At 39.2% G+C, this 117,612-nt stretch overlaps 3 protein-coding genes and 1 non-coding gene across 12 annotated transcripts; 2 read left to right on the forward strand and 2 right to left on the reverse strand.

Moving 5' to 3' along the window:
- Window positions 1-30,114: 30,114 nt before the first annotated feature.
- Window positions 30,115-58,109, reverse strand: CXHXorf58 (chromosome X CXorf58 homolog). Of its 9 annotated transcripts, none has more exons than XM_043896138.1 (9): window positions 57,951-58,107; window positions 55,215-55,350; window positions 54,118-54,214; window positions 48,639-48,733; window positions 48,105-48,216; window positions 38,029-38,160; window positions 33,435-33,664; window positions 30,873-31,035; window positions 30,115-30,325 (listed from the first exon to the last, which is right to left on the reverse strand). In XM_043896138.1, exons 2-9 carry the CDS (start codon window positions 55,328-55,330, stop codon window positions 30,152-30,154), a joined length of 1,119 nt encoding a protein of 372 aa, XP_043752073.1. In that variant the 5' UTR covers window positions 55,331-55,350; window positions 57,951-58,107; the 3' UTR covers window positions 30,115-30,151. The 9 variants fall into 9 exon arrangements, with proteins under 9 accessions (XP_043752073.1, XP_043752075.1, XP_043752074.1 ...); XM_043896140.1 differs by having other exon boundaries at window positions 33,567-33,664; window positions 57,828-58,104; XM_043896139.1 differs by having other exon boundaries at window positions 30,877-31,035; window positions 57,828-58,103.
- On the reverse strand, window positions 49,474-52,972 carry LOC122689571 (nuclear receptor coactivator 4-like). The gene has a single exon (XM_043896135.1). It carries the CDS (start codon window positions 52,921-52,923, stop codon window positions 51,040-51,042), a length of 1,884 nt encoding a protein of 627 aa, XP_043752070.1. The 5' UTR covers window positions 52,924-52,972; the 3' UTR covers window positions 49,474-51,039.
- Window positions 58,110-58,124: 15 nt separating the features above from the next.
- APOO (apolipoprotein O) lies at window positions 58,125-113,595 on the forward strand. Its single transcript, XM_043896146.1, has 9 exons — window positions 58,125-58,356; window positions 83,491-83,598; window positions 84,784-84,903; window positions 87,250-87,304; window positions 90,004-90,099; window positions 94,912-95,003; window positions 98,484-98,564; window positions 109,920-109,985; window positions 113,554-113,595. The coding sequence occupies exons 1-8, from the start codon at window positions 58,348-58,350 to the stop codon at window positions 109,953-109,955; spliced, it is 597 nt and encodes a 198-aa protein (XP_043752081.1). The 5' UTR covers window positions 58,125-58,347; the 3' UTR covers window positions 109,956-109,985; window positions 113,554-113,595.
- LOC122690940 lies at window positions 101,488-101,594 on the forward strand. The gene has a single exon (XR_006340194.1). It is a non-coding gene; the product is annotated as a U6 spliceosomal RNA (small nuclear RNA).
- Window positions 113,596-117,612: the final 4,017 nt, after the last annotated feature.

The following is a 117,612-nucleotide window of genomic DNA, read 5'->3' on the forward strand; positions in this document are numbered from 1 at the left end:
CGGACACACAAATGGCACAAATCTGGGCCTTCTGTGGCCCAGGAGGTTGGGGGTAGAACAAGGAAGGAGTCACCCACATCATTGCCCCCAAGAACTCATCAGAGTTGAGGGAGGAATGAAGAGAGAGATGGTAGATACAGAGAACAGAGAGGGAGCATCTGCACCCAGGGACTCGCTGTTCCCACCAAGGCATGCAAAGAGAGCGCTTTGAGAAGAAGGTCTTCCTAAGCTGGAGGAAGATCTGTATCTGTGGACTGAAAGAACTCACCACGGTTCACAGAAGATTAACTACCTGCCCACAGAGACATTTGGCAATGATGCTTAAGGAGGGGGGAAGCCCTGCCATCACTCAGGGAGGAGAAACAAGTCATCATGAATGGAGGCTTGAGTTCCACATGCCACATGCTACTTTCCATGAATTCTCTCATTTAACCCTCATAGCCTTCCAATAAAATGGTGGTGGTGGCCGTTAAGTGGACTGGATTCAGCAACTCGGACCATCTTGTCAGGATCCCTCTGCCCTCCAGCTGCCTCAGCTCTGTCATTGCGTGCGGGAGCAGGCAGCCTTCCCCCAGATGCACACAGGCAGCTCTGGGCTCACAGTGTCCCAGCTCAGCTGCCCCAGAAGAAGACAGAGTCCCTCTTCTGGTTTCCCCACAGAAGGACACCGGTTGTTTACGTTCTATGCTCACCCTTGGATCCATGACGGTGGCCAAGAGGATGGAGTAAGAAATTCAAGCAGGGGCTGAGGGTACTATGACTAGAAGTCCTACCAGAACTAAAACATTATAGAGTAAGAAGAAATAGACAAAGAAAAGAAAGGAAGGATGGTCTGGCTAACAGATCCAAAGGGTCCATGACAGGGAGGTCTGGGAGCTGCCCCACTTTACAGAGGACAACAGTAAGGATCAGAGAGGATCAGAGAGGTCAAGTCACTTGCCCAAGGTCGCACATTCCCGGCAAGTTGAAGAGCCAGGACACAAAGTGAGGTGGTCTGACCAGAACTCTTAACCACTGTGCTCGAAGGCAACAAAGTGGTTTCAGACTTCTCTGCAACATCAGTTTTCAGAAGAAAAAGTCTAGCAACAGCTTGACTTTTGGGGGGAAAGACTGTAACTGAAGATTTGTGTGCTCTGCCAAACTGTCTTTCACAACAATAGGGAACAAACACAAAACACACATTGTGTGACAGGCACTGTTCTAAGGGCTTTATATGTATTGGCTCATCCACTCCATGGACTACACTGTAAGACAGAAATTCTTATTATCCTCATTTTACAGATGAGGAAATAGAAGGCCAGAGAGGTTGAGGATCTTATCTAAGAGCCAGGGTGGCGCCTAGGCAATCTGATCTCCTAAACCCATGCTGGCAACCACCCTCCCACAAGGTCATGGTTCAAAAGCATATCATCAACACACACTTCTTGGAAAAAATGTAATAAAAATGTATGATGCAACAAGAGAGTAAAGAAACAGAGGTCAAAATCATGTAAAAACAAAGAGTTCTTGAAAGTCTAAATGATTAATCTGTATCTACCATAAATGTAAGATTTTAATAACAAAGAGGGAGAAAAGTAAAAGTGAGCTCAACTTGGCTGAGTCAGGAAGAACTAAAACATTACCATTTTATTTTTAAAAATTCTTATAATTTAAGAAATATAGGCCACAGAATGCTTTTTAAAAAATTGTTGTTCTGCTTGAGTATTTTATCAGTATTTAGCAGTTTTCCAAATATAGCTGGGACTGTAAAGATCTCTAAATGAAAAACAGATTTAAAAAAAAAAAAGATAAGCAGTAAGGGTTTTTTGATAATATGAAGTCATGGATTCAAACATATTCAATGTGTTTCACACCACTGCAATTAGCTTTATTGATGCTCGAATGATACCCACTATAGCTAGTGGGAACAATGTTGGCACCTGAATCCTTTTACCATGATCTAGCAGTCTCTGATAGTTTTATTGCAATCAGAACATCTTGTATGTGTCCTTCCACAAATCCACAGAATGCTTAAAGGTCAAACTTTACTAGTCCTAAAAGAAGTATATGTGCTCTCCAAAGCAAGAAGAAGATAAAAGCAAAGGAAATACTCTTAAGAGAAAAACAAATCATAAACTAAAGGAAATGGCAAAAAAATTTTAAAAATAGCATAGAAAAAAATGAAACATAATAAACTGGATGTATTAGCTATAATGACAAATATAAATGGAATCTGCTGCCATATTTAAAAATAAAATTTCCCAGATGGATTTTAAAAAATCAATTCTATGGTATTTAAAAGTGTCACACAATGGCACAAAAAGGGAATGGGAAAATATATGCAAAACAAACATAAATGAAGGGACATCAAGATCAAAATACTTAAATTAGTAGAATTTGAGACCCAAAACTGAATGAAATGGCATGGAAATGTATAAAACTAAAATATGAAGGATAGATCCTCAATAATAACAGTAAGTCTTGGGCTTCCATGGTGGCTCAGTGGAAAAGAATCTGCCTGCCAATGCAGGAGACATGGGTTTGATCCCTGGTGCAGGAGTTTTCCACATGTTGCAGAGCAACTAAGCCCATGCGTCACAACTACTGAGTCTGTGCTCTAGAGCCTGGGAGCCACAACCACTGAAGCCCGCGTGCCTAGAGCCTGTGCTCCACAACAAGAGAGGCCACTGCAATGAGAAGCCCGTATATTGCAACTAGACAGTAGCCCCCACTCACCACAACTAGAGAAAAGCCTGCACAGCAATGAAGACCCAGTACTGGCAAAAACAAACTAATAAATACAATTATTTTTTTAAAAAAGGTCTAAAAAATAATAACAGTAAGTCTTACAGCTTCCTGGAAAGGCATATGTATATCAGACAATATATCTTTTTTCCTAGTGCCCAGGGAGGACTAAAAAAAGCTAAATATATAGCTATAGTAACAGTGGTGCTAAGACAGGGCTCAACTGCTGAAGAAGACTGACAGGACCCCAAATGGCAAAGCTTACAAATGAACAGTTTATTACAGGGAAAGGACACACTACAGCAAGAGCGTGAAAGTCAGAATATACATCAGAGCATATGACTCACGGCAGGGGCCTGGAGAGGCCAGGTGCAGGCTCCTATTGTCCTCTCACTGGAAGGGCCAGGCCAGATGTCTTGTGGATCAGGAACCACTGACGTATGCACAGAACACTTCGGAACCAGAGATACTAAAATGAAGTCTTTGCTGAGTTTATTTATATTTTGCTCACCACCTAGGCCTAGCCCTGCTGTAGAACCAGCAGAACCCTGGGGCAGGGGTTGGGGAGTGTCACACCAAGCCAGGTGCAACTCTTCAAGCTCATCGTTATTAATAAACAAGGCTGACAAGCTGGGTCAAACCACCCTGAAAGTCTTTGGACTCCTGGATATGTAGACACACTATACATCAATGCTTCGTGCTATGACCAAGAGTCACTGTCAAGCAGGAGCTTTAATTTTACCAAACAACTCAGGTTAATTGTAGGTCTGCTGTGATTCACCTTGCCAGTGCAATAGCAAAACACAAAGCATAACTCACTAATTTCCAAAGTGCTGAAAACATACAAACTCTATTTTTGGACCATAATTCAAAGAAAATGAATAAATACAATGAGTACAAAGTATTAAAAATGCAAATTATAACAAAGTACGTTTTTGAGAACATAAGTCTAATGAAAATTCACAAGAATGTTAATATCTAGCATCAGTAAGGATCCAGGGTAACTGGGTCTCCACATTTACTGCTCCTGGAAACATAAATCTATAGACCTTTTCTCAGGTACATCTTGGTATCTATATCAAAATCCTTAAAAATGTACATTCTGTTGGTCCAGAAGTTACATATTTGGCATTTCAAGTATAATTGAGGATATGGGCAGGCAAGGATGTTTATTGCAGTGGAGTGTATAATAGCAAAATATTGGAAATAAAATGTCCAGTAACATGGGGACCACTTCACTAAGTTATATCCATGTCTAATTATTCCAAATAGTTTTGTGGAGGTCTGTTGCAGCAGGCTGTGTTAGTTGCATGTCTATAATCCTTTCCCCTCTTCCTCTCTAGCTATAGAACCCAACTATGGTTCAGGGCAACAATGCTCACTTTCCAGGCAGAAAATCATGACAATCCTGTTCCCACTTTCCCAGCTTCCCTTGCACCCAGGAGTGGCCATGTGATCCAGTTTTGGTCAACGAAATATAAGAAGAAATCTACTGAGGCTTTGAGAAAGTTTGTTGCTTTCCTAATCAAAGGGAAGGGCTTCCCAGGTGACTCAGTGCTAAAGAATCCGGCTGCAATGCAGGAGACGCAAGAGAGCGGGTTCCATCCCTGAGTCGGGAAGACCCCCTGAAGGCATGGCAACCCACTCCAATATTCTTGCCTGGAAAATCCCATGGACAGAGGAGTCTGGCAGGCTATAGTCCATAGGGTCGCAAAGGGTCAGAGCAACTAAACCACCACCACCAGTCAAAGAGAAAGATTCTGTTGATTCAGCCAGTAATCATCTACTGCAGACCTTATATTAAGGGAGAAAATTTTAACTATTTGTTATGCAAGAGTTGCTTGATTTTCTGTTATTTGGAGCCCAAAGTGTCTCTAACTTAGTGGATGCTGTGATGTGCTTCCTCAGATGTCCCTTCAGGGCTTCCAGATACTAAGAGTGCTCCAGGCTGCCAGCTCTCTCCAGGTACTGCACTCAGTTGAAGTTGGCTGCCTTGCCCAATGTCACATCACCCCCCACACCAGCCCTGTGAGGCAGCCCACATCAACACCTCCAAAGAAGGGTACAGGTCCAGCCTTCTTTCTTCAACGTGGAGGGCTCCCCAGCTCCAGAGTTGGAGCCCCAGTGATGACTGCACCGTTGCCTAACTTCCCCTTCTGCCTAATCCTACTTTATTCCCTTTCCCGGTGGTGTTGATCTTAAGAGTAGTTCCTAATAAACTTCCTGCACTCAAATGTCTCCAGAGTCTGTTTCCTGGGAACCCCACCCACAGTACTGCTGACACAGTTATTCACATAAAAAAGATATTCAAAATATATTGCTAAATGACACAACAACAAGTTATAAAGCAGGACGCCTGGTGTTTTCTTATTATACAGATTACATATCTCATATCGAAAAACTTTCCATAAAAGAAAATACTAATAATTTAACAGCAGAACTTGTGTTTCTAACAATATGCTGAACTAGATATTTAGAGAAACTCCTACTTCAGAACACATTAAATGACAAAAAAGAGAAGTTTTAATGTTTTAATACATAAGGTAGTGGTGGGAAAATAAGGGAATTCTTGCGGTGGGGGCAGGAATGATAAGAAAGCACAAATCCACAAGAGTTAGAGATCATGTGACTCTGGAGGTATCTGCTGTTCTCTGATGGCCTAGAGCCAGGTTTTAGTGAGTCACTGCTGTGGGGGACAGAAGACAAAGCTGAGAGCCCAAGCAGTGTGAAAGGTCAGGATGGAGATGACTGTATCAAGGCTGGAGAGCCAAAGAGCAACAGCCTCAAGAAGATCAGTTGGGAAAAACCCACCTTGCCAATGGAGCTCAGGAAAGTCAACTTCATAGGAACACTCACGCGCAAGCAAACTTGCATGAGTGTGGGCCAGATCTAAGCCTCAACCACTGTGGCCAAAATAAACCCCATGCCCAAAACAGAGTTCAAAGTGGTCCTGGGAAGTGCCCTGAGAAAACTACCAGAAGAAAACAAAAACTTTTCTTTGAAGAAACACATTTACCAGCTTTAAGAATTACCAGAAAGTTACTAATTTAGAATAATATGTAAATCAAGAAACTGTGAGCATTAGCATAAACATCGAAATTCAGAATCGGGTACATAAACACACAAAACAATAGATATGGGATATTCAGGTACTGATTATAAAATACTAATGTTTGTTGTATATAAAGAACTAAAAATAGGGTTGCCAATTAAGGGCAAAGAGACTATCAAAACTGACTAGGGTATGTTGGAAAGAAAATCAAATAGGAGCTTATGCAATAAAAATAATAATTTAAATTAGAAACATAAAGGGTGTTATAAAGAGCAGATAGAACTAAAGATAAAATTGGAAAATTTATGAATTGTGGTCTGAGATATTTTCAGACATAAACAGACATCATTAAAAGAACTTTTAAAGAACATATCCCAGAAGGATAAAAATGATTCTAAGAGGAACATCTGGAACATTGGTAATGAAAAAAGGCAAGAAAAAAGAAATAAACAGCATACATATCAGAAGAGAAATAAAATTATTTATATCAACAAACAACCCTTCCATGTATAAAAACCCAAAGAGTCTACCAAAAAACTACTAGAAACAATAAGTGAGTTTATCAAGGTTATAGAACAGGAGGTCAATGTACAAAAATCAACTATATTTCTGTATACTAGTAATAAACAATTGGAAGTTGAAAACAGCCCTATTTATAAGAGCACCAGAAACATGAAATCCTTAGTATGATTCTTATAAAATACGTGCCAGATTTATAAGCTAAAAATGACAAAATATCAATGAAAGAAATCAAAGACCTAAGTACATAATGATAGACTATCTTCATAAACTGGAGGGCTCATTGTTAAGATGTCTGTGGTAGGCAGCCTCTAAGATGACCCTTAATGATCCCTGCCTTCTGGTAATCACGCCCTTGCACAAACCCCTCCCCTTAAAGGTGGGCTACACCAGATCATGCACATTTAATGAAGAAAATAGGGCAAACATGATGTGGCTTTCTAGGTTAAGTGGCAAAGATTCTGTGGTTTTATCTTGAGTACTCTCTCATCTTCTTGCTCAGAAGAAAGCTAACTGCCACGTTGTGAGCTACTCTAAAGAAAGGCCCATGAAAGAAAAGCGAAAGTTTAGTCCTCAGTCGTGTCCGACTCTTTGCGACCCCATGGACTGTAGACTACCAGGCTCCTCCGTCCATGGGATTTTCCAGGCAAGAGTACTAGAGTGGGTTGCCATTTCCTCCTCCAGATGATCTTCCCGACCCAGGGATCGAACTCAGGTTTCCCACATTGTAAGCAGACACTTTACTGTCTGAGCCACCAGGGAAGTCCCATGGGTAAAGAAAGGCCCACGGGGTAAAGGAATTGAGGGAGGCTTCTAGTCAACATCCCAAAAGGAACTGAATCTTGCCAACAACCACATGGGCGAGTTTGGAAGGAGAACTTCCACCAGTTGAGCCTTCAACTAAGCCCTGGCTGACAACTTATTGTAACCTGATGCAAAGACTTGAGCCAGAGGCACTCTGAGAATCCCAGGTGGCTCAGCAGTAAAGAATCTGCCTGCAATAAAAGAGACTGCTTGCAATGCAGGAGATGCAGGTTCAATCCCTGGGTCAAGAAGATCCCCTGGAGGAGGAAATTGCAATCCACTCCAGTATTCTTGGGCTTCCCTGGTGGCTCAGAGGTTAAAGTGTCTGCCTGCAATGCAGGAGACCCGGGTTCGATCCCTGGGTCAGGAAGATCCCCTGGAGAAGGAAATGGCAACCCACTCCAGTATTCTTGCCTGGGAAATCCCATGGACAGAGGAGCCTGGTGGCCTACAGTCCACAGGGTCGCAGAGAGTCGGACATGACTTCACTTTCACTTTCCAGTATTCTTGCCTGGGAAATCCCATGGACAAAGGAACCTGGTTGGGCTACAGTCCAGGCGGTCACAAAAGTCAGACACAACTGAGCACTAAACCACCACCACAGATGCACCCGGCTAAACTGAGACACCTGATCCACAGAATCTGTGAGGTAATAAATACTTGATGATGTAGACTGCTTCATTTTAGGTGAGTTAGTTATGTAGTAATAGATAAGACAATGTCAACTTCCCCCAAACTGATGGATAGATTCCATGCAATCCCAACCAAAATCTCAGAAAGATTTTGTTAGAAGTTGTCAAGCTGACTCTAAAATTGATATGGCAAAGTAAAGGAACTAGAATAGTCAAAACAGTATTAAAAAAAAACCAAAAAACCAAAGCTGGAGGACTCACAGTGCCTGATTTCAAGATGTGATATAAAGCTAGAGTAATTAAGTGTGGTATTGGCAAAAAGATAGGCCCGTGGATCCATGAAATAGAACAGAGAATCCAGAAATAAACCCACACATATATTGTCAATTGATTTTTGACCTAGGCACAAAAGCAAGTTTTACATAGATAATTTCTTCAACAAATGTTGTTGGAACCACTGAACATTCACACACAAAACAAACAAGAGAATCTCATTGTATACCTCTCATCATATATACAAATAAATTAAGCATAAATTACAGACCTAGATGTAAAATCTAAAGCAATAAAACTTTTAGAATGAAATCTTCGTGACTTTCATTAGACAAAGAATTCTTATCTCTGACACTAAAAGGACAATCTATAAAAAACTGATAAGCTGGACTCACTAAAATTCTGCTCTTTGAAAAACACTTTTAAGAAAAGGAAACAGACAAACCACAGTCTGAGAAAAATATTTGCAAAATACATATCTGATAAAGGAATTGTAGCAGAATACATAATGTACTCTCAAAATTCAGTAAGAACACAAACAACCCAACTAAAAATGGTCAAAATATTTAAACAGATACTTCACTAAAGAAGATATATGGATGATAAAAAGCACATGAAAAGCTGCTTAACATCATTAGTTATTAGGAAAACGCAAACTAAAACCATAATGAAATATCACTCCATTCCCTCTAGAATGGCTAAGATTAAGATGACTAATAACATCAAGCGCAAAGCAAGGATGTGGGGCAACTCAAAATTTTTTTTGACATATTAAATTGTATTTTTTAATTTAATTTTTATTTTTTCCCTATACTTTGCTAGTGGGAATGCAAAATATTACAGCCACTTTGAGAAAGAGTTTGGAAGTTTCTTATAAAGTTGAATATACACTTACAAAGTTAAACATACATAGGCTGAATAATTGCTTTCCAAATGTGCCCACATCCTAACCCCTGGAATTTGTGAAAGTTACTTTACACGGTAAAGGGAACAAGTTGCAGATGTGATTAAATTAAGGCTATTGGGATGAGGAAATAAGTCTGGATTATCTGGATGGGCCTCATGTAATTTCAGTGGTATTTATAAGGGTGACACAAGAGAAGTCAGAGTAAGAGGAGAAGGTAATGTGATAATGGAAGCAGATAACTGGAGTGATGAGCATTGAAGATGGAAAAAGAGACCTTCATCCATCCTCCTGTATTCCACCTGAAGAAGGAATACAAGTGGTCACAAAGATGTTAATTCTCTCCCACACTGATCAAAAATTCAATGCAACCCCAAAGTCTTAGCACAATTTCTTTGGGGTAAAACATTGACAAATAGATTAATGAAATAGAGAGTTCAGGAATAAATCTTCACATATATGGACAACTTATTATTATTTTTTAAAACTATTTATTTTGCTGTGTTGGGTCTTTGTTGCTGCGCAGGCTTTTCTCTAGTTGTGGTGAGCAGGGGCTACTCTCTAGTTGCAGTGCATTGATTTTTCTCATTATGGTGGCTTCTCTTGTTGGGGAGCAGGGCTCTAGGGCTCGAGAGCTTCAGTAGTTGCAGCACATGGATTCAGTAGTTGCAAGTCGAGGGCTCAGTAGTTCTGGTGCACGGGCTTTAGTTTGTGTGCAGCATGTGGAATCTTCCTGGACCAGGAATTGAACCAGTGTTCCTTGCATTGCAAGGTGGATTCTTATCTACTGTACCACCAAGGAAGTCCATGAACAACTTACTTTTTCAAAACAAGGGTGCAAAAACAATGCGGTGGAGAAACAATAGCCTTTTCAAAAACTGGTATGTAATAATTCATTGCTGCTGCTGCTGCTAAGTCACTTCAGTCGTGTCTGACTCTGTGTGACCCCATAGACAGCAGCCCACCAGGCTCTGCCATCCCTGGGATTCTCCAGGCAAGAACACTGGAGTGGGTTGCCATTTCCTTCTCCAATGCATGAAAGTGAAAAGTGAAAGTGAAGTCGCTCAGTTGTGTCCGACTCTTCGTGACCCCATGGACTGCAGACTACCAGGCTCTTATGTCCCATTACGCACGTGCAAACAAAAACAAAAACCCAAACAAAAGGAACTTGGATCCAAGCCTCACACCATATGGCGAGGACCATATACCAAAACTAATACAAAATGGATCATAAAATAAATGTAAAACCTATAATTATAAAACTAGAAGAAGGGCTTCCTGGTGGCTCAATGGTAAAGAATCCGCCTGCCAATGCAAGAGACATGGTTCAATTTCTGATCTGGGAAGATCTCACATGCCACAGAGCAGCTAAGCCTGTGAGCCACAACTACTCAGCCTGTGCTCTAGAGCCTGGGAGCTGCAGCTACTAAAGCCCTTGACCCCTACAGCCTGTGCTCTCCAACAAGAGAAGCCACCGCCATGAGAAGCCCACACACCACAACTAGAGAGCAGCCCCCATTTGCTACAACTAGAGAAAAGCCCAGGCAGCAAGGACGACCCAGCACAGCCAAAAGTAAATACATAAATAAAATTATTTTTTAAAAACTAGAAGAAAACATGGAAAAAGCTTTGTGACCTTGAGTTAGGCAAAGATTTCTTAGATAGGACAACAAAAGCATAATCCATTAAAAACCAAACTGATAAACTGTGTGCTGTGCTAAGTCACTCAGTTGTGTCCGACTCTTTGTGACCCCACGGACTGCAGCCCGCCAGGCTCCTCGGTCCATGGAATTCTCCAGGCAAGAATACTGGAGTAGGGTGCCATTTCCTCCTCCAGGGGATCTTCCCAACCCAGGGATTAAACCCAGGTCTCCTGCATTGCAGGCAGATTCTTTACCGACTGAGCCACCAGAGAAGCCCAAACTGATAGACTTCATCAAAATTAAGAACTGCTCTTCCAAAGAGACTTGTGATGAAAAGACAAGCCACAGACTGCGAGAAAATCTCTGCAGATAATACATCTGATAAAGGATTTGTATTTAGAGTATACAAAAACTCTGAACACTCCAAAATAAGAAAACAACTGACACAATAAAAATATGGCCAAAAGGTTTGGCAGGACACTTCACCAAAGAAGATATATGAATGGCAAATAAGCACATGAAAAGATGTTCAACATCATTAGTCCTTGAGAAAATGCATATTAAACTACAGTGAGATATCACTTGACACTTATCAGAATGGCTAAAATTAAAAAGATTGATGTCAAGGAAATGAAAGCCTATATCCACACAAAGACTTTACATAAATGTTCAAAGTAGTAGTTTCATTTGTAATAGCTCCAAACTGGATACAACTTAAATGCCCATTACAGGTGAATTACCCAACATGGATAAACAAATTGTGGTGTATCCAAACAATGAAATATACCATTCAGATGAGTACGTGCAACAACACAGACGAATCTCCAAATAATTATGTTGAATGAAAGAAGCTAGACCAAAAAAACAGCACATGCTATTTGATTCCACTTATACAGAACTCTAGAAAATGCAAACTAATTTATACTGACAGAAAGCAGATCAGCAGTTACTTACAGATGGGGCTGGGAAGGGCATAAGGTAGGGACTACAGTGGCATGAAGAAACTTATGGGGATGACGGAGTACGTATTCACTACTTTGTGGTGGTGGTTTTATGGGTGTATATGTACATCAAAACTTCTCAAATTGTCCTTTCAATATGTACAATTTATCATATGTCTATTATACCTCAACAAAGCAGTTAAAATTTAAAAAATTAAGATTTGTGTATTGTGTATTGAGAATATTTTTCCCTGGCCTAATTTTCTATCTGAGGATTATAACCATAGTCATGCTTGACTAGGAACTCATCATTTACTAGTTATCAGAGGCAGAAGAGCAGGGATTAAAAGGCTCAGTTATTTTTCTCCTCTTTGAAAATAATTTATCTTTTTACTTGAAGAATTAAATTTCTTCAGTCAATGCACTTCAAAATTCAGCTACAATGTTTTGCATTTTAGTAAAGTCAGGAAGGAAATAAATGAAAGATAAAACATAAAACTTAAATTTGAAAAATTTTATCATACTGCTCTTTCCATTATCATTGTTGGTCTCTCATCTCAGTCTGGCCAAAATACAATTAAAATATTATTAATTTCACTAGCATGGAGCTTCAAGTCTAGAATGGAATGATAGAAGAAAACAGAGTTTTGTCAGAAAAGGAATGTCACTCTATAATTCACATTCCAGCTACAATTCCCTGTTCCAGCTATTCTTCATGAGCAAAGGCAAACATTTAAGATATTTAAAGAGTCATGTCCCTTTCTGAAAAGATAAATAGTAGCAACAGTAATGGCATATGAAAAATTAATCAGAGCCAAGCTCCAAATATGGGAAGCATTGGTGTGAGGTTCAAGTTCAGTCAGTTTAGTTCAGTTTCTCAGTCATGTCCGACTCTTTGCAACACCATGGACTGCAGCATGCCAGGCCTCCCTGTCCATTGCCAACTCCTGGAGTTTACTCAAACTCATGTCCATTGAGTCATTGATACCATTCAACCATCTTATCCTCTGTTGTCCCCTTCTCCTGCCTTAAATCTTTCCCAGCATCAGGGTGTTTTCAAATGAGCCAGTTCTTTGCATCAGCTGGCCAAAGTATTGGAGTATCAGCTTAAACATCAGTCCTTCCAATGAACACTCAAGACTGATCTTTAGGATGGGCTGGTTGGATCTCCTTGCAGTCCAAGGGACTCTCAAGAGTCTTCTCCAACACCACAGTTCAAAAGCATCAATTCTTCAGCACTCAGCCTTCTCTCCAACTCTCAAATCCATACATGACTACTGGAAAAACGATAGCTTGGACTAGATGGACCTTTGTTGGCAAAGTAATGTCTCTGCTTTTTAATGTGCTCTCTAGGTTGGTCATAACTTTTCTTCGAAGGACCAAGCATCTTTTAATTTTATGGCTGAAGTCACCATCTGCAGTGATTTGGGAGCCCAAAAATATAAAGTCTGTCACTGTTTCCATTGTTTCCCCATCTATTTGCCATGAAGTGATGGGACCAGATGCTATGATCATAGTTTTCTGAATGTTGAGTTTTAAGCCAACTTTTTCATTCTCCTCTTTCACTTTCATCAAGAGGCTCTTTAGTTCCTCTTCACTTTCTGCCATAAGGGTGGTGTCATCTACATATCTGAGGTTATTGATATTTCTCCCAGCAATCTTCATTCCAGCTTGTGCTTCGTCCAGCCCAGCGTTTCTCATGATGTACTCTGCACAGAAGTTAAATAAGCAGGGTGACAATATACAGCCTTGACGTACTCCTTTCCCAATTTGGAACCAGTCTGTTGTTCCATGTCCAGTTCTAACTGTTGCTTCCTGACCTGCATACAGATTTCTCAAGAGACAGGTCAGGTGGTCTGGTATTCCCATCTCTTTCAGAATTTTCCACAGTTTCTTTTGATCCATACAGTCAAAGGCTTTGGCATAGTCAATAAAGCAGAAGTAGGTAGTTTTCTGGAATTCTCTTGCTTTTTCTGTGATCCAACGGATGTTGGCAATTTGATCTCTGGTTCTTCTGCCTTTTCTAAATCCAGTTTGAACATCTGGAAGTTCACAGTTCATGTATTGTTGAAGCCTGGCTTGGAGAATTTTGAGCATTACTTTACAAGTGTGTGAGATGAGTACAATTGTGCAGTAGTTTGAGCATTCTTTGGCACTGCCTTTCTTTGGGATTGGAGTGAAAACTGACCTTTTCCAGTCCTGTGGCCACTGCTGAGTTTTCCAAATTTGCTGGCATATTGAGTGCAGCACTTTCACAGCATCATCTTTTAGGATTTGAAATAGCTCAACTGGAATTCCATCACCTCCACTAGCTTTGTTCATAGTGATGCTTCCTAAGCCCCACTTGACTTCACATTCCAGAATGTCTGGCTCTAGGTGAGTGATCGTGATTATCTGGGTCATGAAGATTTTTTTTGTACAGTTCTTCTGTGTATTCTTGCCACCTCTTCTTAATATCTTCGGCTTCTGTTAGGTCCATACCATTTCTATCCTTGATTGTGCCCATCTTTGCATAAAATATTCCCTTGGTATCTCTAATTTTCTTGAAGAGATCTCTAGACTTTCCCATTCTATTGCTTTCCTCTATTTCTTTGCACTGATCACTGAGGAAGGCTTTCTTATCTCTCTTTGCTATTCTTTGGAACTCTGCATTCAAATGGTATATCTTTCCTTTTCTCCTTTGCTTTTCACGTCTCTTCCTTTCACAGCTATTTGTAAGGCCTCCTCAGACAGGCATTTAGCTTTTTTGCATTTCTTTTTCTTGGGGATGGTCTTGATCCCTCTCTCCTGTGCAGTGTCACAAACCTCCATCCATAGTTCATCAGGCACTCTGTCTGTCAGATCTAGTCCCTTAAATCTATCTGTCACTTCTACTGTATAATTGTAAGGGATTTGATTTAGGTCATACTTGAATGGTCTAGTGGTTTTCCCTACTTTCTTCAATTTAAATCTAAAGTTGGCAATAAGGAGTTCATGATCTGAGCCACAGTCAGCTCCTGAATAGGATGCTATAAAAATATGAAGTAATTTCTAAGGACTTAACATTATTTTCAGGTAACTGATGGAATCTTCTTGAGGGACAAATTGTTACACTTCCCTCTATAGCATTAGCTTGGTCACCAACTCAGGAGGCATCTGCAAAAGTGTTAGGTCTTATATGTGAAATATATATTAACTGACAGAGGGACTCTTGATAATAGCATAGAAGTAGTGCGGCAGTGCCTTTCCTGAAGAAATTATTAACCTCATAACCACTCGTGTAGAAACCTCTGTTTGCTTTTCAAAGCTAATACATTAACATACACCACTGACAGTGATTGCAAATTTTATAGGAACAGTTTATAGGAACTCAACAGTAAAGGATTTTTTAGAAAGAACAGGAGGGAAATTGATTACATGATTCTAAATGTTCAGAACCTGGTCCCTGGCAGTCCAGTGGTTAGAACTCAGTGCTTTCATTGCTGAGGCTGGGGTTTGATCCCTGGTTGAGGAACTAAGATCCTGCCAGCCAGGTAGTATGGCCAAAAAAAAAAAATCAGAACCTTAACTTTAAAAGACACAGAATAATAAGATTTTAGGGCTTGATGCTCTCTGTAACTTTTTCCCATGATGAAGCAATAATACAGTCTCCTTGAAAGTGTTAGTCTCTCAGTCATGTCCGACTCTTTGCGATCCCATGGTCTGTAGCCTGCCAGGCTCCTCTGTCTATGGAATTCTCCAGGCAAGATTACTGGAATGGGTAGCTGTTCCCTTCTCCAGGGGCTCTTCCTGACCCAGGGATCAAACCCATGTCTCCTGAATTGCAAGTGGATTTTTAACCATCTGAGCCACCAATACTAATTATTTCTAGAATAATACTAACAACACAAAGAACTGTTGATTTGCTTTAATTCAAACATCAAGGCTTCCTGTTCATAAATAGTACTAGGCTAAATTATTTAAAGTGTGATTTAATTTAGAATAGTTTTGTGGCTTATTTTCATAGTGTATAGTGATTGTTTTACATATATATATTATGTTTATAAAATTAATGAGGTTTTAGTAACAAGAATTTACTTCACCTCCACTATTCAATCTTTGTTTGGAAGTAAGGTGAGATGCTCAGATTTGTGGACCAGAAAGATAAGAAAGAATGAAGATTGCCCAAATACCAAAAAGTTTCAACCCCTCTCTATAAATTTACAGTATTATATTCAGCTATGATTCATAGGAATGACATTAAGTTTAAAATATTCATATGTATCATTTTTTAAAGTTCTCCAAGAGTAAGTCATTTCCTTCTGTATTTTTGGAAAAGTGAATATTCATTTCTCCCTGGTAATATTAAATTTTGACAATCTTTGGCATTAAAATTAACCTGTCAAATTATATTCTCCAACATTTACAGAAATATGAAAAACTTCTAAAAGTGAAAATATCAATGATGGTTAGGGACCAGACTAAAAAAATAAATATCAAAAATTATACCATTCTGTCATGGAGTATTAAGAAAGAATCAAACACAGCCTGAGCATATTTTGGATCAATAATTACTACAACTTTGTATAAATATAAAAAATCCTCCAGTGTTAAAAGATATTGGATCAGCATTTCCGGAAATCTATGACTAATGCCATTATACTGTCTGTCCCAGGAAGTTTTATTATGATATCATCTCTTGAGAAACTTTAAATATTAATCCATAGGTTATTCTCAGCATACAATCCATTACTTTTTCCTCATTCAGAGTACTTTCTCATGTGGTGCATGTAAGTTGATGTGATTCTTTTAACAGGCTGTATAGGATCAGATGATAATATTCAGGTTTGTATTAATTTAAAGTGAATAAAAATGCTCTGTGCAAAGATTATGCATGCCAGTCCCTTATTGCCTTCACAGATTATTTCTGAAGGCATAGCATCAAAGGGATATTATTTTTGACAAAAATTTTACAGGTTACTCCCAGAAATATGTTTCTGTAGTTTGAGTAATTTTGGAATAAATTAAATCATGATATTCATTTTCTTTCTTTTGGCCACATCGAGGGGCATGTAAGATCTTAGTTCCCCAACCAGGGATGGAACCCACACCTCCTGTATTGGAAGCATTGAGTCTTAACCACTGGACCACCAGGGAAGTCCCATGATATTCATATTTTCCTAATAAAATCACACAAATCTTTCTCTGTAAGGTAATTTCACTGTCTCCAAAATGTGATCCCCCTTCCCCGCTATGGCAAATGCTATAGATGTCCTCCATGTATCCCCTTGCCTTTACCACTTTCATGAACACAGCCTAACTTCCAATTTACCAAGCCCTAACCACCTTTTTTCTTCTTATTCATCAAATTGTGTATTCATATTTAACAGCATCATTAGGAAGACAACTGCAGGGTACTAATGGTAAACAACTTTTTAAATGTAAACCGGGGAGAATGTAATTTTGAGAATTGTCATTATAGAGAGATGAAGAACCAGAAAAAGAAGAAAAGATTGGATTAAAAAAAATAATAAATATTGGGACCAACAGGTAAAACTGTTGTTTTTGTTTTGTGTGTTTATGTGTTTGGTTTTTGTTTGGTAAGCATACTGACCTTTGTTTAGGGCATTCTGCCGCTGATTTTTACATAGCAGGGCAGAAGTGCCAGGCAATTAATGCCTGAGAGTCTCAAGAGTGAGACTAATTCAAGAACTTGGTATATAAATATCCCAGCTCCGTCTGTCTTTGGTGGGGTCACTGAGGTTTGTGTGCCTTAAACTGGTTCTCACATTTTCCACAGCACGATTAAGTTCCAGTCACCCATAGTGGCAATAGACTTAATAATTCACTCTGTTGGCTGCCCTGCCTTCCATGTCTTACCTTCCCAATAACTTTCTCATTCTCCTACTGAGGGATTTGTTTGTTTTTATACCTTCTAAATAAGCTACTTGCACTGAAGTCCTTGCCTCAGAGCTTCTGGGGAAAACTAACCAAGAACCAGCTCTTATTGCTTTGGTTCGTTCTTTACTCAACATTTGAATTTATTTGTCATTTCCTGGTTTTATAGTGCAATAAAGAGAACAAATATCAACTTAGTTAAGAAATGATTTTCAGCTTCTTCTGAACATACTATCTTCTTTCTATTCTGTGTCAAGAATAGTCACCTTAATTCCTTTGTAATCTTCCAAGGTATAGAAATCTGCAATTGAATTTGGTTACCTGGAGAGAAAAAATGAGGTCTCTGGTGTCCCTGTTGGAGAAGGAGATGGCAACCCACTCCAGTACTCTTGCCTGGAAAATTCCATGGATGGAAGAGCCTACTAGGCTACAGTCCATGGGGTTGCAAAGAGTCAGACATGACTGAGCAACTTCACTTTCTTTCTTTCTATAGTTCCTTTTGGAGAAGGAAATGGCAACCCACTCCAGTGTTCTTGCCTGGAGAATCCCACGGACAGAGGGGCCTGGTGGGCTACAGTCTATGGGGTCTGACACGACTAAGCAACTAACACACACACACACACACACACACACACACTGGTGGGCTACAGTCTATGGGGTCGGACACGACTAAGCAACTAACACACACACACACACACTGGTGGGCTACGACTAAGCAACACACACACACACACACACACACACACACACACACACACACACACACACACACACACACACACACACACACACAGAGGTATCCCTGTAGTCAAATCAAGGTCCCAGTCAGTAATCAGTGATTTCAGCAGTGCCTTCCAGCTTTAAAATTCTTTGAGTTTTAGCACTAATGTACAAAAACTCTTCCAGAAAGTTAAAGAGGAGGGAATACTTTCTAACTCATTTTGAGGACAATATAATAATACCCAAACCAGACCAAAACAATGTAAAAAGAAAACTATAGAATAGCACCACTCATAAACTTAGACACAAAAATCTTCAAAAAATTTTAGCAAATCAAATCCTGCTATTTATAAAAACTATATACACCATAACCAAGTGGGGTTTATTCCAGGATATAAAGGTAAAATATTTAAAATCATATCAACAGACTAAAGTAGAATAATCACCGATAATATAATGGATGCAGAAAAAGCATTTAACAAAATTAAACACTCATTCATAATAAACACTCTCAGCAAACTAGCCGTGTAGGGGAACTTCCTTACCTTGATAAAGAGCATTGAAAAAATTTATTTAAAAAAAAAACCTATAGCTAACATTATAAGTGAAAAGTGTTAGTTTCTCAGTTGTGTCTGATTCTTTGCAATCCCATGGACTGTAGCCCACTAGGCTCCTCTGTCCATGAAGTTCAAGCAATAATAGTGGAGTGGGTAGCCATTCCCTTCTCCAGGGAATCTTCCCCACCCAGGGATCAAACCTGGGTCTCCTCCATTGCAGGCAGATTTTTACTGTCTGAGACACCAGGGAAGCCCCCAGCTAACATCATACTTATGAGTAAAAAATTGAATGCTTTCTCCCTATGGTCAGAAACGAGGCAAGGATGTCCACTTTCACCACTCTTATTCAACACAGCATTGTGAGTCCTAGCTAGTGCAATAAAAATGATTAAAATAAGATGTTTACATATCAGGAAGAATGAAAACTATTCCTGTTTGCAGATGGCATGATTGTCTACATAGAAAATCCCAAGGAATCTAGCAAAAAAAAAAAGAACTTATAAAACCAATAAGTTCAACGAGTTTGCAAAGTACAAGATGTATAATACCCCAAAATCATTCTATTTCTGTATACTAGCAATAAGCATATGGAAACTGAAAAAGAATACCACCTAAAATCACTACCAAAAATAGGCCCACCCAGGTACGAATCTAAAAAAACCATGTAAATAATCTCTTTGCTAAAAAATTTTAAAATATGGATGAAAGAAATCAAGGATTTAAATAAATGGAGAGACATGCTCTGTTCATGAATGGGCAGACGATATAGTAAAAGTATCAATTATTTCTAAGTTGATATACAGGCTTAACACAATTCCCATCAAAATCCCAGAAAGGTTTTTGTGTAGATTTGAACACGCTTATTCTAAAAGTTATATGGAAAGGCAAAGGAACTAGAATAGCTACATTTTGGAAAACAGGAATAAAGTGGGAATTATACATCCACCTGATGTTAACATACTATATAGCCACAGTGATAAAGACAGTGTGATACTGGTAGAGGAATAGACATATAGATCGACAGAACAAGATAGAACCTAGAAATCAAAATAAATACACCAAACTAATTTTTTTACAAATATGCAAAAGCAATTCAATGAAGGAAGAATAGTCTTCTCGACAAATGGTGCTTGAACAATTGGACATCCATAAGCAAAAATAAAAAGAACATTAACTTGAACCTTAAATTGAAGAAAACCACTAGACCATTCAGATATGACCTAAATCAAAATCCCTTATGATTATACAGTGAAGTGACAAATAGAGTCAAGGGATTAGATCTGATAGAGTGCCTGAAGAAATATGGAGAGAGGTTCGTGACATTGTACAGGAGGCAGGGATTAAGACCATCCCCAAGAAAAAGAAATGCAAAAAGGCAAAATGATTGTCTGAGGAGACCTTACAAATAGCTGTGAAAAGAAGAGAAAATGTGAAGTCGCTCAGTTGTGTCCAACTCTTTGCGACCCCATGGACAGAGGAGCCTACCAGGCTCAGGCTCCTCTGTCCATGGGATTTTCCAGGCAAGAATACTGGAGTGGGTTGTCATTTCCTTCTCCAGGAGGTCTTCCTGACCCAGGGCTTGAACCTGGGTCTCCCGCATTGTAGGCATACGCTTTACCATCTGAGCCACCAGGGAAGTCCAAAGAGAAGTGAAAGGCAAAGAGAAAAGGAAAGATATACCATTTGAATGCAGAGTTCCAAAGAATAGCAAAGAGAGATAAGAAAGCCTTCCTCAGTGATCAGTGCAAAGAAATAGAGGAAAGCAATAGAATGGGAAAGTCTAGAGATCTCTTCAAGAAAATTAGAGATACCAAGGGAATATTTTATGCAAAGATGGGCACAATCAAGGATAGAAATGGTATGGACCTAACAGAAGCCGAAGATATTAAGAAGAGGTGGCAAGAATACACAGAAGAACTGTACAAAAAAAATCTTCATGACCCAGATAATCACGATCACTCACCTAGAGCCAGACATTCTGGAATGTGAAGTCAAGTGGGGCTTAGGAAGCATCACTATGAACAAAGCTAGTGGAGGTGATGGAATTCCAGTTGAGCTATTTCAAATCCTAAAAGATGATGCTGTGAAAGTGCTGCACTCAATATGCCAGCAAATTTGGAAAACTCAGCAGTGGCCACAGGACTGGAAAAGGTCAGTTTTCACTCCAATCCCAAAGAAAGGCAGTGCCAAAGAATGCTCAAACTACTGCACAATTGTACTCATCTCACACACTTGTAAAGTAATGCTCAAAATTCTCCAAGCCAGGCTTCAACAATACATGAACTGTGAACTTCCAGATGTTCAAACTGGATTTAGAAAAGGCAGAAGAACCAGAGATCAAATTGCCAACATCCGTTGGATCACAGAAAAAGCAAGAGAATTCCAGAAAACTACCTACTTCTGCTTTATTGACTATGCCAAAGCCTTTGACTGTATGGATCAAAAGAAACTGTGGAAAATTCTGAAAGAGATGGGAATACCAGACCACCTGACCTGTCTCTTGAGAAATCTGTATGCAGGTCAGGAAGCAACAGTTAGAACTGGACATGGAACAACAGACTGGTTCCAAATTGGGAAAGGAGTACGTCAAGGCTGTATATTGTCACCCTGCTTATTTAACTTCTGTGCAGAGTACATCATGAGAAACGCTGGGCTGGACGAAGCACAAGCTGGAATGAAGATTGCTGGGAGAAATATCAATAACCTCAGATATGTAGATGACACCACCCTTATGGCAGAAAGTGAAGAGGAACTAAAGAGCCTCTTGATGAAAGTGAAAGAGGAGAATGAAAAAGTTGGCTTAAAACTCAACATTCAGAAAACTATGATCATAGCATCTGGTCCCATCACTTCATGGCAAATAGATGGGGAAACAGTGGAAACAGTGACAGACTTTATATTTTTGGGCTCCAAAATCACTGCAGATGGTGACTACAGCCATGAAATTAAAAGACGTTTACTCCTTGGAAGGAAAGTTATGACCAACCTAGAGAGCATATTAAAAAGCAGAGACATTATTTTGCCAACAAAGGTTCATCTAGTGAAGGCTACGGTTTTTCCAGTAGTCATGTTAGGATGTGAGAGTTGGAGTATAAAGAAAGCTGAGTGCTGAAGAATTGATGCTTTTGAACTGTGGTATTGGAGAAGACTCTTGAGAGTCCCTTGGACTGCAAAGAGATCCAACCAGTCCATCCTAAAGGAGATCAGTCTTGAGTGTTCATTGGAAGGACTGATGCTGAAGCTGAAACTCCAATACTTTGGCCACCTGATGTGAAGAACTGACTCATTTGAAAAGACCCTGATGTTGGGAAAGATTGAAGGTGGGAGGAGAAGGGGACGACAGAGGATGATATGGTTGGATGGCATCACTGACTCATTGGACATGAGTTTGAATAAACTCTGGGAGTTGGTGATGGACAAGGCCTGGCGTGCTGCAGTCCATGGGGTCGCAGAGTCAGACATGACTGAGCGACTGAATTGAACTGATTCAGGCATATAATAAATGTTCAATATATATATCTGCTGAATTAGCATTTTTGTTATTGTCATTGTTGTTGATAATAAAGAATAAGTCTCTAGATCTACCTACCAATTTACAGGGAATACACAGGTTGGAAGAACAAGTTAAGCTATGCCATGGGAATTCAATCAGCAAAATCCAGATCATGGGATATGCTAGAGATAAATGATCCAGTTTGGACAACAAATTGTAAGAAGGAGAAAAAAAAAGGTGAATAGGGAACCTACAGATTAAAAAGAGGTAATAGCCATATAAAAATAATAAGCAAAACTAAACCATAGTGTTTATGGATGCATGCTTAGGTGGTAAAACTATAAAGTAATGAAATGGTTACCATAAAAGTCAGAAGTATGGTTACTCTCAGGAGAAGGGGAGCAGTTAGAAAGCCTCTGAAGTGGTTAGCCATGGTTCTTTTTCTGACATGGATTGTGGTTACAAAAGTGTCTTGGCTTCTAATAATTCATTAAACTGTGTACCAGTCATATAGCTTTCTATTGATGTGTTATATTCAACAATAAAAAAGTGTAAGAAATAAACAAGAAAGACATATATTTTCAAGTTATTTTTCAACCTGATTCCATAACACAGAGTTGAGAAGACATGTCCAGTAGCACAACATTGTATAGTATTTCCATTAGACAGATAAAATAGATATAAATAACAGCAAGGTCACAGATCACAGTAAAATAACTAGGAAGTGATGAGTTTTGAGTAACTAACTGTGCTTTTAATATAATAGTTTACTTAATTATAAGCCTATACACAGTAGTTTACTTAATTGTAAGCCTATACATTTAATTTTTAATAATGGCTATATTTAACAACTGGTTTATGAACTTCCTTGAGCAATCTAAGCAATCTAAGCTTGCTTGGCAATCTTGAGCTTGAGCAATCTTGGCAGCTTGAGCAATCTAAGTATGAGCTGCTCTGGCACACTCCTGTCTGCATCCAAACAATTCTCTTGCTTTTTTGTATTTTTGAAAAAAACTTTAGTTAAAAAAAAAAATAAAATCAAATGTATACTTGCACAGAGTTTTAGAAATCAAAGAGTTCTACAATGATTGCTGTAAAATCCACTAGACCACTCCTCTTTTTTCCATTTTCTGATTCATAGAGGCAACCATTTCAATTCTTTTGTTGGATTCTGTCTTCGCATGGCTGTCTTCTTATACAGACGCCAGTCCTATTGCTTTAGGGGCCCACCCTGTTCTAGGATGACCTCATCTTAAGTAATTACATCTGCAACAACTCTGTTTCCAAATAAGGTCACATTTTGAGGTACTGGGACTTCAACATATATATTCTGGGGAAGAAGATGGGACACAATTCAACCCATAACAGTGGGAAAGGGATTTGATGTTTTAATTGTGTCTTAAACAGATTTTTACCCAATTCTTTGTCCTTCACTTCACCCCCACTTCCAAAAATAACCTGTTAGCTGTTGCCATTTCCTGAGTCTTTTAGGGGTTGCATGGTGTAAACTGGTTTGCTTCTTAGCTTTCCTTAGTCTGTTTAAGATACAGTTTTCTTAGATATGTTATGTCAACTATATAAAAAACTCATGTTTCATAACTAACAAAATTTTTTCACTGCTTTCTCTTTATCACTGAAAGTTTATGCCTTAAAAAATCTTTTTACTGTTATTTTAGTGGGGTTTGTGGGGGGAGAAGAGACCAAGATAGATATTCAAGCCAGCATTTTTAGTCAGAAGTCTTTCCATGTGTATCTTAATTCTCTCCTCAAAGGGTGCCTTCTTTCTTAATTCTTTCGCATCTCAAACCAAAACAAAACTTTTTAGGGAAAGAGTTTCTCTAACCTCTATATATGTGAATACTGGCAGGATAGAGAGAGATGGGGTAGGGAGAGAGAACCAGCTTTGGCTGACTTAAACTCATACTCTGATACCACTTGGCCTCCATGAAGTGGATAAACAAGAATCAATATAGTACTCACCACTCAAAAAGAGAATGGCTAGAAAGCAATCTGACAATGCATATGAACAACTATAAAAATGTTTAAAACTTCTGATGCAGTAGGTAGTGCAATTCTTGGCATTTTATCCTAAGGAGATAATTCAACAGAATTAAATGACAATGTGTGGACTTTTACTTATGAGAAAATGATACATTAAATATTCTGAAAAACCATCCCATTGCAAAACCACAGAAACCCTAGAGAAAATAAAATAAATTATCTTCTAAAAGGATAGTTGAACTTGTGAGGAAAATCCTCAAGAGTGAAAAATAAAGAGGGTGCTACAAACTAGCATGGTAAGTGACTGATGGCCCTGAGCACATCTGTCACTCTCAGGAACCTAAAGTCTCACATTTTAATGACCTCATGTATGTGCGAGACAAGAAGATCCTGGGCTCAGACAGGTTGGGACTGAGACCTCCGCATAAAGCCAGCCTCTCAAAGGACAGTGAGGTGAAATAAAATGGGGAGAGAAAAGACAGAATGTGGGACAATCTTCTTCAGTATAATTGAAGAGCACAAAATACAAAGAGAAAATCTTTAAAATTTCAAGAAAGAAAAGAGAGAGCATCTAAAAGTCACAACTACTTGACTGGTAGCAACAGGGGAACAACAACTTCAGACTGCTGAGAGAAAACCATTGTCAATGCAGACTTTGATAACTACTGAAATTACGCATTTAATAATATTTAAGAATAAGGGTGAAATGAGGACATTTCCAGAAAACAAAAAACTGAGTTATCAATAAAAGATGTGCATTAAAGGAACTTTCAAGAGTGTTCATCAGGACAAAGAAAAATGATCTCAGAAAAAAGTCTGAGATTTATAAAACAACAATGATGTCTGATTTGGAGGTTAAAAACAAGGTGGTGCTAAAATATTGGATAACAATAACTTTTAAGACAAGCGGATGGTGATTAGCATTCTAAGACCTTTGGATAATTTGGTAAAGGGAGTGGAGATTTAGGTTTCAAGTACACATGATAAACTTTAAGAGTAATCACTAAGAATAAAAATGTTATAAATTCCAAAATAATAGAGGGGGACAATGTGGAATCAAAAGAACAATCTGAAAGAAAACAGGAAAAGGGAGAAAAGACAGAAAAATCAGGACAGATAGCACAACATGGTAAACATAATTCCACATATCAACAATTAATTAAAATACCAATAAAGTATAACTTTAAAACCACTAGTTAAAAGGCTTAAACTGTTTATCTTGTTTAAAACCACCAGTTAAAATCCTTAGATTGAATTAAAACAAAACAAAACAATCCATATATTTGCTGTTATCCTAGAGTAAACCTAGGTTTCAGTGGTAAAGAATCCGCCTTCCAAGGCAGGAAACCCTTGAGTTTGTGCGTGAGTGAGTGAGTGAGTGCAAACCCTTGGGAAGATCCCCTGAAGAAGGAAATGGCAACCTACTCCAGGATTCTTGCCTGGGAAATCCCACGGACAGAGGCCCCTGGCAGGCTGCAGTCCTAAGAGTCACAAGAGAGTCAGACATGACTTTACAACTAAACAACAAGAGTAAATCTAAAACACAAAGACATGGTATATCAGAATAATTAATGGTAGCTGCTGTAACAAACCACTCCTAGGATCCCTTGGGCTTAATGCAACAAAGTTTATTTCTTGCTCACATCACAGTTCATCAGGTCAGGGTGCTGCTTTGACTGTTGCTTCTTCAATCAGTGACATAGGAATCTAAGATCTTTCAATCCTAGTTCTACCATTTTGGAGTTTATTTTTTGCTCTGAGCCATATGAGCTCAGCTGTGTCCGACTCTTTGGGACTCCATGGACTTAGTCCATGGAATTCTCCAGGCCAGAATACTGGAGGAAATCAATCCTGAATATTCACTGGAAGGACTGATGCTGGAGCTGAAACTCCAATACTTTGGCCACCTGATGCAAAGAACTGACTCATTTGAAAAGACCCTGATGCTGGGAAAGATTGAAGGCGGGAGGAGAAGGGTACGACAGAGAATGAGATGTTGGATGGCATCACTGACTCAATGGACATGAGTTTGTGTAAACTCCGGAAGTTGGCGATGGACAGGGGGGCCTGGCGTGCTGCAGTCCATGCGGTCATAAGGAGTCGGACACGACTGAGTGACTGAACTGAACTGAGCCATATGAGCAGGGGAAAGAGAGCATCAAAGACCATGCATAACATTTTGGGGACCAATCCTAGAAGGGGTATACATCACTTCTGCCCACATTCCTCTGGTGATCCCAAAATAACTGTAAAAAGATTTGGGACATGTATCTTGTGTTCATAGGAAGAGGAAATGGAATCAGTGAACATCTAGCCAGTCTCTGACACATAAAAATGTTGAAAATAAGAACAGATGCAAAGGGATATGCCAGGCAGACACTAACCAGAAGAACACTAGAGTAGCTCTGTTCATAATGGACAAGTCTTCAAAGAAAAATGTATTATTAGGAATAAAGATAGTAACTACATGATGATAATAGATTCAATTCATCAGGAAGTGACACAGTTTCTGAAATTATATATATATACCTAATGATATCTTCAGGAGAGTCCTAGGTGGCTTGTTGGTAAAGAATCCGGCTGCCAATGCAGGAGACACAGGAGATGCAGGTTTAATCCCTGGGTTGGGAAGATACCTGGAGAAGAAAATTGCCACCCACTTCAGTATTCTTGTCAGGGAAAATTCTGTGAACAAAGGAGCCTGGAGGGCTACAGTCCATGGGGTCACAAAGAGTCGGACACAACACAGCAACTGAGCATGCACACACGCAAACAAAGTTCACAGACTTATGAGGAAAAACCAGCAAGTCTACCACCATCATAGGCTATAACACATATGTTTCTCAGTAACTGACATTATACAGAACAGAAATTAGTAGCACAGTATAGAGAATACAAATAAATTAACAAGCTTGATCAAAAGGACATGTATAGAATGTTGTACCTATCTATAGAGAATGCACATTTTTCTTCAGAGTACAAATAAGACCTATAAAAACTGACCATATACTTGGTTATAAAGGCAGTCTCAACAGGTTTCCTAGAATCAGTATCATACAAATCATGTTTTCTGGTTACAGTGCAATTGAGTTAAAAATAGCAGAAAGATAACCAAATGGAAGAATACCATGTATGAAGATGTTCACTCTAGTGTTAATTGCCTACAATAGTGAAAATTAGAATCACTGAAATATCCAATGATATGAGTATGATTAAGTAAATTATGCCTTATCAATCTAATGGGGTATCATGGGCCATTAAGAATTATTTTTAAAAAATAGACCATGTTTAAGATATAATGTTAAGTGAATACTTTAGAATCTGTATGTTACTTATGATTACAACCATGTGAAAATATGTGCATTTAGACAGATTGGAATGATATAAGCAAGTGAAAACAGTTGTTATAGTGATGAGATTATATGTAATGCTACTTTAAAATTTATTTTATTATTATTTTTATTATTGGCTGTGCAACTTGTGAGATTTTAGTTCCCTGACCAGGTATTGAACCCAGGCTTTTGGCAGTGAAAGTCCTGAGTCCTAACCACTGGACAACCAGGGAATTCCCAAATTTTTTTTATCTTTTATTTTTCGTGTTAGTTTCAGGTGTACAATAACGTGATTTAGTTATGCATTATGGAGAAGGAAATGGCAATACACTCCAGTATTCTTGCCTGGAAAATCCCATGGACGGAGTTGCCTGGCAGGCTACAGTCCATGGGGTGGCAAGGGGTTGGACACGACTGAGTGACTTTCACATTATCCACTATAGGTTGTTATAAAATATTGAATATAGTTCCTTGTGTTATACAGTAGGTCCTTGTTGTTTAACTATTTTATATATAGTAGTGTGTATATGTTAATCCCAAACTCCTAATTTACTTTAAAATAGACCACATTTAAAATAGATTCTAAATTTTCACTTTATATGTTACTCATGATTACAACTACGTGAAAATGTGTATTTAGACAGACCAGGAAGGTATGAGTAAATGAAAACAGTCACTATATTATAGAGATGAGATTATCTGTAATTCTACTTCTTAAAAATAATTTTATTTATTTTTGGCTGTGTTGGGTCTCTCACTGCCTGGGCTTTTCTCTGGTTCCTGTGAGTGGTGGCTACTCTCTAGTTGCGGTGCACATGTTTCTCATTGTGGTGGCTTCTCCTGTTACCGAGCACAAGCTCTAGAGCACGTGGGCTCAGTAGTTGAGGCTTCTGGGCTCTAGAGTACAGCCTCAGTAGTTAGGGCACAAAGGCTTAGTTGCTCCGTGGCATGTGGAATCTTCCTGGACCAGGGATTGAACTTGTGTCCCCTGCATTGGCAGGCGGATTCTTTCCCACTAAGCCACGAGGGAAGCCCTGTAATTCTACTTTTAAAAGAATTTTTTGTGATGTGATTACATTGTGTGTTAGTCAGTCAGTCGTGTCCAAATCTTTGCAACCCCATGCACTGTAGCCAGCCAGGCTCCTCTGTGTACATGGAATTCTCCAGGCAAGAATACTGGAGTGGGTTGCCATTCCCTTCTCCAGGGGATCTTCCCAACGCAGGGATCGAACCCAGGTCTCCTGCATTGCAGGCAGATGCTTTACCATCTGAGCCACCAGGGAAGCCTGATTACATTATTTAACGTAAGTTAAAAGAATCAATAGAAGACACATCTCAGTCTGGCAGCTGATGCTATTTATGCCTTAATATCCATTATCCCTTTCTTTTATAACAATAGAATCTTAGGTGGGTACATAACTGCTCCACACAGCCTCCCTTGTAGCTAGGCATTATGATGGGACAAAGTCATATCATAGCTAATAAAATATGAGAAATGGGTGCCGTTAAACATAAAGAATCTGTCCTTTGACTTTTTCCTTCATCTTGTTATCTGAAATGTTGCTGGTTTTACTACTGCACATACTGTGAGTGAACTGGATCTGATCTGCATTTGATTAGATGAGAGACTGCTTCCCAACTTAATGAATGAGAATATGTGTGACTCATGAGGACAAATTATGTCTTCTATTCAACCAGTGTCCAGTACAAGCTCTGAAAACAAGATTATCCATCCTATTTTTAGAAATCGAATGAGGATATATTAATATTGAAGTGTACACACATGTTAAATATATTCTAGTGGGAATTACATACATTTACTCCAATATTCTTTATCATTTAAGAGAATGTTTTAATAGAGAATGAGATCCATTTATAGGCTGCTTTGCCTGAGTTAAATCAGGAATCAACCTGCACATTTTAAATATTAAGCAAAATAAAAAATTATATTTTTAAAGTACAATAAATAATGCACTTCGTTTAATTTCATAGGTTTGATATAATCTAATAGCTTGGACCACCACAAAAATTCATTAATTGGTACTATATCAGGAATGAGAATTTATCAATTCAAAAGGAAATTGATAGATATTACTCAAAATAGCCTTTTATACTTAAAAACAAATACAAAGTACAACAGTGAAGCACATGCAGCATTCTGTCCCAGGTGTTTTCAATGCTCAATAATAATTAGGTATGCTATGTCATGCCTTCTATAGCAACAAATTCATTATTATTTTTATTATAATTCAGAATGGGTCAATCACAAGCTGTTCTATAAAAACAACATGCTATTAATAAGAAAAAAAAAAGACACTGGAGGCTGACTCAAGAGCAGCCTTTTATTCTGTGAATTCTAATATTTATGCTAAGCATGTCCTGTTGAGATATTTTTTTTAATGAAGGAAAATAAAAATTGAAATAAAGTTCCAGAGATGAAATACTCACCATTTCTTGAAGAAAATGTTATGTAGCTAGTTTGAGGGCACCTATTTGAAATTATTTAGATTAAAATTCTGTCAGTAAAAAAATACCTGTACCTATGGTAATACAGAAAGGGCTTTAAAATCTGTCACACATTTGCTTAAGAGAGCATACTGAGCACTTGTTTATATTTTGTTTTCCTTTAATGCATATACTCATTTATAGACAGACAAGCAGACTGTTAAATAAGTTGGTTTTCTGTCAATTAGCTGTGCTTTAAAATGGAGAGTTATTAATAAACAAGTCTTGACACCAGGCAAATAATTCCTTTTCCTCTTTTTCCAATTCGTCATCTGACAGGAGTTCTTTAACTTTCACAATGTCAAAAGATGGGGTGGAGAGGACAACTGTCTCTTTCTGCTTTGCACCTGGTATGTCCATTTTTGGTTCCTAGGTAGAATTATAAATAAAAACGGAAAGTGTTTTATAGTTGGTTTCTACTATTTTATGTTTTCATATTTGACTGTTCATACTTAACCTCATCTGAAAAAAATTTATAGCAGATTTTTAAAAAACTACAAAGGAAACATGAATACATGTTCATTGAAAATATTCTTGCAATGTAGTACACTGAAGCTGACTTTCCACACTATAGCTCTTAATAAGTGTAGATAGAAATGACTTCCATTTTGAGAAACGCACCATTAGAGATGTGCTGAATCAACAGTGTCAATATACAGAAACAATTGGGCTTTTTGCCAACTCACGCTGATGTGGAGCCAAAATGGCTGGTATTTATCAGAATAGCTACTCATATTTAAGAATTTTTAAAACATGTGTTACTAAGAGGAATGTAGCTTTATACCATCTAAAGTATATAACAAATGTATGTTTCATTCGTGAACTTGTAGATTAGGAAAATTCTACTTAAGGAAGTAGAATTACCTACAGTTTGAATATTGTCTAAAACAATGAATTCAGTACAAGTTAAACTTACAGACCCCACAGAAGCATTTTTTTCTTTAGCCATCTTATAAGCTCTCTTCATTTTTTCAACTTTTATTAGAGCTTGTTTGGATCGACGACCCAGATGTCTAATTTGACTTTGCTGTTGGTAGGGCCGATATAAAGGTTGAAGACTTGATAAGAATAAAGGGGACCTAGAAAATATTTGTAGTATAGACAGAAAAATTGCACAAAATAAAATTTACATGTAAAACAAGTTCCAACTTTTACTAAAGCACCCTTTAGCGACTATGTCATAAACCTCAGTGCTTGGAGCAATATTGCATGTAAGTATTTAGGCCAAAGTTATAATTTCTGTTTGAGTTACACAGCATAGTTCTTTCCCACTTATGAAGGTATATGCTGATGTTCCTGCTTAGTCGCTTCATTCATGTCCGACTCTGCGACCCTATGGACAGCAGCCTGCCAGGCTCCTCTGTCTACGGGATTCTCTAGGCAGGAGTACTAGAATGGGTTGCCATGCCCTCCTCCAGGGGATCTTCCAGACCCAGGGATCAAATCCGAGTCTCCTGCACTGCAGGCAGATTCTTTACTGCTGAGCCACCAGGGAAGCCCATGAAGGTGTATAGACGTTTATGATGATGATAATGAAAATTACAAAATGTGGTATCAATTTAAAATCAGTTTTCCTGGAAAACACCATGTAATAGCCACTTGACTCTTTTAAAAATATACACTATATATGAACACCAACAAGTATTAGATTTCATAATGGCTTACAAGTTGTTTATATCAGTGTTGGAACCAGACATGGTTGGTGCCATGCTCTTAGTTCCCTTGGCCATAGGACACATATACCCAACTACCAACTGTCAGCATTGGCTTCATTTACTCTGAGAGCTTTCTTATGAAAACAAGAGCCCATGTGCAGGGAAAGTGTCCCAGAATTAATACCTCTCCTCCTAAGTTACCCTTCACCAGTGACTGATGGGTGTTGGTGTATAAATATCCCAACTCCCTTCCCCTCAGTGCGATAACTTGAGTTGCATGTTCTACACTGGCTAGTTCATTCCCAGGAAGGATTAAAGCTCGTTACCCACAGTAACAACTTGCTTGCTAACACACACTGTTTTGGTTGCTGGCCCTTCCCTGTTTCACTTCTCTACCCCTTGAAGTGACTTAGCACAACACTCCCTCTCATCAACAGTTCCTGGGATCACCTCCGAAATAAACTACTCATACTCAAATCCTTACCTCAGGGTTTGCTTCTGGGAGATCCCAAACTAAGACTGCATTCAAAGGAGTTTTTATGAAAGTACTTTCCCCTCTTCAGTTGATTTAGAATTTGGCTACTTATTTGGCTTTTTAAGTGACTCATTCTTGGATAATCAGTAGCATGAGTCTAAATAGCAGGGAGCCTACAGTTATATATGGTGGCAGAGAAAATTACATCATTTATTTGACCTTGGTGGTAATAGGGTTAAGTCCTCTATTGAATGCTTATATGGATAAGTTAGAGAAAATCTATTTCATGATGACAGACTGCACCCTACACTAGGCCATCTGTCTGGCAAATGTATAGCCTTGATCATAAAATAAATGGGATAAATCATGTTATTGGGTCAACACCCACTCATCTCTACTCCTGGAAAAAACCCAATGTGTTTGCCTGACAGTGGGTCACCAGTGTCTTTTCATGTACTGAAGCAGTATTTTTCATTTCAAATATGGCTGTGTGAAAAGAGACTACCAACAGGTCCTCTTCAATCTTATTATTTTCTTTTTCATAAGAAAAAAAGCTTAATTTGTAAACAAGATGGGCTAGGTGAGATTTGGTAATGGAAAGAAAAAAAGAATATAATTGGTGTAGTCATAGTCTGTCCATGTTGTTTCAGATCATAATACAGTCTATTTTGCTACGACATGTTTTTCTATAATGTGAACTGGCTCACATGTTATTGGTAAAGAAGGGAATAATGTCACTGCAATTTATATGCAATTTATCCTCTGCAAAGGGAGCCAGAATAGCAAGACTAGAATTATAACCTTCAGCAGAAAAGGAAAATGTTTTCCTCTGTGCAGCATGTGCAATGAGAGCCCTTTTGGTTGTATTTATGAAAATAACACTAACACTGGCACCTAGCACTCTCTCCCCAGAGAGCCCCCCAAACACACAATCTACCCTTACTGCCCTCCACCCTACTTTCTGCCTTGCGTGGTTCCTGGTTTGTGGCAGGTCACACTGCTTCTCATCTCTACTTAAAAGGTCACCACATTGGTCCAGCGCTCCACTTCCATCTGTACTCTCTCAGTGCCCACTACTTCCTCTAATTAAAGGGTCACCAGTATTTTCACTCTACATTTTTGATATTTTCTCTGGTGGCCTGTCTGGTGGTACAAGTTATCTCCCCAGGTACCAAATGTTCTTTTTGCTAGTGCTCTGTTTACAAAGTTGCATAAAATTTGAGCAATCTGCCCCAACCCATTTTTTTCTCACATGCTCTGTTATTATCTTTCCTGAGCCATTTGGCAGAATGTGAACATTTCCAGAAATTCCCCTAGTACTGTAACTCCAGTGAAGTACCACTTTTACCTAACTTCAGAAACAATCTGTAGCTGGTGCTGATGCATCTCTTCTGTTTTTGGTCTTTGTAATAGATACTTCATCTCTTTTTTTAGACGGTTTGAGATTATTCCAGACTCGGCATAATCAACTATGTCATACATTATCATTGTCCTGGGAATGTTTTCGAGGCTTAATCTTCGCCAATGATTATTTCTGCCACCAGAAGATGCAGGGATCTCATCCAGATGACTGGAATACTATATGAAAAACAACCAAGCATGATTGGCTACTTCATCCAAAAAGCATTCCCTGACCCCATCTCTGGACTGTATTGAGATCACTCTTCTATGCTCTTATTACTGACTACTTGATGTTCTAGCTACCTGTGTATGTTTTAGCTCCCCTGCTGTGACAAGGCAGGATCCCTGTCACATGGCATTGTGCACAACACTCACTGAATATTTATTTAATGCATAAACACTAAATCTTTAAGGTAAATATAACTCAGATAAAATTGAAAATAGTGGTATGATCTACATATCTGGCAATGCTTGTTCATGACGTGCTTGCACTGAAAGCACAAACCTTTCGAGAAATAATTAGTTCACCTCTGGTGCTAAGTGGTGAATTTCACTATTTTCATGTGGAGTATTTGTAGAAATTCCACTTTTCTTTTTTTACATTTAAAGTATTACATTAGGAATTTAAAATGTATATATAATCAATTCAACCTTATAAATGTTCATTTAAGAGACAGGACAGGGCAGGAGAAACTACTATGCTAGGCATTTAGGGTATCTCTCTCTCTGATACACACACACCCCCTCTCTCTCTTGCATTCTCTAACTCACACACATACAAGAAGTCCTCCCTTTGCACCATTTAGGCTTGTAAAAATCCCAATTACCACTATTGAGCAAAATAAGTTCAGTCCTTCAACAACACAGTTCAAATTTCACCTACCACAGTATAGCTGAATTAAATGCATAAAGTACAAACTCTGTTGCTAGCTCTTCAATGCGTAGATTACTACAGAAATAATAGGTGTGCGTGGTGGTAGACGACAAATCATGTCACTTCTTTCAAAGTGTGTCAGTGATTGGACACTGTGGATCTGCTTTTTAGTTCACACACAGACAGCAAAGTATGTAACTGTGCTGTCTCTTTGTCTCCCAGTGATAAACCCATGCAACATTTTACCAATAAAGATAATCAAAAGAGGGAAAAGTCCAACAAAGAAACAAAAAGTGGTAAAGCTGGAAGTGAAATTCAAATTAAATGTAAACAGAGTTCTAGAAGAAACAGGTGACCATGGAGATGTTGATACTTTCATCATGCAGGAGACTGCAGCTAGGCTGCTAGAGGGACTTAGTGAAAGTGAACTTATCAACACAGGTGGGGAAAATGGCAATGATGGAAAGGGTAAAGTTTTCTTACAGGAAGTAATGTTGGCAAAAAAGAAACTTCATATTAAAGGAGCCCTGATATATTTCAGAACACTTCAAGTACAGAGTATAGGGAATTCCCTGGTAGCCCACTAGTTAAGACCTAGTGCTCTCACTACCAGGAAGCTGGTTTTGATCCCTTGTCAGGGAACTAAGACCCTGCAAGCCAGGTGGAGAAAAAAAGTACAAGGGGTAAAATGTTGGCAGGTGATGCAAACTCAGGAGTATGACAATTTTCCAGGGCATAGAGAAGATGCTCACTCCTTATTGTAAATTATATGAGAATAAGGCGGCAAGCACTGTTTAAATTACTCTTGATAAACTAGCTTTTTTACAGGTTTTTTGAGAGTCACATCTCTTATAATTCAATGGTTTTTAGTATATTTTAAATGATAAGCTTTTTACAAAGAAGTAAAACACTTTAAATTCCGAGTGTTTCTAATGTTTTAAATTATAGTGTACTAAATAAATGCTTTGCTTTTTTCATTTTCCTATATAATTATAACATAGAGTAAGGGAGTTTTTAATGTTTTGATAAGGTTTTTTTTAAAGGCACAGAACAATCACGATTTTTCCCATTGATGATTAAGTTTGGTCTGCATGGTTTCAGCTTTCATGGTCATTTTTATGACCCTGTACTACCATGCAAAGTGAGGACTGCCTGTACATTTTATTTCCTGAGAGTGGAATGGCAAAATGGGTAAACATCTCAGACCTGTCAATGATTTGCTCTGTACTTATTAACTATATGACCTTGGGCAAGTTTTAAAAAATCTCATTAAGCTCCATTTTTCTCATCTTTTAAAGGGTCACAAAATTTACAAACTTGAAGGTTAAAGGAGATAATATGTATTTAAAGAGCTAGAAACAAGGCTGTGTCCATAAAGGGCTCAATAAATGCCAGCAATCATCATATTTCTTTCAATGTCTATCTGGGAACTTCTTTCTGTGACACCAGTCCTTGGCATAGTCACAATCTGCAAGTATGTGACCCACATCATTCACAAAGATAGTTGACATCCCCAAGCTCTACTTCTTCCCTGGTTCAGTTCTCTAATCTTCTAGGTTAGGGCTCTAAAAGAAAGAAAACACAACTGGGAGTCTCTAAAGCACTGCATTAATTTCATGTTTCACATGGAAGCAACTGAGTGAATAGTTAAGGCCATATATTACTACTATTATTATTCCTAGCTAGAATTTTGGGATCCCTTGTTTCTTTAAAACTTATAAAACAGGGGTTATAATAGTATCTAATTCTTAGGGTTCTTATGAGAATAGGAGTTAGTATTACATCAGCATTTGCTATTATTACTATTCAGGTTTCTAGTTTAAGTTCCCTGATTCAGCACTGCTGTCAGACCAGTTATGCAAACCAGAAACCTAGGAGCCATCTTGGACACCTTCTTTTAGCTTACTTCTCTGTTCCCAAGGCCCACTGCTTCTATTGTCTAATTATCTTCTGCATCACCAGCTTCACTGCCCTAAACCAAGAGACTACCATCTCTCCTAAATTACTGCAGGAACCTCCAAACAAGGAGACAGTTCTTGCTGTCCTCTAATTCCTTATCTACATTGCAGCCAGACAGATCTCTTCAAGTATTAGATTAGATCACCTCATTTCCCAAGATACTGTACCAGCTTCTCACTGCATACAGAATCAAGGAAAAAAATAAACACCTTACTATGGTCAAAAGCCCTGTATGATGATCTTTTGCCAGCCCTCCAGGCTGACAGCCCTTCACACCTTCTGTGTCCTCCCTTCTCCAGGCCCACAAACTCTTTTTCAGGCACAGCAGTTCATCCTACCACAGAGCCTTGCCTGGGGTGCACCACCTTGAGGCTGTGACACATTGTTGATTGCCTGCCTATCAACCATTCCCCAACTCCCTTACTTAAGGAGCCCTGGTTTATTTATTTATTTATTTTTGACGTACAGAACAGACATAAGCTCTGGGAAGGAAGGCCCCAGCATATGAACCGTGATTGTCCTACATCAATTATGGGAAAATGATCCCATTTCCCTTTACAGTGATTGGTTTAGGGGGAGCATGTGATCCAGTTCTGACTAAGAAGATCTGAGAAGAAGTTTGCTGGGGGATTCTGGGAAAGATTTTTCTTCATGAGATAAAGAGGAAAAGATGCTGAGTCTTCTTCCTGCCTTTGAGTATAGTTGAGAATGTGCTAGTCATTTTGTCACTGTGTGAAGGAAGCTGAAAGGACTGCAGAGAAGCTGGCTAAGAACCCTGATATCCTGGAGTTGTGGCACTAGCTATTCCATGATGCTCCTGTCCAGGGACATTCTAAAGTGGGAAAATAAATGTCCTTCATTGTTTAAGCCTCTTGTGGTTGCAGATATTCTGTTACTTGTAGCAGAAAGCACCCAAACAATAATAGATCCCTTCCTTACTAGGTCAAATCTCCATCATGTACTCTTTTTAGCACCATGCATTTATTTTTTATTTTTCAATTTTTTGTACTGAGATAAAAATTCACATAAAATTTACCATTTTAAAGTATAAAATTCAGAGTGTGTAGTAAATTTATGATATATATCACTACTAATTCCAAAATATTTCCATCACTCCCAAAAGAAACCCCACATTCCTTAGCTATTACTCCCCAGACACAATAAGCCACATATTATATGATTCCATTAATATGAAACATTCAGAATAGGCAAATTCAGAGAGATGGAAAGCAGATTAGTGGTTGGTAGGGGCTGGAGTGCAGGGGGGATGGGGGAATTCACTTATTGCATGTGAGATTTCCTTTGGGGTGACAAAAAGATTCTTAAACTAGATGGTAATAATGTTTGCACTACACTATGATTGTACTTAATGCCATTGAATAGTACACTTTAAAATAGCACATTTTGCATTTGGAGAAAAGTCTACGGTGGTAAGTGAAGCCTGTAACTTCTATACATGACATGACTATTTTAAAAAAGTATCTATTGGGTTATCTGCCTGGTGAGATTATGCAACTATTTATTTTTTGTTATTATCCTTTCTTGTATAAAAATAAAATAATAACAAATCTGAAAAAAATAAAATAGCACATTTTATATTGTGTGTATTTTACCACAATAAACTAATGTATGATTCTTCCTGAAAGATAGGGTCACAAGGCTTATTTTGCTGTTGTTTGTTTTCAATATCCAAATCTAAATTTCTTACTTGCATGTAATCTTTCAGGGTGACAATATCTTTGTCATCAGTTATTTTGAACTTCTGGAAAAGACGTTCATCTTCCTTAATTTGATGATAAAATTTCTTTTCCCCCATTATTTTGTAAGCATCAGCCTCAGCCTATAAAGAGAAAAGATTTACTTTTAAAATACTAGTATAATAGCAATAACTATCAGCACACATTTTACATATTTTTGAGACAAATCCATCAAATATTGTTCCTTCTAGTAACTTGCTGTTCAATAAAAAGACTGTATTTACAAAGAAAAGATTATGTAGATTTTTAAACCACTTAAAATCTGTTTCCATAACCATATCTACATAGTTTTCAAATGCAGCGAGAGGAGTAGCAGAGTCTTCAATCCCCAGAGGACCAGTCTTTTTTTTAAAATCTGTTTTTCCCCCTTAAAAAAACATTATTTTCCTTTAAAAAGCAAAACAAACCTCTAACGTCATTCATGCTGTCAATGCAGAGAAAGCCTATCTGGTTATTAAACAGGTTGCCCTAGGAACCGCAATGAAAGGTACCGGGGCCAGCTCTCTTTTATGTGGTAGTTAATACGTCGCCCCCAAATGGAAATATATACGCTTCAGAGTGCTCAGACCTCCCTCTCCTTCAGGCTCTTCTCGGTAGCAAAAGAGCAGCAAACAAAGGGTTTTTTCCTCTCCCAAATGTCAACATTTTGTACTCAAGGAAAGACCTGAGAGTGCAGAGACAGAAGAATCACAGAAAACATGGAGGCTCAAATCCTGTTTAGCCATATTTGCTTCATACCCTTTCATGTATACCTGTCCTGTGCTAAGAGCTATACATAGACTGTGAAGAGAGACTTCAGCGCTCTCCACCCTCCTCCCTACCCCGCCATAAGTATGTGCTGACTCTTCTAATACATATTTATATTACATATCCATGCTTCTGGCCACAGAGATTATGCTTATGTGAAGGGAGAGTGGCATAGATGAAAATTCAAGCATCGTTAGATTCCAGATCAGTTTCTTTTTTCCTTTGTATCTCAGAATGTGATACTGTGAAAGTATGGGAACTCTGTTTTAATGCTGTTATTAGGCTATAGAATAGAGACAGGATTGAAACTCAGAATCTCTGTTCTTTTTACTTACACAAAATAACAGGAAGCCTTAATGTATTTCTTATTCCCATTCTCATTTTTGTTATCCAGAATATTTCCTATGTATTTCTTTATTTAAATTGCAAAGCGTAGAACACAGACACATGGGGAAAATGAAAGAAAATATTCAAATGGTTGTAGTTTGATTCCAAATGCACCAAATCAAAGGCATAGAAACAGTTTACTAAAAATGTGATGGAACCTTCCTTTAGGCAGATCATTTTTGTTTTCCCTTTCATTAGTTTCCTTAAATACTATGCATCTAAAGAAAAGGCAGTATATTGGCACGTATCTCCATTATGCTTTCTTGCAGTTTCCTGTGGGTTCTAATTCTCATCCCCACAACGACACTAAAGGTAAAAGCAAATAGTTGTACACTGAACAGGTCTGAAAACCATATAATTTCTGCCTTGAGAATTTCTTCAGTAGATATAAATATATTTTACTTTAGCTCGGGTTACTTAGAAAAGGTATTTCTGGGACTTCCCTGGCTAAGATTCTGTGCTCCCAAAGCAGGGGGCTCAGGTTCAATCCCTGGTCAGGGAACTAGATCCCACATGTCACAACTAAAACCCAGTGCAGTCAAATAAGTAAACACATATTTTAAAAAGAGAGAAAAAGTATTTCTTGTCAGCTCCTCCCTACTCTACTCCACTCAGCCACCACCACCAACCTCTCCAAGCCCCAGTTTCCTTATTCATACGGCAGCTCAGCTGTGTGGCTCAGGTGTGTCAAGCCCATTCCAGTCTCTCAGCCAAAAAACCCCGGCACCTGGCAGCACAGGGCAGGCTTGTTGCCCAGCTGTGTCAGGGGTTTGAAAAAAGTTTGCCCTCCAGTGGCCAAGATGTTCTTTCTCAGACATTGGCTGTCTATGGCCAAGTTCAGAAAGTCCTTCTGGGTAGGAAGGGATGGGAATGAAGAGAAAAGGAAGAAAAGAGAAAAGAAAGGGATAAAACTAGGTAAGGATTCCATAAGAGCAGCCAATCAAGACTAGAATTCTAGAGACAGGTTCCATTCTTAGTGGGTGACTCAAAGGGTCAGAGGGCAGTTGTTTTTGTTGTTTTTTAATCCCTAAATTGTGTCCGACTCTTTTGGGACCCCATGGACTGTAGCCCGCCAGGCTTCTCTGTCCAAGGGATTTCCCAGGCAAGAATACTGCAGTGGGTTGCCATTTCCTTCTCCAGGGGATCTTCCCGACCCAGGGACTGAACTCGAGTCTCCTGCATTGGCAGGCAGATTCTTTACCACTGAGCTACCAGGGAAGCCCAGGTCAGAGGGGGGCATCTCTAAATTTGATACCTCTCCTGGTAGCTAGCATAGCTGTGGTCCAGAAGCCCCCACAACCTTGTGGCTACTTGCTTGCCAAGATCTACAGTTGGGCTTGTTAAGTTACCCTCATATCTCAAGTCACTTCTCTCCCTGGCTGGAAATTCTCACTCATGAAGGTAGTAATAAATGCTCAGGAACAGGGTATCTTGGTTTAGAAAAGTTCAATTCTATATAAGCTCAGAATTAATAAAGCCACCATCACTACTAACATTGTTTCTACCCCGAAGTGTGCACAGTACGGTGGAACACTGTTTCAACCCCAAAGTGTGCACAGTATGGTGGAACACTGTTTCAACCCTGAAGTGTGCACAGTATGGTGGAAATATGAAGTGTTCAAGTCTCAGTTCTGGCTCTGACAAGCCTCTCCAAGTTCCAGCTTCCACACAGGAAAAATGGGAATGACACATACCTCATCAGAGTTGTCAGGGGGCCACATAAGAAAACATATTTAGTAGGGTTCCTGACTCAGAAGTGGTTAAGAACACGGCTCTGGAGTCAGGTTCACTTGGTCTTGATGTCAGTTCCTTCACTTTGTAGTTGTGAGACCTTAGGCAAGTTACTTAATCTTTTAAAAAATGAAGACAGTAACAGAATCTACATTCTAGAATTTATGAGAATTAAATGATAATGTGCTTAAAATGTTTAACATCATACTTGATGGTGCTCAATAAGGGCAGCTATTATTAATGATGTTTTTCCCTTTTACATAAACATTCAATTCTCAAAAAGAACAGGGATTTTCAATTTAACAATTGCTGGATGTTAAGGAATTGTCAACTACCCAGAGGTGTCTAGGTCATGGGGGAGGGCACCTTTATGACAGTGCTTGTCAAACTATATTGTGCCTAGAATCACCTGGGGGTCCTGTTAAAATGCACTTGTTGATTCAGTGGCTGTGAGGTGGGGCCTGAGAGCCTGCACTTCTAATAAGCTCCAGGGAATGCCATTGCTGCAGGTTTGCAGATCACACTTTATTTTATATTTAGTTTTAAAAGCTGTTTTCGGTTTCTGTATAGTTTCCTTTGTTTGCAGACCACATTTTGAGTAGCAAGGCTTTAGAATATTCTAAATATAGTTGGTGGACTACTATATGACAACCCTGTGTAGATAAGCATTGCTCTAGAAATAGATCATTGAAGTAGATAAATGAAATTAGATCACTTTTATACATATGACTATTCAATTGTTCTGGCACCATTTAAACTGCCTTCAAACCTTTGATAAAAATCAACTGATTATATATGTGTGGGTCTGTTTTTGAATTATCTTTTCTGTTTCATTGATCTACATGTCTGTCTTTTTGCCATCATTATAGCGTCAGGATTGCTGTAGTGTTTTAAGTCTTGAAATCAGGCAGGGTAAATTGTCTAATTTTGTTTTTTTTCTCTAAAGTAGTTTAGGCTATTCTATATCCTTTCACTTGTTTTTGCTTTTGTGTGTGACAGTGTGTTTGTAAATACATGAGAAAGGCTGTTGGAAAATCATAAGGAAATGAAACTAGAAATGGATATAAGAACGAGGGGAAAGATGGAACAACAAAAAAGAATTGGTGAAACTCCCCTCCTTCATAAATGAACTTAGATTAAACATCTGAATGGACTAAAACTGACTTCTTTTACATTAAGAAATAAACTTAATAAAGTTGCAGCAGTTTGCTCAAGACATAGTGTCTATTATACATTCAAAGAGCAAAATAATTCAGTGACCTTAGAGTCACTGAAATTTCCATTTCTACAGGTTTTCTATTAACTATGAATCCAAATAGTGCCAGAGTTTCTTTTGAAGCTGAACTAAAGGGTAAAAGGAACCCTAAACTGTTCTTTTCAAGTTGGATATGTTCTGAACATTTACAAGCCTTTATAATACTTAGTGAAAAAAGCTGAAAAGTATAATCTCATTTAAAAATAAGAACAAATATTTTAGCAATATATTTATATTTTTTATGGAAAAAATGAAGGATACACAACAATTAACAGTGATCATCCCAGGTAAATGAAAGCTGCAGAAGAAAGGTATATTTTCCTTTTTAAAGAAATCTCTGCTACATACTGATCAAAGGATCAATCCAAGAAGAAGATACAATTATAAATATATATGCACCCAACATAGGAGCACTGCAATACATAAGGCAAATGCTAACGAGTATGAAAGGGGAAATTAATAGTAACACAATAATAGTGGGAGACTTTAATACCCCACTCACACCTATGGATAGATCAACTAAACAGAAAATTAACAAGGAAACACAACCTTTAAATGACACAATGGACCAGCTAGACCTAATTGATATCTATAGGTCATTTCACCCCAAAACAAGCAATTTCACCTTTTTCTCAAGTGCACACGGAACCTTCTCCAGAATAGATCACATCCTGGACCATAAGTCTAGCCTTGGTAAATTCAAAAAAACTGAAATCATTCCAGTCATCTTTTCTGACCACAGTGCAGTAAGATTAGATCTCAATTACAGGAAAAAAAACTATTAAAAATTCCAACATATGGAGGCTAAATAACACGCTTCTGAATAACCAACAAATCATAGAAGAAATCAAAAAAGAAATCAAAATATGCATAGAAATGAATGAAAATGAAAACACAACAACCCAAAACCTATGGGACACTGTAAAAGCAGCGCTAAGGGGAAGGTTCAGAGCATTACAGGCTTACCTCAAGAAACAAGAAAAAAGTCAAATAAATAACCTAACTCTACACCTAAAGCAACTAGAGAAGGAAGAAATGAAGAACCCCGGGGTTCGTAGAAGGAAAGAAATCTTAAAAATTAGGGCAGAAATAAATGCAAAAGGAACAAAAGAGACCATAGCAAAAATCAACAAAGCTAAAAGCTGGTTTTTTGAAAAGGTAAACAAAATTGACAAACTGTTAGCAAGACTCATTAAGAAACAAAGGGAGAAGAACCAAATCAACAAAATTAGAAATGAAAATGGAGAGATCACAACAGACAACACTGAAATACAAAGGATCGTAAGAGACTACTATCAGAAGCTCTATGCCAATAAAATGGACAACTTGGAAGAAATGGACAAATTCTTAGAAAAGTATAACTTTCCAAAACTGAACCAGGAAGAAATAGAAGATCTTAACAGACCCATCACAAGCAAGGAAATCGAAATTGTAATCAGAAATCTTCCAGCAAACAAAAGCCCAGGACCAGATGGCTTCACAGGTGAATTCTACCAAAAATTTAGAGAAGAGCTAACACCTATCTTACTCAAACTCTTCCAGAAAATTGCAGATGAAGGTAAGCTTCCAAACTCATTCTATGAGGCCACCATCACCCTAATGCCAAAACCAGACAAAGATGCCACAAAAAAAGAAAACTACAGGCCAATATCACTGATGAACATAGATGCAAAAATCCTTAACAAAATTCTAGCAAACAGAATCCAAAAACATATTAAAAAGATTATACATCATGACCAAGTAGGCTTTATCCCAGGAATGTAAGGATTCTTTAATGTCCACAAATCAATCAACGTAATACACCACATTAACAAATTGAAAGATAAAAACCATATGATTATCTCAATAGATACAGAAAAAGCCTTTGACAAAATTCAACACCCATTTATGATAAAAACTCTCCAGAAAGCAGGAATAGAAGGAACAAACCTCAACATAATAAAAGCTATATATGACAAACCCACAGCAAACATTATCCTCAATGGTGAAAAATTGAAAGCATTTCCCCTAAAATCAGGAACAAGACAAGGGTGCCCACTCTCATCACTACTATTCAACATAGTTTTGGAAGTGTTGGCCACAGCAGTCAGAGCAGAAAAAGAAGTAAAAGGAATCCAGATAGGAAAAGAAGAAGTGAAACTCTCACTGTTTGCAGATGATATGATTCTCTACATAGAAAACCCTAAAGACTCTACCAGAAAATTACTAGAGCTAATCAATGAATATAGTAAAGTTGTAGGATATAAAATTAACACGCAGAAATCCCTTGCATTCCTATACACTAACAATAAGAAAACAGAAAGAGAACTTAAGGAAACAATACCATTCACCATTGCAACAAAAAGAAGAAAATACTTGGGAGTATATCTACCTAAAGAAACGAAAGACCTATACATAGAAAACTATAAAACACTGATGAAAGAAATCAAAGAGAACACAAATAGATGGAGAAATATACTGTGTTCATGGATTGGAAGAATCAATATTGTGAAAATGACTATACTACCCAAAGCAATCTATAGATTCAATGCAATCCCTATCAAGCTCCCAATGATATTCTTCACAGAACTAGAACAAATAATTTCACAATTTGTATGGAAATACAAAAAACCTCAAATAGTCAAAGCAATCTTGAGAAAGAAGAATGGAACTGGAGGAATCAACCTACCTGACTTCAGGCTCTACTACAAAGCCACAGTCATCAAGACAGTATGGTACTGGCACAAAGACAGAAATATAGATCAATGGAACAGAATAGAAAGCCCAGAGAAAAACCCACGTACCTACGGACACCTTATCTTCAACAAAGGAGGCAAGGATATACAATGGAAAAAAGACAACCTCTTTAACAGGTGGTGCTGGTAAAACTAGTCAACCACTTGTAAAAGAATGAAACTAGAATACTTTCTAACACCATACACAAAAATAAACTCAAAATGGATTAAAGATCTAAATGTAAGACCAGAAACTACAAAACTCCTAGAGGAGAATATAGGCAAAACACTCTCCGACATAAATCACAGCAAGATCCTCTATGACCCACCTCCCAGAATATTGGAAATAAAAGCAAAAATAAACAAATGGGACCTAAGTAAACTTAAAAGCTTTTGCACAACGAAGGAAACTATAAGCAAGGTGAAAAGACAGCCTTCAGAATGGGAGAAAATAATAGCAAATGAAGCAACGGACAAAGGATTAATCTAAAAAATATACAAGCAACTCTTGCAGCTCAATTCCAGAAAAATAAATGACCCAATCAAAAAATGGGCCAAAGATCTAAACAGACATTTCTCCAAAGAAGACATACAGATGGCTAACAAACACATGAAAAGATGCTCAACATCACTCATTATCAGAGAAATGCAAATCAAAACCTCAATGAGGTACCATTACACGCCAGTCAGAATGGCTGCTATCCAAAAGTCTACAAGCAATAAATGCTGGAGAGGGTGTGGAGAAAAGGGAACCCTCTTACACTGTTGGTGGGAATGCAAACTAGTACAGCCACTATGGAGAACAGTGTGGAGATTCCTTAAACAACTGGAAAAAGAACTGCCATATCACCCAGCAATCCCACTCTTGGGCATACACACCGAGAAAACCAGATCTGAAAGAGACACATGCACCCCAATGTTCATCGCAGCACTGTTTATAATAGCCAGGACATGGAAACAACCTAGATGCCCATCAGCAGATGAATGGATAAGGAAGCTGTGGTACATATACACAATGGAATATTACTCAGCCATTAAAAAGAATACATTTGAATCAGTTCTAATGAGATGGATAAAACTGGAGCCCATTATACAGAGTGAAGTAAGCCAGAAAGATAAACACCAGTACAGTATACTAACACATATATATGGAATTTAGAAAGATGGTAACGATAACCCTATATGCAAGACAGAAAGAGAGACACAGATGTATAGAACAGACTTTTGGACTCTATGGGAGAAGGTGAGGGTGGGATGATCTGAGAGAACAGCATCGAAACATGTATATTATCAAGTGTGAACCAGATCGCCAGTCCAGGTTGGATGCATGAGACAAGTGCTCAGGGCTGGTGCACTGGGATGACCCAGAAGGATGGAATGGGGAGGGAGGTAGGAGGGGGGCTCAGGATGGGGAACACATGTAAATCCATGGCTGATTCATGTCAATGTATGGCAAAAACCACTACAATATTGTAAAGTAATTAGCCTCCAACTAATAAAAAAATTGGGAAAAAAATAAATTAAAAAAAAAAGAAAAAAGAAATCTCTGTGCTATTTCCTTTTTTTCAACAGTTACTTTGTAATTAAAATAAATTTAAGTTACTGTACAGCATTTTTAATGCCTTGTAATATATGCACAGTGCTTTCCAGTCATAGACTCAAGCTTCTCATTTGCAGTAGCCTGGGCATAGCAGGGTCTGCTAGGAACTGTCTTAGGAAAACATAAGTTCCTAAAAAAACCCCATTATATAACCTCAGAAAAGCAACAACTGATGACATTTTATAGGGACAACTATAAGCTTATTCTGTAGATATATGTGATATGAATTTATCTCTGGAATGGAGAATAAATACATACTTTCACAATTGAAATCATTCTATTGATATACAAATGAACAAATATTAATGTTTCTGAAACACCATATTCCACATGAAACCACTAGTCCTTATGCTACATTTCTGAAGCCAAGCTAAATTTTCTCTGATATTGCCTGAGAAGACATAGAGAAGCAGTCTCTTTTCCTTTTCTAATATTCTGCAGAGAATAAATGTTGCACATGCTGGATCTGGTCAGAAACTGCCAGGGTGTGTGGCCTTTTATTCTGAATACATGCCAGTACTGATGATTTCAGGTGGGTCATACCTTTCATGTAAAATATTTCCACAAGTCTACAAGAAAATAACCTTTGATATATGGTTTATAAAAGGCTAAATATGAGAATGTACACTTTTTAAAAAAATCAATTATAGTCATGTATAAGGGTCAAAGGAATAAAACTTAAGTTGTAGATCCTTGCTATTAAAAATATGGTCTAGAGACTTCCCTGGTGGTCCAGTATTTAAGAATCTGCCTTGCAATGCTGGGGACACAGGTTTGATCCCGGGTAGAACTAAAATCCCACATGCCTTGGAGCAACTAAGCCCGAGTGCCACAACTAGAGAGTCAGTGGTGCAACAAGATCCCGAGTGCTGTAACTAAGAATCAGTGCAGCCAAAGAAATAAATATTTTTTTAAAAATGTGGTCCATGGATCAGCAGCAGTTGCAGCACCTGGGAACTGGGTAGAAATTCAGAATCTCAGGCTTCATCCCTGGTTGACTGAATCAGAAACTGTATTTTAACAAGATCAGGTGAGTCCTATGCTGTAGACACAATTGTGATGAATATAAATGAAAGTAAGAAGTATAAGAACTCATGTAAAAAAGGATAAATATTTTAAAAGTTCCTTTTCAATACTCTAGCACACTTTTTCTAAACAGGCTACCAGAATCAAAGAGACAATGATAAAATACCATTAAAACAAAATTGCATCAAATGTTCTACATAATTAAAAATAAAAATATTTAACAATGTAATTAAATTATCATAACAAACACAATAAACATTATTAATATAATTGATAATAAAACTCCTGACCAATAAGTCACTGTAATTCATTAACAAACCAAAATTTTCGTACAAAGAAAACTGATGGGTATTTTCTAGGTCCTTATACAAGTACTTCATTCCAAATATTTTTTTTTTTTAGCTAATAAGCAAAGACACTTTGAAACATGATGCTTAAAAAATACTACCTGCCTGCTGGGCTATTTAATGGTGAAATAATGTAGTCTGTATACTTTGAATGCAATTCAGATATCAGAGAGATGTTAAGAAGCTAAATTAACACAAACTCTACATCATGAAACATCACCTCACTTGATGGCTTTAAAAATTTTTTTCCGCTGAAATACTTATAACCATGGCCTTCAGTGTGAAGAAAAATTTTAAATACGATGAAAGGTGGAAATATTTCGCCACTAAATCTGAAATAAAGACCAGAATTAGTCATTTGGTATCAGACTTGGGACTCAGCTACTTCTCCCTCTTGTACTTAGGATCATTCACATAGTTTCTTACATGCAGGTTAAAGGCTATACCAGAGCATGAAAAGAACTAGCAATGAAACGGATCACAAAGGATGAAAGAGCCCCACTTTGACATGTGTGCACAACTATTCTCATACGTGTGTCAGACTGAACACATCATAGGAGATGAGAGCTACTCTCAAGGCAACTTTTGGCCTGAGAGAGTCATGCCTTGGCTTCTTCACATAATAAATGTAAATAAGAACAAGACACTTAATTTGTAATTATAACGTGAGAAGTTATGAGGACTTAAGAAAATAAATTTCTAAGATTTCTTCATACTAAGTACTTCTTGAAATGAATCTGCATAAAAACATTACCTGAATCTAACTTTACACTTCATGCAAGGATCTTTAACAAGCTCAGCCTCTAAAGGGCTCACTTTCTTCAAAATTTCATGTGTCACGTGATGTTCCTGAAATAGATGATGGTGCCATCAATGAAACACAGTACCCTGCCCAGGCACAATTTACTGAAAACAACACAGGAGGCATGGTAAAGTGAAAGTACACCAGACTTGGTATTATAAAGATCTGAGTTCTAGTCTTGGCTCCCTCACTTATCATCTGTGTCACCTTGAGTCACTACTTTATCCCTTTGGCCTCCAAGTTTGGGTATGTATACCTCCTTGGGATCCCAGGCACTGTTCTTTCCCTAAGACAGCACTTTTCACAATGTGCTGTAACTAACTATAAATGTGTCTGTGTTTCCTACTAGATTGTAAGCTTCATGAAGGCAGGGGCCATGTATTTCTTTTTTACCATTGCATTCCTAGTATCTAGTACAGTGCCTGGAACACAGCAGGTACTAAATAAGTATTTGATGTTGAGTGAATCACTGTAAAATGAGGATAATAATAGAAATGGTAGTAGATTTTAAGCGCCTTTTATATACCACACTACATTAGGTACCTTATACACATAAATATTTGAATATTATCATTCCCATTTTACAGATGAGCATGCTGAGGCTCTGGGAGTGTCTGTAACCCATTCAAAGGCATAAAAGTAGTAAGCAGAGAAACCAGGACTCAAACTTAGATCTGTTTAATTCTAAAGCCCCCATTTCCCCCCACTATGACCCTGCCCAACCTTTATGCCTATGACAATCACATAAAAATGTACACTATGGGGCTTTTAAAATGACAAAGCATTATTTTTTTTTTTTTTTTGGCTGTTATGCTTTTAATGAATGGAGGGAGGTACAAAATGCATCAATGCAAAAGAATGGTTTACATACTCATTAGCATAGTGATTAATGTTAATTTAGGGATACACAATGTGTTAAACCTCAACTACAAAGTTTCCTGCAACCTAAGATAATGGAAAAGCTCCTTAAGTTTTTACCCACCACCTTTAAAGTTCTGAATGGTGTCTGGAAGAACTAAAAAGTAATAGGCTCCTTTCAGCTGTGGTTAAGAACTCTAGTGAAGCTGTATGGCAATGACACTGGGACTGTGAAGTTTCCCCAAAAGGGCTTTCTAGATTACCACATCACAAACTTTAAAGGTATTTCCAGTAACAGGCAAGTTGAGTGGCTTAATAGTTTAAAAGTGGAAAGGAGTCAAGATGTCTCATTTTAGAGAATTTTAAAACCTGGTTATAAATACCATCTCTCTCCTACAGAGAAACTTTTTTAAAGCATGGATATAACTTTAAGGATACTAAGGAAACATCGATAGTTTTCATAAAGCTTCAATAAACACCCCAAGGCACAAGTGTTCAAAACTTCCTATTCACTAAAATGTCACTGCATTATACTTTTATTAGAGGTATAGGTATGCTATGCTTGCAGTGAGCGGACGTTTAATTTATGCCTAGTTAAAAGCACCAGGTGTCAAGTTCAGCTTCCATTTACACAGGATGCACCAATAACACTTAGGATAGTGAATCGTTCAAGTACTACATTTCCAACATACTTTGCTTTTTGATTAGTCAGCACTGGGGGCTCTGCTGCCTGTAGTTCTTCAGAATATTTTGGAAGAGGCTAGAACTACTCTGAATATAGGCTTCAAGCAATATGGAGCCCTTCTGAAAGAGATGTTCTTCTTTCATAATAACATTTAGAGAAGGAAATACAATCTTGCAAAATCTGAATGTCTTTCAAAAGAAGAAAAATAATGTAGAATCTGGCACCTAAGCTAAAATGTTTTGTGACAAATGTCAAAAATTGCCAAGACTTTCAATATGTGTTTTGGTAAGAAAAAAACACTATATTGGCAAGGTTAATGATATACAATAGTATATTAATTAAATAGAAGAATTCATTAATGGAAGAAAACCCACAATAAGGGAAGCATCCAAAGACTGCCAATCAAAAGCTTAAGTAATTTTACTCGCTTTAGAATACATGAACACACTTTGATTATAGAACTATTTCATTTTTAAAACTACAGTGTTGTAATGTACTTCTAATAACAACCCAATCTGAGGATCCATGGAGGCTTATGAGAAAGACCTACCCACTAAGATGCATTTCTAGCGTAGGGGTGAATTAATACTTCTGTAAGAAGGAACCTGAATCACCTCAGCATCAACAAATCGCCTTTTTCTTTTACACAGTAGTTCATAATTTGATGACTAATTTCTCTTCATTAGTTCAAAACTGGGGAGGAAAGGAACTACATCAGACCCAGAGACAATGATTTCGCAAGCCACAGTCACTCAGCTCATGGATTTGTGATAATCTGCAGAAAATTTGCTTGACTAGTACTTGATTCCTTCACATCTGTAGAGGAGTTCGATACAACCACTTTTCTTTATCAACTTTAAGCTGCATACAGGCAAAGAGATCACAAACTGCTGGGAGGCCGTAATGGTCTGGGGGAAAGTTGTGTTCCTCCTGTAGGGGCAAATTAAGTAATACTTCCTTGGCCTTCTTTCGAAGTAGCCACTTGTCCTCTCCTGAGGATAACTGGCTAAGATTTCCTGTCTTCTTTCCTGGCAAGACCCAGTCAGCTGTGTTAAAGGGACACCAGGCAGTGGCCAAGGGGCTTGTAAGCTTTTGTTTGCCACCCCTGTCCTCTATAAGAGGCACTTCCTTGTTGGGACATCCTTCTTTGTGTGAGGGGGTCATGAGCCACTCTGACAAGGGACTGTTCCTGATGACTTGGAAGGAATCAGCAATTCTAGAAGAAGCCATTGCCTTTGGTGCCTTAGCTTGTTCTGCTGCCTCTCTTCTGGATGGAGAGAGCCACATGTTCAGCGAATCTTTATGTTTCTCAGGTTCAGGTTTTGGTTCCACAGGCATACCATTTTTATCCTTTCCTTCTTTCTTCAGAAGCCATTTACACAGAGCTTCCTTCTCACAATTTTCATCACATACACACTCTGCAAAACTTGTACAGGGCTCATTGGCTTTGCAGACCTCCTCTACTTTATATGGGTCTTGATGGTTCTGGACAAGCCAATCCTCAGCAGTCAGGCTGGGAGCGGACAAGGGTTTCTTGGCCTCCAAGTGGTCATTCAGGCATTTCAGATTGCCCAGGTTCTCAATCTCCACACCTTTGGGCTGGTTACCCTGACAATTGGTACAGGAATCAGACTTGACAAGCCAATCATTCACATTGTAGGACTCCTGGAACACCTGGAACAAGAGCTTAAACTTCTCACTGGTGGTTTCACAGCCGCCATTCTCAGGCTTCTCAAGCTTATGGGATTCCTGGGGAGTTACCAGCCAGTCAGAGAGATCCATCTCATCTTGATCAAGAGGCTCTAGATCTCCAACCTTTTCGATTTCAATGGAGTAAGAACTGGTAGTAGAATAGCTGTTAGACTTTTGGTAACTTGGTTTTTCAGAAACTTCTTGTTGCTGACTGTTTTGGAGCCAGTTTTCCAAACCCTTCAGGTTGCCCCAGACTTTATTCAAGAAACTGCAGGCTCTAGCAGATGTCTGACTATTCTCCAAGGTCTGCTTTTGGTTGAGCCAGTCCTGGAGATTGGTGCTGGGTAGGTAAGGAGCCTGGTGACCAACGGCAGGTTTACTTCCAAGGAGCCATTCACTGAGAGGGACAGCTGTGGTGCTGGATGCTGACTTCTGCTCTGGCAATGGGATATAGCCTCTCTTCTCTAAGAAGGACCCAATATTTGATGAACTAGCATGAGCCATCAGGTGCTCAGGAATTTGAATGGTCTTGAGAGACCCAAATGTGGTGATTGCCTGGCGCAGGGCAGTTATGTCAGCTTCAAAGAGTAAAGCAGTTGAATCTTCAGGTTTGAGGGTCAGATTGCCTAATCTCTCCAGGCAAGCTGAGACTTGATTGGCTAGGTCTTTGTTTTGGGTGCACTCCAGCTGATGAATAAGACAATTGAACTGGCCCAGTAACCAGTAGAGCTGTTGGGCCTGCTGCTGAAGTGTCTCCTCTTTAAGCTGATAGATGAGATCTACCTGTTCATACAGCCACACCTCACGGCTTCGAAGGCATTCCAGGTGGCGGCTTATGCAGCTGTGAATCTGGGCTTTGACCTCTCGCAAGTTATCTTTAATTTGCTGCTCAGCCCGGAGAACTCCACCAATAGCAAGCTCCAAGTCCCTCCGTGCATCACAACACCTCAAAAGGGGTTCTCTATTAGTGGAGCAGCCACTCTGGTCCTGTGAGGTACTCATTCTGCACCTTGTTCCACCTCCGAGTATCGCTCCGGACGTTCAGCAGAGACAAAGCATTATTAATGTAAGGTATTACAGTAACTTGAAGTGTTAGGTTAACAGATTAAAAAAGAATTAATTTTTTTTCTGTTACTAAAAGAGTCTAAAATTATGACATACCAGCATTACGATAATTAACTACACATTCCACATGTGAAGACAATAGACAATGGACCTGAAATGTCACAGGTTTACCTGAATGGGTTTTCTTTGAGGTATTCTGCTTTTGCTGACATCAGAAATGGGTCTGTAGGTCAGATGGTGAGAAAGTGTACACATTTCTCAGCATTTATCATTTTTTTCAGAACTGCTAAAATTCCCTTAATGTGACTATTACTAATTATAGACTACTGTAATCACAGGTGATTTTATTAGGAGAATATTAGGTACTATATGAAAGAAGGCTTAATACTCTGCCAGGGTTGCCAGAGTTGTTTCTTTGGGGAGTGAGGGGATGTGCACCTTTTTGTTTGTTGGTTTGTTTTTATTCAAATAGGACTATATTATTCATAATGTGCTGTACTTGCCTTGTTTACTAATGAGACATTTTAGCTACCTTCTATTGCAGAATCATATGCAAGGCTGCAAGGCTTAACAGTATGAAAGTATCAACATTTATTTAACCAGTATCCTATTGATGGACATTATAGGGTTTATTTTCTTTGCTGTTATAACAATACTCCAATGAAATTATATATATATTGTAGAGTGGATTCCTAGAAGTAAAACTGCTGAGTGGACGGTACAGGCACTTTTAATTCAGAGATTTTTAGCGTTGTAAGATCACTGTCTCACATCTTCAAATAAGGAATGGAATTTTAAAAAATCACATTGGTTTCAGAAAAAGAAACAATAGTTACTCAGCTTAAAAGTAAATTCATGTATACCTGTGGCTGATTCATGTTGACATATGGCAAAAACCATCACAATATTATAAAGTAATTATCCTCCAGTTAAAATAATTAATTTTAAAAAGTAAATCCAGAAATATTCATTCAGGGTTAACCAAAGAAGAAATGCCACAACCCCCTGCAATATGATTAGATTCAAAGAGCAGAGATTTTAAAAGGCTATATATTCTATCTTTATTTAACACACATTTTACCTTGATAAGTAATTATATCTGTCAGAGCAAACAAAAAGCAAAATACATACCGCTGCACAAATTGTATGCTTAAGGAGTTGAAACACAGTTTTGTCGAGATGAGATAACCAAGCTCTCTGTATCACGTGAGCCGAAACATCTTTATTTCTGAGAGGAAACAAAAGAGCTTAAGATTTGTGAAGTAGTTTTCATTTTCCTAAAATCTTGGGGAACTCTGAATTTATGCTTCCTCCTCTTGCACCTCCCCATCCCCCACCCTAAGTCTGACTTAATGAGGAACATTTGGATGTGGTAATTAGAACTGGTCATCTGTAGAATCTAGTCAGAATGAGGATATGAAATACTTCAGAATATTTCCCTCGAGATTAAAAAAAAATTCTGGTAAAACTTTATCATCAAAAAAATGTACTTTCTAAAAACATCTGTGACCTAAAATGATTCCATTAGAGTTAGTTCTTAAAGACATTGTCCAGCTAGTTCAAATGCTAAGAAAATAGAATGTAGAATATGTGAAGTTACAGGAGGCCCAATGTTCTTCTGGGAGCGGATGACCATGCCCTAGAAAAAGAAATTCCCTTCTCTGATCTTTGTTTGAGCCAGTCTCATCCCAGTCAGGAGGTCAGAGCATCATTCTACTTTGATCATGTCCCAGCACTGGCAGATTGTAGGAATCTCACTCTCCAAGAACTGCCCCTTACAACCCTATCATTACCCATCACAGGGTTACATGCAAAGAGAGGTACTCCCGTATAGTGTCGCTGCCAGCTGGCCAAGTGCAGACTACAAGATGTAGAGCAGAAAAGTCCTGAAGTATGGAAACAAACCCTTGAATAGTAGCTGATGCCATCTATTAACTTTCTGCAAATTGCTTACCTTCTTCCAGTTGCTACTTCCTCACTTACAAAATGTGGCAACAAGACTGCATCACAAAATTGTGTTAAGATCAAAGAGATGTGTGTTAACATGCTTTGTCAGTTATGATATACTGTAATTATAATAATTATTATTCAATTCAAAAGTAATTTTAAAACACACAAAAAACCCCTCTAATTTACAAAACAAGAAGTGTTGGATGTTAGCTGGGTAAATATCATACGGAAACTGTCCAGTTGTAGAAGATGATACAAGGCAAAAGATGGCTACTTACTGTTGTTTTTCCTTTGTCTTTACAGTATTTGAGAAATGTACTTTGTGACCTTTTCCCAAGAGTGGATTATCTGATTTTGGGACACCAGTAACTGGTATCTTCAGGGAATGACTCATTTTCCTCACAATGAAATACTCTGAAAGTATATAAATTAAACATTTGAGGTCATAATCTATGTTATTACACTGCTTGGATGAGACTCAAGTTCCATATGATTGTTAGGCTAATTCCAGAGCCCCTGAAAAAGGAAAGTTTCATAGATCTCAGCATTACTTACATCCTTTGTGTGCTACAAGAATTGTGAGGTATATAGGAAAGACAGTGGATCTACCATAGCCTTTTAATTGGTCTCCCAGTCTCCAGCCTATTCATCCTCCACCCTGCAGCTGGAGTTAACTTCTCAGAGTAATAATCCAACCTTATCACTCTTCAACTTAAAATCTTTCAGGGACACCTCATTTCCTCCAAGCTAAAGTGCAGAGTCCTTAGACTCGTGTGCAAGTCTTTTCACAATCTAGCTCCATTCTCTCTAATCTCAAAATACCAACTTTCCACTAGCATGCCTCTCTATACTCTGTGAGAATAAGAATTTCTTGCCAAAGTCAGTGTTTTACAACTCTGTACTGATGACCATGCCATTTCCTCTACCTGAAACAACTTTCCTACCACCAGCAAACATCAATTCGCCCTTCAAGATCCCATCTAAGTGATGCCTCTTCTCTGAAGTTTTCCATCTTTTCCTTTTTACAGAACTACTCACTACTGTCTTCAAGGTCCCATAATACTGTATATGTTTTTCTTTCACAGTACTTCTCATATGCACCATAATTTGATTTCTTGGCTATCATTCCAACAAGTTGGTTGAAGGCAGGAGGCAGCTTGCTATCCATGGAATCCCCAGTGCACATCAGAGTGGAGGGTTTTTATATGCTTTCTAAAAACTTTTCATCCTGGTTTTATCATGGAATAGCTGTGAGACTTTGGGCAAGTCCCTTAACCTCTCAGTAACTCAGTTCCCTCTCTGGTAAAGTGAGAGGATGTGTAATAAGTGATCTGATTCCACCTCTGATTTTCTATCCCTTACACATTACTCCAATTTAGAAGCAGCTCACAAATTCTTAGTCACTGCTGAGTGTCTTGTACTAAACCAGGGTCTCTTAATCTTTTCTTTTGGTGCCATGGACCCCTATGGACAAACTCCTTCTAAGAACTATGTTTCTTAAAATACATAATATAAAATATATGGGATTATGAAAGACTCCAATTATCTTGAAATTATTGTCAAAATATTTTCAAAGACAAAATTCTAGAAATGGGTCTTCTTTATGCATTAAATAATATGAGAGCTCTGTACTTGTGAAGTGGTAATAAGTAGAAACAGTATTTCAAGAAATTTGCTGTGACTGTAATGTGATATGAAAATACTGTGTTTTCTATTGATGACAAAGCCACAGGTACTGCTGATACTACTGTGGTTTGTTACCTACATATAATTGAAAGAAATGCTAAAGTTCAGGTAGAGGTTTGGGAAAATAAAGTTGCAATTTTTTTCCCAAGTTCACATACTCCCTGAATTAAGACTTCTTGCCCTAACTGATCACTTATAAGTCACACTTTTATATACATATGACATTCCATTACTGAGGCAGAGCCTTCAGAATCTCAATATTTCTCCTTAGAAATGGGGATGGGGATTGCTTGGAATACACTGATCTCTTGAGAAAGAGAAAAGCAGTCCTTAATATCCAGGAGCTGGCCTGGCATTCACAGCTGGGCTTAGGTGTTAACCCTGGCTTCCTACCACCACCCAACCCAGAGCAAAGCCCTGCTTCCTTGAACCCGCCCCCAAATCACCCAACCAAAGCTCAAATCCTAGAATAAATCTTTCTAACACTCTCTCACTGAGATGCCCCACTGTTTCCCAAGGTGTGCGTTTTGCTAGCAGCTGCAAGAAACAAACCCAACTTGTTCAACTACAGATGTGTTCCTAGTGGTCTTCGGCTGGAGGGCAGGGACACAGCACCGCACAAATCCCCCAAATCTTCTAGATGCCTGCCTTGATGGGCTTACACTTGCTATGGGATTAGATGTGAAATACAGAACGAAATATTATACGAAACACAACCCCATTATAAGCCAACGTGACAGTTGTTGAGGTGAGACCACAGGCTTTAAAGCTCGACTAGGTAGATTTGGATCCTGACTTTCCCCTTTCCTTCTCTGTGGCCTTGTATCTATTCTCTGTGCTTCAGTTTCTTCATCTACTAGATGCAGAATAATAACCGTGTCCACTTACTTGGGTAGTTGGAAAGAGAAGACTATATGTGTATGGAGTTTAGGTAAAAGCCTGGCATAGAGTAAACGCTGTTGCTCGTTGCTATTCTTGTCAATAAGATAATTATTACCATTAATACTTATTTCTATTAGTATTAAGGGAACAACAGTTGATTCCCAGTAAGAGACAGAGGCTTAAGTATTTTAAAGAAGAAAAAAAAATTTCACGGTCTTTCGAGATGAAAGGATGTGGCAAATCAGTTTAAATTTAAAATCTTAAAACTGTCCCGCCCAGAGTGGAAAAAAACAAACAAAAAAAACCCCCACACAAGTAAAAACCTTTTGTGAGGTAAATCCAGGCCCCAGAGGTCGGCGGTTTGCGTCTCCAAGGCTTTCGCTGCCGCCCAAGGCCTGACGAGCGCCCCCGCCTGGCGGCCTCCGCACACAGGATTCTCAACCTACGCAGCTGGGCGTCCAATCACCGCGGCGAAGGCAGATTCCCAGCGCTGCGCGGGCAGCGGCGCCTCCCTCCTCGCGCCCCCGCGTGCGGCCCACACGGAGCTGGCGCTTTCCCGCCGCCTAGCAACCGCCGGCGCAGGGGCGGAGCCTCCGGAAGGCGGGGCTTGCGTTCGCTCGCCGCCTGAGGCGCCACGCGCTGCAGTTCAACTACGCGGATTTCGGATCCCGGCTTCCGAGCTAAGCCTTGGCCGCACGGAATTGGCTGTACGGCCGTCACCCGCACCGCGGCCCATTTGCGGTCGGAAGAATCGGGCCCTAGCCGGCCGCCGTAGCCGCCTCTCTCTGTAGTGGGCGGGGCCAAGGCTGGGGTGACCCCGCCGGAGCTGCCGCTGCCAGCGACATGTTCAAGGTGAGAGAGTGGAGCCGGGTCACAGCTGTCACCGCCCCCTCCCGGCCGCCCGGAGCCCTCCCCGCGCTCTCGTGGGCCTCTCCGGGGACCAGGCCCGGCTCGTCCCGAGGTTTTTCCCGCCTCCGGGCCGGCTCCGTCCGGCCTCACTGTTCATTCAGAGGTCCGCGTGGAGCGAGCGGCTGCCGGGCGGAGGCGTGAGACCCGGGGTGGCTGGGTGGGGCCTTTTGGTTTGTGCTCTCGTGAATAAAACACTTAAAAATTTAAAGTATCCCTCAAAGTATCCACCCTCCGGCTGGTCGCCTCTTGGGTTCGTTAGAAAAGTTAGGCCACATCAGGGCACTGCGGGGTTCGGCTTCGGTTGCCTGGCAAGGTCAGGTTTCAGAACCTGCTGTATGAATGGGGGAGGGTCACCTTTGGAGAAGCTGCTGCAGAAGTCGGAGAGGCTGGCCTGGGAAGGGCTGGATGAGAAGGAGCAACTGGAACTTCTCTCCCCCTCCCAGCAAACGTTATATAGTATGAACAAATTGACCTCCTCCTTTCCATTTTATGAACTCGTGTCCTTTGAAAGAAGTTGACTTTTACAGTGAAGACTGTCTTGAAAATCTGCATTTTAATATGAAGACATTGTTCTCCTTTAAAAAGAGTAAATGGTATTTGTATATTATGAAAAACAAATCACAGGCTATTAGGAAGGAGTCTACAAAATCGAGTCTTGAAGCAGTGCACTCATAAAATAGTGCTAATGAAATGTCAGAATTGTACTACTTATTTAAATGGTTTATGGCTTTGGGGGCATTAGGACAGAATAAAACCAGACCATGGATTTGGCCTTCCACTTGTGGCGTTGCCACTTTCCAGCTGTGTGACCTTGGGCAAGTCACTTGGCCTTTCTGTGCCTGATTTCTTATTGGTGAAATTGGGGAACTAGCTTCTACCTTGTAGGGTTGTTATAAGGAATAAATACATTAGGTTTGAAGCACTTGGAAGAGGCCCTGGCACATAGGAGTGACATCTAAGTATTTGCTTTTATTTTGTTTACAGGCAGCTCACAGTTTAGTTAGGACAACAGAATACAAAAGCATCTTGCATTTATTTCATAAATTTGTGTTGAAACACTTATGTGCTAGGAGTTTGGCTCAGTTTTAGGGGTGCAACAACTAAGGATATGCTATGATCAGTTTATATTATTAATGTACTGTGGTAGTAAAAAGAGTAGAATCTGTCTTACTAGGGGGTCTCAACCTGTGGATCTCGTTCCCTCAGAGGGTCTGTGAGTAGAATTCGGGGGTCCCTGAACTTTGAGGGAAAGTATAATCTTTTTCACTAATCTTCTGGTGAAGTTTAGCATTTCCTTCAGTTATGAATGTAGGTAACTGTTTCAGTTATCCATTTTTGGATAATGACCTTAAAACCACAATGATTTTTTAATTTCTCACCACCCTTAGGTTGGCTGGGCAGTTCTAAATTCAGCTGGTGGCTAGACTACAAGGTGGCCTTTCTCCCGTATCTGTGGGCCTGGGGCCCATCAGTATGGCTATCTTGGGCTTCCTCACATGGTTACTGGTTTCCAGGAAGGCTTGTCCTGAGGCATGAACACCTGCTTGCATCACATTTGCTGATGTCAAGACAAGTTACGTGGCCAAGCCCAGAGTCAGTATGGTGGGGGACTACACAGAGCATAGATGTGAGGACATATGGTTCATTGGGAGCAATTCATTTAATAAGCTACTACAGCAACAAGCTACAGTAGTATTAGCAGTATCTGTCACCAGTCGAAGTCAGTAGGACCAGTGCATGTCACAAACATTGTCATATCATATTATAGTTGTTGCAGATCTCCAAATATCATTTATATTCATCATTACATCAAAATTATAGTAGTTATAAGACTCACTGTTATATCTTATTTAATGAGCTAATAAAGAAACACATTACTGTATCAGATTTTTGGTCTTAAAAACAATTATACTGCACTGTAATTGGCATTTTATGCAATTAGAAGCATTTTTTGGAGAAGGGGTCCAAAGGGCTCATCAGACTGCCAAAGAGGTCTATGGCGCAAAAGAGCAAGGAAGCCCTGGGGACTTCAGACAAGGCAAGTTTTGAGAGACCGGAGTTCCTCAACTGATTGAGTTGGGGAACAGCAGCAGTGGTACTCCATTGGGAAGGTGCCACCAACTTAGTTCTGCTGTATCAAGGAAAAGATAAAGGGAGCTGAAATTGTTGAAATTTTTTTTTTTTAGTAGAAAAGCTCACAGCAAACCTTGGTGGATACCAAAATGTGAGGAGGAGGAAGAGGGGAGGCCAGAAATTTTTGAAAAGCAACTTTTGATAAGTAGGGGCATAAGAGTGATATTTAGAAAATGAAGAGAGGGAAGTTCAGGGATGTTAGTTCAGTTCAGTCACTCAGTCGTGTCTGACTCTGCGACCCCGTGAACTGCAGCACGCCAGGCCTCTCTGTCTATCACCAACTCCCGGAGTCCACCCATACCCATGTCCTTGAGTTGGTGATGCCATCCAACCATCTCATCCTCTGTCATCCCCTTCTCCTGCCCTCAATCTTTCCCAACATCAGGGTCTTTTCAAATGGGTCAGCTCTTCGCATCAGGTGGCCAAAGTATTGGAGTTTCAGCTTCAACATCAGTCCTTCCAATGAACACCCAGGACTAATTTCCTTTAGGATGGACTGGTTGGATCTCCTTGCATTCCAAGGGACTCTCAGGAGTCTTCTCCAACACCATAGTTCGAAAGCATCAATTCTTCAGCACTCAGCCTTCTTTATAGTCCATCTCTCACATCCATACATGACCACTTGAAAAACCATAGCCTTGACTGGACGGACCTTTGTTGGCAAAGTAATGTCTCTGCTTTTTAATATGCTGTTTAGGTTGGTCATAACTTTCTTTCCAAGGCGTAGATGCTTTCAATTTGGGAAAACCCAATGGCATAAACAGTAAGGAAAATTATGTCATAAAATCCAGAGGAAGGGTGGATTCCAGTGGGTCAACAGTGCCTTCAAGGTTCCCATCTCTTTTCTTGGCTTTCCGCAGTAAGATTGGTTCCCCTTAAGTTTGCAAGATGACTACTAGTAACACACACTTTCTCATCCACTAGAGCAACAGAGGACAAAACTTCAGACTTGGATTACACTCTTCCTTCAATCTGATAGGTCAGCTTATGTCAGGTGTCTGCACCTTACCCAATAGCCAGTGCCGGGGGAATGGCATGACCTGATGGGCTTAGACAAAACAGAATCAGCTCAGGATGGGTCACTCTACCTTAGTCACCTGGGAGAGAAATGAATCCATGTACACAATGGGACACTGGAAACTGGATGTGCAACAGCAATGTCTGTTACAGAAAGATGAGTTAGATGGGTTTGGAGAAGTGTTCACTGATTTGGTCAGTTTGGTTGGAAGACTCATGATCTTTATACATGTAGGTTTACTGGTGGAAGTGAAAACTAGATTAATATGGGTTGGTGACTGAAAGATGAGTTAATGCGATTTAGAAGATTGACTGTCAAGGGAAGTAGGAAGAATATAGTACTTAGAGGGACGTGTTTGGTCAAGATTTTAGAGTTGTTCTGTGGTTGTTGCAGTATTCAAGATTTGGCAGTGTTTATGGCCTCGGGAAAATTCCATAGACAGAGAAACCTGGCGGGCTACAGTCTATGATGTCATAGAGAGTTGGACACGGCTGAGTGTGCATGCACACAAACACACACGCCCCATGGCCTTGGGAAGAATGTAGAGAAGAAACTTTGTTGCAAAAGAGAATCCCTCAGCTTTGAAAAGGAGGAGAGATAGTCCCTTCCACTTGTAAGATGGAAGGGAAAGAAGGATGGCAGTGATGATAGACCACTGCTTCTCAACTAGATGGTATCACCTGCCTTGGATATGTTTTAGAAACTTGGTTGGTTCTTCACATCTTTTTTATTAAAAAAATTTTGGGGGGCATGCCATGTGACATGCGGGATCTTAGTTCCCCAAACAGGTTGAACCTGTGCCCCCTGCAGTGGAAGCATGGAGTCCTAACCACTGGACTGCCAGGGAAGTCCCTGTTCTTCACATCTTTTAGTTGTGTTGAACATTCATATGCTGAAATATAATGCTTATAAATCTTTCCTTTTCGTTTTCCATTGTGTTACCATAAAATCAATATATTGGTCTCTTTTTTTGGACTTATATATATAGGGCTTCCCAGGTGGCACTAGTGGTAAAGAACTCGCCTGTCAATGCAACGTGGGTTCGATCCCTGGGTCGGGAAGATTTCCTGAAGGAGGAAATGGCAACCTACTCCAGTATTCTTGCCTGGAGAATCCCATGGACAGAGGAGCCTGATGGACTACAGTCCATAGGGTTGTAAAGAGTTGGACATACTGAAGCGACTTTAATACGCAGAACACATATGTGTAGGTGATGAATTTTACTTTAAGACACTGGGTTGGCCAACAAGTTTGAGTTTTTCTGCAATCTGGTATGGGAAAACCCTGAATGAACTTTTTGGCCAACCCAATAGCAGGAGTTACTTAGAAAATAATTTGTCATAAATGTCAGTGTTGGGACTTCCCTGGTGGTCCAATGGTTAAGAATATGCCTTGCAATGCAGAGGATGTGGGTTCAATCCCTGGTTGGAGAACTAAGATCCCACATGCCTCAGAGGAATGAATCCCGCACACTGCAACTAGAGAGTCTGTGGCCCAAGAAGAAGATCCTGAGTGCTGCAACTAAGACCTCATGCAGACGAATAAATATATAAATAAACAAATATTTTTTAAAATGGAGGTGTCAAATCTAGTAGGTGAGGACCAGGGCTCCTCAAACTTTAATGTGCATGCGACTCTTGTTAAAATGCAGATTCTGATCCAGGAGGTCTGGGTGGGGGCCTCAGAGTCTCCATTTTTTTTTTTGACAGGCTCCTGGGTGATTTAGATGCTGCTTGTCTCCTTTCACAATTTGAATAGCAAGAACTGAGGCAAATTGTGAAGTGAATGGTTTTTTTGCGTGTGTGTTTTCCAGGTGAGTGATTTTATGAGCATGGTGAGATTTGGAAGAGGCATTGACCAAAGAGCAAGAAAGATAAGTTAGAGGCTTTGAGGGCTCTGCTGAGAACTGCTACTAGCCCTCTTTCATGATTGCAGCCTGGGAGTGGGGATGAGCAAATGGTAGGGACTGATCAGGTGTATCAGCTTGTGTCAGCTAGGACTGGAGGACAGAAGAGTTGATGATACAGGTGTTGATGGAAAAAGTAAAGTTTGTGTGGCTGGTTATGTGTATCAGTTCAGTTGAGTCGCTCAGTCGTGTCTGACTCTTTGCGACCTCATGGACTGCAGCATGCTAGGCTTCCCTGTCCACCACCTCCCGGAGCTTGCTCAAACTCCTGTCCTTCCTGTCGGTGATGCCATATGTTATATGCATATACAATTAAAATATTGAAACTCTTAACCACTATTTTGGCTTAGCTATCCATCTTCAAGTCAGTAGGGGGCGCTGGTGGATTACAAAACACCTTTGAAAAGCTGCCCAGTATTTACTGCTTTGGCTTCCCCTGTAGCTCAGATGGTAAAGAATCCGCCTTCAATGCCAGAGACGCAGGTTGGATCCCTGGGTCAGGAAGATCCCCTGGAGAAGAAAATGGCAACCCACTCCAGTATTTTTGCCTGGGAAATCCCATGGACAGAGGGGCCTGGCGGACTACAGTCCATGGGCTTGCAAAGAATCAGACACGACTTAAGTGACTTTCACTTTTTCCCAGTATTTACATTCTATTGCAGGAAGCAGATTTTCACTTTTTCCCAGTATTTACATTCTATTGCAGGAAGCAGATTTTCCAGGTGCTGCTGCCAGAAGCTTGAATATTGACTTCATACACCCAGTCTCCAGATTCATGTTACTAGATTTCATTCATTGCACATATGTCTATCATAGTTAGTTCATCTATGAGTTGAGCACTCTACCTTGCCAGGTGTAAATGAAACAACCCATTTTTTTTTTTAACCTGGGAGAGAATCCCCAAATTTGGCCACATAGCAGAATTATTTGTGAGACAGTCTCCAAGTTGCTGCTCATGGATCTGATTGAGTTTTTAAGTGAGGTCTAGGAACCTCTAGTTTTGAAAAAGCCCCTCAGGTGACTGTGAAACCTAGGTTTTAGGAGCTCATGATGTGATCAGTGGCACAGATAGGGATAGTTCATTTGGATGCACTGGGACAAGTGCTCTGATGTAAGAGTCAGGGAAATGTAGAGCAGTAGTTCTCAAGCTTGACTGCATGTTAGACTCACCCGGGTAGTTTTATAAAAATTTTATCTATTTTTATTTTTGGCTGCCTTGGGTCTTTGTTGCTGCGCAAGGGCTTTCTCCAGTTGCGGAGATCCAAGGCTTCTTAGGGAGCACAGGCTTCGGTAGTGCAGGCTTTGGTATTTGTGACTCATGGGCTTAGTTGCCCCAAGCATGTGGGATCTTCCCAGATCAGGGATCAGATCTGTGTCCCCTGCATTGGCAAGTGGATTCTTAACCACTGGACAACCAGGGAAGCCCTCACTGGTTAGTTTTTTATAAGTCCCTGTGCCCAGACTGCACTGGACCAATGCCATCAGAATCTCTGGGGTTGAGCTCTAGGCGTCTATTTTGTAGGGCGTGTAGCCAAACTTGAGAAGTACTGACTTAGAGGAACAAGCACCAGCAGGGGGCATCAGGAGACTTGGTAGAGGAGAACATGCTCGAGTCCTGGTCTTTTAAACAGGGCAGACAAGGTTGAAAGAGCCTTCTCAAGCAGAGAAAAAGCTCATGCAAGGACACAAGTGAGAGTTCAGTGCCAGGATAAAACCTTGGGCTTCACCGTGTTACCTGGGGTGAGATACTAAAGTTTTCTGTAGCTTTGTCCTCATCTGTAAAAGAAGGATAGGACTAGTTGCAACCTGGGACTTCCCTGGTAGTCCAGTGGTTAAGACTCCGTGCTTCCAATGCAGGGGGCTCAAGTTCAGTCCCTGGTCAGGTAACTAAGATTCCACATGCCAGTTGGTGCAGCACCCTCGCCCCCCCTCCACCCCCTGCAAAAGACTAGTACCAACCTTAAATTGTTGTGTGGATTTAAATTAACTCAGACCCAGAGTTTAGCACAGCGTTTGGTACAAAGTGAGTGCTCTGTAGACATGAGCTCTTAATATCTTTTAGTTGGGGTCTTGTATAGGAGGCTGCTATGATAGTGTTATGGTGGTGTACAGTCTTGGGACTTTGCAAAATTATTTTTTAATGTCAAAACTTGGTATTTGATTGGATGTGGCAGAGTTGGGAGAAGGAGAATTTCAGGATGCTGCCCAGGCTTTTGGCTTGGAAAATTGAGTGGCTATTAGAACTATTGAGTGAGATGGGAAAGTGGAAGAAGGCTGAGTTTGGCTTGAAAGAGATGGTAACTTGCTTTTGAACAGGTTGGACTTGTAGAAGTTTCTGTGGACATTAGAGGTTAACATGGAAGTAATCAGTTAACATGGAACCCAGGAGGGTGGAGTTTTCCTGAGAAGAGATGTGGGCTGAAGGTAAAGGAATCATCAAATGCCTCAAGGGCCAGAAGATAGCCTAGTGAGAGCTGGTCTATGTCACTTCCTTCCTGTAGGACGGAGATGTGACCTGTACTCAGAGCTCACTGCTCAGAGGGGCCTGAGGTGACCGTATCCTTGGCTCTAAGGTGTTATTACCTCGCATATGCTTTGTGACTGTTCGGTCTTGATGTAATGCCTTTATTGCCTGTCTTTCTGAAATCAGTTTTCTTACCATGAATAGTATGTTACTAGTATAAACTGAGGGGAGAATTACACTGATAAACGGAAAAAGAAAATCCTCAGTGAATACATTTTGCTCACATAAAAACGTATTTACATGCAGAACTAACTGAATATTCTTCCTTTCTTACCCTTCAAAGATGTTGGGTGGGCGGATCACAAAGGAGAAGGAAAACCTGCTATGTACCGCAGGCTGCAGTCAGAAAGCACAGGCTCAGGTTCTGGTTGTGTTTCTGGTTTCTGGCTGTGCGACTTTAGTGAGGTTTCTTTATCTCCCCAAGTCCCCTTATCAGGGTGCTGTGCGGACAGTAACAGGCCCCCCATATGGCACGGGATTGTGGGAAGGTTTAGATGCAGTAACATACGTAGGAAGAACGGTAAACTGCCAAATACTAAACGAATGTAAGGTACTTTTGATGCCTTTTGCATCATACCTGTCCACCAAAATGATCTAGAGTTTCAGGTTAGCACTGTCGACCTAGGACTATAAAAAGTAGCTCAAACTTGAGTAAATTCACTTCTCATTTGGAACTGAATTCTGCTCAGGACACTGTACCACTCTTCCCAATGACTTTGAAAATGCAAATAGCTTCTCATGTGCAGCTAACACTGGAAGAAGAGAAGGAGGAAGTAGATGAATTATACCCTAAAAGAACGGGGAGCAGAGACAAAATGGGAAACAGTAGATAATGCACTTGACATTTATGACAAATTTATTGCCCCATGAGACCTATGCATATTTACTGACTTTTTATGATTTAAAGGTTTAATGTTTTAATTACATGTATATATACTCCACACCCATGTCCTTTCTAGGCTAGCTGTGACTTCTTACAGCCTGAGAAATGAACTTTGATACTTGTTTGTACAGTACATTTAAAATTACTGCAAGTAGTTAGATGCACAAGAAATCTCTGTAGCAGTGATACATACCTATTTCAAAAACTTGAGAATTAACTTATAATATGACAGGAAAGTACCAAAAGATTTTTTTTCAATGAAGGAATTAGAAGAGTTTGTATCAGTTGATTTTCCCCAGTAATGTTAAAGTGGAAATTTATAGTTAGTGCATACAACATGAAACTTCATATGGATATTTTCAGGGAGAAAAAAAACTCGGTCTCGAGATATATTTTAGAATTTGGAAACTACTTGTTTTTCACTTTTGCTGCATGGCCTCATGCCAGTTTTATTAGAAACCTTGAACTGCCAATTTCTTAATGTGGATTTCAAAACTTGCTGCATTGTACACTAAAACTTGTAGAAGGACGAATTTAGAGCAAGGGTTGTCTAGTTTTCATTATGCTGACAGCCTATAACTTTGAATATTAAACTGTGTTTTCATGATAATAGCATTATACACAGTAAGTTGTATTTTGAATGAATATTCTTCTAAAGGCACTTTAAATACAGCCACCCTCTGTCTTCTTACTTCTTTCTCACTCTTTGAAGCAAGCGGTTTGTTTTGTTCCAAGCCCTCGCTGGCTCCAACTTAAGGACGTCTTTGTTTGGTTGGGTGAGGATGAGGAGGCCTCTGTGGGAGCTAGAGACAGGTTTACAAGTACGTGTTCACTGCTTTAGTTGGGGCACGGACACAGTGGTTTCTTTTTTGCAGATGTTCCTATTCATTCCTTTGAACAGTCTTTTAAAATAGGATATATGAAAACAATAAAGGTTCGTTTTTCTTTTTTCCCCCACTCTGTAGATGTCAGTCTTGTGAAATAACAGCTTGCTTTTCTTGTGCTTGCTGAAATGAATCTCCTTTCCCATTAAAGGTGCTGCTTCATGTGTCATTTGATGACATGGGTTAAACTGGTGAGTGAGCAGGTGAACACCAAGTGATAGGAGGACTCCAACGAGTTTCCTAAATCGTTTGCTAATGGCTTACCTCACTTGGCAAATATTGACACTGAGTCTGTTGGTAGAGTCACATGGTTCAGGAGCACTGTTAAAAGTTGCTGTGTTTAGTCCAAATATTGACTTTTCCTGTTTTTGTTCCTTATTTTCACAGAGATTTTCGTTATGAATCTAGACGGTCATCAGCTGATTTGAGCCTTGCACATGAATTTTTTTTTTACAAAAGAATTTTGCAGTTTCCTTTTCTTTGAAGAATAAAAAGCCTGTGAATAACTGAGATGAGGTTAGGGCAGTTGTCAGTGAGTTCAACATTCTCTGTGCACACAGTGGTCTGTTAGGAAACAAAACCTGGGTGTAGATAGACTTTACTTTGACAGAATACCTCTTCCTCTTAGAAAATGGAAATCCTTTTAGTTGTTAGAAAATGTAGAAGCATTTGAAAGGCAAGTCTTGAAGTCAATATTCCCTTATGTGGTTTTTTTTTTTTTGCTGCCTATATTTCCTTAACTTAGAAAAGATTGAATGGATCTTGGGATGCCATTCGGGTTTAGGTAAGCACTGTTAAATTTCTGTCTGAATGAGGAAGTTCAGAATAAATTTGCTACATGATAAATTATATGTCATCTTTGTTCCAAGGCTGTGAAACCAGTACAGCCCAACCAGATGACTCAAAACCTGCTCGAATGAACAATTATCTCACTCTTTGGCTCTGAGGTTTCCTTCCTGTTTATCAGACAAGTTTATTTATTTTTTTGTGTGTGAATTCAACAAAATTCTGTAACTATTTTAAAAGATCAAACAATTGCAGATGAAACATATTTGCTTTGCTTTGCTGACCTAATTTTGTGGTGAATTCTGCCCTCCAATGATAAAATAGAAGGTGGTTTTCTGGCAAAAAAAATGTTAATCTTGAAAACAGCCTTGGTTTTTTTCTTCCCTTATCTCTTTAGATCACAGTGTGTTTATAGTGGATGAGGAGGAACTAGGAAATATCAGTTACCCCAGCACAGAATTAACAGAATTCAGAGTTTCTCATAAGATAGTTCTATGTTTGTCATAGTTGGAAGACAGTTTTTCTTTTCGTTGGTTAAAGTCTGAACTCTTAAAATACTGACTTTATAGTCCTTTCACTGTGAAACAGATCGAAATGATTGTGGTTTGTCTTGTTGAAGTGTAAGGGCTCCCAGATTTCTACGTGCAAATGAGGGCCTGTCAAAATAGTCATTATTAAGAGGACAGATTTAATTACCTTGTCAATACATTTCTTCCAAACATGCCATCACTGATCAGTATATTTATTCCAGAAATGTCATCTGATCAAAACATTTTATCCTTTTTCATTTGGAATTACCATCACATTTTCTGGCAGATTGTTTAGAATATCCTCAGGATCCAGCCATTTTTGTTTCTTTCATGTTATAAAATTAATATTCATTGCAAAAACTTCAGGATATTCATTTAATTCTAAAGAATCATCCTTAATCCCACCACCTGTATATAACCACTGTCATATCTTTTTCAGACTCATTTCTGGGCATACTTATATAGACATCCTTAGTTTGATATTTTCAAAAACCTCACAAATCCCCCACCCCTTTTTAAAAAATCTAATTTATTTCATTTTCTAATCTGCTTTTATTTAAGATATATTGAGACGTTTTCTTATAGTCTTAAGATTTGATGTGAAGGCATTTAGAAATGAAAGCTGTATGATCACATAATGAAAGTAAATTTCCTTTATTAATTTGTTATATAAATAGTTACCGTAAGTTCTGATATGATCTATCAAGGTTACTACTTTGGAGAGAAAAAAACTTATTTTTGAGGAGGAAAAGGTATACTGTATTTTTTTCTGGTTGCTTTTTTTGGTGTTTACCACTTAATTACTTTTCTTAAGTTCCATACTTTTTAATTCTGGTGATAAAACTCATATAACATAAAATTTACCATCTTAACCACTTTTAAGTGTATTGTTCAAGTGTATTACATATATTCACATTGTTGTGGACAAGATTTTCATGTTACCAAACCAAAGCTCTGTACCCATTCAACAACAACTCCACATTTTCTTCCCTACAGCCACTGGTAACCACCATTTTGCTTTCTGTTTCTATGAATTTGACTACTTTAGATGCTTCATATAGATTAAATCATACAGTATTTGTCTTTGTGACTGACTTATTTCACTTAAGGTTCTAATATTCCATTGTATGTATATATGGCATTTGCTTAGCCATTTATCTGTCCACGGACAGTTGGGTGACTTTTCACCTTTTATTTGTTGTAAATAATGCTGCTATGAACTTGGGTGTGCAAATACATCCTTGAGGCCCTGCTTTCAATTCTTTTCCATTTATATCCAGGAGGGGAATTGATGGATCATACAGTAATTCTGCTTTTAATTTTTTGAAGAGTTTCCATGTTGTTTTCCTTAGTGATTGTACCATTTTATAATCCCACCAATAATGAATGCACAAGGGCTCCAGTTTCTCTCTTATCTTCTCCAGCATTTTTATTTTCTGTTTTTTTTTCATAGTAGCCATCCTGAGGGGTATGAGGTGAGAAAATACCTATTTGAAAAATTGTGTAAATCATGCTAAAATAACTTTTCCTTGTAAAAAGTCAAACAATACAGTTATGATAATTATCTGTTTTCCATCATCTGTGTCCCTCTAATCCTCTTCTCAGAGAAAGCCTCTGTTACCGGTTTGGTGTGTGACCCTCCAGATTAGGAGGGATTGCTGTATCAAATGTAGGTACTGTACTGAATGCTTATTATGGGGGGAGGCATATTCTTTTGATGTTTGGAGAATGCAGACTCATTTAGTTTCTCTTTATTTTTTTATTCAGTTTATGGCACATTACAAAGGACAGCAGTGCAGCCTGATTTGGGCAAAATTGTTTATTGTTTTCATCATTTTGTTTTACCCTAAATTCTTTTACATAATCTATTTTTTGTTTTATGTTCTTCTTTTAGAACATGAATAACCTCAAAAGTATTGTCAGTTTTCATAGACGTAAAAAAAAAATCCCTATCAGATCTTTCCCTTTTAAACAACTGGAAAGAATCAAATTAAAAGCATTTTGTTTTTAAGTGAAAAATGCTTTCAGATGGAAATTTTTGCAGGAAAAGTTGATTGAAGATCAAAGAAGTAGTGTAACATTTAGGGAGAAAATACATAATTGTGCCTCATTTCCTATAAATATAGGAATATCTAATTTTAAATGGCATTTACTTTTAAAATGTTTCCAAATGCCATTTATTTTCCACCCACAGTGATAGATACAAAAGTGATGTTATCCAATAACTTTGGAAATAGCTGCACATTTTAGTGTACAGGTTATGTGACAGCTAGTTATATAATAGCTAAAATGGGCAGTAATTAAAGCATTAGATTTATTTATACAGTTTTGATACCAGGTTATTTATTTTGAGTAGATTATCGTTGAAACCCATCTGATCTTGAGATTAAAAGAGAGCTTCTGGATTGAGAATGCTGATATGTAAAAGTCATGGTTTATGGTTGCTTGTATTTGTTCCATCTAGAGATTGTAGCTGTTGTTTAGACAATCAGTTGTGTCTGACTTTTTATGACCCCGTGGATTGTAGCCCACCAGATTCCTCTGTCTATGGGATTTCCCAGGCAAGAGCACTGGACTGGGTGGCCATTTCCTTCTCCAAGGGATCTTCCTGACCCAGGGGTCCAACCCAGATCTCCTGCTTGGCAGGCCGATTCTTTACCACTGAGCCACATGGGAAGCCCATAGATTGTAGCTAATTATGAGTATAACTGAAAAGATTGTAGTGTGGTGTGAGAAATCATCCTTATGATCCAAACCTTTGTTTCTTTTGTTACTCTTTACAGAGACTGCTCCTAGTGACACTGAGTCTTAACATCAATCGGTTGGGTGACTTTGCTTTAAAAAAAAGGAAGGAAGACAGGAAGGCAGGCAGAAACTTTCTGATTGTTGATTCTGCTTTCTCTCTATGGTTGTTCCCCAGATTTCCAGTTTTGGTACCTTATTCCTTTTTCTGTGTTACTCCTGTCCTTTGTCTGGTAATGCACTTATCACAAGTGGCGTAATTATTTGTTTTCCAAACTATTAGATTGTGGGAGCAGTGACCGCATCTTATTGTCTTTGAAGTCTGTTTTCACTGTTGCATTAAAGAATTGCTTTGATGTTGTCTTGTGTGTGCCTTGGTAAGGCTATTAAAGGACGTAGGGAAACTCAGAGAAAAAGAGCTTTTTGGAAAAAGAGAACTCATTATGAGGTAGCAATTGAAAAACCTGATGGGGATGTCCATGGGGAGTTAGACAACCAAGCTGAGGCTTAGGGAGTGACCAGGCCTCAGAATTGGCCTACTGATTTGGGTATCAGTAGCATAGAATGGGAGTTGAAGACTTAGATTTAATGAGGTTGTGCTGGAGTGAGAAGAAGAGGATTAAGTACTACTCTGACTCATCAACCTTGAAGAGATGGGCAGACAAAGAGAAGGCTCATATAGAGATCGGTGGAGTGCCCTACAAAGCTTAGAGAATGGAGCTAGAGCTAGAAACTAAAGGAAGAGAGAGTTTGGTGGAGGGGTCACCAGTTTCAGGGCACAACTGAGATGCCAGGTATCCTTTGCAGTTTAGTTACTGGGAGGTCATCAGTGGCCTGGGAAAGGCCACTTTTAGATATCTTGAGTAGTGAGGGGAGGAGGGAATAAAATAGAGAAAGGAGGCGGAATCTGTCTTTCTAACTTTGTGTTGACATATACATACAGGAAAGTGCACAGATCACAAGAAATTTTTGCGAACAAACTGTACTGGTATATCTTGTACTCGAGAAACCTTCAGGGCCCTTCTAAGTTACTCCCCAGCTCACTAAGGATATCCACTGTTCTGTCTTCTAACCAGTGGACAGTAGTTAGAGGACTAGGGGTAGAGGGTATTGTGTTGTGTTTAAGATGGGAAAGATTTTCTTGAATGTAAATAAATCCCATAACTTCTCTAGTGGTTGGCCAGTCACTGTTTCTTTTTATGTTTGGGACAATTTTCATTTCATCCTTTCAAGTGTTTTTGAAAGTAAGTACGATTCAGTGTTTTTACAAACTTAAGTTGAATAATTGTTCCTCAAACATCTACTTTTGGAATAGTGGTTTTCTAAACTTGACTGACCGTGGGAATAGATTCTTGGGACTCTCTTAGGTTTACTGAGTCAGACACTCTGGGGGAAGGCATTGGAATCTGTGAGTCTAAAAAAAATTCCCAGGTGATTCTGAAACCTTTTATGTTACACAGTCCTGGTACACAGCACATTTTATTGAAAAGGAAACTGGTGTGTGTATGTATACATACAGAAATACACACTCATATATGTGTATATATATTTTAAATTTATATATATGTATAGATATTTAAATTTATTTTATTGACCTATAGTTGATTTACAGTGTTGTGTTAGGAAATTGGCATATATTTTTAGTGGAAATTCTAGTAAAATAATAGATCTGTAATTGTGGGAGAATAAAAGTATTACTCTTCTTAATAATGAGAGAGACTATATGCTATGTTTTCCATAAAATTGATAAAGCAAATTGTCAGGGTTTTGAGCCCCACTGTTCCTGAGCATCCTTGAATAATTCTGAGGATGACTGATTCAGCTTGAGATTTTTATGTGTCCCTAAAGCAGTCTGTTTAGTCAAAGCTATGGTTTTTCCAATAGTCATGTACAGATGTGAGAGTTGGATCATAAAGAAGGCTGAGTGCCAAAGAATTGATGCTTTCGAACTGTGGTACGGGAGAAGACTCTTGAGAATCCCTTGTACTGCGAGGAGATGAAACCAGTCAGTATTAAAGAAAATCCACCCTGAATATTCATTGGAAGGACTGTTGCTGAACCTGAAGCTCCAATACTTTGGCCACCTGGTGCGAAGAGCCGACTCGTTAGAAAAGACCCCGATGCTGGGAAAGATTGATGGCAAAAGGAGAAGGGAGCAGCAGAGGATGAGATGGTTAGATAACATCACCCACTCAGTGGACATGAATCTGAACAAATTCTGGGAGATAGTGAAGGACAGGGAAGCCTGGGGTGCTGCAGTCCATGGGGTCACAAGGAGCCGGATACAACTTAGTGACTGAACAGCAACAACATAGCAGTTTTCATGGGACACAATCAGAAAGTTGTCCTGGAGCTAGAGTTCTGGACAGTACACTTTTATTTGCAAAACAAGGACAGTTTAGCCTCTGGGTATCCACTGTGATCTGAGTGTGAACTCACCTGATTAATATCTTAGTTAACTGTGTACAGCAATCTGCCCTTGCTGCTAGTGCTGAAGGCTAAACTCAGTCTTATGCCTGAGTCTTAAAAAAATTTTTTTTTTTAAGTTGTAACTTGCGTTTCTTTGAGTTAACTCATAAGCTTCCTCTAAACTCTCAGGGACCATGTTTGCTTAAGTGTCGTATCATGGTGTGCATGCGTGTGTTTGCTTCAGTTGTCTGACTCTTTGCGACTCTATGGACCATAGCCTGCCAGGCTCTTCTGTCCATGCGATTCTACAGGCAAGAATACTGGAGTAGGTTGCTGTGCCCTCCCCCAGGAGATCTTCTTGACCCAGGGATACAACCTGTGTCTCTTATGTCTCCTGCACTAGCAGGTGGTTTCCTTACCACTAGTGCTACCTGGGAAACCCATGGTAACTGATGTGGAATAGATAGGTAAAAAATATTTATTTTAAAATGAAATTCTAATTGACCTCTTCCAATTGTTACATCTTATATAACACGACTTCCCTAGCCTGATTTGTTTTTGTTCTTGTCAGTCCTTGATGAGCTCCAGTGGAGAGAGGAAGAAGTGGAAGCCTTTTAAACAGTGGTGGCCTGCTCTTTTACAATATTTCCTGTTAGGGCCCCATCCAACCAACTGCCAATCCTGGTGCTCAATTTGCATTGACAATCAAGTGCTCTGTGGACTATGTAAAACAAAAGTTGAGAGACAAAGAGAGTCCACATGTCTAAGATGGAGAATATACCTTGATAAGCACAGCATATAAGATGTATTCTTAGGGAATATAGTCAGACAGAAAGAAAGAGGGTTTAACCACATGAGCCAGAGAACTCCATGACACTCCCTCTGAAATTTGCAAACTCAGGGTCACCAGCTGACCTGTTTCCCCTATGACTATGGGTCTCTTACAGCTACCTTTAAAATCTCAAGGAAGCCAATACATTGGTTTCCTTAATTTGAGACCTTCAACTAGCTGAGTTCCAGGAGGAGTGTCTAGTGACTGAAGGGCACAATACAGAGGATAGGCTGGACCTAAAGCAGTGCAGCCTTTGGATCTAGTTAGTCCTGTGGCTGTAGCTTAGCACTCATTGAAGATACAGAGTGGACTTGACTTTGAACTATCAAACCAGACTCTTCTATTTCAAGGTAGAGAATGTTTAATCGGCTCTTCAGTTCAGTGCAGTCACTCAGTCGTGTCTGACTCTTTGCGACCCCATGAACCGCAGCATGCCAGGCCTCCCTATCCATCACCAGCTCCCGGAGTCCACCCAAACTCATGTCCATCGAGTCGGTGATGCCATCCAACCATCTCATCCTCTGTCGTCCCCTTCTCCTCCTGCCCTCAATCTTTCCCAGCATCAGGGTCTTCTCTAATGAGTCAGCTCTTCGCATCAGGTGGCCAAAGTATTGGAGTTTCAGCTTCAACATCAGTCCTTCCAATGAACACCCAGGACTGATTTCCTTTAGGATGGACTGGTTGGATTTCCTTGCAGTCCAAAGGACTCTCAAGAGTCTTCTCCAACACCACAGTTCAAAAGCATCAATTCTTCGGCACTCAGCTTTCTTTATAGTCCATCTCTCACATCCATACATGACCACTGGAAAAACCATAGCCTTGACTGGACGGACGTTTGTTGGCAAAGTAATGTCTCTGCTTTTTAATATGCTCTCTAGGTTGGTCATAACTTTCCTTCCAAGGAGTAAGCGTCTTTTAATTTCATGGCTGCAGTCACCATCTGCAGTGATTTTGGAGCCCAAGAAAATAAAATCAGCCACTGTTTCCACTGTTTCCCCATCGATTTGCCATGAAGTGATGGGAGCAGATGCCATGATCTTAGTTTTCTGAATGTTGAGTTTTAAGCCAACTTTTTCACTCTCCTCTTTCACTTTCATCAAGAGGCTCTTTAGTTCTTCACTTTCTGCCATAAGCATGGTGTCATCTGCATATCTGCGGTTACTGATATCTCTCCCAGCAATCTTGATTCCAGCTTGTGCTTCCTCCAGCCCAGCATTTCTCATGATGTACTCTGCATAGAAGTTAAATAAGCAGGGTGACAATATACAGCCTTGACGTACTCCTTTCCTGATTTGGAACCCATCTGTTGTTCCATGTCCAGTTCTCGCTGTTGCTTCCTGACCTGCATACAGGTTTCTCAAGAGACAGGTCAGGTGGTCTGGTATTCCCATCTCTTTCAGAATTTTCCACAGTTTGTTGTGATCCACACAGTCAAAGGCTTTGGCATAGTCAATAAAGCAGAAATAAATGTTTTTCTGGAACTCTCTTGCTTTTTCGATGATCCAGCGGATGTTGGCAATTTGATCTATGGTTCCTCTGCCTTTTCTAAAACCAGCTTGAACATCTGGAAGTTCATGGTTCACGTATTGCTGAAGCCTGGCTTCGAGAATTTTGAGCGTTGCTTTGCTAGCATGTGAGATGAGTGCAATTGTGCGGTAGTTTGAGCATTCTTTGGGATTGCCTTTCTTTGGGATTGGAATGAAAACTGACCTTTTCCAGTCCTGTGGCCACTGCTGAGTTTTCCGGTCTTGTTTTTGCTGACTGTAATCAGCTCTTAGAAGGTGCATATGTACCCATTTTCTGAGCCAAGCCATCTACCCTGGGCGGAGAGTGAGCCTGGCAAACAAGGAAAGATTCTCAAAGACTGTCACTTGGGACAGTGAGTGCTCAGGCCATGGGTACACATAGTCTAGAGATCCTAGCCCCTCACCAGAAGAGGTCCACCAGTGATCTCACTTCCCAGGAGGTATTTTTAGTCTGGTTGTACCATGATGGGTCAGGATCCCTCATGGAGAGAGAACACCTTTGTGTTCATGTCTCACAGGGCAGCATAACAGGAGTGCCCATGAAGAAAAGGTCACAAAGCCAGCACTTTAGTGATTATGACCCAGTTGGTTAAATCTTTCTTGAGGACATCAGACTTCCAGATTCGTATTCTTTTTCTTCATTGGGGAGATAAAAGATTAAAGAAGATTCTTCTTTGCTCCTTTTATTGCCCTCACACTTTTCCTGGGGTGATTTCTGCCCATTTTAACAGACTTTCCTTTGTAAATCCTGATATTGAGTGGCTTAACCCAAGCAGTTAATATGAGCTCTGACAAATTGTGATAGTCCACCATTGAGAATCTCCATTTTGATAACATCCGGTCAAGCCGGATAGAGTAGTCTCTCACCAAGAGGAGCCCTCTTTGATACCAGAAAAGAAAATAAACCACCCAAGATGCTGGGTAGTGAATCAGCATCAGACTTCTCTGCCTGTGGATTCTTTACCCAGGCTCTTCCTGTGAGTTTCCACTGCACAGGTCAATACCACCAGGTGTGTGGCTGACTCATTGCTGAGAATGACCCTTGACCTGCAGTCTCCACCCATATTTTGGCATAAACCTGACATGATTTAGGTGTGTATGAATTTTTTTTTACATACAATTTATACACATTGAGATGCACAGATTGTAAGATATACGGATTGTAATGTGAGCTTTGACAAATGTATACACCTTCTGTAACTCTCACCCAGTCAAGATATTGATCATTTCTGTCACTGCAGGAAGTCCCGTTGTGCCCCTTCTCCACAAGTCTACCCCACACACACTTCACCTCCCAAGCATTGTTGTTGTTGTTCAGTTCCTAAGTCGTGTCTGACTCTTTGTGACTCCATGGACTGTGGGATGCCAAGCTCCTCTGTCCTCCACTATCTCCCGGAGTTTGCTCAAACTCATTCCATTGAATTGATGATGCCATCCAACCATCTCATCCACTGTCTCCTCCTCCTCCTGCCCTCAATCTTCCCCAGCATCAGGGTGTTTTCCAAAGAGTCAGCTCTTCACATCACGTGGCCAAAGTATTGGAACTTCAGCTTCAACATCAGTCCTTCCAGTGAATATTCAGGGTTGATTTTCTTTAGGATTGAGTGGTTTCATTTCCTTGCAGTCCAAGGGACTCTCAAGAGTCTTCTCCAGAACCACAGTTCAAAAGCATCAATTTTTTGGCGCTCAGCCTTCTCTGTGGTCCAACTCTCACATATGTACATGACAACTGGAAAAACCATAGCTTTGACTATAGGGACCTTTGTCGGCAAAGTGATGTCTCTATATTTTAATATGCTGTCTAGGTTTGTCACAGCTTTTCTTCCAAGGAGCAAGTGTCTTTTAATTTTATGGCTGCTGTCACCGTCCACAGTGATTTTGGAGCCCAGGAAAATAAAATCTGTCAATGTCTCTACTTTTTCCCTTCTATTTGCCATGAAGTGATGGGACTGGATGCCATGATCTTAGTTTTTTGGATGTTGGGTTTTAAGCCAGCTCTTTCACTCTTCTCTTTTACCCTCATCAAGAGGCTCTTTAGTTCCTCTTCACTTTCTGCCATTAGAGTGTTATCATCTACATATCTGAGGTTGTTGATATTTCTTCCAGCAATCTTGATTCTAGCCTGGGATTCATCTAGCCTGGAATTTCACATGATATACTCTGCATAGAAGTTAAGTAAACAGGGTGACAGTGTAAAGCCTTGTCATACTCCTTTCTCAAATTTGAGTCAGTCTGTTGTTCCATGTCTAGTTCTAACTGTTGCTTCTTGACCTGCACACAGGTTTCTCAGGTGACAGTTATTGACTCTGCTAATTTCTATCACTGCATATTAGGACTAAGGCCACAGATTTTAAAGCATAAAGATTTCCTTAAAATCTAAATGGTGAGAAATATCAGGAAATAATATTTAATCAAGTAAATTGGCACTTCTCAAGGCAGGAGGAGGCCTCCGAGGAGACTTTTGTGAGCGTCTGGACACATTTTTGACTTATGGCTGGGAGGGGTTGCACTGGTATCTAGTGAGTACAGGCCAGGATGCCGCTGTGCCCCCTACAGTGCACAGGACAGCCTCCCAACAGAGAATGATCCAACTCAAAATGTCAACATTGCTGAGACTGAGCAACCCCGAAGTAAACCTCTGCAGAGAGAATTGTGGCCCTGGGGAGTGTTAATTTCTGGATGGCCCAGGTCTCTGGGGATGAGGTTTTTTGTTGTTGTAATTTGTTGAGAGCCTGCAGTAAACTGAAAGGGCAACTGCAGGAGAGAGCTTTCTTAAGTGCTACCACCCTTGGGGCCACAGTTCCTGCTGTGGAATGGGAGGGAAGGTAGGCTTAGGTCAGGAGAGGCTGACAGGAGAAGAGGGAGATAAAGAAAACAACTTGGGCAATAAAAGGGTAGGCTTAGCATAATATTAAAACTAGAAAAATGGGCAGGAGTGGGGAAAAGTAGAGATTAATGACTCCTAGGCACAGCAGATAAGAATCTGCCTGCCAATGCAGGAGACTCGGGTTCAATTCCTCGTCTGGGAGAATCCCACATACTGCAGAGCAGCTAAGCCTGTGTGCCACAACTCCTGAGCCTGTGCCCTAGAGCCCTGGAACTGCAACTTCCGAGCCTGTGTGCTTTAGTGCTTGTGCTCCACGACAAGAGAAGCCACTGCAATGAGAAGCTCCTGCTTCGCTGCAGCTAGAGAAACCCCACACAAAGCAATGAAGACCCAGCACAGCCAAAATAAATTAGTAAATTTAAAAAAAGTTAATGACACCTAAAGTACAAGCAGCAGAATAAAAAATAAACAAGTGAGACTACATCAAACTGAAAAACCTCTGCGCAGCAAAAAAAACCATCAACAAAGTGAAGAGACAACCTATGGAATGGAAAAAAATGTTTGCATACCATGCATCTGATAAAGGGTTGATACCTAATATATAGAAAGAACACATACAACTCAGTAGCAAGAAACCAAATAACCAAGTTAAAAAATGGGCAAAGGACCTGAAGAGACATTTCTCCAAATATGATATGCAAAAGGCCAGAAGATACTTAAAAGGATGTTCGGCATCACAAGTCATTAGGAAAATGCAAATTAAAACCACAGTGAGATATCACCTCACTTCTATTAAAATGGCCGTCATGAAAAAGACAAGAGATGAATACTGGCATAGATGTGGAAAAAAGGGAACCCTTGTGCACTGTTGGTGGGGCTGTAAATTGATACGGCTACTATGGAAAACAGTGTAGAGATTCTTCAAAAAGGACTAGCAACAGAACTATCATGTGCTCCAGCAATTCCACTTCTAGGACTATATCCAAGGGACACAAAAACACAAACTCAAAAAGGTATCTGCACCCCCATGTTCATAGCGTTATTTATAATAGCCAAGACAAGGAAACAATCTAAGTGTCTATTGATAGATGAGTAAATAAAGGAATGTACGTATATTGTGCACACACACACATACATATATATAAAATGGAATTTTGTTCAGCCATAAAAATGAAATCCTACCATTTGTGACAACACGGATGGACCTTAAAGGCATTATCCTAAGTGAAATAAGACGGAGAGACAAATATTATGTGATCTCACTTATAAATGGAATCTAAAAACAAATAAAAAACCCTAGCTCATAGAAGAGATCAGAATTCTGGTTATGATAGGTGGAGGATGGGAGGAGGGGGAATCGAAGGAAGGTGGTCAAAAGGTACAAACCTTTGGCTATAAGATAAATAAGTACTAGGCATGTAAGGTACAACATAGTGACTATAGATTACAGTGATGTACAATATAGAGAGTTGTTAAGAGTCTTAATCCTAAGAGTTCTCATCAAAAGGAGAAAATTTTTTTCTTTTTCTTTTTGTCATTTATGAGAAGATGGACATTAGCTGAACTTGTAATTGTTTCACAATATATGCAAATTAACCATGCGGTACACAAACTTAGGCAGCAATGTGTGCCAGTTACTTCTCAGTAGAACTGGAAAAATGCATATAAATTCCAGCAAAATGTTAAATTTAAAAAGTAAATGAGTTGAGATTGAAAATAAAAGATGAAAGTGAGTGAGATTAATCATTAAGAACATAAAAGTAGAAATCTGAATGAAAAAACAGTAGAAAGCCTTCTACTGAAATTTGAGATGAAATATGTGAAAAGTAGGGAGGATTAATGATTGAAAGCAGGAGTCAAGAATTTAAAAGGTCAACACAAGGCATTGTATCAAATGAGGAGGAAATAGGGGTCAGCATGAACCCAGAATGCTTGGATGGGGAAGTGGGAAAGGGATGAGGCACCAACTGTTGCTGGTAAGAAGGGGAATTGAACAAAGTTGGGGTGGGGCCAGTCAGCTGGCTCAGTGGAAAGTCCCCAGTATCAGCAGTGTTGTCAGTAGTCTGAACAGACCCAGAGGGCAGAGAGCGCTGAGTTGGCACCTCCAGATACCAACAGCCTGATAGGCCATCTCCTGGGGAGTGGGGAGGGGCATACTGTCAGAGTGGCTCACTAACCTTTATCCTGAAAGCAAAAGAAATTAGTGGCAGTATTGCCTGGAAATTAATACCTTTCAAGTATTCTACTTAATGCTTTGGGGTATAGTCATTATTTTTAAACCAGTTTAAGTAATAACCATTTCTTTTTTAAAAAATAGCTTCCAGCTCTTTGTTTGCTTCTGAGATATGGGAATTTCCTTTTGTGTGTGTGTGTGTGACTCCAGGCATAAATTTCAACAGACCTTTGAGGTTTTAACTAGCACTATATGCTTTGTGAGTATTTCTGAGTAGCCTAGTCTTTCACATTACAGGCATTGCAAATCTCAGGAATAGGATTTCCATGATGCTAAATCACGCCTGAGTAGTTAGAACAGGTCAACCACTCATTTACTTTTTGCCTGTCTTCTGTCCCTTCATGCAGGCAGAAACTATTCTTGAGCATTTTCTATGTGTTAAGCACTGTTGTAGGCATGAGGAATACAGGGTGAGAGACAGCCCCATCCTGAAAGGGCTTCTAGTTTGGGAGGGAGAACTTCATAGTCATAAATAAATGGATAAATAAGACAAGAAAAGCAATCAACTTCCATGCTCTTGGGCAATTGTACAGAAAGCAAAGCAAGTGTAGAACATTCTAGGCGGAGGAACCAGCATGAATGAACCCATAAAGCTGGAAAACAGCATGGGAAGAATGCAAGAGTCCAAGTTTTATGGGGAAAGGCAGAGTGACTGATGAAGAAGGTGGTTGGGGTCAGATCGTAAATGGGCCTCTTAGACTCACATAAAAGTCCTAGGTAATAAATACCAAAGGATCTCAAATACGGGTAGTACTCAGGTTTGCAGTTTAGAAAGATCATTCTTTTGCAGTGCGGTGGTTTGAGTCATCAGAGGGCCAGGTGAACAGTTAGAATTAAGCTGTTGAAACAATCCAGGAAAGAAACAAGGGCCCAAGGGGAGAAGAAAAGAGGAGAGAGTAAATTAAGTTCTTTTAACAGGCAGAATTAACAGGACTTAATAACCAATAGGATGGGGGGTGGTGGAGATGACCTTAGAACTTCTGATTGGGTTGTCTAGTTGGAGGGTGGCACCATTCCTGAGAGAAAAAGTAGCTGAAGAGGGGGCATTTCTGGTGGAAAGATTCAAGATGGTCAAGTGCTGTGTATTAATTTTTTAAATGTATTATTTTTTAAAACTTTTCTTGATTCTACAGCACACATTCACCTATCAGGCCTCATAGAGACTTGGAGGCACAATCAAGATCCTGATGAGCTGGTTTTGGGTGTGTTTGGTGGTGGGAGCTTGTGTCCCATCCAGGTGGAAATGTCCAGAAGTAATAGGATAAGTGAGTTGGGAGCTCAGAAGAAAACTCTGGCCTAGAATTGCATGTCTGGGAGTCACTGGCTTTGTGTTGAAGCCGTGGGCATGAGTGACCCGGTCAGGGAGAGCAGGACACAGAAAGAGTATGAGTTTGGGAACAGAGATTGGGGGAGAGCAGCTCTGGGTAGGAATAGAAAGCGAGAGCTGCTGAACATTTCATTCTTAGAATTAAAGAAAGAATCTTCACTCTGTTCAATGAATCAATTGGTAAGATCATTAAAAACTCCTTCCCCTGTTAGTGGTGTGTGCGCGCGTGTGTGTGTGTGTGTGTGGTGTGTCATTTATTTTACTTAAAAGGCTAAGTAGAAAACTCAGGAACTACTACTGTCTTTTGGAAATGAAGATAAAGATGACTTGGAATTTTGAGTGCATGAGAACATGTTTTTTAGGTTCTGACTTCCATAAAACTTCAAGAATGCATTTATTTCCCATAATGCACAATAAGCCTTTTGGAGCAGAAGTGGCTGAGGTTGCAAGTGTGCCCAAGTTACACACCTTCAGTTTGGAGAATTGGGAGAAGGCTTAAATTGCTTCTGTGTTTCAGGTAATTCAGAGGTTCGTGGGGCCGGCCAGCCTGAGCCTGCTCACCTTCAAGGTCTATGCATCATCAAAAAAGGACTCACCTCACAAAGATACTGTGAAGGTTAATGAGGTAATATGCTGTGATATATTTTGAATATCTGATAGAGTTACTATGGGGAGGATACAAATTGACTATCAGGAAGCTATAACAATTTGGAAGATGTTTAAAAGGAGGAAATATATTTCCTTATAGTTTGTTTTTATATGTGGAATGCTGCTCACTATGGCTTTTTCAACTTTAATTAATGGTACTTAGCTAAGGGCATAATTAAGGACTATTTCTTACATTTTTATTGGGGAAACTGCTCTATCCCAGTAGATTGTAAGCACAAGTCACTTCTAAGTGATCTTCCTGCTTCTAGACTGCTTATTAAGCCAAGAAAACATTCACATTTTTCCTTCGCCTAAGCAATTAAAGACCAGGGCTCATCCTGCTTCTTGGCTGGATTAGAGGCTTGTAAGTAGATGCTTAATAAATACTGAATATATAAAATGAGAAATCATCTCTCCATTGTTTACATTCCTTTTTGTCTCTGCTTCCCACTGATTATTTTGGCTATTTCGTTTCTTTTGAAACTAAAATACTCTGTGTAAAGTATCATAAATATCTACCTTCAGTCATGATCAGGGTTACTTGAATGGTGTTTACATAAAGCTGAATAACTTATTTTTTTTGCCCTTTACTCTCTTCTTCTCAGGCCTTGGGACAATGGCATCTTTGAGGGTGAAGAAGGCAGCCCATGGTGGCTCTGAAACATTTCTTCTCTGCCTGGGGGACAAACCTGCTCTCCTGCTTTCGTTAGCATTAGACTGATCATTAGAAGATGACTAGGCTAGGTTAGACTAGAACTAAGTCTAGACTGACTCTTCAGTTACTCTCAGGCTTTTTTTTCCTATCCCACCTCCCACCCACCCTTTAGAGTAATAGAATCCTTTTTTTCAAACTAAATCTAAGGTGAAATAACAAATACCAGTATATAAAATGGGTGAAGAGGGCTGCTTTGTCTGCTATGAGTAGGGTCGGAGGAGGCTATGACACCTCATAAGAGCCCTGCTGTCTTGGCCTAGGCCTTATTAAGAAAGTAAGTATGGTAGAAAGATGGTCTAAAGCAAGGTTCAGGGTGCACATAATCCTTAGTCACTGTAGTTCATGAATTACTAGAAATATGATGCTTATAAATTTGACAGTTGATTGTTATTTCATTGCTGTATATGCTTCTTCATTTTTTTCTGTTTTGTTTTTCAATTTTTGCAGCTTTCACTCTACTCCGTTCCTGAGGATCAGTCTAAATATGTGGAAGAACCAAGGACCCAACTTGAAGAAAGCATCTCTCATCTCCGACATTATTGCGAACCATATACAAGTTGGTGTCAGGTACAGCTGTTCTGAAAATAGAATGAATGCATTTCTGTTTAGAGTCAGTAGTGAAAAGTCTATATTGGCTCTAAGTTTTCAGAAAAAGGCACAAAAAAGGGCCCCAAGTTAAAGAGTGCCCAACTTAAAAATGTTCATTATTGCCATCTCTGGAAGAGAGCAGAGAGCCCTGACTTCCTGGTGGCAGCTGTTGCCATAGCTGCAGAGAGAATTTCCTTCCCACTGGGCAGAGAGTGTCACATTGCCTAGAGAGCAGAGGCCCATGGTACTTATCTTTTTTTTTGGCCAGGCCTGCTTGGCTTGCAGGATCTTAGTTCCCCAACCAGAGCTTAAACCCCAGCCACAGCCGTGAAAGCTCTGAGTCCTAACCACTGGACCACCAGGGAATTCCCCCATGGTACCTATCTTGTTGGTTGTGGCTATGAAACCATTATTGTCCACCAGGGAGGATACTGGGACTGGAACTTTAGTAGGAGGAAAAGGGTACAATGCAAACATTTATATATATTAAAGTTAGGAAGTTTCTCTCCTCACAGAGATTCTACAAGTCAGTACCACTTTAAGCAGGATGGGTACAGAGCATTTCAAATGCAATATTAAGAGAGTAGATAACTAGAGGGTGGAATTACATGTTTGAGTACTGAAGTGTTTCCTCTAGTGATCAAAGATCTGCATCTACAGATTGACTTGTACTGCTCAGGTTTTAGATCAGACATATGTCATTATGTTCATGAAAGCACATCTGCAGCTTTTAACATTGGAAACTGAAGTGTACAGTCTACAGAATGTTTTTGTTGACTTTGATCTATATATTTGCCAAACTTGATTTTGAAAATTCATGACAAAGTAACAGAATGTAGATGTGTGTGCTGTGGTCTAGATTTACTTTGCTTGAGATTTTTAAACTCAATTTTCATCCAAATCTTTTAAAATTTTAAATTTCCACTGTCTGTGCCAGTGCTGAACTTTTGTTCACCAATTTAGAAAAAAAATGGTAAACATAGACCCTGTCAACAACATAAATTAGGCCATTATACTAGAGTATCATAACCATATTATAGAGTTATGAAATACCTAAAGACTTTACATATAATGTGCTGTAACACATTTAGACTTTATTCTCTTGTTCTAGAAGATTTTTAAACCATCTGCTGGTAGTTAAGATAAGGTCAGCACATTTGCAAATATTTTTGTACCATGTAGGCATGACTGCATGACTACTATTATTTCTCTCTTGCTCTTTTTTTTTGTGGTTAAAAGTACTTTATCTCTTTACCTTTCAATCTAAGGTTGCTTTTTGTTTTTTACTTTCTTGTCTGTGCTTGATGCTTAGTGCAGCAAAATGCCTCTGAAGCTGACAGCATAGTAATCAACATGTTTATTTGTACTGCTTATAAGTAAAAAAGCTTTTTTGTGATTATACTAGTTTTATTTTCCTGTAGATTGAACTCTTCATGAATGAAAATACTTTTCATTCCTGACTTCATTTTCAGACCTACAAGTTCTAGTCCCTTTCTTTAAGAACTAATTTAATTTTCTTAAATTAGAACTGATTCTAATTCTTAAGAACTGATTTAGTTTTTCTTCATAGTTAACAGATTATGCTAGCAGAAGTGGGCAGTCATTGGTCTGTAGCTTTTCTTTTTTTAAAATAAACAAATCAAAAAAAAAAAAATAAACAAATCATTTTCCAAGTGGCAGCTGGTTCCGATATCTTCTAATATCCACATATCTCTTTTTCCATTTTTTACTGTAGATTTCTTGAAGGTGGATACCTTCTAGCCTAGTTCCTTCTTTTCTTTAGGATCATCTGATGTTCATGTAAAAAGTCTTTTTATTGTTATTAAGAGAATGTTAATGCTTCATTTGCTCAGGATTGGGGTACATGTCTCCAAATCTGGTATAGACTCCTTTGTCACATTCAATTGGGTCATTTCTGCTTCAAATGGGCAGTTTTCAGATACAAGCTCTAAAATCATGGCAAATCAGACTTAATATGAAAGATTTAATCTCACAGGGAAAGGATTTCCACTTTAATTATCGAGGGGACTGAGTGTTTTTCATCCTCTTCAGTTTCAGTAGAAGAATAAAAAGGCTGGGTTGTTGAAACCACTCTACTTGAAATCTTTGCTTCCTGTGGCAATAATAAGCCATTCTGCTAAGCAATTTGTGGTGAACAGGAAATTACAAAAGAAAAAAAACAACACAAAACCCCTCAGATAGACAGTAAATCCCTTTGTTCAAGAAGTGCTAATAACATGATAATTTATTCAGTAAAGATAAATACATATTTATTGTTACTTTCTAATCAACAAAGTCTATTCATTCTTTTTTTTATCTTTTTAGGAAAAGTACTCCCAAAATAAGCCCAAGATGCAAAGTTTGGTTCAATGGGGGTTAGGTAAGTTGATTTTTAATTAGGCACAGTCAGTTTGTTTGACATTGGATGTTTTAACTGGTATTCCGTGGATGTGCTCCAGGGGATCTGTGAATTCCTTAAAATTATATGTAGAATTTTAGAGCTACTTGGTTATTTCTGGAAAGAGGGTCTGTTTTTTCCATCAGATTTCAGGAAACTAGTGTCCCCATTCAGGTAAGTCTCTTCAGGATCGTTAGGATTGTTGACCTAACAGGTGCAGATACACTGGATTTTCTTTTTTTTAAATCTGTTTCCAGATGCAGTGTCCTAGCTCATCTATAGGTTTTCGGAATCAGGATCGCTCATTGGCATGGCTGTTAACACATGTTATAGAAGTCTAGATGCAGGAAGGAACTAGGCTAGTGTGCCTAGGAAAGGCTTTATTGCATGATTCGTGTGTTCTTACATGTTTTCATTTGTTTTTTTTTTTTATCATCTTTCACATTCACTTAACACATACACCCATAAACTGATTTCACAGTCTTGTGTTCAACTAATATTAAGAAATTAATAGACATTGGTCATATTTCATTCCCTTTATTGGGCGTCTAAACCAGTCATCCTCTTCTTTCTACAAGTGTTTGTTTCCATGACAGAATAAACATGAGTACAATTTATTTCTCTGTGAAAATCATCAGAGCATTGATGTGCTGATTCCCCCGAGACTACCTACCATATAAATACAGTCTTCCTTTGAAGATAGACATATTAGTGGCTTACCAGTTCTCTAAATTATCCATGTGGATTAATATCTTAATTTTAAAAACAGTTATTCAGTGCTTATTAAATATCAGGAGCTAATCTATGTGACTTGAAAGTATTAATTGCTGTAGAATCCTTATAACAACCCAGGCAATTAGGTACTTTTTTACTGTCTTTTTTTCCCCTCAGGAAGCTAAAGATTTCCTGATCTTTTATCTCTGTGTGACTGAGGTGATCTCTTTGTTGTCACCTGTCATTTCCCATAGAAGTAAGCAGTATTTGCAATATGAGTCTTTTTTTTTTTTTCTTCTCTTGGACTCAGTTACTGCAAAGGCTCTTAAGAAGAAACATTCCATTATGAGTTGCGTTGTTGTCTGCCAAGACAACCCGTCCATTTCCCAGCAGTCACAGCCAAGATGTGTTAACTAGAAGCTGGCTTTCAGCTTCAGTGCAGTCTTAGAGTCCCATTTCTTTGTGATCTTCCCGCTTTGGTTCCCCTCACCGAGGCATCTGGGTGTCCTGTCACCTGCTCTGTGTTCATGGCTACAGTTGAAAATAACATGCTGGTAGGCAGAAATAAACAGAAGTAGAAAACTGCCTCAAATGACCCAGGCAAGTTAAAATCAGGTTAAAGGCAAAGTAAGTAAAAGGCCAGACAGGAATTGGTGCAAACAGCACAAACCCTATTGGAGAAGGCAATGGCAACCCACTCTAGTACTCTTGTCTAGAAAATCCCATGGACGGAGAAGCCTGGAGGGCCACAGTCCATGGGGTCACGAAGAGTCAGGCACGGCTGAGCGACTTCACTTTCACTTTTCACTTTCATGCATTGGAGAAGGAAATGGCACCTACTCCAGTGTTCTTGCCTGGAGAATCCCAGGGACGGAGGAGCCTGGTGGGCTGCCATCTATGGGGTCGCACAGAGTCGGACACAACTGAAGTGACTTAGCAGCAGCAGCAGCACAAACCCTATAGCAGTATTTAAAATGACCACCACAGTTCCCAAAGAACCCAAGAAAAGGAAAACTGGCATGTGTCTAGTCTTATCTGGAGGAGAGAATTACAGAGTATTCCAGTTAGTTCAGTTCCACTTTCATTTAAGTCACCACCATGGCAGGCATTGAAGAGAGAAGCTGAGGAAGACAGTGGTCACAACCACTGAGGTGCATATAATAGTGTTCAACACTATCTCAAATACAGAGGCAGTCATAGGCCACCATTGAAGGTACAGAGGAAGGAGGCTAGTTTAACAGAGATTGGGGAGACGGAAGCAGTCAGGGAAGGAGTTCTGAGGAGGCATCGTGCAAATGAGGTCATCAGGCATGTTCAGGCGTGGCAAATAGGCTCACGTGTTGGGTTTGTTTGTATTTATCTATGAACAGTGACTATTTCCCGCATGTACTTGCACAACAAGTTTCCCTCATTGTTCAGATTTTTCATTTCTTGAGTCTGAATAATGAATTCAGATGGCAAAAGATAAGTTTTTTCCCCCTGAGTCTGATATATTTTGTTCCTGAGTTTTAGAGAGCAATCAGCAAAGCTTCAGACAGTGACACATCTGTCCAAAGGTTTATCCAAGTTTATTCTGATCCTGTGTTTGAATAGCGAGAGATTCCTGTATTTGTATTTCTCCCCTTATAAATAATTGATTCAGATCTGTTGCCTTCAAGAATTATGAAGATAATCTAATGTTACTGCCAGATTGTCATCAGACTAAAAGGTGTTTGAGAATTGGATACTTACTATGTGACTAGTAAATCATGTTTATCTCTCATATAAAAAGAACTTGTTGAAGCATATTAACAGCAGACTACATTATTTGAAAAGCATTTGATACTACATATACTTTTATTTATGACTTCTTGTTTTGTTCTTTTTGTTTCTTTTTATTTATTTTTAATTGAAATATACTTGGTATGTGTGTTTTATTTATTAATGAGCAATTTATGGTACTGTTTTCCGGTCTGATTCTATTGTAGACAGCTATGAATATCTCCAAAATGCACCTCCTGGATTTTTTCCAAGACTTGGTGTTATTGGTTTTGCTGGAGTTGTTGGACTTGTTTTGGCTAGAGGTAGGTACAATTTTATAGTTTTTTTAAGAAAAAAATTCATAAATCAGAGATAAGATATATGTTTGGTTCTTTGTTTTCATTTATCAGTTTTTGGAATAATGAGTGGGCTTCTGCATATGGCCTTCTTGGTGTATAATTGATATGATTATTTTCTCCAGTATATTTGATTTTAAACATATATAGAAATTGTAAAAAAATAAAATGAAAAAAAATGTGTACTTTTGATTTAAAGAAGAAGTTAGTTATCCTTCATAGGTACATTTACTTCATTTACTTGGTCAAATTCCTGTTGCTCTTCAGTACAGAAAGTGAACTTTTGTTAACCAAGACCTGTCACACCTGAGAAACTGTTTCTAAATATTTCACTATTAAGATCAGGCTAATTGGTTTGAATTCTGGCAGTTTACCTCTTAGATGTTTTTGTACACATGTAGAATGGCATATGTTCAAGGTTGTGCACTGTAGTATTTTTTTGAAATATAAAAGATTAGAAAGTAAAAAAAAATCAGGCTATTAATCACAATAGTGATTTCATAGAGAGTTTATAATTTCTTGATGTCTTATAGCTTCAGTCAGTGATGATAAAAAAATCTTTTAAAATACTTAAAGTTAAAAGCTAACAAATATCAACTTAGAGATATTACTACACCTTACTACTGGATTACAAAGAATTTATAGGAAATTCAGGATGATAAAATACTTTACTGTAATGAGATGAATTTGTTATGAACCACTGGAAGTTTCACTGGTTGTAAAATTCAGATTACAAACTTTTCTAAATTAGAAAGATTATGAACCCTGTAATCAGGTTCCCATAAGAGATGACTATAGAGACTAGTTTGATAACCATTTCTCAATATTAAGAACCTTTCTATACATGGCTTAACCATTCTTTTACAATATGGAAGAATGCTGTCCTGGTGCCACTCCCCGAGCATGTGGAATGAACTCCTGTTGTAGTTTCTGTGTCCTCCTCCCATTTGGCGCAGAATATATAAGAATTAAAAGCAGAGTTTATTTTTGCTAATCGACTTGGGCAATAGTTGAATCAGCTTTTTGTCCCAAACTTCTTTCCTCTCCTTCTGTAAAGCTGTCCAAAAAAGCATTCCTATCTTATTTAGATAGTGTTTAGAATTTATGGAGATCCCAAGGCCAGGGTGTTGGAATGTTGACTGGCTGTTAGGGAGCCAGGAATGTGGAATCAAGTGAGATTAGCTTCCTCCTTCCCTCCCCGTGGGGAGAGCACATGGAACAGTTTTACAGCTCCCTGTGCCACGCATGCGCTCTGCACTGTGTTCATCCTCCGCACATCCACTGGGCTGACCATCCTGAGGACGACTGGGAGCTCTGCTCTCCTGAGCAGATCAGCAACAGAAGGACATCTGCTGCTGTGGGGCCTTTGCCTTTGTCTTTATTTGCTTGTTTGTTTAGATGTTCCCCTTTCTTTTTCCTTTTCCTGAGAGGACTCTAGTTGTATTAAAATACTTTAAAACCTTAATTCTTTTCCAGAAAAGTACACAGGCACACATACGGTACAATAGATCTTTTCCCATGGGTGCTGGGATATAGGAGCCTGAGGTAAACACCATTGGGTGGGGGTTCCTAAGCAAAATGAGTGGGAGGGTAAGTATGTTTATGGTTGGTCAGAGTGATTTGCAGGCCCCTTTAGGTAGATGCTGGCAGCAGTATGATGGGCTAAGTCTTTCCTGGTAGCATTTCTTTTCTTTCTTTTTTCAAACATTTTATTTATTTTAATATAATTTTATTTTTTTAATAAAGAAATTCAGTTTTTTTCCTTAAGTACACACAGTTGTATGAATTGCCTGTATACAAATTAACCAGGGCTTGACAACTCAATAGACAGGTTTCATTTATAATTAGGACTTTTTTTTTGATAGTAAATATCTCTAAAGTGCTAGGCAATTGTTTATCCTTTCAAGCATAATTTTCCTCCTCCCTATTTTGTAAAGTAATATTAATTATTATGGAGTATGTTGTACTTAAAGTAGGAAAATAATCTATAATAAAAATATATATGCATTTAAGGTATACAAAGTGATGTTTTGATACGTATATATGTATATGACAGGGTTGTCTGCTGTCACCCTATTTGTTTAATCTATACACTGAGCACATTATGAGAAATGCTGGTCTGGATGAGTTACAACCTGGAATCAAGATAGGTGGGAAAAACATCAACAGCCTCAGATATGTGGATAATCCCACTCTAATGGCAGAAAGCAAAGAGGAACTAAAGAACCTCTTGATAAGGGTGAAGGAGGAGAGTGAAAGAGCCAGCTTAAAACTAAATATTTAACAAAACTAAGATCTTGGCATCTGGCCCCATTACTTCATGGCAGATAGAGGTGGAGAAAGGTGGAAGTAGTGACAGATTTCCTCTTGGGCTCCAAAATCACTATGGATGGTGACTGCAGCCATGAAATCAGAAGACGGTTGCTTCTTGGCAGGAAAGCTATGACATACCTAGACAGTGTGCTGAAAAGCAGAGACATTACTCTGCTGACAAAAGTCCGTATAGTCAAGGCTGTGGTCTTCCCAGTGGTCATGTACGGTTGTGAGAGCTGGACTGTCAAGAAGACAGAGCATTGAAGAATTGACACCTTCAAACTGTGATGCTGGAGAAGATTCCTGAGAGTCCCTTGGACAGCAAGGAGATAAAACCAGTCAATCTTAAGGGAAATCAGCCCTGAATACTTGTTGGAAGGACTGATGCTGAAGTTGACCCCAGTATTTTGGTCATCTGATGAGAACAGCTGACTCATTGGAAAAGTCCCTGATGCTGGAAAAGATTGAGGGCAGAAGGAGAAGAGGGTGTCAGAGGATGAGATGGCTGGATGGCATCAGTAATGCACTGGACATGAACTTGGGCAAATTTCAGGAGATGGTGAGGGACAGAGTGGCCTGGTGTGTTGCAGTCCATGGGGTAGCAAAGAGTCGGACATGGCTGGGTGACTGAACAACAGCAGCAACAACATATGTGTATAAATAGTTAAATGATTACTGGAGTGGAGCTAATTAATATATCTTTTCACATAGTTACCTTTTTTGTGATGAGAGCATCTGAAATCTCCTCTCTTAGTAAATGTCCAGGGCTCAGTATTATTAACTAGTTATCATACTGCACATTAGATCTCTAGACTTACTCATCCTACATAACTGCACCTTTGTATCCTTTGACCAATATCTCCACATTTCTCCCACCTCCCTACTCTTGATAGCCACCCTTCTAGTCTTTGCTTCTGTATATTTGACTTTTTTAGCTTCTACATATCAGTGAGATCATGTGCTGTTTTTTCTTTCTCTGTCTGGATTATTTCACTTAGCATAATGTCCTCTAGGTTCATCCATATTTTTGCACATGGTAGAATGTCCTTATTTTTAAAGGCTTAATAATATTCCATTGCAAATGTATACCACAGTTTCTTTATCCATTCCTCCACTCCAGACATTTTGTTTTCATGTGTTGACTATTGTGAATAATGCTGCATTGAACATGAAGTATTTCAGGTTACTGACTTCATTTCCTTTGGATATACACCTGGAAGAGGGATTGCTAAATCATACAGATAGGTTTCTTGGGCATCTAGCAGATAACAGTGATGAGGGTGGCCAGGACTGTGGTGATGACAAGAGGTATCTCTCTGGAAGAGAAATGAATGGATGATTATTCAGAGGAAGTAGGCCCAGCCAGGCCACTCAAGGAGGGCAGGTGTTTGTTGCCCTTTGTTGTTGCCTTCTGGAGGCTCCCTCTGGCCATGCTGACAGTTACAGTCTACATCACTGGCTTCTTGGGAAGTTTGGGGGTGGAAACAGGAAGGGAAGCAGGGGATTGTACTTCCTTCCAGAACTTCTAGGACCCCCAGCTCATTGTGTGCACCAGTTGGAGCTAGAAACCCAAGAGCAGCTGCCTATCAGCTTTCTCTGTGCACAGTGCTCAGTCGCTCAGTTGTGTCCAACTCTTCGCAATCTCATGGACTATAGCCCCCAGGCTCCTCTGTCCATGGGATTTCCCAGGAAAGAATATTGGAGTGGATTGCCATTTCCTTCTCCAGGGGATCTTCCCAACCCAGGGATAGAACCTGCGTCTCCTGCACTGGCAGGCAGATTCTGTACCACTGAGCCCTCTGGGGAGCCTCTATCAGATTCCTCTTATATATTTTTGATTATTTTCTTCTTTTGAATTATTTTACTTTGATCATTTCTAAGAGCTCTTTTCTGCTCTGTTTCACAGAGCTCATTTTTCTTTTAATGCAGTAGCTTCTTAAATTTATTGATGATACCTAAGAACAAGTTTAATTTAAGTTCTTCTCTTTCCTTTGGGGTCATTTTTCTGTCTTTCTTGTCTTGATGTTCTCTTATGTTGTGAGCTTTCTTTACCTTTCCTCGATTGTACAGTCATATTTAAGAGCAAGGCGATTGAAACTCTAATAAGAACTTTTTACACATAAATGGGACTTGCTGGGAAGCAGGTTCTCTCTCTGGGTGAGCTGAGAGGGAACTGACCTTAAAGGAGAGTGGTGACAATGCCCACCTGGGCGAGGCTGGACTTTCTCCACTAACATGCACATGCTGTTACACCAGCTGTCTTGGCTTTCAGCAGCAAATCCGTGGCATTTCTGTAGAGGTACCTTGTGCCCCTTTTAAGATTTTGTCTGGAGAGATGCCCTCACCACAGCATTTTGGCACTGGCATGGTGTGGAGGAGTCTTACACAGTGTTAGATGTACAAGGCAAACTGTGATGATAGAGATAATAAATCCTCTGATGGTGTCCACAACCTTTTATTTAATAGGTTCAAAGATAAAGAAGCTTGTGTATCCACCTGGTTTCATGGGATTTGCTGCCTCTCTTTATTATCCACAGCAAGCCATTGTATTTGTCCAGGTAAGTTATATCAGTAAGCTTTCATGCTCATGTATGTATGGGTTTACTGCTTCATTTAATTTTATTTTGCAGACTTTAATACCAGAGTAAAATTTCTTTGCACGTATAGATTTAAATGGTTTTGCAGCAAATTTAAATGGTTTTCTCCACTGTATACCTCAGTTCTGGCCCTCCTTTCAATGTCAGTATTCAGAGAAGGCAAGCTAATTTGAATATTAATAAAAGAAAATTTAATATACTTTTTTGCATAATTACATGGAAGCCCAGAGACTCAAATTCCAGAGTTGGTGTTTACAGATCAGTTTGGGTGTACCTGGTCATAGCCTGCCCTCCTTGGTGTTGCAGGCATGGGCCTTGTGCTCTGGCCCTCCGCCTTCCCCCTCGTCTGGTGCCGGCCTCACTTTCCTTGCCGGGGACTTTAGGGAGTGCAGTTCACTCCGTTGGGAACGCCCTTTTTAGGGCTGTCAATTGGCTGCTCCTTTCTTACCCTTGAGGCCTCAGCTTGGTGGCATCCTGGCGGGTAGAACACAGTGGCCGAGACATGAGTACAGCTGATGCCTTCGTCAGTCAAGCTGCCATGACAAAATACCACAGCCTGTGAGGCTTAAATAATAGAAATTTATTTTCTCACAATTCTGAAGGCTGGAAGCCCAAGAGCAAGGTGTCAGCAGGGTTGGTTTCTCCTGAGGCCTCTCTCCTTGACTTGCAGATGGCCACCTTCTCCATGTCCTTGCATAGCCTTGTCACTGTATGCACACTTCCCTGATGTGTCATCCTTGTCTTATAATGACACCAGTGGATTAGAGCTCCACCCTTATGACTTCACTTGACCTTAATTACCTCTTTAAAGGCCCTTTCTCCAAACAGTCGCATTGTGGGTTAGGGCTTCAACACATGAGTTTTGGGGGACACAGTTCAGTCCATAACAGCTGGACCAGCAGTTCTCAGACTGTAGTCCCTGGATCAGTGGGATCAGGATCACTTGGGAACTTATTAGAAATGCAAGTTTTCAGGCCCCAACCCAGACCTATTGACTCAGACCCTGAGAGTTAGGGCCAGCAGTCTGTGTTTTAGCAGGCCCTCTGGGATTTTTGCAAGCCCGTAATATTTGAGAACCACTGATAAAGACGTTAGACTCCCTCAGGGCAGTGGTGTCTGGACTTGGAGGGACTGTACACATAGAATCCCTTGGAAAACTGGCAAGAACGAGGCCAACTTAAAGTTTTGAGATCCTAGGTAGCTTCTAGAGATGGGGATTCATTTGCTAGAACTGCCATATCACACTGAAACCGGTTTCTAGGAAGAAGAGCAGTGCCATCACCAGAATTAGTCCTTGAAGCACTGAGCCAATCCAACCAGACACTGTGCCCCCTGGAGTCCTTGCAATATCATTAAGTCTAGATTCCTGGATGGTGCTCCAGTTGTAGGTGGGAGCCCAGTGGATCCAGCTGTGGGAAATTGTTGGCTTTGGTGGCAAATACGATCTTTATAACATGGGTTTGGCGTTGTTTATAGCAGTCCTGGAGGCAGTTACTGATCCTCTGCCTGCTTCAGTCCTAACTCTGAAACAGTGAATCATGTCTGCTTGCTCTAGATCACAAAAATAATCAAACATCATCTTAGTCTGTTATGGTTTAAGTAGTAAATTGGCTGGTGGTTGAGAAGCATATGTAGTAACCCTCTGAGTAGAGGTCTTTTTTTTTTTTATCTTCTATGCCACAGCATGCATTGCAAAAGAATTTTTTGTATTCACAACCAAGATAGTAGCATACAAATCTGAGTTGTATTCTAATTTTTTTTTTATTATTATTATTTTTTTTTCCCAGTGGGTTTTGTCATACATTGATATGAATCAGCCATGGATTTACATGTATTCCCAATCCCGATCCCCCTCTAATTTATTTTTAAAGTCAGTGGGAAGGAGTTTTGTCTTTTCTTTTTTTGTACCTAGAGTGAGCCAGAACAAAGCAATTAACTATTTTCACTAGATATAAAACATTAGTGATCTGTTTGGGAGGATGAAAAAGTTCTGAAAATAGTGGTGGTGATGGTCACATAACATTGTGAATGTAATTACCACTTAATTGTACACCTAGAAGTGGTTAAAATGGTTAATTTTATATTATGTGTATTTTGCACCATAAAACAAAACAAACATCAGTGATCGAAAGAGAATTAGTTCCTATTTCACAGTTTCTTTTCTACTTCCTCTTTTTTTTTTCCCTCCTAATGAATGCCATGACCTTGGACAAACCACTTAATCACTTATGTTTTGTTTTCTGTTCAGTAGTGTCTGGAGAACAGTATTGTCAGAAAACTCTGAAAGTGATGGGCGAATATTATTTTTCTCTCAGAAATTTAAAACACTGAGAACAGTGCCATACTGATAGTAAATGCTTGTTACATCTACCAGTGAGTCTGAGAATCATATCATACCATATTTTAAGAACAGTTGGCACAACTGGAAGAATATAACTTGCAAGAAACCAGTATGTTGCAGCCAAATGCTGGATTTACTAGCATTGTGACCTTGAACGAGTCATTTGGCCTCTGAATATTTCCTAATAATCTCTGCCTACTTACCATATAGCATTGTTATATAGAATAGAGGTAAATCATGTGAATGTGCTTGGTAAAGTAAAATGCTATATAGAGACAAATGATAATAAAAATTCAGAAGAGAATAGTAACTGCTTTCATAAAATCAAAGTAGTTTCATGTAGAAGACAAATCAATATTGTCATAGGTAGGACCAATGAATGCAAATTATTGGAAGTTTCTTTTTAAGAAAGCTGAATATTTTTTATAAAAGCTTCCAGTAATTGAAGTCAGCAGGCCAAAGGTGGATCAGCACCTTTTAAGGTAGGGAACTCACTTACTCCAAAATATTCTCTGACCGTGGAGCCTACCTTTCTGCATGTTGTAGAAAGGATTTTGGAGCAGAAAGCAAAAGCCCTATAGAAATTCAAAGACTTATGTTTTGAGAGATCTGGGGAGACTGACCACCTTTACTGGGCTCACTTGTTTTTTTACCTAGCCCCTAAAATGAATGAATGGTTTTCATCTTGAGTTTCAGACTTGGTTGGCTGTTACGTGCTAGATGTGATAGGTAGAAGCCTTCTTTCTTATCTGATTTTTCATGAATTTCTCATATCAGCATTTTTTCCCACATTTTTCCCTTGAAATTGTGAAAGGTTGAAATATACACCTATAATTTATGGCACATTATTTTAAATAGTAGCTATACCTGGGCAAACTATTTTTTCTTCTTACCCTATCATTCTTGCTTTTATTTGGTTACATTGCATAGTTTTTTTTTTTCATTGTATAGTTTTAATGTGTATGTTCAACCAAGATTCCTGTGGTAGTTGTGTGCTTAAATACAGTTCTTTTGGAAACAGGACAAAAGAAAGCAATAAATTCTCTTCCTTACCACTTCATATATGAAATAGAAATGGATCGTTTATATTTTATTTCAAGGTCAGTGGAGAGAAATTGTATGACTGGGGTTTACGAGGCTACATTGTCGTAGAAGATTTGTGGAAGGAGAACTTTCAAAAGGTGAGAAAGATCTTTTTAATTATCTTCCTTTCAGTTTAAATGTTGGTTTCTCTCAGGTTTTATAAAATTATTGATAACCCTGTTGCTTGCTCCTGCTTTTCGTGTTTGTATTTCCTTATGCTTGTAGCTTAGATTCTCGGGTGGCCTTTATTAGAGGAGCAATAGAACTTCTATACATTTGATTGTTTTTAGCAGGGCTGAATATAAGTGGGGATCATAGAATGCATTCCACTTCAGTCTTAGACCATAATTTCCTCTCTATTGTATTTACAATTTGTTCAGAGTGTTGCGTATTATCTGAAAGTTTTATCAAAACTAGAATAGATGGAAGCAGGGTATGTTCCCAGCAGAAGAGGAATAGCTGAGACTCCTCCTCTTGCTGTTTTGCTCATCATAGGCCCCATTCTTTGCTTTATCAGTACTGTATCTGTTAATCCCCTAGCCTCTGGGCCAAGTTAAGGGCATATAGGGGCCCGGCCACCAGTTACAGGCCACTTTACTGACTCGTGGGCGAGCATCAGAGGGGAAGAGGTTGTGGAATTAAAGGATATGCCATTTTTTGTCTCTTCTCACAGCCACTTAGCTGATTAAATGTTGCCCATGTTTGCTGGAACATTCTCCTCTGATAAGGAAGAGTAAGTGTAGAACAAGGCATCATGTCTTCTCTGAGCACTCAGAGGCACAGCTCAATGAGGAAGAATTAGGGTTCTTATTATTAACATACCTTATCTTAAAACACTTGATTCTGGTCATCTCAAATCAAAGTACTCTTTTAAAAAAATATAAATACCTGTCTTAAAATTAAAGTCCAGGATTTCGAACTGGAACTTGAAAGTAACATTGTAGAATAAATTATAAGCCCTTCTCATTAGTTACATAGTCTTCCAGTGAAATCTTTTTTTTTTTCCTTCCAGTGAAATCTTTTTTTTTCCTTTTTTTTTCATTTATTTTTATTAGTTGGAGGCTAATTACTTTACAATATTGTAGTGGTTTTTGTCATACATTGACTTGAATTAGCCATGGATTTACATGTATTCCCCATCCCAATCCCCCCTCCCACCTCTCTCTCTACCCGCTCCCTCTGGGTCTTCCCAGTGCACCAGGCCCGAGCACTTGTCTCATGCATCCCACCTGGGCTGGTGATCTGTTTCACCCTAGATAATATACATATTTCAATGCTGTTCTCTTGAAACATCCCACCCTCGCCTTCTCCCACAGAGTCCAAAAGTCTGTTCTGTACATCTGTGTCTCTTTTTCTGTTTTGCATATAGGGTTATCATTACCATCTTTCTAAATTCCATATATATGTGTTAGTATACTGTAATGGTCTTTATCTTTCTGGCTTACTTCACTCTGTATAATGGGCTCCAGTTTCACCCATCTCATTAGAACTGATTCAAATGAATTCTTTTTAATGGCTGAGTGATATTCCATGGTGTATATGTACCACAGCTTCCTTATCCATTCGTCTGCTGATGGGCATCTAGGTTGCTTCCATGTCCTGGCTATTATAAACAGTGCTGTGATGAACATTGGGGTGCACATGTCTCTTTCAGATCTGGTTTCCTTGGTGTATATGCCCAGAAGTGGGATTGCTGGGTCATATGGCAGTTCTATTTCCAGTTTTTTAAGGAATCTCCACACTGTTCTCCATAGCGGCTGTACTAGTTTGCATTCCCACCAACAGTGTAAGAGGGTTCCCTTTTCTCCACACCCTCTCCAGCATTTATTGCTTGTAGACTTTTGGATAGCAGCCATCCTGACTGGCGTGTAATGGTACCTCATTGTGGTTTTGATTTGCATTTCTCTGATAATGAGTGATGTTGCCAGTGAAATCTTAAGACTAGGTTTTGTACTGGTGATTTCTAAAGGAATTAACCTCTATTGAGCCTGTTTAAAACCAGCTAGCTCTTGAGTAGGAAGTTGTATATTAATATCAAGTGCCCTCTGGCAATCCATTTTAAAGAATAAACACTCGTAGTTTTATTTTCATTTCTCTGACATTTTCTTTGGAAGCTCTCTTTCCTGTTTAAAAAATTCCTTAAGTCCAGGCTGAGTTGAATATGAGAAAGGAAGTAGAAATGTAGCAAATGAAACTCCTCCTCAGTTCTGCATGCTCTCTGTGGTGTCAGTACAGAGCTGATGCACACAAAAGCCACGGTGGGGGGCTCCGTTGGGAGTCTGAGCGTTCACTGTGGTGTCAGGCAGACGCGTGCCCACCAGCTGGACTGTGGTTGGAATGCAAGCTGAACAGGCCAGCATTTTATGGCTGTTTGAAAACGCTGGATATGGGGAGTGAGGTAGTAACGATGCCTAGTTAGCCACAGGTTGGTCTGTATATCTTCTCTGGTCTCCTGTCTGTGCCCTTGCCCTCTCGAGCATCACTGAGAGTTCTCCTCATTCACTCTCAAAGCACAATTCTCCTGCCAGCTATCTGTTGTGACTAGAAGGTAATAAAATGGATATTGACAACTTAAACATTTAGCACAAGTTCTAAGTGAAAAATATCAGAAGGCCCTTTTAATTCAAGATTTGATGTACTTAGATTTGGGGAATTATTTGACAATGAAATGCTTTTGTTTTTTATTGATTTCCCTGCCCCCCCCCCCTTTTGGACTTTGTGGGTTTCAGTACTTTTTGTTTATTTTTTCTTTACTAATGAGAGTAAAGATTTAAGCTACCCTGGAACAGGAATCTTTTGGAGCTCAGGAACTCTGAAGGGAATTGGGGAACACTTCATGGATTTTTGTTTGTTTCTTAGCATGTTTAGAAATTGGTTTTCAAGTCAGGCTTTAATTACCAGTCTCAAATTCAGTGCAGTCTGATTCATAATTGTACTACCATCATGTAACAGATATACATACTTTTGGTTGCAAATAGTCAAAAGAAATTTGTGGCCATTGTGTTTAAAATGGGGCCCTGAGTGCTCACTTCGGCAGCACATATACTAAAATTGGAACGATACAGAGAAGATTAGCATGGCCCCTGCGCAAGGATGACATGCAAATTCGTGAAGCGTTCCATATTTTTAGCTTCCAACTAATAAAAATAAATGGAAAAAAAAATGGGGCCCTGAAATTTTAAGTGGTGTGAATGATGGTTCAGTTCTTTATTATTTCCCATGGAGCTGTATTGCTCTCAAAACCCTAAGGAAGTCTGTGGCATTTTTTGGTCCGCCACATCTCTTTTCCCTTTTAGAAATTCATTCTAAATGTTTGCAGTGAGTCTTCTACCAATGAAATTTGAATGAGGTGATCTTTCAGTTCTGTGATTGGTTGGTGAAGAGGAATTAATCTGCTTCAGCTAAAATGAATTCTTTGCTTTGGCAGAACTGTGAAGCAAAGATGGGTGTGTCCAGAAATATTGTCATCATAGTGGGTCGGGGTTTTTTCTTTTTTTTGAGATATAATATATAAAATATATGTACAATAACTGTGTGTATATGTATATTTGCAGTTTAAAATCCAACAATATAATGGCCGTTCATATGCCAACGAACCATCCATCTTTAAAAATAGGAAATTACCAGTGTCTTTCAACTTCTTCCTGTGCTCCTCTGTCTACACAGAGAGAACCACTGTCCAGAATTTTGAAGTTTTTATTCCCTTGTTCTTCTTCAAACTTTTCTTGTAGTTTAACCACATACATATTTATTCTAAAACACTGTAGTTGAGCTTGCCTGTTGTTTGCCTTTTAATGTAAGTAACTATATCAAATACACATATAAATAAATATATAGTTTGTCTAGAGGGAGTCTTACTCTATGTATTATTTTGCAAGTTGTTTTGTTCCCTAAGCATTATGTTCACGGGCTGTGTATGGCCGTAGTTTATTTATACTGCTATAGAATATTTCTTTGTGGGAAAATCCCATGTTGATGGCTAGTTGGGTGGTTTTCAGTATATTGTTGTTGCACACACAGCTGTGAGCATATTTTTGTACATGTGTCATGGTTTATTAAAAGTCTTTCTAGGCTGAGATTCCTAGTTCATAGGGTCTGCACATCAATTTTACTAGATGACAAGTTTTCTATTTTTGCCAGTCTGGTGCCTTTGAAGTAGTTTTTCACTGTGGAGTGTGTGTATGTATGGCTTTGTTTTGTTCCTCAATTTTTGTTTTGAAAAAAAAAAATTCAGAACTGCAGAACAGTTGCAGGAATAGTGTAATGAATATACCCTTCACTTAGATTTGCCAGTTACCATTTTGCTACATTTGCTTTGTCTGTCTTTTTACACATGCTTGGGCACTCACCCATGTGTATTTTATTTTTCTGAACCATTTGATACTTATAGATATGGCGCTTTCTACCCATATCTAATTCAGCATGTATTTCCAAAGAATATGGTCATTTACTGATAGAATCACAATACCATTATCATGCTCAGGAAAGTTGACATTTCATTGTTTGCATAGACTTTATCTAATATGCAGTCCATAGTCAGATTTCCTTAGTTGCCCCAATAATGTACTTCCCTTCAACTATTAATAGCTTTATCACCTAAGTATCTATCCCTGTCTCTTTAGTCTTGCCCACTATTATTTCTGACTTGATATTTCTTTTAAGGCTTTTTTCCCCCTTCTAAGTCACTTTTAATCTACAGTTTCTCCTTCCATCCTCTTCTTTTCCTTACTCTGTATCTGTTAAAAGAACCTGGCATGTTGGACCTGTAGAGTTTCCAACAGTTTGGGTTTTACTGATTACACACTTGGGTGCAGTTGAAAGTGTTCCTCTCTCCTCTCAAGATTTCCTGAAGGTTGGCTGCTGGGTCCACGAGCTGCCTAATCAAGTTTGTGTTACCGTAGGTCTATGCAGGCACCTAAGCTTTTGTTTCACTTTGCCAGTTTGGTGTTAGTGGCTGTTGAGGATCAATGCCTAGACTCACTGATTCACTGGGAGTTGGAAAATGGTGATATTCTATTTCTGTCATTTCATTTTCACATGATAGCTAGAGCACTTGAATAAAGAACTCCTTCCCCTCATAAACTAGTTAGTTATAGGAAAGACAAGATAAATGCTCAGCTTTTTCTCTTGGATTTGTCTGGCTTTCAGAATAATAAATTTGTTCCCTCACATCCTCAGAATGTCTCCAACTAGTTGTTTTTTTTTTTAACAATCATTTTGCATTTGTTGATTTAAACATATTTGGGTTTGAATGCTTTGTAATTCCTGTCCTTGTTGGAGTTCAGGTTGCTCATTTTGGCTGGTATAAGCTGGCTTTGTGTCCTTCTGATGTGATGCAAGAACTCTGCAATAGTTTCCTGGCTGTCTGGCATGTCACATTGGTCTCAGAATTTCTCTTTGTTGTTTTAGTGTACATTCCTTTGATTACTAACGAGGTTGAACATCTTTTCACATGTTTATTGGTTTCTTCTTGAAATGCCTGCTCATATCTTTTGACATTTTTTATGTGGGTCATTAGTTCCTTTCTTAATGATTGATATAAAAGCCTTCATTTTTTCCTAGATACTAATATTTGTAGTCACTTGTTTGCAGATGTCTTCTCCCGGCTTGAGGCTAGTCTTTTCAGTTTTGGTGCCCTTTGATGATGATCAGGAGTTCTTAATATAGTTGATTCATAGATTGCTTCCATTACAGTTTTCACTCTTTGACTCTAGGCACTTAATAAAAGCAGGAAACTATTCATTGGTTGTTCATTGCTAATCTGAAATCCCTTCAGAATAGTCCCAGCCCAAAGTCTGAGTTTCAGAGATGGAGGCCAGTGGTGGGTGTCAGGCCCCAGGGTCACAGATGGCCCTTTTGGAATTGTCTTCTAAATTAACCAAACACAGCAATGTGTTTCAGTAAAAGTCATGTTTAATTTTCACTAGGTTTTAAAAACTTGTGACAATTTACTCTCAAAGAATTATAGAATGACTGTTAAAGACCAACAATAACTAAAAGCAAAGAACTTAATACTTCTTTGAAGGGCAGGAAAATATAAAGAAATATAAACCTGTTACTAATGTGAAAACTGAGCAGAATTTCTAATGCTGAGCTTTTAATAGTTGTATTCAAGCCTTTGCTAGCTCAGCAGGAAAATAAAAGGGAAACAGTGGCCACCATCCTGAGTAAATCCTGTTTTCTCTTCCTCCATTCAAAATTCCTCAGCTTTCTAAACACACTCAAGTTTAGCTGTAAGTGATATGATTTTAAAATGACCATCTCTGAAATAAGGCAGTCACAGGGGAAATACTGTTTGAGTCCACTGACATGAAGTATCTGAAACAGTCAGATTTATAGAAGCAGAGTAGAATGGTGGTTGTCAGGGCCTGGGGGTGAGGGAAAAATGGGGAGTTGCTGTTTAATGGGTATAAAATTTCAGTTATACAAGATGGATAATTCTAGAGATCTGCTGTACAGCGTAGTGCCTATAGTTAGCATTACAATATTGTATACTTGAAAATTTGTCAGGAGAGCAGATCTCTTATTAAGTGTTCTTACCACAATAAAATAAAAATAAGGACAATATAGTGGGTTTTCTGTAAAGCTAAATTTGTTCAGAATTTCTGCCCATTCTAGTTTTTGTTATTAAAATGCTAAGAAATAAAGGTACCAGGCAATGATTTTTCTTTTGTCCTTTAAAAACAATATTACTCAGCAAAATAAAAAGTAAGAAATCCTGAAAGAAAAAGTCTCTCCTTTTTTTGAAAGACATACACTTTTGGTATCAGAAAATGTAGATGAGGCAGGATTCAGCGTGACCTGGTAGCCAAGAGAGTAGACTCCATAGTGGACACTCTTCTCCAACTCCCACCCCACCCCCACCTCTTACAATCCTTGAGTGAGTGAAAGTGGCTCAGTTGAGTCCGACTCTTTGTGACCCCATGGACTGACTATACAGTCCATGGAATTCTCCAGGCCAGAAGACCAGAGTGGGTAGCCTTTCCCCTTTCTAGGGGATCATCCCAACTGAGGGATTGAACCCAGGTCTCCTGCATTGCAGGCGGATTCTTTACCAGCTGAGCCACCAGGGAACCTTGGGAAATTGCTCTGGTGCTCTGGTAAATGGGGGTTGTTTCGAGGATTCAGTGGGTTTATCCATGTCAGAAGCAGAGAAAATGGACCAACTTTAGACATGGTAGCCATGATGGATGTCATGTGACATCTGCACGGGAGAAGGTAACATCTGATGGAAAATGGAGCCATAGAGCTTATTATACTCATTAGTCAAAAGTCCCTGTATCTGTTTTAGTTTGCTTTTTGCTGCTGTAACAAATGACCACAACTTTACTGACTGAGAGGAATGCAAATCTATTTTCTTAGACTCTAGGTTGGACGTCCAGTGCTAAATCAAGTTGTCAGCAGGATTGCATTCCTTTCTGGAGGTTCCAGGGGAGAATCCGCTTCCTGCTCATTCAGGTTGTTGACAGAATTCAGTTCCTTGGCGGTTATAGGACCAAGGTCTGCTTTGCTGGCTGTCAGCTGAGGGCAGTTCCCAGCCTCTAGAGGCTGCAGCATTCCTTGTCTCCCAGCTCTCTTCCTCCGTCTTCAAAGCCAGCTTCTGTAGATGAGCCCTGTTCACGTCCTATTTCTTTGACCCTGTCTTCTGTTCTCTTACGCTATAGGAACCCATGTGATTCAATTGGGCCAACCCAGATAATCCAAGATAATCTCCCTATCGTAAGGTCAGCTGGTTTGCAACCTTAACTCCGGTGCCACTGTAATTCTCCTTTGCCACGTCCAGTAGCACAGTCACAGTTTCCAGGATTAGGATGCAAACACCTCTGGGGGGCCATTATTCTGCCTACCACATCCAGTGAACTGGAACTTCATTGGGGTTTTGACAGGTCATTTTTCCTTACCTTCTATTTCCTCATTAAAAAAGTTAAGTGACCTACCACATAGGATATGTGACATTTATGGAGTACTTGCTGGGAGCTTGGCCCTGGGTGCTAAACTCTTTGCTCAGGAAGAGTCTGTGAAGCAGGTTCTGTTATTTGTTGTTCAGTCACTCAGTCATGTCTGACTCTTTGCCACCCAATGGACTGCAGCATGCCAGGCTTCCCTGTCCTTCACCATCTTCCAGAGTTTGCTCAAACTCATGTCCATTGAATTACTGATGCCATCTAACCTTCTTATCCTTTGTCATCTCCTTCTCCTTTAGCCTTCAACCTTTCCCAGCATCGGGGTCTTTTCCATTGAGTCAGCTCTGCATCAGGTGGCCAACATATTGGAGCTTCGGCTTCAGCATCCATCCTTGCAATGAGTATTCAGGATTGATCTCCTTTAAGATTGACTGGTTTGATCACCTTGCTGGCCAAGGGACTCTCAAAAGTCTTCTCCAGCACCACAGTTCAAAAGCATCAATTCTTTGGCACTCAGCGTTCTTGATGGTCCAACTCTCATATCCATACATGATTTCTGGAAGAACCATAACTTTGATTATATGGACCTTTGTTAGCAAAGTCATGTCTCTGCTTTTAATATGCTCTCTAGGTTTGTTATAGCTTTTCTTCCAAGAAGCAAGCATCTTTCAATTTCATGGCTGCAGTCACCATCTGCAGTGATTTTGGAGCCCAAGAAAACAAAGTCTGCCACTGTTTCCACTGTTTCCCCATCTATTTGCCATGAAGTGATGTGACCAGGTGCCATGATCTTAGTTTTTTGAACACTGGGGTTTAAGCCAGCTATTATTATCCCCATGTTATAACTGAGGAAACTGCATTTTGGAGAAGTTAAGTAATTGATCAAAATGATTCAGCTAGTGAAGGGCTCAGACATTTCAGTGGGTTAATATACCTTAAAGGTTTAGCTACAAATGCCCCTTCATATGGCAATTCATATTAATTAGAAATAAATATTTTGATTAATTCCTGTAGCCCTTTGCAGTCTAATATGGCAGACACCAGCTATGGACTACATGAAGTGTAGCTGATCTGCACTGAAGTGTGCTATAAGGGCAAATTCACACTAAATTTAGAAGACATGGTCTAAATTAAAAAGATTGTAAACTATCTCGGGATTTTAATATTGATTGATGTTATATTGATTACATGTTGCAATAATAGTATAATATTTTTTGATGTGTTGGGTTAAAATGCACTACTCACTTAAAAAGAACAGTGAAACCCAATATGTATTAAAAGTAGATTAGAAGGAGAATGGTTGCATTGTAAAATATTTTAAATAAAACTGTCTGGAGATGCAAAAAAAGATTGATTTCTGGCTTGTGCTAAGTCACAAACTGTCTTTTGAAGTCAGAATATTGTTTTTGCTGAAATCATGATGATTTCTGCCAAGAGAGATCTGATTTGTAATAGCGTGGATGGGCTCACTATTTCATTAGTGAGATATTTGACTGTCATGTTTTATTATACTATAAGTAATACGTAATCAAACAAGAAAAATTTCCTAGAAACAGAGTTGTTTTCTTCAACCAGAAGAATGTTTCTATGTGCTCAGTTTTTTAATGTCCAAAAGATTAAAAAGCTTATGAACTTAGCAGTTTATTTTTTTTGAGATCGAGTTGCTGGCAAATACCCATAGTAGAATATATAAGATATCACTAAAAGTACTTGGCAAGCATTATGTTAAGGTAATTCAGACCTGAAATACATTTAACTAGGTAGAGAACCACATGATTTTTATGGCACACCCAGTTCTTGGACATGGTTATATCACTTATCTTCATAAGCTTGTTTTTATCTCTTCATTAATTACATGCCCAAACTTTTTTTAAACACTCATCAAATTTCTAGGTTCTGCCTCATTCCATTTGTTTATTCAACAAATGTTTGAATGCTCTGTGCTAAGAGGTCCTAGGGATGTTGTGCCCTTGTGAAACATATATTAGTGAAGGATTCAAACATGAATGAAAGAATTCCACAAATCAGGAAGTGCATGGGTGCTATGAATGTGAATAAAGATTCTCATCTGAATAGAAGGGCAGAGGACAGAGGAAAGCCTTGATCTAAAGGATCAGTAGCATTTAGCCAGGCAGAAATTGGGAGTGACCAGTCTAGGTCAAGGGATTTGTGTAGCAAAGGTCTTATCCCAGGAAGGAGCTTGGCAAGTTGGAAGAGCAAAGCAAGAAGGCCTCTGGTGTGTGCGTGACAGTGTGAGAAAGAGGCTCTGGAGGAATAGAGTAAGGCACATAGGCACTGAGTCCTGTAGATTCAGAGCAACAAGTGGACCTGGATATTGTATGATGATCCACCAAGCAATACATCTTGCTTTATTCCCTAGAACTCCAGCATCAAGTGGTTGTCGTCTGTAGATACAGCGGTCATATAATTTGTCATCCAAAACAGGATACCCTTGAGAGTGAAAGGGGACACTTATTAATTATACTGAAACAGCAGGTATAAACCAGTATGGATAACTTGAGCAAAGCAGAATGTATGATCACTGTGCTTAGAGACAGGTTCTTAGCCCATACAGTAAGCCTGACATTGCTTAGAAATAGAAGCAATGCTAGAAACCATGCTCTGAAATTATAGGGTTAGGCGTTTGTTCCAGCTTTTTCACTTTCCCCCTCCTTCACTCATGGGTAACTCTGAGAGAAGGCCACTAGGAGAACCTGCACCAAGTCGCCCACAGAATCACAGCCCCATTTTCACCCAAATGCAGCCTAGTGTTTTTCAGATTGCCACTCATGGGAGCTCAGTTCCTTGATGTACATCAGGTCTTATTAATGTGTTTTCAGAATTACAGTTTTAAGAACATATGGGAAAGAAAGTAAGGTCTTAAACATGTAGCCCATGAATTTTTCCCTCTAGAACCTTTCCTTCATCACTTCTCATGGATGACATGACCTAATTATATGTTCTCAGATGACAGCCAGGCGGGATGGGTGTGGTCTGATTATAACCTCTTTCAGAATAAACATGTTTTGTGATTTGCCCCCTACAGTGAATGATATACAGAGTAGAGTACCTACAGGAAGTATTACCATATGTGTAAACCCTTTTTTTTTTGATGTTCCAATCATAATGACTGTTCTTTTTTTTCCTCTAAATTTTATTGCAGTTTAGTTGATTTGCAATATTGTGTTAGTTTCAGGTATACAGCAAAGTGATTCAGTAACCTTCTTTAACAAGGACAATGACATAAAGTAGTGAAGAAATCTTTTCACTGTTGATTGGATATTTTATCGAATCAGCTGTTGGCCAAATCTGTGTAGTGAGGATTAATGGAGTTTTATTTCCTCCTCTCCTCTGGGCCTGAGTCAGTTTCTACAACAGGGCCCTCAGGGAGCCCTAGTAATTCCTTTAGTTTCTGGAGACATGGGTCACTTTGCATCAGATAATATTCAAATAGTGAAGATGTGCACTTTGAAACAGTGCACTATTTCTTTAGAAGTTTTACTATTTCTTTTCAAACTGCATTAATATTCTTACTTTCTGTTTTACAAGTCAGGAAATGTGAAGAACTCACCTGGAAATAAGTAGAATACTCCATGCGCTGCCCATTTTAATCAGGTAAAGAACAAAAAAACTTTGTGGTTATTTTTAGCATTATTAGCACTAATTGAAATGACTTGTCTTTAATTAATTAAATTATTTATACCTGTTTAAACTTTGTGTGGTGGAAACATAAGGGCCAGGATGATATTTCATTTCATCTTTAATTTCTAGGCTTAAGTGCTATGACTTCTTTAATTGTGTTTGTTCCTGAGAAGTACCTGGGTTTTTTAGACAAGCTAGAACTCGACAGTTGCGATTTGTCTACAAACCTATTTCAGACAATCATTTCTTAAGCTTACTTTTTTCAGACAGCATTTCACTATAGTCAGCACACTTGTATTCACCTAATAATCATTCAATAAACATTTGCTGAATGCATGACTTTGGTAGAGACGCTCAAGATTATATAGAATAAGTGACATAGGGAATTCACAGGTGTAATTTTCTTTCTTTCAAGATTGAGTAACTTGAGACTGGGCTTCCCAGGTGGCTCAGTGGTAAAGAATACACCTGCCAATGCAGAAGATGCAGGAGACATGGGTTCAGACCCTGGGTTGGGAAGATCCCCTGGAGGAGGAAATGGCAACCCACTCCAATATTCTTCCCTGGAAATCCCATGGACAGAGGAGCCTGTGGGGCTACAGTCCATAGGGTTGCAAAGAGTTGGACATGACTGAATCAACTTAGCACACACACACATGCACAATTATCAAATGAAAAAAGAAGCTAGTATAATACATTTTTAGAGAGGATAATTACCAGAAAATACCAAAAAAAAATTTAAGTATGTATCTTCAGATAGTAGGATTATAGATGATTTTTATACTTTTTCTTCTATATAACTTTATGTATTTTTAAATTTTTGCAATGAATATGAATTTTCTTTTATAATAGAAATTTGTTTTAAAAAAAATCAGTGTTACATTTATTGTAAGTCATGGCTACTATTTAAAACTCATGAAAGCTCTGGGTTTGAGGTTTTTCTTTCTCACGTTGTCCCCATATTTTTGGAGACCCAGAGAGTCATATAATCTTAGAATTTGAAAAGAAGTATTTGGTATAAACCCCAGCCTCAAGCAAAATTCTCTGTGGCTCTGTGTGTTCCCATTTTTTACCTCCACTGATAGGAAAGGCACCCCATGGGGCAGCCATCTTTGGGCAGTTCTAATTTTTAGGAAGCTGTTTCTTTTACTAGGCAAAAATATGTCTCCTTATAACTCCTACACAGTGATCTGATCTTGCTTTAGCGGTCACAGAAAATAAATTCAGATCCTCTTTCACATCCTAGCCCTTCACATAGAAACCCTAAGTCAGCATTTCTCACATTTTGTGATACAGATTACCTGGGAGATTGTTGAAAAGCAGAGGCTTAAGCCCCACCCCAGAATTGGCATCTTTGGAGAGTAGGGCCAGATGTGTATCTGGGTGACTAGTGGGTAAGCAGCCAAGAAGTCACACATGTTTATCAGAGATTTGACACTGGATATGATTATGTTTCTCTCTAGGGACAATGAGTCACAGAATATAGGGAAACTGTGTACATATTCCTTTCATTTCAAAAATGTTCCATGCCAGAGTTCAGCTTATTGTATATACAACCTTGATTTCATTTTTTAAAGTTGTTTATTGAAAATGTAGTTTTTAATTATAAAAATGATGCATATTTGCTGTAAAGAATTGTTTTTAGATGAATGTTTTGAAAGCTTGTTTTGTCTTCCATTCCTTTCCCAGAGGTAATTTCTGTTAATAGTTTGGTATATTATTCCAAACTTTTTTCTCTATGTGTAACACACACACACACACACACACACACACACATCCAAATATACTTTTGGGTTTTTGATAGAATGAGATCATATTCCTTGTACTGTTTTGCAAGTACACTGAAAGCTCCATGCAGGCACATATTGCAATTTTATTATCACACCTAGAGAAATTAACACTAATTCTTTAATACCATTTCATATTGAGTATGCAGATTCCCCTGATCGTCTCATTAATAACTTTTTACAGTTGTTTTGGTTTTTTGAGTTAAGATCATAACAAGATCTGCCCATTGCATTTGACTGATGAGTCTCTTAAGTCTCTTTCATTTTTTTTTACAAAGATATAAACTATGTTTTCAGATATTTTAAGTCCCTCTTAAGCTGTAATAGTTCCTTCTCCCTCATTTTTCTCTTATCATTTATTTGTTGAAAAACCAGGCTTATTTGTCTTTCAGAAATTTCCCATGTTCTGGCAGTGGCTGAGTGTATCCATTTAGTGTCATTCTGTTTTATCTCTTGGTTCCTCTCCTCTCTGCATTTCCCATAAACTGACTGTTGGATTTGAAGGCTTAATCAGATTTAGGTTCAATTTTTTTGGTAAGAATACTTTGTAGACACTGCTATGTTTAGTTATGCTGAATGAATTAACTTGCTTTTTTGAAATGAATTGTTATTGAAGTAGAGTTGCTCTCCAGTGTTGCCTTAGTTTCTGCTGTACAGCATAGTGAATCAGCTATCAATGACAGGGCTTCCCTGGTAGCCCAGATGGTAAAGAATCTGCCTGCAGTGCAGGAGACCCAGGTTCAGTCCCTGGGTCAGGAAGATCTCCTGGAGAAGGGAATGGCAACCCACTCCAGTATTCTTGCCTGGAGGTCACCACAGAGCATTGAGTAGAGTTCTCTGTGCTATACAGTAGGTTCTCATTAGTTATCTATTTTAGACAATAACTTGCTTTTTCTGGGTCACTGAATATATTGTGTACATTTTTCCCTGTTGGTACTTATTCCTCCTTTAGCTGCTTAATAATTTCCTAGTATGGACTGCCATGATCTATTAAAATGTTATTGATATAGATTGTTGGTAGTTTGAAGTTGTTTTTTTTTAACAATGCAGTAAATCTATTGAATTCTTAGAGGAGTTCAAAACATATTAATAAACTGAGATAGAAAAGGTAAACTAGTAGTTTACATGTTTAAAAATGTTTAGTTTTATTTTAAAAGATCAAGGAAGTAGTCACTGGCCTCTAAAATTTTTATAAATCTCTAATTGCTGAGTAGATTCATTACATATTAGGAGAAAGGCAATCTGAAGAAGAGTTGGCTTGTCTTTGCTGTATCTTTGGATTTGATGTGTGTTTCATTCGAGAAAAGAATGATGGGGTCATGTGAGGAAAGGTATGTGTAGTACTAGCTGTGATATCATCATGCTTTCCCCCAGCAGATGGATGGAAATATAGTTGTTTGATTTTCAGAAGGGGAGGAATGTAGTGTGTGCTGTACCATTTAAGTATTTATTTTTAGTTTATTCACATATCCGTCTGGTTAATTTATCTCAGATACACAGCCAGTCGAGAATCTGCATATAGTATTGGAAATAAAAGGTAAACCAAAATCCTTTCTGGTTTTTAGTGTACTCATTTATAAAATGGGAATAATTACAGTTTTCACCAGCTCATTGTGATGTCGTGTAATGGTAATATATGTATTTGATGTGACTTTCTCTATTTAAACCTAAGAAGTTTTAAAAATGCAAACTCTTAGAGCTGTTTTTATCTGGGAGGACACTGTATTTATGTTTTTATTTTCTTTTAATTATAGGTAAACATTGGAAACTCCATATGGTAAACCAGTATTTCTACAGAAAAATGGCAGAGAAGTCAGTATTGAATGTAGTAAATTGGCATTCTTCTGGAAAAACTCTCCTAGGCATCTTTGTTATCTTGGGTGATGCCATACTCCAAGTGGACTAATCTGAAATTCTTCCACCTAGAGATAATGTATAAGCCTTAGAACTCCTCATTCTCATGTTGCTATTTATGTACATAATTAAAGATCTAAGTTAAAAAAATTGTCCTTTTTTTTTCCTGATATTATTTGAGTGACAGTTTAAGTGTACCTGATGTCCCTTCCCTGTGTGTATATATGGTATGTGTCTGAGTGTACATGTATGTGTGTGCATGTTATGTGTGTGTGTGTGTGTGTGTGTGTGTTAAGGAAAACCACCCACTCTTCTTAGCATCAGCTGGCAGTCTCCAAAGATTGCATTAAGAAGAGTGGCTCTAGGGGACATAGGTTCGATCCCTGTTCAGGGAACTAAGATCCCACATGCTGTGGAGCAACTCAGCCTGCTAGCCACAACCATAGAGCCCATGCGCTCTGGAGCCTGAGCCTGTTCAACACAACTAGCGAGAAGCCCGAGCACCATGAAGAGCCTGCATGCCACGGCTAAGATCCAATGTGATCAAAAATAGGTAACAAACATTTTTTTTTTTTAATAAAAAAAGAAGAGTGGCTCTGAAGCTGAGACATCATGCTTCTATCACCAGCCCAAGGAACAAAACTTGTAAGTAATAGTTTGCCTGACTAATGAGAAGACATACAAAAGAAAACAATGACCATGACCCCTTGTTTTGTGCCATTGCCTCCCAGCTTGTATAGATCTTCCAGTTCTTGACTCCCAGTGGGAGACATGTAATGCAGTAATCTCTGTCCTCTGCCGGTGGAGGAATGGTATGTGATTGTGTGTGTTGGTTCTCTGTATGTAGGCCTTGTGTTTGCCTTTGTGACCTCTTAATGCACAGCTCATTGAACTCCATCTTCCCAGTGCTGGTGGGAATGGCAGGAGTCTCTTTTGACTTGTCAGCCAGCCAGGAAGGATGGCGGGGGAAACTATATGAAGGAGAATTGAGACTTTCCAAATTTCAATCAGACTTAAAAATTACAAGTCACCTTTGTTTTCTTGCAGCATCAATCTAATTCCTAAATTGTTGATCTTCGAGAACTGATAGCAGCTGGTAAGATAGCAATACACAAATGGAACATGCACATGTTAATATTAAATACAATCGATAGAACCAAGATGCCAGGAATGTGCCAGCATTGTTACTGGATTAATGAGCCAAAGCATATTTGTCTCTAGAATAATCCCCCAAGTGACCCAGAAATCTTTTATTTCCTTTTATACTGAAATACATTTGTCTTACCATATCAATCAACCAAATATATTAAAGCTATGCCTAAATTGTCTCATTATAAACATACTATTACTGTTTCAGGATTTTCCCATTGTCTTGGCTTCATACATCACCTCCAGAAAGTAGAGAATCCACAGGTTTCCTTGTTCTTGATATAGAGAAGTTGAAGGGGTGGCCCCTACCACAGTGTGCTTGGGACATCTTCAATCAAAAGGTATTTCGGTGCCTCCTAACTGGAAGGTATTTACTTCCATTTTGAACACTTTGATCCCATTGAAACATTACTTTGAAACTTATTAACTCCTCCAAGGAGTGGAGGATGGAAGTAGGTCTCACAGAGCCAGTGCCCAGTAGTTTCTGGTCCATATTTAGGATAACAAGGGAATCACCTCTCACCCACAGTAACTCAGTTGCTTTTATACTATCATCTTTTCCTTTCATGGTTGTTTGGATTTAATGCTGCCTTTGTTTGTATTTAATAATTTTTACCTGCCTTTCATGAACTTTGAACTGTAGGGTATATAAAATTTGCATATTATAATATGTTGTATTTGCCTAGCTCTTAATACTCTTATAGTGGGCGTCCCAGGTGGTGCTAGTAGTAAAGAACCTGCCTGCCAATGCAGGAGATGTAAGAGGCGTGGGTTCAATCCCTGGGTCAGGAAGATCCCCTGGAGGAGGGCATGGCAACCCACTCCAGTATTCTTGCCTAGAGAATCCCATGGAAAGAGAAGCCTGGTAGGCTACAGTCCATGGGGTCACAATGAGTTGGACATGACTGAGCGACTAACACTTTAACTTCACTTTATACTTTTCAGAGTACCATTTTGTATCTTTCCTTTTTGGCTTATTTCCTTACCTCAGTGCATTTGTACTCTGTTTTTTTTTTTATCCTGAGTTAATATTCTCTATTTACAGTTACACTTTTTATTCTGTTTCTTATAACCCTTTTTTTCTTATAAGACTGACTCTTGGGGACTTCCTTGGCAGACCAGTGGTTAAAACTTCATGCCTCTACTGCAGTGGGTGCAGGTCCAATCCCTAATCAGGGTACTAAGATCCCACATGCTGCTCAGCATGGCCAAAAAAAAAAAAAAAAACACAAGACTGACTCTCAGTGCAATTTATCTGTAACTTAATCAGGGTAGTTAGTTCTGTTGGATAACTTTAATGCTTTGGAGGAAGCTTCTTTACCACACCGTGTGACCTAAGCTTCTCTGAAGAGATAAATGTGGCATGCTCTGTTCTGTGATAATATGTCCTGAGAAAGATTGCTATGTCAAAAATCAAGATTTAAAAGCAGTTTCAGTGGGGGAAAAAAGAGACTAGTGATACTAGAGAATGCCTTCATCAGTCTTATCACCCGTGTCACACCTTGGGACAAAGTTACAGTAATAGTAGGAGAAGAATCAAGGCCAGCTGAGAGACCACCCACCCAGGCTGTGGAGTAGCAGGTGCCTGGGCCGCTGGGTCAGCAGCTTTTGTGCTAAGTGCGGGGCTGGATTCCAGCCCAGTGGTGGCCCACGTGATGCAAATGGATCAGTGGCATTCCCTAATGGATCAGTGGCATTATATCTAAATGGCCCAAAGAAAATTCAAAATGTATGTATAATGCCTGTGTTCACATATAAAAATAGAAAAATGCAACTTACTTGTGGTTAAATGGCAAATCTGTGACATCACATCACTTTGCCAACAAAGGTCCATATAGTCAAAGCTATAGTTTTTCCAGTAGTCGAGTATGGATGTGAGAGTTGATCCATAAAGAAGGCTGAGCACTGAAGCATTGCTGCTTTTGAGCTGTGATGCTGGAGAAGACTCTTGAGAGTCCCTTGGACAACAAGATCAAACCAGTCAATCCTAAAGGAAATCAACCCTGAATATTAACTGGAAGGACTGAAGCTGAAGCTCCAGTACTTTGGCCACCTGAAGAGTCGACTCGTTAGAAGAGACCCTGATGCTTGGCAAGATGGAAGGCAAAAGAAGGGGGTGGCAGAGGACGAGATGGTTAGATAGCATTACCTACTCAATCGACATGGATTTGAGCAAACTCTGGGAGATAGTGGAGGACAGAGTAGCCTGGCATGCTGCAGTCTATGGGGTTGCAGAGTTGGACACGACTTAGTAGCTATACAACAACAACAAAAATGATAGTTAAAATGAGGCCAAGTAATGAGTAATAATGATTTTCATTAGTTTAAAAATAAAATTCTGGGACTTTCGTGGTAGTCCAGTGGCTAAGACTCTGCACTCCCAATGCAGGGGGCCTGGGTTCAATCCCTGGTCAGGGAACTAGATCCCACATGCCACAACTAAGACCCAGTGAAGCCAAATAAATAAATAAAAATATTTTAAAAATAAAAGAACATTTGAGTTCAACAACAAAAAAAAGATTTTTCCTCATTTTTCTGTCTTGATGAACACACTTTGCACTTACATTTTGAAAAAGACTGGGTGTTTAGAGGGACATTTTTCTTTATGACCAGTATTATTCATGATAATTTAAATGAGCTGAGGGATCTACTGTGAGTCTAAGTTTTCACTTTTTAATTTGTTGATGGAATTTTTAAGTTAATGGAAAAACCACTGTCAGAGGGACCAGCAGTACATTTGTGCAATGAACCCTCATCCGAGGTTTAATTTTAATTTAAAAGTCAGTATTTGCAATGATGTTTTGTTCACC

This window comes from Cervus elaphus, chromosome X (assembly GCF_910594005.1).
Source record: "Cervus elaphus chromosome X, mCerEla1.1, whole genome shotgun sequence".
In the NCBI taxonomy this organism is placed as follows: domain Eukaryota; kingdom Metazoa; phylum Chordata; class Mammalia; order Artiodactyla; family Cervidae; genus Cervus; species Cervus elaphus.

What these genes read in the sequence shown, in the direction of transcription:
- APOO (XM_043896146.1), top strand. An exon ending in TTTGGTTCAATGGGGGTTAG is followed by an intron (nt 87,305 to 90,003) that starts GTAAGTTGATTT and finishes ATTCTATTGTAG; the next exon opens with ACAGCTATGAATATCTCCAA. An exon ending in AAGCCATTGTATTTGTCCAG is followed by an intron (nt 95,004 to 98,483) that starts GTAAGTTATATC and finishes TTTTATTTCAAG; the next exon opens with GTCAGTGGAGAGAAATTGTA.
- LOC122689571 (XM_043896135.1), bottom strand. Translation starts at nt 52,923, where the DNA reads ATGAGTACCTCACAGGACCAGAGTGGCTGCTCCACTAATAGAGAACCC.
- CXHXorf58 (XM_043896138.1), bottom strand. Translation starts at nt 55,330, where the DNA reads ATGAGTCATTCCCTGAAGATACCAGTTACTGGTGTCCCAAAATCAGAT. An exon ending in AGCATACAATTTGTGCAGCG is followed by an intron (nt 48,734 to 54,117) that starts GTATGTATTTTG and finishes CATCTATTTCAG; the next exon opens with GAACATCACGTGACACATGA. An exon ending in TTTTAAAGCCATCAAGTGAG is followed by an intron (nt 38,161 to 48,104) that starts GTGATGTTTCAT and finishes TTCTCTTTATAG; the next exon opens with GCTGAGGCTGATGCTTACAA.